Source organism: Parambassis ranga, chromosome 19 (genome assembly GCF_900634625.1).
Source record: "Parambassis ranga chromosome 19, fParRan2.1, whole genome shotgun sequence".
In the NCBI taxonomy this organism is placed as follows: Eukaryota; Metazoa; Chordata; class Actinopteri; family Ambassidae; genus Parambassis; species Parambassis ranga.
This window is the reverse complement of record NC_041039.1, coordinates 2933507-3066909: the sequence shown is the minus strand read 5'-3', so window position 1 is coordinate 3066909 and position 133403 is coordinate 2933507. Positions and strand designations below refer to the sequence as shown.

At 42.5% G+C, this 133403-nt stretch overlaps 2 protein-coding genes across 2 annotated transcripts; one reads left to right on the top strand and one right to left on the bottom strand.

The window, feature by feature from the left end:
* Positions 1-16272: 16272 nt before the first annotated feature.
* adgra1a (adhesion G protein-coupled receptor A1a) lies at positions 16273-40672 on the bottom strand. Its single transcript, XM_028430315.1, has 6 exons — positions 40646-40672; positions 40431-40558; positions 28932-29055; positions 18112-18263; positions 17820-17915; positions 16273-17740 (listed from the first exon to the last, which is right to left on the bottom strand). The coding sequence occupies exons 1-6, from the start codon at positions 40670-40672 to the stop codon at positions 16273-16275; spliced, it is 1995 nt and encodes a 664-aa protein (XP_028286116.1).
* A 5682-nt stretch (positions 40673-46354) lies between these two features.
* Positions 46355-109301, top strand: LOC114451575 (rho GTPase-activating protein 23-like). Its single transcript, XM_028430314.1, has 22 exons — positions 46355-46363; positions 66791-66967; positions 67425-67455; positions 67525-67620; positions 68693-68771; positions 68858-68918; positions 78239-79598; positions 82230-82338; positions 82477-82516; positions 82603-82740; positions 85981-86289; positions 86371-86432; positions 86662-86768; positions 86896-87008; positions 97046-97198; positions 97308-97386; positions 103002-103075; positions 106710-106799; positions 106904-107029; positions 107135-107179; positions 107297-107418; positions 109290-109301. The coding sequence occupies exons 1-21, from the start codon at positions 46355-46357 to the stop codon at positions 107369-107371; spliced, it is 3333 nt and encodes a 1110-aa protein (XP_028286115.1). The 3' UTR covers positions 107372-107418; positions 109290-109301.
* Positions 109302-133403: the final 24102 nt, after the last annotated feature.

Here is a 133403-nt window from a genome sequence, read left to right as displayed (position 1 = left end):
TCCGCATTTGGCGAAAGATTAAACAGTGAGAGATAAGTGCATGTCAGTGAAGAACATGGCACTTTCTGTCTCCACCACAAGGGAGCGCCATGAGCGGCACAGATCATGATGACATAGAGACGTTCAGGGAGGGGCTCAGATCACGTGCAGAAAGTTTGAAGCTGTTTGGAGCAAGTATGTAGGAGAGAGAGCTGTTCCTGTATGAATGGCGAAGTGACGCCACAGCGGCCACGCCCTTTAACTTAGAGAAAAGCTTTTAATAACTTTTGATCAACATGGTCTCTAGGTGACAGCGACCGAATATGAAGTCAATCAGCATGGTCTCTAGGTGACAGCGACCGAATATGAAGTCAATCGGTCGAAATCCCTAGGAGGAGTTCGTCCGCATACCAAAGGTGGAAATCGCTGAAATTTGACCGCCAAAATCAAAATGGCTGACTTCCTGTGTGGACTAGATCAATGGTGCAAGAGACTTTTATGTGCGTCTGGACGTGTTCTGTGTGTGTGCCGATTTTTGTCTTCCTACTCCAAAAAAACCCGTATGGAGAGGGGTGTTTAAAAAATTCAAGGGGGCGCCATTGAGCCAATTTGCCCCACCCACTTACGCAACCCCCATCAGTTGCTAGGACACGCCCCCGTGAACGTGTGTATGAATTTTCATGATCATAGAAGGTCGTTAAGGTCATTAAAAACTCAAACGTAATCTCACAGCGAAGGATCGACAGTCGGCGCGCCGCCACACGGACACCATTGCACGCAGCTTCACGGCCTTCATAGTGTAGCGTCACCAACTAGTTGGGAAGGTTCTAGAGGTGAAATGAAGTTGATGCTGTCAACTATGTAGGAGCAGTACACGTCGGAGTAAAAAGAGGTCATTTCCTGTTACCAGCAGGGGGCGCCATGAGTAAGTCAGGGTTTCAACATATGGAGGCATTCAGGGCGGAGCCCTCATCATGCTCATAAAGTTTAAAGACGTTTGGGTAAAGTATGCAGGCGTGAGAGCCGTTCAAAGTTACATGGCGAAATCATGAATTGTCGCCAGACTTTGGCGAGCCACAGAGGCCACGCCCTGTAAGTTAGAGAAAAGCTTTTGATAACTTTTGATCAGCAGGTCCTTTAGGTGACCTCCAGCAAATTTCAGGTCAATCGGGCGACAGCTCTAGGAGGAGTTCGCTCACATACCAATGGTGTAAATCGCCAAAATCGCCATTTTCCATCCAAGATGGCGGACTTCCTGTTGGGTTAAGGTCATGGTGTCAAGAGACTTTTTGGTGCGTCTTGGTATGATAAACATGTGTACCGATTTTCGTGCACCTACTCCAAACTAAGCCAAATGCGAGGGGTGTTTTGAAAATTTCAAGGGGGCACTGTAGAGCCATTTTGCCCCGCCCCTTTGCAGCGACCACAAAATATCAAATTTTTCGCCACCCCTGATGGGTGTGCAAAGTTTCGTGAGTTTTCGTGCATGGCAAAGGGGTGAAAAATGCAGTTAAACAGGCAGGCAAATAATAAGATCACTAATAGAAGAAAACAAGAACAACCCACACTTTCTCTTTAACAATGTAGCCAGGCTGACAAAGAGCCACAGCTCTGTTGAGCCTCGTATTTTTGCAGCTCTTAGTAGTGAAGAATTCATGAGCTTCTTCACCAATAAAATCACTAATATTAAAAAAAAACCTCAACCTGTCTCTGGCAACAGGATATGTACCACAGGCTTTTAAAACTGCTGTGATCATTTCTATACTTAAAATACCTTCACTGGACCCGGGCATCTTAGGAAACTACAGACCGATCTCCAACCTCACCTTTATTTCAAAGATACTTGAAAGAGTGGTTGTAAGTCAGCTAAATGACCACCTGCATAGGAACAGTCTGCTTGATGCATTCCAGTCTGGATTCAGAGCCCACTACAGCACAGAAACGGCACTGCTTAAAGTCACTAATGAGCTCCTCATGGCATCAGACTGAAGACTTGTCTCTGTACTGTTCTACTGGATCTCAGTGCTGCCTTTGATACCATAGATCACAGCATCTTACTACACAGATCAGAACATGAGATTAGGATAACTGGGACAGCACTGTGCTGGTTTAAATCATATTTATCTGACAGATTCCACTTCATTCATGTTAATGATGTTTCCCCCTTGTGTACACAACTTAATCACGGTGTTCCACAGGATATAGTGCTCGGACATTCTCTCTCTGGATGGCCTCAGTAAGACTGTGAAGAATCTAGGAGTTATCTTTGATCAAGGCATGTCGTTTATCTCTCATACTAAACAGGTCTCTAAGACCGCTTTCTTTCACCTCCGTCCGTAATATTGCTAAGATCAGGAGCATCCTGAAAAGCTCATCCATGCCTTTGTTACTTCTAGACTGGAGTACTGCAACTCACTATTATCAGGATGTCCACATTACACTATCAACAGCCTGCAGCTGATCCAGAACACAGCAGCAAGCTAAAGGGATCATATCTCTACTGTTTTAGCTTCTCTTTACTGGCTCCTGGTAAAATTGAGAATAGAGTTTAAAATTCTCCTTACATATAAGGCTCTACATGGACTTGCTCCACTATATCTAACAGTTTAATATAATCCTAATAGAACACTCAGATCGCAGAGTGCAGGTTTACCATCTTTAAGACTAGACTTAAAACATTTCTGTTGAATAAAGCGTATAGTAGGCTAAGCCTTAACCCTCGGGCGTCACTCTAAATTACTACCCTTTTGTGTCATTCGTGGACAAAAATGTCCACTTCCAAAAAACTGCTATAAAAAAATAACAGATTAATATTTTTTCTGCATAAATATGTTAAACAACTTCAGCCCTGCTACCAAACATTAAATCATTTTGAGGAATTTAACCCTTTAAATGCCAGTTTGATTACTTGATGTCACAGTAAAAAAAAAATTTACTACCCTTTTGTATCATTCGTGGACAAAAACGTCCACTTCCAAAAAATTGCTATAAAAAATTAACAGATTGATATTTTTTTCTGCTTTTTTCTACATAAGTACGTTAAACAACTTCAGCCCTGCTGAAAACTACCAAACATTAAATCATTTTGAGGAATTTAAAATGCCAGTTTGATTACTTGATGTCACAGTAATTTTTTTATGAAGAAAACACAAAAAATGAGTTATTTTCCACAAAACAAAAGTTAGGTGGCTGAGACCAGGCTGTCATGGATATGACAAAGATTAGCCAAAATATTGAGTTTGATGCATTATTAGTTTTTGTGTAGCAGCAGTTTAAAATGGTATTTTCCACTTCGGTCCCATTAACTCCTATTATAATACTACATTTTTTAATATCATAGCTATCACAACATATAACCATGCATTTCTTGATGTAAGGGTTTCATTTTTGAAAAAAATAGTTAAATTTGACATTTTCTACTGTTCACCACTAAAATCAGCCATTAACCCATTATATTCCTATGCATAAAATCCTTGTGTTTTGTGGATGTGTTTTGGATTGTGTTCAGTAGGCTGTTTTAAGTGTGTGTGCATGTGTTTGTACACGTGTGTATGTGTCCATGTGTGTGCATATGTGTGTGTGTGTGCATGCATCTGTGTGCTGTTTCATGTGTCTTTGCAGTAGTCATTGTTGGTGTTAAAACTTATGTATGTAATGTCTGATGAAGTTACTTCAGTATATACCATCCACAGACATACAAACACTCTTTTCAAGTAAACAAAAACATGTCATCCCTTCAATGTGTCAAGGTGAAGAAAACATAATTTTATTTCTGTGACAACCAAGGAGCAAGATGAAGATGGTGTTTCTATGTGGAAGAGGCTCAGGATAAAATGGTGCTGCCTGTAACTGCTAGTTGGCAGTAAGAAGGTAAGTTTTAGTGTACTGTCGGTGAAAGGAACAATCAGTTTGAGCTGGCTCAATCATCCACGAAGTGAGTTTCACTCACAAGACAATCCAGCGCTGAACTGAAGTCCTGCACAGGCTTAAAAAGACTGAAGAGTCCTGATGAGTTGAGGGTAAGCCACTCTCCAGCCAGCAGAAAGCCACACCCAACCACTCTGTAACAGGAAGCCTCTCCTAGGAGGCGGGAAGCATGTTGTGGGCTTTGCCACCATTGAACCTCCACCAAACTCCCCCGACTTCCTGGCTGCTTGGGGCTGCTGGGGGAGCAGCGGCTCCCAACCTTTTTTCCTTGAAACCCCCCTTGCCTGTGTCCAAGACAAGGCCCCCCCAACCCCAACTCCTACCTAGGTCTAGCCTAACCTAGCCCACAAATTCAATTCTATTCAATTCAATTGTATTTTATTTATTTGTTTTTTAGCTGATATGTTGTTAAAGTTATTTATGCTAGTACTACATGGAAAAATGACATAGCGGGTGTTGACAGTAGACACTGGATTTGAGGGCCGGATGCCATACCGCATGTTGATCTGAAAGGAGAGAGACCTGTAGAAAGACACAGAGAGAGAGAGAGAGAGAGAGAGAGAGAGAGAGAGAGAGAGAGAGAGACAAAACTACGAGGAAGACTGGACACACAGTTAGTGACATAAAATAATAAATCATAGGTCAGCCTGATGAGAGTGATGAGGGGAGAGGAGAAAAAGAGGAGCTGGGGGAATAGAGATGGTGGTGGTGTTGAGGAGGTGGGGGAACCGCTTAATGGAACATGTTTGTGTCCCTCAGCAGCATAGGCCTATAGCAGCTTAGCTATGATAAAGATAAAAGACAGAGTTAGTCAGCCATATTTTACCTGTGGCTGTATGTCAAGAAGTGACTGTAACTATACCTATCAGCCCTACACACATCGTTCTATTATCTTCTAGCTATTCTATTTCTGAGATATCTGGGACCAAAAACAATGACCTCAGTTTTTGTTTGTTTACCACTAAAAATTGAAGGTCATCCAGTCCTTTATGTCCTTAAGACATGCCTGTAGTCTGAACGGGTCTGTTTCTTAAGGCTTCATGGATAAATACAGCTGGGTATCATCAGCATAAAAATGAAAGTTTATGGCATGCTTCTGAATGATATTTCCTATAGGGAGCATGTAGAGGGTTAACAGGGTTGGGCACTGAACCCTGCGGAACACCATGATTAACCCTTGTACATGAGGAGGAGACATCATTAACATGGACGAAGTGAAATCTGTCTTTTTGATTATCCATTGGTGTGTTATTAGGATTTTATAAATTGAATGTGCACAAATATAATTTTGGCAACCTCACAGTCACAAGGCTATGAATAAGCTACACTTTCTACACATTAATCACAGTTACAGGTCTTGCCGGGGTGGTGCTGCTCAAATGGCAAATTTGACCCTTCGCTATTAAAGCAGAAGTTCTTTCTTACATTATTCATCCAATGTGTCTTAAATTTAACACTACCGATAAGCAGAATGATATGCCACTATTTTATTTATAGTCATACCACCTCCTAAGCAGGGAATTACATATTATACTTGTGTACTTCTCTGACAGTATTGACTATGTCAACGGTAAAATTGGTCAGGTTTAAGATGTTGAAGATGTTTTATGAGTTTCAGTTTTTGGTCCTGTATTCCAAGAGATTATTATAATATTATTCCATTGATCCATCCATCTTCTGAACCCACTTTTGTCCTGTAGTACAGGGTCACTTATTAATATTATTACTGTATATATAAATATATTCTTATTATAATTATGTATATTTTGTCATAACTACAACATGGCCTTTGTTCTGCTGTCAGTCCTCAGGCCCTCTGGTGCGTGCAGCGACTTTGACATGGTTTACTTGAGATTATTGGACGATGTTTTTAGAACCCTGTCTTAACAAATTATTATGTTTGTTTTGATGTGAAACTGGTGTGTAAAGAGAAGTTTAGATAATAAAACATTTTAGAAAAAATCTACTCCTCCACATCATCAGTCATCATCATGCGTGATGTCATGTGTGGCTAGTATGCTCGGTGTATCTTTTAATCAGGAATGTTTAAAATGCCTACATTGCTGATAAATGCTGCATGTATGCTCTTCTAGGTATGAGTAAAGTCGCAGCCAAAGCAATTGTCTTAGCTGTGCCACAGCAGCAGTCTTGGGATACAAAGATTCCAGAGGACAGCCTGTAAGACAGAGCATGCCCTTGTTAACTTGTTAACTTTATTAACTGGTTTTGTCTTTTCTTGTGTGTGATCTACAATGCTGTGACACCCTGGTCTGTTGATCCATTGAGCCTATCCTTTCCTCTTAGTCTCTTTCTCTCCTCTCCTCTCTTCTCCTCTCCTCTCCTCTCCTCTCTTTCTTGAAATTATTTTATATTGTCCCTGTTAAAGTCATTTTTATGTACAGTACATGCTCAGAAGTAAAATTATCCCATGAAGTCAATTGTCAGGTCATCATTCGCTGTAGTCAGACTACCTCAAAAATAACTAAAGATGGAAAGATTAAAAAATGTACTCAGTGATCAGTCCTATGTGTGTGTTACAACAATTGGTCTCATAAATATTAATGTATTAAATTAAAATGAGCTTGAATATGTAATTACATGTATACAGTATATGATGTAGGCAGCAGGTGCAGGCGATGGATAAGTGGAGCATGAAAAGACTTAGGTCTACAAGCCTCTGTAGTGCTTCAAAATAGGTCATGTTCACATCAGGGACGTCTGCATAATTTTTCTGACTTCTTCACTGCTGAAGTGGTTCAGGCCAGTGGCCCGTGGATGTAGAACTGAACAGTGTGTGGGGGGATGGGATGGATGGAGGAGACCTCCACATGAAACAGCCTATACAACTGGCCTTCTGCTGCTGTAAAGGTGAAGAGAGGTAAGTAGACTGCACAAAAAGGGGAGCAGAAACACTTCCATCTTAAAAGTATAAAGGTGACAGGAATGGTGTGGAAGGTGGACACAGAGGTAGGAGCCAGTGTAGGCAAACAATCAAATGTCTTTAATCAAAAGGGTTTGGTTTACACAGTGTTCGAATAACGGGGGAGCTAAGGGCAGCCGAGCTCACCTAAAAAGGACACAAGCTCCCCTGAAAGCCTACTTTGAGACATTTAGGGGGGCGCTGAAATATTGCCAGTTTTTGGGTCACAGGTTACAGACTTTGGATGTCCTCTACAGTCAGGTTCCTGAAATAAATAGGTAAAAACACCAGTGCGTGTTTATTCGCTGTCTCTATTAATTACCACAGTGCGGTGTCTATTGTTGCTGACCATGGGCTACCTAAATCATAACGTTTTCATTACACCTCTTGCATTTCTCATCACTTAAGTAGTGCGGCTGCAGGGCTCTCAAACTAGTCTCACGTATTGAGAGTGAGACATTCATTTTAACAATGCGTAGAACCAATCAGAAAATAGAATTCCTTGTTACCACGTGAGGTCTGTGTCAGGGTTTCAGGTTTGAGCCAGGGCTTTTGTGTTGAATTTGGTTTGTGTTTATTTTTGTGCTTGTGTTACTGTTTTATTTTGGTATTTCCTGTTAAGTTCCGCATCAATGACTCTCCTCTCGTTTCAGGTGTCTTGACTTCCCCCTCCTTGTGTTCTCCCTCCTCCTCCCGGTGATTACCTGATCCTCCCTCATGTGTCTTTGTATTTAGTCTGCGTCCTCCCTGCACTCGGTGCCAGTTTGTTTTGTCACCTTGGGTAATGTGGGTGCGCATTACCAGCCTTGACCTCGCAATCCTCTAGTTACCTTGCCTTGCCTTACTTTGTTTTTTGGACTCCTCGCCTAGAGATCTTCGCTTCTCGGGCGACTCCGGTGACTGCGGGCCGTCCTCACTTAGTGCAACCTCCTGTTTGGGCGTCATCCCTCCGCCTTCGCCACGGACGAGGTCAAGATCTCCTTTCTCATCTCCTGCCTCTCTGGACGAGCCGAGGACTGGGCCACCACGGAGTGGAATCGCCGCACTCCCGCCTGTGCCACCTACGCAGATTTCACCGGGGCCCTCTCTCAGGCCTTCCAACGGGCCCGCCCGTGCAGGGAAGCAACCTGGGCCCTATTTAGGATTCATCAAGGAGGAAGGAGCGCCCTCGATTACGCAATCGAGTTTCGATTCTTGACAGTGGCTGGAACCAGTCCGCTCTGATCGGAGCCTTTCTGAACGGTTTGAGTGAGAAACTAAATGACAGAATAATTTCATTAGAACTACCTGAGACTCTTGATGAACTGATTAATCTTGTAACCCGTATTGACAACAGACTACGTGACCGTACGAGATCGGAACCATCTCCCTGCTCCCGCTGCTGTAAAGGCACGGGGAAACACTCCCCCTCTCTAACCCGTCCCTCTCCTACATCCACAGGTGACCTGCCAGCTGCTTCATGGGGGGAGGAGCCCATGCAGCTGGGTCGCAGCCGGCTATCCCCGGCCGAGCGGGAGCGACGGAGACAGTTAGGTGAGTGTTTCTACTGTGGTCAGGGGGGTCACGTGGTCGCAGACTGCTCAAAACGCCCCTGCTCATCGGTAACGGTGGGCAGTCTGAAGAGCGGGAGTAAGCAGCCCAAGAATTCTAAATCATGCCTCCTAGACTCCACACTTAGGTTTAAGGAGGGGTCCATCTCCGTCCAAGCCCTTGTTGACTCCGGTTCCAACCAGAACTTAATAGACCTAGAGCTGGCCAGACAGGTGGGAGTTCACCTGGAGCCCTTAGTTTCCCCCCATCTCTGTCACCTCCCTTAATGGCCGTTTAGTTTCCACTGTTAAGTTTATCTCTGACCCCGTGCACCTTATTGTTTCTGGAAATCACCACGAGCACATTCGGTTTTATGTTTTTTAATCCCCCCAAAACCCTGTAGTTCTTGGTTACCCCTGGTTAGTTTTGCACAACCCTGTTATTGATTGGCCCTCCAGCCGCCTCACCGGCTGGAGTGACCACTGTCACGCCACCTGTCTGCGCTCAGCTCAGCACCCGACCACGAACCCCTCTGGCCCGGCGGAAACGCCGCCCTCTCCTGATCTGTCTCTTGTCCCTCCCGAGTATCATGACCTGGCTGCAGTTTTCAGTAAGGATCGGGCCCTCTCTCTCCCACCTCATCGGCCCTATGACTGCTCTATCGACTTCCTGCCTGGGGCCACATTGCCCAAAGCTCGGCTGTATAGCCTGGCCAGGCCAGAGCGGGAGTCGATGGAGCAGTATATTTCTGACTCGGAAATATACTGGACGGAACCCTCAGGCCCTGCATTGATTATAGGGAACTTAACCGCATCACTACCCATAACTCTTACTCTCTACCACTCATGAACTCAGCCTTTGAGTCCCTCCAGCAGGCCTGCTTCTTTATGAAGTTGGACCTGCGCAACGCTTACCACCTGGTGCGCATCAAGGAGGGAGATGAGTGGAAGACTGCTTTTAACACTCACCTGGGGCATTTTGAGTACCTGGTGATGCCCTTTGGCCTCACTAATGCCCCCGCAGTCTTCCAAAATCTGATTAATGATGTACTCCGTGACCTTTTGTATCGCTTTGTTTTTGTATATCTGGATGATACTTTGGTGTTTTCACGGAGCCTGGCTGAACACAGGTGGCACGTTCGGCTAGTGCTCCAGCGGTTGCTAGAAAACCGCTTGTTTGTCAAGGCTGGTAAATGTGAGTTTCACTCTCCTTCTGTTTCTTTTTTAGGTTTTGTTGTGGCGGAAGGAGAGGTGAGACCCGACCAGGGGAAGGTCAAAACCGTGCTCAAGTGGCCGACCCCGTCCAGCCGGAAGCAACTGCAGAAATTCCTTGGCTTTGCCAACTTCCTCCGGAGGTTCATCAGGGGCTACAGCACGGTGGCGACACCCCTCACGCGTCTCACGTCTCCTTCCGTCCCCTTCGTTTGGTCAGCCGACGTAGACGCCGCTTTCTGTCGGCTGAAGGTTTTGTTTACCTCCGCGTCTGTCCTGATCCAGCCGGACCCCTCCAACCAGTTCATGAAGTTGATGCCTCAGATTTTGGGGTGGGGGCGGTCCTGTCACAACGAGCACCACAGGACAACAAGGTGCATCCGTGCGCCTTCTTTTCTCGCCGGGTTACTCCGGCAGAATAGAACTACGACGTGGGTAATAAGGAGCTCCTTGCCATTAAGCTGGCACTTGAGGAGTGGCGTCACTGGTTGGAGGGGGCCGAGCAGCCCTTCGTGGTCTGGACGGACCATAAGAATCTGCCCTACATCCGGACCGCGAAGCGGCTGAATTCCAGGCAGGCGCAGTGGGCTTTGTTTTTTGATAGATTTCAGTTCGTTATTTCCTACCGCCCTGGCTCTAAGAACATCAAACCTGACGCCCTCTCTCGCATGTATGAGCCACCTGAGGCCCCCCAGGAACCAGAGACCATCGTGCCCCCCTCCTGCGTTCTGGGTGCACTTTCCTGGAACGTCACCAGGGAGATCCGAGGGGCCCAAGCAAGGGAACCTGATCCAGGTGGGGGCCCACCTAACAGACTTTTTGTCCCCAGCAGCACCCGCTCTAAGGTTGTGCAATGGGCTCACGCCTCCCGCCTGACCTGCCACCCCGGGGCCCGCCGGACCGAGTCCTTCCTCCGCTGCCGCTTCTGGTGGCCCGGCCTGGCCATGGATGTCCAAGAGTTTGTGGCAGCCTGCTCAACCTGTGCTCAGGCTAAGGTGAGCAACCAACCCCCAGCTGGAGAACTACACCCCCTTCCGGTGCCAGGCCGGCCATGGTCCCACATAGCATTAGACTTTGTCACTGGACTTCCTCCCTTTAAGGGCAAAACCACCATCCTCACCATTGTAGAGCTGTTCTCCAAGTCTGCACATTTCATCGCCCTATCTAAGTTACCCACTGCCTCAGGGACTGCCCAGCTACTAATCAAGCATGTGTTCCGCCTCCACAGCATCCCAAATGACATTGTTTCTGACCGCGGGCCCCAGTTTATCTCTCAGGTCTGGCGGGCCTTCTGTGCTGCTTTTGGTCCTTCTGCTAGCCTCTCCTCAGGGTTCCACCCCCAGTCCAACGGCCAGACAGAGAGGACGAACCAAGACCTGGAAGCCGCCCTCCGCTGCATCTGCGCCCGCCATCAAGCTACCTGGAGCTCGGACCTCCCTTGGGTAGAATACGCACACAACTCACTCACCTCCTCTGCTTCTGGTCTCTCCCCCTTTGAAAGCTCCCTGGGATACCAGCCCCCCCCCCCCCCCCCCCCCCTTCCCAGAGGAGGAAACAGACATCTCCGTCCCATCCGTTCAACACCACTACCGGTGCTGCAGGCGCATCTGGAGGGAGGCCCGAGCTGCCCTGCTCCGTTCGTCTGCCCAGAACAAGAGGCTGGCTGACCATCACCGCTCCAAGACCCCCGCCTACACCGTAGGACAGTCAGTCTATCTCTCCACTGCTAACATCAAGCTCCGCACTGAGTCCCGGAAACTCTCCCCCAAGTTCATTGGCGCCTTTGAAATAATAAAGATAATCAACCCCGTATCCGTCAAACTTCAGTTACCACGCACCATGAGAATCCACCCTGTGTTCCACGTGTCCCAGCTCAAGCCCCACATCTCCAGCCCTCTTCAGCCTCCTGCCACACCTCCTCCACCTCCAAGACTGGTCGACGGTCAGCCAGCCTACACCGTCCAACGCCTACTGGATGTGAGACAACGGGGCAGAGGCCTCCAGTACCTGGTAGACTGGCAGGGCTATGCCTTGCCTTGCGTTGTTTTTTGGACTCCTCGTCTAGAGATCTTGTTTTGCCATTTTTGTGCGATTTTGTGTTTGAACATTGGACTTGTTGTCCTCCTGGCTTTTTAATAAAGACTCTGCTTAGAGTACTGCACCGCATACTGCATCTGTGTCCTCTTTCACACTGAGCCCTGACAGTCTGAGTTTCTGATTTTTTATTTTTTATTTTGATTGCACATCACATTCGGACGCTGAACGTTTGATGTTCTTATTTTAAATGCAGTAAGACCACGCATTCATTGGATAAATGCAGAAAATCATCATCTCCTGATGCTGAGCATCAGATCCATTTTTAATGCAGTAACACCAAGTGTTCATTGGATCAATACAGAAAATTGTCATTTCCAGACACTGAGCATCTCAAGGTGAATGGAAAGTGGGCTTACCAGTCAGGACGCTAGTAGTGTTGATAAGTTCGACTTTTTACTAACTCAGATATTTTACTCTCGAACACTAAATTAAATGAATCTTTTTGTGAGTCATTTCATTTATTTTTACAGCTGGTGGCGCTGTATCCCTCTTGTTGGTGTTGTAAAAAGGCAGCGGTTCTCAAACACTAAATACTGAAGACAACATGGTTTGCTTCAGCTGACAAGATTAATACACAACTACCACAAGCAACTCAAACCATGTGAAAACCTAGGAGAGCAAATACACACCACAATAAAGCGACTTCTGTCCTGCATCCTCCCTGCCATTGTTGTTTAACTGCGCGACAGTGACTAGGTAGCTGTCACGTGACAAATGATCGAGAGACTGTACTGCTCCTCAGACAGCCTGAGCTGAGAAAGAGAACGATTAACGAATCTGTGCAGCCCGTGCAGCCTGTCACGTGACAACGATGACCCGAGGATGAACTAATCATTTCAGTTTCCTGTCCTGCCGACTGAACGTATGGCTGCCTGCTGTGTGGTGAGAGAATGAATCACTCACTGACATGACTCATTGATCCAGAATCATATAAAAGATTAGTTCATATAGAACAAAACGTTCACGACCGACACATCACTAGACGCTAGGCTTCTGCATGATGATTGGTGGAACTGTGTAAAAGTCTGAACCCCTTTTAATTGCCAGCATCTAAGCAAAGTAGAATTCAGTCCCTCTGAAGTCGCGAGACAATGTGCTGTCTGTCCGGGCTGTTCGTTTTCTACACATTGCACACCAGACGCCAGAAGGCGGAGCAGGCAACATCCGCGATGCTTGCTCATACTGAGGCTTTGGGCATGTCTGTAAATTGGGTGAAGAGCTCCCTGCATCCAACAAAGCTGGCCACTTTTGTATACTTTTTGTCACTGGACTCGGTGGCAATGCTGGCATGCCCAACTTTGGAACAGGTGAAGAGAATTCAGGGCCTGCTGTGGTCCTTTCGTCTTGGTGCTGCATTGACTTTTGCTGTGGTTGGTGGGGACGCTGATGGCGTCTGGGGCTGCTGCATCTCCGTCAACTCAAGAAGTGGCATTTTGGGGGGTAGCAGCGAAACGTCTTCAAAAAACAATCCTTGTGTCCAGTTGCCTCGATTTAAACTCTTGGAAATGACTATGACCTGGATGAATGAGAGCATCCACAGATATTTTGCTGCATGTTTGTTCCTCTCTCTCTCGTTCATCTTCTCTGTCCTGTCTACCTCTCCTTCTCCTCCTCTACCAGGCCGGGTATCAGCATCTTCAAACAAATCCATGAGTCCAGTTGCCTCAATTTAAACTCTTGGACAGAACATTACCTGGATGATTGAGAGCATCCATAGACATATACAGTGTCATGTTCTACAAACTGTAGGTTACAAAGTGAACAATCCAAAGAAACACAATATGTCCATCTTTTAGTTTGTAGTTATTCTGGTTGTAGTATTAATTACTAAGGTTATTAAGGTGTACAAATTCCTTAAAAGAGAGATGAGTGCAGTGTATATTACAGTAAATCTTTATTTCAAGTGAAGATAACACACAGTGCTTTAGTGGATACATCATTTGTCTTTAAAGATATTCTGTCTTTACACTATTGAGAAAACCTCTAAAAGTACTGAGAAAAACAAAAAATGGCACATTTAAAGGATTATGATTTGGACAATATCAATCAGAGGCATTTCTAAACAAACAAGTCATTCCTACCTCTGTCCTGGGAACAATACTGTTGCATCACTGTGTGACAAACTGGGAGACAACAAAAATAAAATCACATGTACACAGACATAAATGTCAAGCTCAAGGTAAGTGTTATTTGTTGACCAAACCTACACCTACTTTTAACAGGTACATGATGACATACTGACATTTACTGTAAGAGAGGTGTGTCTCCCTTGTGTCTCTAAGCAGGGACATAGGGGAATATGGTTAGTTTAGTAACTTTAGTAACACTGCTTACTCAGAAACGTGTTTTTTGTAACAGCCAGTTGTTTTCCATAGTTCGAACAGCTGTGTGTGAGATTGAACAGCACTGAAATCCCTTGCTCTATCACAAGGGGTCTAGTCAATGTAGTGCCTAATCTGCCCTTGGGCCAAGGAGTACTATAAGAGTGATTGGTTGATCATTGATTGATTTATAAAGTATTTCGAATTTTGATTTATGTTCATGTGTGGGAGAAATTGTCCAACTTGCATGACCTATTGGATAAGACACACTACACATTCATGAAGATTCATGTCTTCTTGCTGTGTGTGATAAATTGAAGCCCAGTAAGAAACCAGGGGTGTATACTCAATTCAAACTTGTCAGCTAGACCATCCACAATATTCTTAACTGTAGTAGTTATTCCGTGGGAGTAAATTGAGTTCTTGCCAGCATAATTCAGTTATATTGACCGACCTCACTTTGTACTGACAGAAATACAGCAACAGTAAGGATTGTGTAATTGTTCATCACTTTTCTTCCACACTGTACTAGTCAGTGATGTATGAATTATAGCACAGCATATTATGATGAAAGCAGTACATGTTGGCTTTGCAGAACTGACTTGAAACATATGCCCAATTTAGACTTTCTTTATCAAACTGAAAATGAGGCTGATTTCTTTATATGTCTTTGCTATAACTATTGCAGGTTAAAAAACATTTAGAGACAATTTTTAATTGACCTTCTAATACCTGAGTTAGAGTTTGTATGGTGCTACAAACTATGTAGTTTTTCATCACAGTGAAATCTGGTTAAAAAAAAACAAAAAACTAAAAAAACTAGAAAATTCTTGTTCAATTAGCACTGCGCTGGAATATCCATGTCACCAGAGCAGTGCAATATTTGTCAAACATGTTGGCAGTATAAATAAAGAAATTAATAAATACAAAATAGATTAAATAAATTAATCTCTGTCAAGATAATATAGTTGTACAATGGTGATTCCATAATGACAACACATATAGCACAAATGCACAATATTTATATATACTTATTCATGCACTGTTGCACACTCATAGAACACAAACATGCTCACAGAGATTTAAATATGATTTCAAATGTGTTATCTCTTTAAAATTATACCATGTATACATATAAAGATATTTAAAAATTTAATCAATTAAAGACCCAGTTTAATTTACCAACAGCTTTGAAAATATGTGTATCGTAAAGCAACAGGAACATTTGTTGGTTAATGAAGTAAAAATATTTGGTGGCATACCAGCAGAAGTTCACGATGTCAGCACATCACCCCAGTTTCTGCACTGGCTCCCAGTTTCTTTTGGAGTTTTAAAATGTTATTGTTTGTTATGAACAGCCTTGCTCCACCATACCTTTCAGAAATGCTTGCTATCTGCAACCCTAACAGAGCATTGAAATTATAAAATCAACTACTGCTCAAGTCCCGAGGACCAGGTACAAGCACTGGAGGAAGTTATTTGGCCTTCTCTGTGGCTGATCCCAGACTGTGGAACACATTAACCCCCGACATGTTCACCATCATAGATCTGGATCTTTTTTTAAATGGTCAGACTGGCTTTTAACACCTAGCAGTGACACTTCTTGTATTTTATTGTATCTTGTCAAATTCTATTGTCTGGTAACTGCCTTATTGTTCTGTATTGTCACTTGGGTCACTTTTGAGTTGTAAATGGCTCTACAAATAAATGTTGTGAAGAATATATGATAGGTGCCATTTATGCTAAATGTATTAAATAGTGTCCAACACTGAGCAGGCAAAACAAAATAAAAAAAATACAAAATGCAATTTAAACTTTCACTTTAAATAATTCAATTGAAAGAAATTTGCATCAGGCTACATTGTTTATGAGCTATTGCATTTCAATTTAAATTGTAATCCTAAATTATAAGTTTATTACCCATTTGCCACTTTCAGAAAAACAAAGCTGATTGGGTTTAGATGTTTTTTTTCCACTTTTTTCCAGATCTGCTTGTCATAAAACACAATTCATTGAATTTTTACTGCTTACTTAGACTACGCAAATTAAGAATATTATTAAGAATATTAATTCATCAGTGAACCTTTTCTGCACATTAATATTTTTACTAATAAAAAATGTACTCAGTCTTAACACACCATGTCATAAAGGGACCTGAAATATTTTAAAAAACTCACTAAAAACTCATTTGTGCAAAAAGGGCAAAGGTGGAGACGAGATCCACACACTTGAAAGTAATTTGAGTACAGTGTTCGTGTTAGGTATGGCTACTCCAAGAGTGAAAAGACTATACAGGGGTTTCATTCTTCCAACGCCCAGTCCACATGTTCCCTGTAGCATCTGAGCCAAAGAGGGCATCTTCTTGTAAGCTCCTGTTACGGCCAATGGGTCCTCGCCGACTGACAGTAGCATGCTGCCGAGGCAGGGTATTTCTTGGAAAACCTTTCTGCTCTACCTCTAGATAGTGATTTTCCTTGTCTTTCTCTGCTGTTTTTGATTTGCAGATGTAAGTGGCACGATCTTGCTGATGTTGCATGGTGAAGGGATCAGGTTTCTCACAAGAAGAGTGATTGGCTGAGTTGCATACATGCCACTGGCAAGTATGGACTACATGAGAGGGCAGGAGGAGGCTGTGACAGGAAGTGATGCTGTCATGCATGTTGTGGGCATGACTTTGGCAGGAAGTTATAGACTCTTGTATACTTTGGCAGGAGGTCTGTCGTTGTAAGCTGTGGCAGGAAGCCAACTGATTATCCAAGGGAGGGGTGAGGCAGGAAACCTGGAGATCCAGGTGTGTGCTATTGGGAACCAGTGGTAAGTCTTCACATTGATGCATAGTATGACTGCCGTCCATGTGAGAGCTATGCATACTCCCATCCATGCTGGTGGAATTCATGTGAGAATGATAGTTCTGGAGGCATAGGCGGGGGAGACTAAATGAGCTGGATTTTGTTCTTTCAGTGAGGCAGCTCTGTAAAGGAGGAGTTGGAAATGGAAGCCCATCAGGAAGTGACTGTGGACATGGTGAGTTAATGTGTGAAGGGATGGGGGATGTACTGCTGGGACTCATCACAGCCATACAGCATGAATCTGTGTGAGTTGGTGCTGGGCTCTGGGGAGGTGGTGTTATTTTGGGGCTCTGCATAAGGTAAGGAGAAACCAACTGCTGCTTGCCTGAGCAATGGGAGTTCTGGTGGCAGTGTGGCTGAAAGCCCTGCCTCTGATTTTGTCCATCCCCATTTTTGACCCCTGTCTTGGACTTGAACAGGCAACAAGCCCACCACTGGTGCCACACATCATCACGTTTAGCACAGTGCTGAATGAGAAGGTAGAGTCCTAGAGTGACACAAAAAGCTCCATAGAGGCAACTGAATATCATATCCAAGAAATGTCCCAGTGATACAGCCATTGCGCCTAAAGCCCATGTAGCAAGGAATAGAAAGAGGGTAAAGGCTGTGGCCCGGAGCTGAGATTTAAATGAGTGCTCATTGGCCAATACTGACACAGCTGAGTGACATGGTTGACAATTTCCTGGAGGCACTGAGACCCCCCTGGTGTCAATGTGGCAGTGATGGTTTAACTCACTGGATGACAACTGCTGCTCTTCCTCACTCAGAACCCGCAGCTCGTATCTCCTTTCAGGATGTTGCTTTAGGTAGATGTAGGTGCGCAAGAAGTACATAGACATGACTATGACAAGAACACTCATGGGGACATAAAAACCTCCCAGGCTTGGTTTCCATGCCATCCAACAACTGCAAAAGACACATAACCTTTTGTGTAATATTAAAAAATGAATGAAAACGTTGTTACTCAAAAACAATAAATACTTACTATAAGGCGTCATCCCTGCTACCATAGTTATCCATACCAAAAGCAGCAGTAACTCCGACAATTAGAAATGGTATTCCATCACTAAGAAGGTAAAATCTGAACAGACAGAGAGAATATTATTGTAGAATAAGAATGCATCTCAAATGATTGCTACAATTTGCAGTTTTCAATTTGTTGCCATTTTTTTTGCAGGAATTGTAGGTGAGCCTCCAGAGTTCACACATATCTCAATAGTTATTTAATAATAACATTAGCACTAGTAGGGTTGTCACTGCACCTGGTCATAGCTCACCTGAGAACAGTTGCTTTAGTGCGAGTCTTTGCCAGCCCATTCCTCTCCTGGGGCTGAGGTTGGTCTTTGGACACATCTTTACAGATGTTTCTAGCAGTAAATGTCAGCCATAGCATGGTAGACAAAGAAGCATAGTGGAGCACAATCCCAACCTATCACAGATAGACAGGTAGAGATCATTGTGTAAATGTATTCCATAACATTGTTCAGGGCACAGCAGAACAGTGCAGATAGGGTCCTCAAAAAAACAAAAAACACATTGTGAACATGTTTTTTTTTTTTTGCCTAAATGAGTGCATTGCATTACAGTTCCAACTTTTTATACTACCATAGGCATAGCTGCCCCCCCCCACACACACACACACGCATTTTAAAATGACCCGTTTGGACCCCCCCACATTTACTGAGTAGGAAACTCCACCTAAGACTGTTCGACTGCTTGTGAAAAAACTCCATTCCACTTGGTTCATAAGAGAATAACCTTACCGCTGAAACCACTCCATGTTTTCCTGGTTACCACAGCGCTGCAATACCATTACTATAGTAACAGAGCAACAAAGCCAGTGGCTTTCTTCGAGCGAGCATAAAACACCACAGAGTCAGTGCTGGTCAAAGCTGGAGGGGGTAACGTCAGTGTCATCCCACAAAGTCCAACTCATGCTAAAGCCTTACTGTTTTGTCACATGGCCCCAGGTGACATTAGGTTGATGTTAAATCAACTTAAAAAAGTTGGGAGGAAGCTTCTGTTTACTTTCAGTTACAGTAGAGGTATTATGTGTCTGACGACATGTTGTTTGCCTTTTCTGCTCCCTCCCCAACCACAATGGACACGAGGAGATTCCTAACAAAGACACGGAGAGTTAGAGTTGTTTTCAGCATTAACCCATATTGTAATGAGGCCAGGTTAGCTCCTGTTAGCCTGCTAGCGTTAGCCTCACCTAGCCAGTGCACATAGCCGCCTGCTCCTATTCTTATCAGCAAGATAAGATAAGATATCAGCCCCGTCTGGGCACAGTGGTGCATTATATGAACAGGAAAACACTGATGTAGCGGATAAGGCAGTGCATCATTATAAACACATCCACAAGGTTTGTTGTGAATTAAGCGGTTTTATAAGCAAATAAAAATAAAGACATGCGTGTTTTTGTAAGTTAGTATCTTTAGTGTTTCTGTATTATCTGCATTAAGCAGAGTTTCGTTCACGGCCCAACAAGTTTTTGAAACTCAAATGTGAAGACCACTGTGTTAAATCAACATATGCTGATGTTATTTCATTGATGATATATATATATATATATATATATATATATATATATATATATATATATATATATATATATATATATATATATTAAAGCTCACTTATATTGGTTGTTAATGAAAAGTAAAGCACAATCCATCCCCATCTCTCTCTACTCCATATTTGAGGTCGGTACTGAGAGTGAGTCAGAGGCAGGGCCATCATGTAGGGCCAGTGGAGGATGTGCTATTGCTGAGGTGAGTGATTATGGGAAAACTCTATCAGGTGGACATGAGGGAAATTTGCCAGGTTTTTGTCTCTGTAAATGAGAGAAGGCGGCAGATATAGAGGCTTTGTATAATCTGTTAGTGTAGTGCCACCAGTATGGTTTACAAAACTGTTCACATTCAAGTATTTGTTGAATCTGTCTCTGAAATAGTCATTAAGTTTAATATTTTACTTCTGTAGGTAAAATAGTTTAACAACCTGTTAAAATCTGCAGGAAATCGCAACTCTTCATATTATTATATTATATTTCATAATATACTAATGTATTTTTTTTCACCACCCACCCACAGAAGGCCCCCCCCACATTATTAATGCTTCCTATGCACACACCTACAAACCTCCTCTATTGCCCGCTCTTGACAGAAACTAATCCGCCGCATACAGTATGTGCTGAGGGAGAAACATATTCCGTTCACTTAAAGCGACAAACTTTTCACCTTTACCAAGACTCTATCTCTATCCAGCATGTCCAGATTCTCCACATTTCACCATCTACTGCACCAAAGACAGTACACTGCACTACAGTGCTCAATTCATCTAGTTGACACTGTCTCCACAGGGTATTCAAGAGGCACTGGAAAATGAGAGAATACTACACAATTGATGCTTGAGATGCACGTCGTTATTTTATGCTGTTTGTGATTCTTCTGCAAAACATATAACATTTTTGGCAACGAGAACCAATGTGTTTTTCTATGTACTAGCTATCGCTGCATATGTGCCCCCACCACCAATGTTTTTACCGTGCCCTGGAGAACCAGGGATGCGGATATTCAACAACTACTTGCTGGTGATTAATGCAACAGGGAATGCATGGCCTGAAGCACGGACAAAGCTTCTGTGATGTCACTCTTAAGAGTTCTTTTGAGGCTTGGTGGGAGGCTCTAGAATGCTCCGACTGCTGAAAAACTCCAAATACGGATAAAGAGGGGGAGCATAAGCAGAGTTGAGGGGGTCAGATGATCGTGGAAGCAGAAAACTTGTGCTGTGATACGGCAACTGCCTGTTTGTACCAGGCTGTAAACATGTTTATTTCTGCTGTGAAGTTGGCCATTTTAATATGGGAGTCTATGGGAAACGACTTGCATCTGGAGCCAGCCCCTAGTGGTTGCGTCGTGAAATACAGTTTTTGACAATTTTGCATGGACTTCAAGTCTGAGCCCCGGAGGTTCCCACTTGCTTGGGAATGGAAGGACAGCGGATCTTCTACTCATTGCCAATATCGGTATTAATTTCATGATCATAGAATTGTTTTTTTTTTTCCTTAAATTAGTTGCTCATGTTTAGCAGAATAATAATACACAAGAAACATTTGTTAAGTAAATCAAGCTGCAAAAAAAGTGCAGAACTGTATAACTGGAATTATAACTTAACAATCATGTCAGTGATGCTCCTTGTGACAGCCATGGCTCTTGATGTGAATCATGTAGGTGATAATTTTTATAAAAGTCTAACACCTATCTGCATGTAGCCTAAATATAAAGAATAAAGATCCTTCAACAGTTATCACAAAAGCATAATTATATATATTGGAATTTGAGTAAAACGAGATTTATTTCAGCTGGTGATTTATGATGACAGTTCAGTTATTCTGCTAAAATTACATGTCTTATCACCACACTTAGAAAGACACCATTATTAATGCTGCAGATTACTCAGTCTGAACTTTCACTTCTTTAAATCATCTACCTGGATATTCATGAGTGTTTTTGCAGTAAAACGAGTAGCGAGGAGATCTGCCTCTTCCTCCTCCCTCTGCAGCTCGAGGTCTTTGGGATCTGCTGCTTTATGTCTGTGTAAATTAGTTGTGTTACCAAAGTGGCATGTTGCTTTCCTGCACACCTCACAAGTAGCAGTTGCTTCTTCTATGTCTGTCACTGTGAAATAAATCCAAACAGCACTCCTCTTTCTCTCTGCCATCTCCAGGGCGCTAGCTGAACTTTACAGCCAATAAGGAGCTCCGTCTGCTCTGGCAGAGTAGAGAAGGAGGGTGAGGGGCGGAGTGTGCCTGCGCACTGAGCAGAGTGAGAGAGGAGCGCTGTCTGCACTGCGAGTAAATGCAAGTAATATTGCTGAACGTAAGAGAAACGTCCACAGAAATATCGATCTCATCACGTTAGTATCGAGTAATTACTGATCCTAACTTTGGTATCGGTATCGATACTATCGATATTTATCGGCCACCCCTACTTTTAAAACAAAATATAAACAGAGCACTCCTAGCAAGCCTTGTGCTCCCACAACTGTGTGTGAAGTGCAGATGCCTAAAATGACCGTGCTTTACTTGAGAGACCCATGTTCATCCGTTGAACCCATTGCCTAATGTAATGTAATGATAAACTGTTTACAAACTTGCAAGGTGCAAAGATTTGATTTGGCTAACACATACTACCAACTTCCCCTACATGAAGATAGCAGAGATTTAACTGCATTTATTACACATGATGGCATTTTCAGGTTCTGCAGAGTCCCTTATGGCCTTGCATCTGCTCTGACAGCTTTTCAAATTATGGGCATCCATAATTTTAAAGGCATCCCAGGTGTCCAAATCTACCTAGAGGACCCTATTGTTTACAGCAGAACAGCTGCCGAACATGATTATGGTAAGTCCTGGACGCTGTCTTAAACTTAAGGATTCTGAACTGGTACTCTTAGTGCAGTTTTTGCTCTTTTTCCTTTTGTGTGGGCTGCAGAGAAATGGAGAACAAACCTGTGGGGACAACGTTTCACCCTCCGCACACATCAACAGCACACCTGCTGTGTTTTGACTATGATGTTTATCATTCAGGTGCCTTAAACTACACAAAAATATAAACGCAACACTTTTGTTTTTGCTCCCATGTTTCATGAGATGGACTTGAAGATCTAAACTTCATTCCAGATACACAATATTACCATTCCTCTCAAACATTGTTCACAAATCTGTCTAAATGTGTGATAGTGAGCACTTCTGCTTTGCTGAGATAATCCATCCCACCTCACAGGTGTGCCACATCAAGATGCTGATCTGACATCATGATTAGTGCACAGGTGTACCTCAAACTGCCCACAATAAAAGGCCACCCTGAAATGTGCAGTTTTGTCTCACAGCAAAATGCCACAGATGCCACAAGCATTGAGGGAGCGTGCAATTGGCATGCTGACAGCAGGAATGTCAACCAGATCTGTTGCTCGTGCATTGAATGTTCATTTCTCCACCATAAGCCGTCTCCAAAGGCGTTTCAGAGAATATGGCAGTACATCCAACCGGCCTCACAACCGCAGACCACGAGTAACCACACCAGCCCAGGACCTCCACATCCAGCAGGTTCACCTCCGAGATCGTCTGAGACCAGCCACTCAGACAGCTGCTGAAACAATTGGTTTGCATAACCAAACAATTTCTGCACAAACTGTCAGAAACCATCTCAGGGAAGCTCAACTGCATGCTCGTCGTCCTCATCGGGGTCTTAACCTGACTCCAGATCGTCGCCGTAACAGACTTGAGTGGGCAAATGCTCACATTCGATGGCGTCTAGCACGTTGGAGAGGTGTTCTCTTCACGGATGAATCTCGGTTTACATTGTTCAGGGCAGATGGCAGACAGCGTGTGTGGCGTCGTGTGGGTGAGCGCTTTGCTGATGTCAATGTTGTGGATCGAGTGGCCCATGGTGGTGGTGGGGTCATGGTATGGGCAGGCATCTGTTATGGACGAAGAACACAGGTGCATTTTATTGATGGCATTTTGAATGCACAGAGATACCGTGATAAGATCCTGAGGCCCATTGTTGTGCCATACATCCATGAACATCACCTCATGTTTCAGCAAGATAATGCACGGCCCCATGTTGCAAGGATCTGTACACAATTCTTGGAAGCTGAAAATGTCCCAGTTCTTGCATGGCCAGCATACTCACCGGACATGTCACCCATTGAACATGTTTGGGATGTGCTTGACCGGCGTATACGACAGCGTGCACCAGTTCCCACTAATATCCAGCAACTTCGCACAGCCATTGAAGAGGAGTGGACCAACATTCCACAGGCCACAATAGACAATCTGATAAACTCTATGCGAAGAAGATGTGTTGCACTGCATGAGGCAAATGGTGGTCACACCAGATACTGACTGGTTCTGAGTCCCCAGACCGCCAATAAAGCAGAAACAAAATGCACATTTCAGGGTGGCCTTTTATTGTGGGCAGTTTAAGGTACACCTGTGCACTAATCATGATGTCAGATCAGCATCTTGATGTGGCACACCTGTGAGGTGGGATGGATTATCTCAGCAAAGCAGAAGTGCTCACTATTACACATTTAGACAGATTTGTGAACAATGTTTGAGAGGAATGGTAATATTGTGTATCTGGAATGAAGTTTAGATCTTCAAGTCCATCTCATGAAACATGGGAGCAAAAACAAAAGTGTTGCGTTTATATTTTTGTTGAGTGTACATGGCTGATTGTGTTTCACGGCTCCCCTTACGCATGTCTACTGACTCTAACCAAGATGCAGAACCCAAAACATTATGTTTTAGTACCAGGAATTGACATAAATCACCAAAAAGGATCATATATCTCCATTGGCTCTTCATTGGCTTACAGTATAATCAAGAATGAACTTCAAAATTATTCTCCTTACCTACAAGGCTCTTAATGGACTAGCTCCACTATACCTGCAGGATTTAATAGTCCCATATATAGCTAATAGATCACTCTGATCACAAAGTGCAGGTTTACGTGTAGCTCTCAGAATTCATAAATGTAGAATGTGAGGATAAGCCTTTAGATGTCAGGCACCTCTACTATGGAACCAGCTATCAATTTTGGTTCGGGAACACCTCCACCTTTAAGATCAGTATAGCCAGTCTAAAGTATAGTTTGTAAGGCAAAGATACAGTCACTTGTTGATATGGCTACAGCCATAGGTAGAATAAGGCTATTAATCTCTTAGCCTTAAGCAGCTGCTGTAGGCCTATGCTGTCGAGGGACGCAAACATGATCCACTGAGCAGTTCTCCCACCTCCAATATCACACCAAATAGGTTGACGTGAAGACAAGATGAACATAAATGAGGTTGAGGTGAAATTTCTGAAATTTCTGCATCCTGCTGGCAAGATGGCGCTAGGGTGTTCTGCTGCTGGCCGTCTGTCGCTGTGCTCTGTGTTTTTGATGTGGATGCTGCTTTACCTGTGCTGTCAAGTGTTCTCGCTTCTCACATACGATCGGCAAACTCTGCTTGAGATCGGATGCTTCTACAATCAGCTTAAAACTGACCCGGTGACTAGCTCTCCTCCGTTCCTTGAGGAAATACCGGCCTTCCTGAGGCGCCCTCCTGTGTATCTCACTCGCAAGAAACGCCGAAGGAGACGGGGGAAACGCGGTGGCGTCCGGGTGAGGATCAAGGCTCTCCTGAGATCTGCTCGCGTGCCTGGTCGTGATCTGCTTTTGCTGGATGATCCTGCTCTACACTTGCTGGCGATCAGGGCCCGATGGATCCGATGTGGCGTGGATCATCAGAATCTCCACTCACTGAAGCTTGCTTCGCCCTCAACTGGCACTCTTAATTTAAATCTGGTGCTGCTGAATGTGAGGTCCGTCACCAACAAAACTTTTCTCCTGAACGTCTTCTTTACCTCGCGTAAACTGGATTTTATGTTCCTGACGGAAACTTGGCTACGTGAAGGAGAACTGGTACTTTTCTCGGAGCTGCTCCCCGCTGTATGTAATTATTTTAACTCCCCACATACCACTGGCAAAGGAGGAGGACTGGCTTCGATATTTAAATCCTCATTCCACTGCCAACAATCTCCGGCTGTCAGTTACTCCAGCTGAGAGCTGCAACTCTTCAAGGTAAAGCTCCCCGTGACTGTTCTCTGTGCGGTGGTCTATAGCCCACCAAAAATTAACAAAGACTTTGTTCGGGACTTTGCGGACTTTGTGTCGGGTGTCACTCTTAAATATGATCACTTTCTGATCGTTGGTGATTTTAATGTGCATGTCTGCTGTGAGAGCAGACCTCTGGTCAGAAACTTTCTGAGTGCCATTGACTCTTTTAATCTCACGCAGTCCATTTTGGAGCCGACACATGAGAAAGGCCACACTCTGGATCTTGTGTTGTCATATGGACTGGATGTACAGATAACTGAAATTGGACACTCCCTCTTATCTGACCATCTACCTGTGTTATTCTCCCTCTCTGTGCCTGCACCCGCCACCATGAACACCGCTCCCGTTCGCCGTCTCCGTGTTTTTAACCCCTCAACTCCCCAGCTGTTTACTGCTGCTTTTAAAAACTCCTTTTTATATTCCCTTGATCTTAGCAGCCACAGTGTGGACGATTGTGTAATGATGTTTGATTCACTTTGCTCTGAGATTTTGGATTCAATCGCGCCCATGACTCTCAAGCCTGTAAGGCCGCAGAAACAGCCTTGGCTCAATGAGTCAACTTGTGCACTCAGACGCGCATGTAGGAGGGCAGAGAGGAGATGGAAAAAGGACAAACTTAAAATTTCGTGGGATCTCCTCCTAAACGATCTCACATCATACCAGCAGGCTGTTAAAGCTGCAAAGACAGAATATTTCTCCGCACTTGTGTCTGCAAATGCTCATAAGCCTAAGGTTCTTTTTAATGTGTTTGATTCTCTGGTGAATCCATGTGATGCTGTCAGTATTGAGCCGTCTCCTACTCTGTGCGAGGCTTTTAAGGAATTTTTTATTGCTAAAATTTTAGCAATTAGACACCCGCTCTCGCAGTCTGCCCAGGACCCCTCAGCTCTTTCTCCCAGCTCCGCTGTCTTTGACAAATTCAAGCCTGTCTCTATCTCACCTCACTGAGATTGTTAAAAATTTACGGCCTGCCACTTGCCAATCTGACAGCATTCCATCCCGTCTTTTTAAAGAGGTCTTCTGCACAGTTGTAAATCTGTGTCTGAGCTCTGGTTCTGTTCCATCCTCTTTTAAACATGCCACGGTGCAGCCTAGACCCCTCGGTTTTAACCAATTTTAGACCAATTTCCAAGCTCCCTTTTATGTCAAAGGTTTTAGAGAAAGCTGTTCTTACTCAAATCCAAGAATTTTTAAAAACAGCCAATGTCTGTAAACTGTTTCAATCTGGTTTTAGGCCTCTCCACAGCACTGAAACTGCTCTTTTAAAAGTTTTTAATGATCTCTTACTAACCCTTGACTCTGGCAACTGTTTCTCAATTCTCCTCGACCTGACAGCGGCCTTTGACACGGTAGACCATAGGATTCTCTTGGCTCACTTAGAGCACTATGTTGGCATAAAAGGCACTGCCCTAAAGTGGTTTGAATCCTATCTGACAGACAGATCCTTCTCAGTTCAGATAGGGCAGTTTTCTTCCTCAGTGGCCCCTCTGACCTGCGGGGTGCCCCAGGGGTCGGTTCTGGGCCCGCTGTTGTTCTCTCTGTACATGCTACCCCTGGGGTCCATATTCAGGAAGCACAGCATCCCCATTGTTTTGCTGACAACGTGCAGGTGTATTTGCCCCTTAGCGTTTCTGCCAAAGATTCCCTCCAATCACTACTAAACTGCATGAATGATATTAAGAAATGGATGGACCTAAACTTTCTGAAATTAAACGAAAACAAAACTGAGGTTGTCTTGTTTGGTCGCCCCGACCTAGTCCAGGTCCTTGCCAGCTCCCTTGGCCCACTGGCGCCAAACATACAAACTCATGCAAGGAATCTCAGGGTGATTGTAGATGGTGCTTTTAAATTGGCCAAGCAGGTGAGCTCAGTGGTCAAGTCCAGCTTCTTTCAGCTAAGGCTTATTGCTAAGGTAAAGACCTTAGTCAGAGTGACTTAGAGAAAGTCATCCACGCTTTTATAACCTCTCGCTTAGACTACTGTAACTTCCTATATATTGGAATTGGACAGTCAGAGCTTCACCGTCTGCAGCTGGTCCAAAACGCAGCGGCTCGCCTTCTCACCGGGACAAAAAAGCGCGAGCACATCACGCCAGTGCTCTCCTCACTTCACTGGCTACCGGTGAAGTACAGAATTGATTTTAAGATTCTTTTATTTGTTTTTAAGTGCTTGCATGGGCTGGCCCCGGACTATTTATCAGCCCTCCTGGTATTACATCGGCCCTCCAGAGCTCTTAGGTCTGCTAACCAAATGGCTCTGGAGGTCCCCCGATCTCTTTTAAAAACTAGAGGTGAACGGGCCTTCGCTCTGCCTCTAGCTATGCGGTCGGCAAATGGCCTCACCACTTTTAAATCTCTACTTAAGACTTACTTATTCACCTTGGCCTTTGCCTGATTGGCAGCTCTTGGGGATTTTATGTTTTATGATTTTATCTTTGTTTTATTGTATTTTACTGCAGTTTATTTCTTTTATGTATTTCATCAGTTTGAGTTTATTTTATGTATTTTAATGTTAAGCACTTTGGTGGGCGACGCCCTTATAAATGTGCTATATAAATAAAGCTGACATTGACATTGACATTGACAGTTGACTTGTTGCTTTTTTGATGCACACGTGCACACACACACACACACTCTCTTTCAGAAATACACATACTCTACACGCTGTCGCGTCGGTGGATACTGGTATTTTTACCACAACTTTGTCCATTTTGTTGGCTTTGGTTGCAGGTACTGTGTTCTTTGCAGAATCCTGCCTTGTCTGGACTTAACATACTGTACTCTCAGATGATGGAGAAGCACTGCAGGAGCAGCCATTCCAGCAGTTTGTAGCAAATGCTTAGCAAGGATATTGGGTGATTGTTTTTCAGCGAGTGTTAAATCCTTGTCAGGTTTCTCTGGCTATTACTTTAGCCTTCCTCCAGATATTTGACAGTGTTGGTTGAGACAGTCTGAGTCTTTACATATATAAGACCCTGATGAATGATTTTTTTTTAATCACAATTGTACATGATGTTGGTGTTTTACAGTTAAAATACTTGGACAAGCCCAGGGCCCATCCTAATCAGAGTTCAGGAAATACCCCTGGGGCCAGCCCTGGGTTAGAGGTCACACACCTAGTGGCCAGGTTTCCCACACATCCAGGTCAGTACATGGAGTAACATGAAAAGTTACGTGGAAATCTACAAAGGTTCATTTGACCCTGTACAACACTGAAATCACTATTATTGGCACTATACAGCAATAGCTTAATTTGTTTTTTTTTTATCCATTTTTTTATCTTTAGTTGCTGCCACCTGCATTTTGTCCCCATTGGAATTCGCATAAATAAACTAAACTAATTCTAGCTTTTTCATCCAAACAGGCATATTTTAAACAGACAGCATGAAAGCTAGAAAAAACACAAACAAACAAAAAAACACTTACAATCTGACACACAATAGGTAGGTTGATTTGATTGATGCCGCTGGCAAAAACTCCAAATGTCAGTCCTGTGTGAAAGAAGAAGTTGAGCAGCATGTGCCAGCCATTCCTGCTGATGCGGATCACGCTGCAAACAATGGACAGAGTTAATGTTACAAAGATAGAAGTCTTACTTAACTGCTGGTTAAACACACTAAAAGGGTTGTAACAAAGAATATGTTGTGCCATTTGGTTAAATTAAAGGGGAAAACCATTCACATACAGAACATCATTTACTTTATGACGATATTTATTTATTTATAAAAAATCAGGAAGATCAACATTTGAAATCAACCACATCCCCAATATCCAATATACAAAGAAAAGCATCCATCCATCCATCTATCCATTTTCCACCGCTAAAGCTGGATCCATACTCCACGAGAACAGAGAACTCCCTTCCCCCTGCCGAAGTTACGCCCACAAAATTACGTCATTTTTCTCTCGGACCACCCGTTGTGCAGTTCTCTCGGACACATGGCGTCAACCATGCTGTGATTGGTCGAAATTTATTGTGAGCGTGATGAATGTGGAGAAGCGCAAGAGCTTCTTCAGGCGCAGAACACACAGACAGAAGGAGGAAGTGGACAGCGGCGATGGACAGTTTAGATGAGCAGCTGGCAAACAGCTCCTGGAAGGAGAAACATGGCGCAAAGAGGAGAGTGTCTGTTCAGACAGCTCGCGCACATTAAACACCAGGAGACGGGATGTATTATTGCAGACAGTCATCCACACGTTCACAGAATTAAACTCACACAGACCAGAGGTCTGCTACAGTCAGCTACACTGATCTTCTATCTATTGTCATGCTATGTGCCCTCTTCCCTGAACATTATCAGCTCGTTAGGCCAGGTAACCACGACTGTGCGCACAATTTGCAATACAATTGCATTGTCAACCTTTTGTGTGTGACATGCACTCCTACATCCCATGTTCTCGTGGAGTATGGAACAGCCTTTATCCAGGGCCAGGTTGGGGGGCAGCAGTCTAAGCAGAGACGCCCAGACTTCGCTCTTACTGGACACTGCTTCCAGCTCTTCCGCGGGAATCCTGAGGTGTTCGCATGCCAGCTGAGACATAGTCTCTCCACTGCGCCCTGGGTCTCCTCCAGGGTCTCCTCCTAGTGGGACATGCCCAAAAGGCATCCGAACCAGATGCCCAAGCCACCTCAGCTGCATTCTCTTGATATGGAGGAGCAGCGGCTCTACTCCAAGCTCAGGTAACCGAGCTTCTCACCCTGTCTCTAAAGGTGTGCCCAGCCACCCTTCGAAAGAAACTCATTTTAGCTGCTTGTATTCGCAATCTCTATGATCTCTATGGTCATGAGCTACCCAAAGCTCATGATCTGCGAAAAGCAGAGACAAAATCCTGTGTTTCCCGAACTAGACCCCCTTCCGGGGGTGACAAGTAGATAAGATAAGATAAGATAAAACCTTATTAATCCCGAAGGAAATTCTTGTGCCAGAGGTATCAAGTTACATTAAATGCAGTTAAGTACAGAGTATAAGAGTATAAGTGTCACTATAATCCAAATCAGAGTACAGTACGCAGTATGAGACCACTGAGTGGTTAAACATCTGCAGCATGGTCTGGCAGACGTTAAAGGACCTGAGTTTCCTTAGGAGATACAGGCGACTCTGTCCCTTCTTGTATATTGCCTCCTCGTTTGTGGACCAGTCCAGTTTGCGGTCAATGTGTACACCAAGGTATTTGTAGCTGTCCACAATGTCCACGTTGGTCCTATTGATGCTGACCGGGTCTGGGAGTGTCTGGTGCTTCCTGAAGTCCACCACCAGGTCTTTTGTCTTTGTGACATTCAGCTGCAGGTGGTTTTGTCCGCACCACTCCACGAAGCTGTCCACCACACTCATGCACTCCGCTCCTGACCTCTGCTGGTACAGCCCACAATGGCAGAGTCGTCCGAGAACTTCTGCAGGTGGCAGGACTGTGAGCAGTGTCTGAAGTCCGATGTATAGAGTGTGAACAGGAATGGAGACAGTACTGTGCCCTGGGGTGCCCCTGTGCTGCTCACTATCGTGTCCGAGACGGTGTTCCTCAGCCTCACAAATTGTGGTCGACCTGAGAGATAGTTGGTAATCCAGGTGACCAGTGGGGTGGTGTTAGAACCGGTGATAAAGGGCAGTCCTGCATGAGTGCAACATGCACCGGGAAAAGGTCTGACTTACTGCTGGCAATGCGAACCAAACTGCTTCCGGTCATACAGAGACCGGACAGCCCTTAGCAGAGGGCCTCAGACCGGCATTCATAAAGTATTGCCCAGACCCCAGTCTGTCCAACAGGCTCAGCTTGAAAAAATCTCTCAAGCTAACAATCTTCTCTCCTACTCCTACACACATATGCTCTCCTGTATCCTGCACACTCACAAACACACACCACCACAGGTACGCACACACACATACTCACTGCCGTCCTCTTAAGAAGGCATATACCACTCTCATGACATGTGATGAAAACTAAAGCCCTGTTTAAACAGTTGCATTTTATCCAGTTTACATATACACATAAACCGTATGCATGCAATGAAGATGACGTCTTGGAAACGCAAAATTAATTCTTGACTAGGAAAAACAGATGCAAATTTCTGAGTTTTTTTCTTGCAAATTTGCTACTTTAATCTCAGAATATTAGCCACCCCCCCTTCCTCTTCCGGGTCAGTATTTTATTTTCTTACAGTGGCCCTAAGATGACGTCGTAGTGTATTGTCCCTGTTTTAGTGGTGCCAGGGCAACATGATGAACTCATCATTGGTTCCAATGTCCTCCAGCACATAATGCATGTTATGAAAAAGAATGATGAGTAAAGGTCACTCATATCCTCTGGTAGCAAGCATTCATTTGACATTTCTTGGATGTTATGTCATGTACAGCGAGATGGAGGGGGGACAAAGTACCTAACAAGACTGGCACTGTGAAGCCCCCCCACGCAGTTACCTAGCTTGCTGTATGTGAACACCTGATCTAGGGCAGATTGCCAAATAATGTGCCAGTGTCTCCAGGTAGCACTATTGGAGTATTACCAGAGTTTTCCACAGAGTATTGTGTAGTATTGTGAGTATAGGATTGACTATAAAAGAAGAAGTTCATATATACTCAAGGAACAACAACAGACACATAAACGCAGTGATATTATGGGATACTGTAAATGCTGTTCTCAGAGTCCCACAGTCCATCAAGAATTGTTAATATAAAATAACCTTATAAAAAAACACACCGGTAAAAAAACAAGGTAATAGAACACTCAGGTGTGGATTGTTAAATATAAGATCCCTCCACTCTAAGTCGCTCGTAGTTAATGACTTAATCATAGATCATCAGTCTGATATATTTTGTCTCACTAAGACTTGGTTACAAGATGAAGAATATGTTGCTTTAAATCAATAAACTCCATCTAGTTATATTAACTATCATGTTCCTGGAGACACGGGCCGAGGAGGAGGAGTGGCATTAATCTACCACTCCAGTCTTCAGATTAATCCTAAATCTAAATCTACTCATAGTTCTTTTGAGAGTGTCACTCTCAGCCTGTCTCACGGAAACTGGAAGTCAGAACTCATTTTACTCGTCGTAGTGTATCGTTCACCTGCTGCTGCTTATTCAGACATCGACCCTGACAGTCTTAAGACTCACTCACTCTTAGATTCAGTTGGGTTCTCTTAGTTAGTAAATGAACCCACACACTGTCACAGTCACACCCTCGATCTGGTTCTAACCTACGGCCTTAATACTAAGAACATGCTAGTGCTCTTTCAGACCACTCATTTATGACATTTGATTTCACTCTTCCAGACCTATCAGCATCTAAGGAAAAGGTCTACTACAGCAGATGTCTCTCTGAAGACGCCGTATCACAGTTTAGAATCAGAATCAGAATCAGAATCAGAATCATGTTTATTGCCATGTAAGTGAAGGGGGTTCACATTACTAGGAATTTGCCTTAGTGATTGGTGCATACAAAGAACATATAATAATTAACATGCAATAAGATAAAAACTAAAATAAAATTAAGTAAATAAACTAAAGTAAGGCTAAATTTACATGACAGACATGGCGTAACAGACATACAATGAACAGAACATAAAATACTGTGCAGATGAAATGGTAAACATAGACCCTTATATGATCGAATGGAACAGTGTAATAATGTAATAATGTAACAGGTACCACATGGATCGGTGAGGTGGTACTCGTGTGCAAGTAGTGCAAGATGGAGTAAACAGTGCAAATAGTCGTCATTGTGCAGTGACTATACTAAAGTGACCTTCTGAAGACAGTGCAGAGCAGTGCATTAATTACAGTTTAACAGTCCAACAGCAGAGGGGAAGAAGCTGTTCTTGTGGCGTGAGGTTCTGGTCCGAATGGACCGTAACCTCCTGCCTGAGGGGAGTGGCTCAAAGAGTCCGTGTCCAGGGTGAGAAGGGTCAGCTGTGATCCGACCTGCACGCCTCAGAGTCCTGGAGACGTACAGGTCCTCGATAGATGGCAGGCTGCATCCGATCACCTTCTCAGCAGAGCGCACAACACGCTGCAGTCTGTGCTTGTCCCTGGCAGTGGCCCCAGCGTACCACACTGTGATGGAGGAGGTGAGGATGGACTCAATGATGGCCGTGTAGAACTGAACCATCATCCTGGCTGGCACCTTGAGTTTCCTCAGCTGCCGCAGGAAGTACATCCTCTGCTGGGCCTTTTTGATGAGGGAGCTGATGGTGAGCTCCCACTTGAGGTCCTGGGTGATGGTGGTACCCAGGAAGCGGAAAGAGTCCACTGTGGAGATGGAGGTGTCTGTCAGGGTGAGGGGGGGTGATGGAGCTGGCACTTTCCGAAAGTCTACTGTCATCTCCACTGTCTTCTGGGCATTCAGCTCCAGGTTGTTGTCAGCACACCAGGACACCAGACGGTCCACCTCCATCCTGTAGGCAGACTCATCCCCGTCTGAGATGAGTCCAATGAGGGTGGTGTCGTCAGCAAACTTAATCAGCTTGACAGACTGGTGGCTGGAGGTGCAGCAGTTGGTGTACAGGGAGAAGAGCAGAGGGGAAAGTACACAGCCTTGGGGGGTACCGGTGCTGATGGTCCTTGTTTCCGAGACATTCGTCCCCAGCCTCACATGCTGTCTCCTGTCTGTCAGGAAGTCAGTGATCCACCGGCAGATGGAGTCTGGAACATGCAGCAGGGACAGCTTGTCTTGGAGGAGAGCTGGGCGGATTGTGTTGAAAGCAGAGCTGAAGTCCACAAACAGGATCCTAGCATAGGTTCCCGGGGAGTCCAGATGCTGCAGGATGTAGTGAAGAGCCAGGTTGACAGCATCGTCCACAGATCTGTTAGCTCTGTAGGCGAACTGCAGGGGGTCCAGGAGGGGGGCTGTGATGGTCTTGAGGTGGGACAGTACCAGGCGCTCAAAGGACTTCATGACTACAGACGTCAGTGCCACAGGTCTGTAGTCATTAAGACCAGTGATCCTTGGTTTCTTGGGAACTGGAACAATGGTGGAGGATTTGAAGCAGGCTGGCACATGGCATGACTCCAGAGAGGTGTTAAAGATGTCTGTGAGCACTGGAGTCAGCTCATCTGCACAGTGTCTTAGGGAGGAGGGGGACACACCATCAGGTCCAGGAGCCTTGCAGGGGTTCAGTCTCCTGAACAGCCTGTTAACATCCTCCAGGATTGAGAGGGCAGCTGAGGGGGAGGAGGAGGGGGGCAAGGAGGACTCTGATGGGGTATCTTTGATGTGGATGTCCGTGTTGATGGGGTGTGGAGAGGTGTGTGGAGAGGTGTCAGGGCTGGCTGATAGTCCATCAAAGCGGCAGTAGAACTCATTCAGACTGTTGGCTAATTGCAGGTCGTCAGCTGAGTGGGGGGCTTTGGGCTTGTAGTTGGTGATCTGCCTCAGTCCTTTCCACACAGAGGCAGAGTCGTTAGCAGAGAACTGCTGCTGGATTTTCTCAGAGTACAGTGATTTAGCACTTCTCACCTCCTTGCTAAACCTGTACTTGGCCTGTTTGTAGCAGTCTCTGTCCCCACTTCTGTAAGCAGCCTCCTTCTCTAGCCTCAGCTGTCTGAGTTTAGCTGTGAACCAGGGTTTGTCATTGTTATAACTCACCCTGGTGCGTGTTGGCACAATACTGTCCTCACAGTACTGTATATATGACGTCACAGTGTCTGTATACTCATCAAGACTATCAGTGGCAGCCCTGAACACCTCCCAGTCCGTTGTCTCAAAACAGGAGCGAAGCTCCTCCACAGCCTGGCTGGTCCACTTTTTAGATGTCCTCACCACAGGTTTGGAGAGCTTCAGCCTCTGTCTGTACGCAGGAATCAGATGGACCATCACGTGGTCAGATAGTCCAAGAGCAGCACGGGGCACTGCGCGATATGCCTCGCTTATTGTGGTGTAACAGTGATCCAGTGTGTTCTCCTCTCTGGTCGGGCATTTGATCAGCTGTTTGTACTTTGGGAGTTCTTTGCTCAGGTTTCCTTTATTAAAGTCACCAAGGACAATAATTAAGGAGTCCGGGTATGTTTGCTCCAAACACAGGATCTGATCCGCGAGTGCACGCTGAGCCTCGTGCACGTCCGCACCGGGCGAGATGTAAACAGCGGCCAGAATGAATGAAGCAAACTCACGTGGAGAGTAAAATGGCTTACAGTGAATGAATAAGTATTCCAGAGCAGGAGAGCAGTGCTGGGAGATCACAGTCACATCAGTACACCAACCACTGTTGATATAGAAACAGACACCTCCACCTTTGGTTTTACCGGAGAGTTCCCTGTGGCGATCCGCTCGGAGGAGTTGGAATCCCTCCAGCTGCAGCGCGCAGTCCGGTATCTGTTCACAAAGCCAGGTCTCCGTGAAGCACAACACACAAGATGAAAAAAAGTCCCTGTTCCTTCCCATCAACAGTGTCAGCTCGTCCATTTTGTTGCTAAGTGAGCGGACGTTAGAGAGAAAAATCCCAGGTAACGGTGTGCGCGTCCCGCGTCTCCGGAGGCGCACCAGCGCACCAGCTCTCTTCCCTCTGCGCCGGCGTCTCACCTTTTTAACTAAAACGTGTAGTAAATCGGCAGCAGATGCTAAAAAAACTGGTGATAAGTCCACAGGTATGGTAAATCTGATGTTCATGAGCTCTTCTCTGGTGTAAGAGCATGCAGACACACAGTTTGTGCACAAAAACAAACAAAACAGAGCGCACCAAAACACCAGGGCGTCCGTACCCGGCGCCATCTTGATTAGGACAGCAATCCCACCAGTACTCCCCACAGTCCCATGTATAAGTACTAAAGGGGGTACCAACTTAAATATTACTAAATTGACTGTTTTGTCAACAACACTGCAGACACATTACACTCAGTTTTAACAACATTGCTCCACTGAAGAAGAAAACTACAAATCCGAAGATGCTAGCTCCGTGGTACAACTCAAATATCCGATCATTGAAACAGACTACACAAAGAATGGAGAGGAAGTGGCAGTCCTCTAAATCAGATGAATCCCAGAGGGCTTGGAGAGACAGAAGTATAGGAAGGCCCTTTGTAAAGCTAGGACAGCTTACTACTCATTATTAATAGAACAAAACAAGAACACTTCCTCACTGTAGCCAGGCTGACAAAGAGCCACAGCTCTGTGGAACCTTGTATTCTTGCAGCTCTTAGTAGTGAAGACTTCATGAGCTTTTTCACCAATAAAATCACTACTATTAAGAGGACAAATCAACCACAATCTCTCCACATGCACCACCAAGGTTACACCGCTACTTATAAAAACAGATCCTAATCTAACTCTGGAATGCTTCGTGTCCATTGACCTCCAAGAGCTGACCACCAGCATCAGTAAATCTGTAGATCACAGCATTTTACTACACAGATTAGGACATAAGATTAGGATTACAGGGACAGCATAAATCATATTTATCTGACAGATTCCACTGAGTTCATGTTAATGAGGTTTCCTCTTCACATACAATGGTCAATCACAGTGTTCCACAGGGTTCAGTGCACGGACAGAGCCGTTAGTCAAACTACAGGCATGTCTAAAGGACATAAAAGAGACTGGATGACCTCCAATTTTTTTACTGTTAAACTCTGAGGTCATTGTTTTCTTTTTTAGCACTTTTAGCAGGGTGATTCTCCAACTACAGAGAAATTTGAGTCCCTGGCAAAAAAAGGAAAACTAAAATATATTTGTGTTTTTTAATTTTTGCCACACTTACTTGACACCAAAAGGATCTTACAAAAAATAATGATAGATGAATTATTATGTTTTCAATATAAAATATGACTTTGTATGACTGGTTTTTGCTGTATTACCTTTGTCCCTGAGCCAGATTCTGGCCATGCATTTCCTCATAATATTGCAATCAGTTTAATCAAATAATATCTATATGGCCAAATGACACATAAATACCTTATTTTAAAGAAATGTATCATGTGTTTGTAAGATATATTAGTATTTAATGTATTTTTCATAAAAAGAATACCTGTCCCTTGGGGTACACGTTATTTCCACCACACACCACAAAATGTAACTTTAGGGATTATTTTTTAAACATTTACACCTGCAACCAAAGCAGTTGTCATGTGACACAAGAGCTCATGCCAGGAGAGCAGAGTTAACTCAATGGAAACAAGGTAATCCAGAAAAAAAATCAAAGTAATCTTTGCAAAACCAAGAGTAGGTATATTGGTCGTCATTTCCAAACAGCTCATATTTCCTTAGCATGTACAAATAATGAGGAAAATAGCATTTTATATTGTGTATTTTGAGTACAGGTAATGCTAACTCTAACTCAGTGATTAACATGCTAACATGTCGTGAGATATTTTAAAAAAAAGTTGTCATTTCCACAACAGTTATTTCCATCACATTTTTTTATTGTGATGGGAAAGACATGCTGTGATGGAATTGACAATGCCACTGTTGTGGCACATTTATTTAGCTTGTATCACTGTAAATGTTGTATATTAAGCTTATTATGTCATCAACCAATTCATTGTTTTGGTCCCCAGACAGTAGACTTGTAACAGGTGCTACCGAGACTCTCAAATCCACAAGCACACCTGTCCCCACAGCTTAGCCCATTGCAGACCTTTAGGCACTGATTGGGAAATGGTGCGTGGTCACATAGGATGGGGACTCTTATCCAGGCATCATACCGGATGTTGCCATGCAATATGAGTCATATTGGCAATAACAGGTTTTTCTGGCCAATGAGAGAGGACATAATCTGGTACCGACTGGAAAATTGGGGCAACAGTGGCGCAGTGGGATAGCAGGGTTGTCCAATAACCGGAAGGTTGGTGTATGACACTGCTTGTGCAGCAGCCGTAACGAATTTCCCTCTGGGATTAATACAGTATCTAAAATAAAAAAATAAAAAAAAATGTTCTTAGACTTGTCCCAGAGCCTTAACCAGTTACAAAGAGGCATATTATGTTGGATCCCACAGTTTGGGCAGAAATATGCTCTGTTCTTGAACATGAAGAATAAAGGAAAGCATCCGTATGGAAGTCTGAAGTTTTACACCATGTCAGAAAGAGTCATTAATGTTAATGTTTTATTGATCAACTAATTTAATTTTATAAAGAAAAAATCTATGATTTGAGTTTGATCCCTGTAAACTGCCTTTGGTTTTTATCTAAGAGTGGGTCCAACTTTTGCATTTTGCATTGTAGGTTTCAGTACAGAGAGCAGGGAAGCTACTGTGATTGAATGGGCATTATTTTATTTATTTAAATTTAAATAATTTAGGTTAATTTATGTTAAAGATAACTAGAAAAGAGCATTTCCTGAAGAAAATGCAAGTTTGATTGCTGCAGCATTGCTTTGAATGCTGATGTGAAGGATTGCTCTGAATTGCTGGAGAATCAGAGCAATCCAGAGCTTTGTATGCCTCTGTGTGTCAGCCTGTCACCATGGTAACAGCAGAGGAGACCTCAAAAACCACTCCAACTTTGAGAGCCTGGCGTGCGGAAGTGATTCGGAATTAGAAAATTCTGAATACAAGTTTGATAGAGCAGCATCTAATGAGCGTTTCAAGACTAAAATGGAGTCTGTAGCTTAAAATTTGTGGGAGGAGATACATTTGGCAGATGACCCTCGTTGAAGGGCTCTCTCATAGACTCCCATGTTAAAAATGACACCAAAATTGCTTAATATTTCAAAAATTATAACTTTTTGAAAAAAAGTGCCTAGCAAAGACAATCAAACTAATAAAAGTGAACATTGTTCAGCAATGTTCTGTATCACATGTCATTTCCAACACATGCTGTCTTTTCCACCACACAATATCATCTCCATCACAGCACATATTTTTACATAAAATTCATAATAAAAACACAGTCATACTAATAATATTTAGGAATTTGAAAAAATTGTATAATATAATATAATTCATGTTCTTTTTTTAAAAACTTATGATTGTGCCATGAAAGAACTTGATTGAAAGACTTCAGTAAAGGAGTTAAAAAGTATTTGACATCTAAACAATTATTTATAAAAATACTTAAAATCAATACAATTGATACATTTTGGTACATCTACATGTGATGAAGATGAAGATTTCTTCCTCTTAAAAGGGAGTTTTTTTCTTGCCATTGTTTCTCTTAAGGGGGTTCAGGCTCTGGGTCTCTGTGATGTGCTTTGAGACAATTCTGATTATAAAATGTGCTATATAAATAAAATGGAATTGAATTACCTTTTAATTTAATGATGAACTTAAATTCACCAGTATCCCCCATTTTTGTCACTTTCCTCGCAGCCAGAGAATCTCACTTTCATTACTGTTGGTTGATCTACTTCTCTTCTGAGTTTATCAGTGTTTTTGCTGCCACTCATGGTCCTTTGACTACCTCCGTGAGAAATGATAACCTAGTCTAACCTCCAGAGGAAGCCTGCCAGGTACTCCAGCAACTTGTATCTTTCACCAAAAAAAAGAGAAAAAAAAAACACTGATACCAGCCACAGAACCTCCACGACTTGCCTATCTCTCCTTCTAGTAAGATTCCAAAAGACAGCTTTCTCCAAATTGGAGCGGTGACGGCTGGTGGCTGGCTCAAAAAGTGAGAGGGTTGTTTATTTCTATTTAGCCATGTGTATTGTTTCCAGGCATGTAATATGTGTTTTAATTTTTGCAAATCTTTCCTTTATGGGTTTCTTCAGTGTTTTTCAACTCAGTTATTGTTTCCTTAATAATAGACTTTCACTCAGGTCTAAGTTTCGAGTCCCCCAGACACAACCTAACAATTATACAACTAGGATGAGCAACAATTTTGACATATCTTGGAGTGAAGAGTTGCTAACCAGCTTAGTGGTTCCCACCCCACAGTTTTTAGTCTGATCAGAAGTACGTACATATTTCCTTCTCCCCAATGGCCCAGCTATTGTTACATTTGCAAAAATGGGGAGACAAAAGTTTCACATGACAGCTTTAAATGAAAGCTATTCTCTCACCTGTGGTGGGCAATATATGTGACAATGGAGACAAGCAGACAGAGTAGCATGACTGCAGTGCAGGCATACACTACAGGATGCAGGTAATCCCCAGGATATGGAGGGAATGACAGTACTCTCTTCAGATCCTGGAGAGGGACACAAGTAATAATAAGTATTTTGTTAAAAAGAAACTATAATAAGAAATAACTAAAACGTAAACGTTTTTCGCACACCAAATTTGCGATACCATTGCTTTGCATTTTTTCAAAATGGAGTGAAAACCAAAACCATGAAAACCATGGGCAAACAAACTGATTACTGTAAATGCTAACTGGCACACAAAGGATCTCCTGATGCTTGCAGTTCTTCTTTACTCTGACAACTCACGTGTTGACTGCCCTTTCTTTGCAAAGAAAATTCATTCTTCACCAGAATATGAGAATTCCCACAACAGTGTGTGTAAGAGCTGTTAAGGCTGTTGCATACTCCATGAGAAAAGAAAAACTTGTTTTTGCTCTCAAAGCTTTGTTCTCAGAACCCTGGTTTGGGAGCTCCTGCAGCTTTTTTTCGACTCATCCTCTGGGCATAATTTCTCGTTTGTGGTGTCCCACAACTATTTTGTGATTGTGTGTGACTGACTTAATACCTTAATTACCTTATGACTTAATTACCTATTCATTTATCTGATTAATAAAAAAAAAATGTCATTGCTGCGTGAGAAACGTTTGATAAATCTACACTCATTTCCCTGTGTGTGTGTGCACACACCACACACCTAGGTGAGAGCAGAGAGAGCTTTAGTTTTTATAGCTCTAGTCTGCTTGCATAATTTTACAGTAAGTTGGATTTAAGTAATACGTTTTTTGTGGTTTCCATGGGGCCTTGATCAGTAAGGCTTGGGCAGTCTATTTGGTTGTCTGATTGCACCCTTTGCTTATTCATGTTACTTTTTTCTATGGGTTATTTAGTGCAGCTGCAAAGTAACGTGTCTTTTTGATGTGTTTTGTCTGGACATTTAGATTCTATAGAGGTTGTGATTTGGACAAGAAAAACCATAAAAACCCCAAATAATAGCAACAGGCAATGAAGCTGGTACTTCCGAGACTACTCGGACCAGTAGTCCATGACAAATAAAACAACCTGGGTAAGGTCGTTAATGTTAGGCCTGTAAAACAATACTGGTTAAGATTCAAGTAAAATGACCTGGTTATGTTAAGGCAAATAAAAAAACTTGGTTATATTTGAGAAAATAAAACAACTAAAAGAACCAAATAAAACCACTTGGATATATAAATAGAAGAACATAAAACATCATTGGTATGTTTCAGGAGGTGAACAACTTTGGCTATATTTGTATATATCTATGTAAGAAAAAAGTCAAGTGGAGTTCTCTGCAAGATTTGCGCAATACGTAATAGTTATTGTATCTATTTTTTATTGCAAACTTGCCATGCCTGTTTTGCTTGCCTCCCTCCTTTCCTCTTGCTCACTGTCCTGTCTCTAGCAGACTCACAAACAGTCTTTTTTCAGTCTTTTTTATGCCTAAAATTGATATTTGCCAATTAGCCATTAATATGAACTGAATGACATCTGGTTATATTAGGCAGCAAGTCTGCATTTTGTCCCCATAGTTGAGTAGTAAGCCAGAAAGATGGGCAAGCAGACAAATTAGAATAACCTTGACAAGGGCCAAATTTTTAAGTGACACAACTGGGTGGCACAAGGTTCCAGGATTAATTCTGACTGGGTGGAGTTTGAACGTTACTATAATGTTTCCCTGTGCCTGCGTGGAGAAGGTAGAGAGAAGGAAGTAGGAGAGCCTTTCAAAGTAGAAAATGTACCTTCTGCAAATTTTCAGATGCATACGTTGTACTCTGGAGTGAACCCTACACTGTTTTTTAATATGAAGCTAGTTCTCACAAATTCACACCAGGTTGTAGTAGGAGTGGCTGGCAGTTGTTTGTGTGGGATGTTTGTTTTCTGGATGACTATACAGTATATTTTATCTTTTACATTGTGGATGACTTACATAACTGCAATTTCTGAACAAAACTAAAAAGTTTGCTTAAAAAAACCTTGGTCTTTTCACCTTTCATTTTCAGATTACATATCTTGCATGCAGGAGTTTAAAGATCTTTTCACTGTTTTAGCCGTCTGAATTTGACATTGTTGCCTAAGGCTCAGAATGTTCAGGCTTACAGTGGGTAATGAAACAATTGTCTTTAACCTGCTGCCACACTTGCACCTTTTATCTGAGGAGGAAAAGATGCAGGTGTGCACCTCCAGAGGCATCTGTTTCAAAAAGATGCAATGTAAATTGAAGACAACCAGATAGAACTTTTGCCAGCTCCAAAACTCCAATGAAGAACATGAAATTGCACAAATTTGTAGACCTATATTGGACATATATTCTGCCTATTTATCACACACTCATTATTCAGCTGTTTACTATTTTCCACATTAAAATAATTCAGCCTGTCCTTCTTATAAGCTTAAGGTATTATTCCAGCTTTGGATTTCATATGGTGTATTATCAGGCTGTTCTTATAATTATTAACTTCATATTATTCTTGACTGAAGCAGTTTGTCATTCATGCCTTCCAAAACATTATTTTTTTGTATACTTTTAAAAAAATGACATTCATATTTTAAGACTGTTCAACGTTTTTCAGTAAATTCAAATCAGATTACAGATGCCTTGTATTTAGTTTCCACACCCTCATTTATCACTGCCTCCTCACTGGGTACTAATGAATCTGTATTCTCTCAAATTGTACTTCTCAAAGTGTTTGTAATACTGTTTATAAATATTAGAACATGTCTAGAAGTGATATTTGATTTCTGACAAGAACATACTACGATCTGAATTCACTGATTCCATTTTGATTCAAATCAACGTATAAATAATTACTTACCATGAGCCTTTGTACAGAGTTCTTCAGTTGGTTAATGTGGTTTCTCCGCTGTTCTCCCTCACCCCAACCGCCCCTCCTGGATCACGCTAATGACAGTGTCTCTGCAGATATTTGTAAAGAAGTTGTTGTTTTGTTTCCAGCAGCAGTCTGTAGCATATTATAATGTCATCACAAACCGTTCCGTTACCGACTCCATCAGAACGGCAGTTGTTTAATTCACAGACATAATATTTGTCTGGCTTTTACCCATAGCTGTCTCTCTCAGGCTTATAGACACAACATTGTGGGCGAAGGGATAATAATCAAGTTTAAAAAAAACGTCGGGAGTTTTATAAATCTTGAGAAAAGACTGAAGATGCTTAAATAGTCAAAAAAAACAGCAACATGGTAGTTTAAACCGAGAATTCTTGGCAATTGTCGTTTTATATTCATCCCAGATTGCCATCTGGTAGATTCATCAATGCATCGTAAAATTAAAAAAAAACACCAAAACACCTAAACCTATGTACCTTAAGGGTTGTGCTTGCCTCTCAGATTAAGAGCGATCCCGATCCTCGTCAATCCAGGTCAGTGGAGATAGTGAGTCTGCTTCATTTGCTCATCACCATGTACCGCATCTGACGTAGAGAGACGAGGCGGGGGAGAGCCATTAAGCGCAGGCAGCGACGCTGTAACGTTTCATACATCAGCTGTGGATTGTGTGTGGTGGTCAACAATCGAGGTGAGGGTGATTTAGAACAAAAATAAACGAAATAAAAAACAAGATAAAAAGAAAGGAGTCTGTCGTAAAGTCTGTCGTAAGACTGCCTGGAAGGCTCCAGTCTCAGAACACGTGTTCACATGTATGTAAATCCTACAAAATATGATCTGGTAGACAACAGGAAATGCACGAATCACATAGAAAACTTTACAAAATAAAACTGCATAATATTGGAGGTTACAATCGATGTACTGGTGTTAAGCAGCAGATGGAGCTATTCACCTTCCACGGTGTCTTGATCATTTTTGCGCCTGATCTCAAACATCTGCTGTTACTCTTTGTCCCACATAAAGTTAACAAATAAACCAACATGTTTTCAGCACGTGTACAGCACATGTTCTAAATTATAGGATTCAGAATTCAATTAAGAAGAAACAGTACAAATACTGCAAATGAATTATGTAATATATTTCCAAGGCTACATTTGTGACCATTAAACTTACACTATAGTGCCAAAAGTATTCACTCATTTGGCTTTACACACATATCAACTTAAGTCACATCCCATTCGTAATACATAGTGTTGAATATGATGTTGGCCCACCCTTTGCAGCTATAATTCTTTTGGGAAGGCTTTGTTTATGGGGATTTTAACCATTTTTCCAGAAGTGCATTTCAACCAGGAGAGACTCAGGTGACTGAATGAGAGCGAATATATTGCAATACACGTTTTAGAGCCTGACGTGATGACCACATCGAAAAGTGCAGGAGGAGAGGGCAATAGAATCAGCTGTTCCCACAAAAGAAAGTGAGAGAAGAGAAAAAATGGACAGAAAAATTACAACAATGTACACATTTTAGACAGAGAGGACAGGTGGTTCGAAAGAGCAGTCAAGACAGCCATCTATGTGAAGCTGGATGAGCCTCCCTTAACTGAGATGGTGGACTCAGGCATCATTTTTCTGCCACATACAATGAGACATTTATGAGCTATAGTCATGTGAGACCCTCACAGATCCATTCACTCTTTATAGTATAACATATCGTATATTGCATATAACCAAATAAACAAGTTTGGCAGTGCAAGAGTGATCTGTAGTATTAGCAGTAAAGTAATCTAAGCTAGTTAGATTAGTTAGTTAAAATAGTCTCTAAGCATTTAACAGAAACCCAGAGCTTAGTCTCAAGCAGCAGTTAAAGCAACATTGGCAAATAATTACCCCCATTAACAGAAAGAAACCTTCATATTGCTGCTGATGGCCTGTCAGGTAAAGAAGGGGCAAATGAGAAATAGGACACAAGGGAAAGGGGGGATGAAGGAGAAAAACACATATGACATGGATTAGAGTAGGCAGAGACATAGCAGGTTAAAGGCTATTGTTAATGCTAAGCAACAAACAAGCAGGCAAATGTAGATAATAAACAGGTCAAGAGAGAACAGACCATTTACAATGATTTTGAGTTAAATTTAGTAACATTCAAGGGTAAAATTTAAAACATGTCCTCTCTGCTGTTAACATCTTTTCACATCAACCTCTAGCCTTTCTCCACCCCAGGCACCACCAGTCAGAAGGTCAGGCCAGGTCAGCTTCTGGTCCTCCCCTTCATCCAGCTCCTCTCTATCACCACCAGGTCTAGACCCCAGTGGAAATCTCTTTCATCGGCTTCACCTCCTTTTTTTCCCCCTTCATGGATGATGTCGTTTCGGGGTCTAAAAACGGAAAAATACATTCTATTTGTACTTAATCGAATACATTTGTTAGTTTTTGTAACATCTCTCCTGATTGAATTACCCTTCCCTGGTCCTGACAGTTTAATCATCAGTGGAAGTGTATGAATCTCATATTGAGCTACTATGTAATGAGTGTGACAGCTGGTGGGGGAAATCTTACTACTCGTTCAGGTCACATGGTACACACATACTCATTATCCCCTCTGATCTCTCCACCCCTCCCCTTCACTTTGTCTCTAATGCTGAGTAGTAAGTACGGGTTTGGGGGGTTGGGATGAAGCAGCTGACAGAGAGAGCCAGAGTGAGCGAGAGGAGAAAGAAAAAGAGAGACAACAACTACTTGAGCCAAGATTACAACTAAGACGAGAACACAGGAAAAAGAAATAAAGGAATACCATCTGAACTATTCTGTCCTTGTGTTCATTGAAACAAAGGATTACATGCAGACTGTGGGGAGGAAGAAGGAATAAGAGAAGAGGAGCGTGTTTGTTTTGAACCTACTCAACAATATACAAACATCATCCACCCAGACTGGGTCAAATATTTCACAAGTCATGTCAAGGACCAACAATCAGGCAAAGTTCTGCTGAAACCCATGGCCCAGGTAAGTAGAGGCCCACACACACAATCACTGTAGCTGGTACATCCTGAGACACTGCTACAGAGAAAAGTTTGTGAGACCCCAGATGAGGAAAGGCCATTAGACTTTTTCAGAATAAATGATGTGTGTTTTCTATGCATTTAGGATTACATGCAGATTGTGGTAGTAACAAGTCAAACTTGTGATGACACATATAGGGCAGTGCACCACACTTGTGGACTTTTTTTGTTGTGACAGCTGCTATAGTTGAGTCAGACAGTGGCAACAAAGGGACCATGAGAGTATTTTGTTGTGAAACATCTCATTCTGCACTGATAGTGAGACATTGCATTGTGTTTTGGGTTTGGCCGTTTGTGCTGTAGGTCAGGACATCCTGCTTTTGCTCTCAATGATTTGAACAACATTTATTGGAACAAATAGGAGGCTGATAAATATTGTAAAATTTATTTTACAATACTTGATGGGGTTAGATTAATATACAAATCAAACAAGCAAAATTTTGGATAGTTAAATTATCAGATCACTTAAGGTAAATGGTTTGAGTATTGACAGATTAACAATTCATTACTGGTTATCCATAGACAGACTTAAAACTGAATCTGGGTAAATTGCTAGACTAGCTTTGTCCAAGGTTCAGCAATAGAGCCACTACCTTCAAAAGTCACAAATTGAAATTGTCATATTTCTTTAATCCACATGTAAAAACAAAAAAGCTGTGTTCATAGGAAGATTATACTCAACAGATAAATCTGGTGTCATTCTGTATGTTCTGATTCTTAAAAGCTTTAGGCACACATTTTTATTTGTTGAGTATTAAAATTGTTTCCTGTTTTAAGGCTAATCTCCATCCTAAAATGTGTATAATCCCATCTGCTGTGTAATCTCAACAGTATGAAGTATGACACTGAATACTGGAATTTGTTTGTTAGCTAGTTACAGCTGCCAGACAGCAGACACACCAAGCAGGCGTTTAATGAAAACATGATGCATGCTGTTACTGTTACATAGAATATTTTTTTTGTATTCTATCTTTTAGAAGAGTAATTTTTCCACAGATATTAACCTGAGACTGTGATCAGTTAAGGGGCCTGTGGTTGTTAAATATTCATCAAGTTAGATGAGGGGAGGAGATGATGCTTTGCTGGACCCAATTGCCTTAAACATTTTTGTGCAATAGCAAAAGCATAGCTTAGACAAAAATATAGCCTCTTGATTTAACCTAAATTAATAAGAAGGAGACTTTAAACTGGATAAATACTGAATTGCTCTATATGTTTTGGGTTACAACAGGTTATTTAACTTAAATAATAAATTGTGCAAATTCATTTTTTAAAAACAATGTTGGAGACATGTACAGTGGTTGTGAGATATTACACTGTTTCAAAGGTGACAATTATAAGCCTGCATCAAGCAAAGAAACCAATATATGGAGATTGCAGAAACTACTTTGGGCAATAGCTGTCTAAAGCTATATTATAACCTGGAAGGACTGTGGTGAAGCATTATTTTTAAAAAAGAAATATGGTTGGAATAGAACTCGAGTAATCCTAATCAGACATCACGTAAGGCTTTATTGAAAAAAAGAAAAAAACAGGAGCAGAATTTTGCAAGGTGTTGCAATCAAGGTGCAAGAAAGAATGGCAAGGCAACATACTCTCCTTGTGTTTATTTCTTCCTCCTTCACAAATTACAAAAAAGAAACAGAAGCTTTTTCTTTGTCACTGCTTCATCTGCTGCCATTGCCGACATATACAGAGAAAAAGGGCACACCTAAATGGGTTCTCCTTCCTCCTCAGGTAGCCACATCTCCCAGACAACCAGAACACAAAACCTCCACCATTACAAGAACATTGCAAAATGAATAAATACATAAACAATCAGGGAGGGAGTAGATGCTTCTTCACAGCATTGCAGCCAGTGACACTAACAGACTTTATAAATTGCTTGAGAAAGGCTGGCTCTGTCAATAACTGTAGACTGGAAACCTTTGAAGTAGTGGTGGAGGGGAGGACACTAAAGGAACAGTTATCAGTCATGGATAATTCTGACCATGAACTGGACAGACAGCTGAGGCTCCAACAGCTTTGTTGTCTCAAGGATTGATATTTCCTGCCCCAAGCCATGGACTATTATACAACTCCTCTCCTACTGTATGTGTGACATATGACACTCTGGACTGTATATTGGAACTCACTGGCATATTTTGTACAAAGTATTTCTTGCACTTTTTACTGTATATATATGTCAGGCTGGAAATTATTTTTGTTTTATTCTATATCTTTAGGGCTGTAAAAAATGTTTAACTTTAGCAACCAATTTGAAAACTCGTGGCTGAAATGCTGTTTACATATCTAAATATTTTCAAAACTTATTTTTAGACTTCTCAAACCTCTTTACATTTTCCAGTTATGGCAGGATTTTAATTTTATAGTTTTATAGTTTGGCTGATATAAGTCTATACCACACTGCATGTGTATGTCATATTATGTTATTCATTACACTGGGCAACGCTGGGAAACAAGTAAATCATTGTCAAATAAAATGTTACATCTCCAGAAGTTACAAGATGCAGCTCACATGTCTTCCCAACATGAGGCTGATGATGCCGTTCACATGCAATGGATGTCACAAAATCTGACAGTGCTTGGATATTTGCAGGCAATGGCAATAGAGGTCATGCTGTAATTCCTTGATGAAACATTTCCTGTGGGTACTGCAAACATGTTAGTACATAAGATAACATGTTATCTTTCATTGTGCCTATCATAGGTGTGAGGGAGCAGCTCCATCAGTAACTGCAGACACACACACATGCACAGACAAACATGTCTCATTCTGACTAAATCATTGTTTTGTCTCTGACTATCCGTTGCGACCAAAGGATGCTTACAGAAGCACACATTCACTTGATTTAAAAAAAAAAAAAATCTGTTTAGGAGAAAAATAAATGCTGTTTTCAAGAAAATTTCTGTTTTTATAAGAATAATACATTCAATTTTTATGTGGAAAAAATACTTTGAAAAAAAATTACATGTTATTTTTCTTTTGATAAAAAAAAAATCAAAAACGAAGGTTACATGGAAGACTTGTTCATCCCGTCTGTTCGGTTTAATCCGCTTTTATTTTGCGGTGAGGATATGTATGTTTTTGTCACATTTATCAGTCACGCGGTGTAGAAGTAGTCTCGGACTGAGACGAATCTGCGAACGCCAACATCGAGCACGTCTGTTTACCTGAAACATAAACAAATATCACCAGACTACATGATCACTAACTAAATCGGAACACCGGCAAGGAGAGAGGAGAAGAGAGAATTCACGGAGTCTGTGGTGAGATGCAGATCTGGTGCTGAGTCTGCTCCTGGGACTGTTGGAGGAAAGACGGGACTGGAACGTTATCTCAGGTAGCCTATTTATTGTAGTTTGCTCGCCGACGGAGACATTTGCCATTTGGTATGTCACTCCCTGTCCACATACCGAAGTGGTATGTGTCGATCTTAAAGTGCCATGTCTGGGCAGTCTGCTCTAGCACAATGTATCACTCAGTCATATAACCTAGTGGTATATGCATGGATCTTCGAGTGGGACGTACCGATCTTGAAGTGTCATCTCTCACTGTTTTAGTGCCGCTTTGTTGCAACATGCCACTGTTTTTAATTGGCATGCCGCTGGTTCACTGTGGTGGTGGCACCTACCACACACACAACTTAACATGGGTAGATGACACTTATTCAAAAACAATCCATGAAAATAAAAATGTTAAATGTAAAAATGTTAAAAATGTTTTTTCACAGCGAAACACTGGTATAGTGAATACACAAGTACAGAGAGAAGGAGAAGAAATCATCTTCTTCTCTAAGGAGGTTCCTTCTCTAAGGAGGTTCCTTCTCTAATGAGGTTCTAAATCATCTAAATAGATGATTCTGTTGACTTAGGTGGATTAGGTGGATCCACGTTTATTTTTCTCATGAAACAGGATTTTTTTTTTACTCAAGTGAAAACAATACACTTCCGTAGATGCACACTTGGTTGTTCTACATGTATTTTTACACACACATTAACCCAGTGACCAGAAAAAAAACTACATTTCTTAAAAACACATATAATATCATTATTTCCCCAGACAGCAAAAAAACATATACTAACACATCAACACTGTAAGCTGTCGGTTTGTGCTTTGAGGAGCTTTTTCAGTGCAAATACCACAGATGCAGACAGAAATAACCATTTAACCAGCTGAAGATCCATCCCTTTACAAGTGTTTTACGCAGTTTAATGACAATATTTCCTCAACTGCAGGATTGTTCTTCCTTATGACTGATCTTCCTTGTCACTGTCTGCTTGCTTGTTGTTCAGTCTCTTTCTGTAAAGCACATAGAGACAATTCTGATCATCTCATTTTAGCCAGCTTCCATTCGAATAACTGCGCACTGCTTGTCATGGCGACACAGCTTTGGTATAATGGCTGCTGTAAACAAGTTTTTTGTGGCAGGTACAATTTTAATGGTATTTACAGGACTGTGATTGCCTTTTGTAGCCCAACTGCTTTGGACAGACGTACTGATACATGAATGATACACAAGTCCAGATGTATATAGTGTGGGAGTTCAGGCTCATGAACAATGCTTACAAAACTACAGTGGAGACTGGACACACAGTTAGTGATGTAAAATAATGATATGTACTTCGGCCTGATGAGAGGAGAGGAGGGAAGACAAAGAAGTGTGGGTATAGATTAGGGGTGGAACGGTTCACCAAATCCATGGTTCGGTTCGTATCACGGTTCTGAGGTCGCAGTTTTCGGTTCGGCTCGATTCGGTTTATGTTGTTGAGGTTTTTTCTACTTTTAACACCCTGGAAATACCAGATGAGCATAAAATACAAAGCCTATTTATCCAACATTCAACATATTTACGAATCAGTTCAGTGTTTTCCCATCATTATATCAGGTCAAGTCAATTTCATTTCTTTTTAATTTCTATATAGCACCAGATCATAACAGAAGCCATTCAAGATAACCTTTCCTATAGAACAAGTGTACACCTTGTTCTTTTATTAAACAAACATAACAGCTCATGTTATTTATGTTATTTGCACCGCAGCATGTCATTTCTGTCTCTGCATGGTTGTGCGTTTACAATTCACCACTGCTGTCTGCACACAGAGGCACAATGTGTGTACACACAGACACACCGTCGGAGAGAGAACGTGTTGCTTTGTCCACTGTTGCTGATGACATGCTAGTCGGATAGCCTGAACTTTATGACTATGCTAGGACTATGAAATTGCTGCGTGAAGCTACTGTCAGAGTGACCGGCTGTGAGTGCATTGAGGCGGGGGAGGAGCTCACGGTCGCTGCTTGTCAAGAAGAGTAGCCTGACTGCAGAATGATACGTGATTTCACGTTAGTCTCCAAATGTCACCAGAGAGAGTCACTAGTTGCTTAGTTGCTTTTGACAAAAAGGTTTGGAAAGCCACCAAATGTAGCGAGAGAGACGCCAAGTTGGCAACACTCGTCTCCATGCTGTGGTAAAAATGCCTCTTTGCATTACTTGATGCGCATGTCCAGAACCGAACAGAACACTCGCCCTGAACCGAAACACATGTACCGAACGGTTCAGATTTTTTTCCTGTACCGTCCAACCCCTAGTATAGATATTGTTGTAGTTCTCAGGAGGTGGAGGAACTGCTCAGTGGAGTTAATCAGTTCTATTTTACCTGTGGCTGTTTGTCAACAAGTGTCCTATCAACCCTACACACTATGTTTAATAACTATGCTTTACTAAACAGAAACGTTTTAAGTCTAGTCTTAAAGGTGGAGGTGGTGTCTGCCTCTTGGACCCAGATTGGTAACTGTTTCCATGGTAGCGGTGCCTCTAGATAGTCTTTAAGCTGGATACATTCAGACGTATTTTCTAATCTGGCTATCACACAAGCATGTGTGAACTTAGACCCTTAGGCCTTAGACCCCGTTCACACTGGGGAAAAAAATGTGGCTTAAGCAGGATTTGGCCGCATCCAGATCAATCCAGATGTGTTTTTTTCCGAGTGTGAACACCTCCAATCCAGCTGAATCCAGTTAGATTTCAAGCCGGCTAGATCCACCCTCGAGAGGTGGATCTAGCAGGATTGGCTCAAATGTGGCTCAGGTGTGAACGCAAATGTGGCTAGTGAATCCGGCTTGCCACATTAATAGCCATATTACGAGGCGCCACCTAGTGGTTTGGAGAACAGCAAACACGCTGGATGAAGCCGGATTGAGTGCGGACACAACTGTGTGCTAGCCAGATTAGAAAATAGGTCTGAACGCATCCAGCTTAAAGGCTGTCTGGGCTCAATCCTACTCTAGCTGGAATGACTTTCTCCAGTGTGAACGGGGCCTAAGACTTAATGAGAAAATAAGGGCAACCAAAATACCAGATCATGACATCAGCTTTGATGTGAATGTCATGAAATCTAGCAATCCTAAACAGAGAAGCTGAAATGAGTCTAGCATTTAATAAACAGAATTTATATTTACTGCTCAAAAGATGGCTGAGATAGTTTGGATTTCTTTTTTTGATGTGATGGCTAGAGATGGGAGATGTCTATATTGATTTCAATGCGTTGAGGGAAAGTTTAACTTTAGAAACTTAAATAGAAGTTGAGAGTGGAGTGTATCAAGTCCAGAGATTCAAGTATGCAGCCCTGCCATGCCCACAGACCAGTGACACTGATGTGAGGTGATTGTGCTGTAAAGCACAGAACTGCTCTAAAGCCAGAGGCCTCTAATTTAATCAATTATTTCGATGTGTAGGCCCAGAAATGCCATGCAGAAACATTTCAACATGCCTGGACTAATGTTGCAGATACAGGTTATTTAAAATACCTTTCCTGCTCATAAATGAGTTGCCCTTACTTATCTCCCCATATTTTCCATTTATAGCTAACAGTTAGCTCACCCTCTGTTTATTTTGGTGCACATTTTAGTTATATAACTAAAAGTGAAGTGAATCTATCCTCAGTAAAGCTATATAGCTTCACAGAGGATTAGACAGATTAGTTATTGCACTAAATCTCTCTGTGCTGCTGTAAATAGACAGATGGGTGTGCGCCACGACCCTCCCCAACACACATTTTTAAAAGCCTCCTTGTTGTCATCTAACAAAGTGTGAACGAGAATGAGAATAAAACTGTGCAGCCCAAGCAGCCTGTCACGTGAAAAATGAATGCTGAACGAGAAGGACAACTGCTTCTTACACAGCCGGAACTGCCTGTCACATGACAGCTAGTAGAGGACAAGTGAATGCAAAACTCATTTTGACAATAAGTAAGACAATTCAAACAAAAAGTAACAATAAGTTCTTTAAAATGTTTACAGGGTGCATTATTGTGTCCAAAACGTGACATTATTATTATTTTGTTCTTGTATAAATTAAAAAACACACACTTTACATAATATACACAATAACACTATACACATCTACAAGAACCAGACCACTAATTAATTATGATTTCATAATTTCAAATAAAAGATTGGTTCATATTAAACGAATTGTGCACGAACAACACATCACTACCTCATGTGTACCTTCTATGCCCAACAGTTTTTCAGTGTAAGCACTACCAAACCTCACAGCACCCTATTCCTAACAGATCTGGTCAATTTGATTTGATAATTTGTGTGGGTTGCTAGCCCTAGTTAGCTCTGTAATGATTTTGAGGCTGAGGTGTGTGTGGGTGGGTTGAAAGCAAGGCCATATCTCATAACATGTTTAAGGCTTTAATTTTGAAAATTGGTGTGTGTCTGTGTGTGTGTGGGTTGAAAACAATCCTTGCCACATCTCAAAACATGTTTAACCCTCCTGCATTGTTCGCAAACACTACCCTAATGTGTTGTTCGGGACAAAAACGTCCCCTAACTTTTAACGGTTTTAAAAATATATTAGATAAATATTTTTTTGAAATTTTTTTGATTAGACCTTTTAATTAACTTCAGTTCTAATCAACAGTAGTTAAAAATCATTTTCCCCCCAGGATTTTAACCCTTTAATCACCAATTTTATAAGGGGTGGTGCTGAAGATTGAAAAAAAAAACACAAAATGGCTCATTTTTAAAAGAAAAGGTGAATGTGGACTGGATTCTTTTTAACCTTTATTACAGTCTTGGTCATGTCAAACATCAGTAAAAAATTGACTTTATTGCATTATTAGTTTTTGCACAGCACTGGATTTTTTTTTTTTCTTCCTAATGTGTTGTTCGGGGACAAAAACGTCCCCTAACTTTAACGGTTTTAAAAATATATTAGATAAATATTTTTTTGAATTTTTTTTGCATAGACCTTTTAATTAACTTCAGTTCTAATCAACAGTAGTGAAAAAATCATTTTCCCCCAAGATTTTAACCCTTTAATCACCAATTTTATAAGGGGTGGTGCTGAAAATTGAAAAAAAAAAACACAAAATGGCTCATTTTTAATAGAAAAGGTGAATGTGGACTGGATTCTTTTGAACCTTTATTACAGTCTTGGCCATGTCAAACATCAGTAAAAAAATTGACTTTATTGCATTATTAGTTTTTGCACAGCACTGGATTTTCTTTTTTTCTCCCATTTTGCATTCTCCCATGCATAATCATGCATTCTTGATTGTTGGTGGTTTACCCTGTTGGTAGGAGGTAAAATTTGTAACATGCAGCATGAAGAGAGGATTCACTTGTGCACAATCTCTGGAAATGATTGTGCAGCCTGGCTCTATGAAGGGCCAGGCTGTGAAGCTGTGAAGGCTGCACAAGTAGATCCGTCACTTGTTCACAAGCGAATCCTTCATTCGTTCACAAGTGAATCCTTCATTCGTTCACAAGTGAATCCTTCACTCATGCACAGGTGAATCCTCTCTTCATGCTGCTTGCTGCTCTTGTCACCATTAAATGACCAGGAGGATGCATACAAGTCCACTAGTGTTTTTGTTTTGTTTAGTCTGAACCTCTCAGCATCAAAGGGCCCGGCACTTACTTTTAGGGCTGCAACAAATTTACTTTACTTTACTTTACTAAACTACTTTTAATACTAATTTTAGTAGGGGACTAAACTGTAGATTTGGTTAGACAATGATTATTTATTATGTTATCAAGTTATCTATCTATGGTGTCTATTTAGTAACATGCACATGTACGTATGGTCGTGTGGAGCGCAACACACCATGGAAAAGGGGCACTTAGACTTCACTTAGACTAATTCAGTGATCTCAACTGAGACACTAACCTAAAAGTAAAGTCACTCTACTGGAGGACGTGTTTTCCGAAAGCTAAAAAAAAAAAAAACAGCTATTTTACCCATCCACAACTTTAGATGCCAGAACTCCTGGATGTTTTCATTTTACATGCTTATGCATCGCCGTTGTACGTCTGAATTAGGTAGACTTCACTTACTTAGTAACTTTATTTTCCTGACTTTCCTTCCCTGACAGTGTGCAAATGGCTCTCTTCCTCTCTAACATACACATACAGTGTGTAGACACACAATTATGTGCTAAAATACTCCCTACAACTCCATATACAAGCTAGAAACTACACTACATGAGCACAGGCCTGCAGGTAAAGGGTTAATATGGTAATTAAGTTGTTAACTGTAAAAATCACAAATGTTACCTCCTACCAACAGGGTAAACCACCAACAATCAAGAATGCATGATTATTTAGTGCCATGGCTGTGCAGTCAAAAAAAGTGTGTTTATAATGTAAGTCTATGGGACAAAATGGGAGAAAAAAAGAAAATCCAGTGCTGTGCAAAAACTAATAATGCAATAAAGTCAATTTTTTTACTGATGTTTGACATGACCAAGACTGTAATAAAGGTTAAAAAGAATCCAGTCCACATTCACCTTTTCTATTAAAAATGAGCCATTTTGTGTTTTTTTTTTTTTTCAATTTTCAGCACCACCCCTTATAAAATTGGTGATTAAAGGGTTAAAATCTTGGGGGGAAATGATTTTTTCACTACTGTTGATTAGAACTGAAGTTAATTAAAAGGTCTATGCAAAAAAATTTCAAAAAAATATTTATCTAATATATTTTTAAAACCGTTAAAGTTAGGGGACGTTTTTGTCCCCGAACAACACATTAGGGGGTAAAATTTGCCCACAGTGTACCGTTGACCTATGAAAAATTTTAAAATCATATTAACAAAATTTATGTAAAATTAAGCTTATTGAGGAAAAATGATTCAATTTGTCCACATATTGACAAAGTTATGGCCAAAATAAACAGAAAAATTTCTCTCAGAGGACAAAAATGTCCCGAACAACACATGAGGGTTAAGGCTTTTATTTTGAGAATCTCTGTCTTCCACTTCCTGATATTGTTTAGGGGATTTATTTTAAAAATCTGTGTGTGTGTCTGTCAGTGGGCAGGTGTGTATATTACTGTGTATATTTCCATGTGACTACCTCTGCCTTTGTGTGTATGTGGGTCATTCTACTAAATGGGTGCCATTTGAGTCCTCATCAGTTAATGCAATGTATGTAACAAAAATATGTCAATGCGCATGTTCCACAGTTTAAATTTATTAATTAATCTTCTTAATCACACAATACATGAGATATTGCTATTTCAAAACAATATTTGAAAAAATAATTTTTAATCATGTTGCCAACATAGTATTTGCATCTAACATTTCAACAAACAAATCAGAAAGAGCAACCTTGTTGTGCTGGTGAAGAATGAAATAGAGACTTCTGCCGGCCGTCAAGGTTTTATTTCCTTGCAAAGAAATGTCAGTCAACACATGAGCGGTCAGAGTGAAGAAAGACCCCAAGCATGGGGAGATGAGGAACATTTATACCTGAAAGAAACACCCACGGACATACACTCTAACTGTATTCTTTTCACACAATGCACAACTTCTTTATACTATTCTTCAAGGTGATTTTCCCACTACAACACCATCGCTTCTCCCTGACTAGAGGCTTGAACTTCTCAATAGCATGCCAATTCCTTATTATATATTAATTAATTTGGCTAAACTGGCTAAGATTACATGATCCCCGCCTACAGTGAACCACATAAAAATAGCGCCTATTGTATAATACTTATTGCAAGTTGCGGAGAGACACTGCACACTTTTGATTTTAATTCAGCTGCTGTAGCCTACTGCAGGGAAAATGCATTTAAAAAGCCTGAAACAGAGAGCAGACATGCCCACAGTCCATATTTGCACTGGCCGAAGCCTCTGTCATAAAATCAGTAATATGTGCCCGGCCAGTACTTTTGTCCACAGTATGAACAGTATAAAAAAGCAAATTAATATTTCACCAGATGGCAGAGTGACCAAACTCTCGCTACCCTGTTTTTGCTAGTGATCTGTTTTTTTTTGCCCATTTCTAAAATGGCAAGTGTAAGTAAGAAAAGGAAGGTTGACAGCGAGGGCCGCCGTTTCCAGGACAAGTGGTATTGAAAGCATATCCACTCCACACTGCCCATATGTAGTCATTTTATAAAAAATCTAGAATGAAGAATTCACAAGATTCCCAGAGGAGGGAGTGCTAGTCAGATGTTTGTATCCGTAGGAGTAAGCACACTTAAAGCACGTTTAAGAAATTTAATGTTTAAGTTTATGCAACGTCTGGATGAATTCACCTACAGTATCATAGATGCACTCTCACTGAGGGTGCATTGGTTTGTATGTGATTTAATTCATTTTATTTGTGTTTTTATATTTATTAAATTTGCCCTGTCTTGTGTGGTTATGGACATGAGTCTTTTAAATAAAATAAAAATTAATTATCCTTTCCTGTTGTAGACACCGCCTTATGCTACCTCTAGGGGTGAAAGGACAAGAACAGAGAAATGGTCTGTGGTCACCTGCAGAACCTCTCCTTTATAGGGGTTGTCTTGATAATTGCCTCTCATTTCCACCTGCTGTCTGTTCCATTTGCAACAGCAGCTGAAATTGATTCTCAATCAGTGTTGATCCTAACCGGACAGCCTGATTTCACAGAAGTGTGATTGACATGGAGTTACATTGTGTTTCCACATAGCCAGGTATTTTGAAAAATGAAGACTTTTCCCTTAGTTTGTGCCTTTCATTTACACATAAACTGAGTTTTTGCCTCTAAAAAAATGAATCTTTCTAAAAACCCCAGCAAAATTGGAGATTTGTGAAAACGCCGTATTTGCGTTTGAATGTGAACTGACAGAAATGGAGGAAAACAGAGTTTGCGGCAATCTGCGTGTCAGTTCGTGCAACCTTTTTTTGTGTAGTACGGCTGCCAGAGTTTGCATTTCTGTTGGTGTAAGCACTTTTTACGTGTTTGCATTTGATACAGCTTCTTTTACTCTGTAGAGGAGCAAAGACATTTTAGGTCTCCAGGTTCAGCAACTTTGGAACAACTTCTGAAACAAAGAGCCAGACTGTGTTGATGAGGCTTCTGATTGGCTTGCACGGCTTTCTCCTTCTTCCAACACTGCCATTCACAGGCCTGGAGTAGTCATGATGGCTCTTGGGAGTGTATTTATGCGGGTTAATGTAAACGGAAACTTTTTTGAATATGATGATGTGTGCATGATGTTATTTTGGAAAACGGAGGGAAGGAAATATTCTTTTTTCAAAATACCCAACTATGTGTAAACGGGGTCTAAGTGTTCCCTTTATCCTTACAGGGATAACATAATTGGTCACTCTTCTATTGAAAGCATAATGCATATTAATAATTAATAATGGCAATGTATGTAATAAAAAGAATGAAAAATACAATCCCAAAAAACATCATAAAGAAAAGAGACCAAGGGAAGAAAAATAGAGAGCAGAGGAAGGCAGGAGATGTGGATAGGGAAGTGTTTTTTGCATGGCTGTCAGCTTCTATCAGTGTTTCTCCAACCCATTTCTCTCTATTTGTTTTCATTTGTCTTTTTGGAGTCAGGTGTCAGTAAAAAAGAGGACAGAGGAGCTGTCAGTATTGTTTGAGCCAGCATGACTGGTTTGGTGGTGGGTCACTAATGCTGTGGTGGGTCAGTAATGGTGTGGGGAGGCATTTCTTGGGAGGGCCACACAGCCCCTCCATGTGCTAGTCAGAGGTACCCTGACTGCCATTAGGTACCGGGATGAGATCCTCAGACCCATTGTGAGACCATATGCTGGTGCAGTGGGACCTGGGTGCCTTCTGGTGCATGACAATGCTAGGTCTCATGTGGCTGAAGTGTGTCAGCAGTTCCTGCATGATAAAGGCATTGATGCTATGGACTAGGGGTGGGCAAATCGATCTAAATATCGATAGTATCGATACCAAAGTTAGGATCAGTAATTACTCGATACTAGCGTGATGAGATCGATATTTCTGTGGAAGTTTCTCTTCTATACCTTCAGCAGCTTTACTCGTATTTACTCGTGGTGCAAACAGCGCTCCTCTCTCACTCTGCTCAGTGCGCAGGCACACTCCGCCCCTCCCCCTCCTTCTCCACTCTGCCGGAGCAGACGGAGCTCCTGATTGGCTGTAAAGTGCAGCTAGCGTCATGGAGATGGCAGAGAGGAAGAGGAGCGCTGTTTGGAGTTATTTCACAGCGCAGGAAAGCGACCTGCCACTGTGGAAACACAACTCATTTACACAAACATAAAGCAGCAGAGCCCAAAGACCTCGAGCTGCAGAGTAAACAGAGGGAGGAGGAAGAGGCAGATCCCCAAACATGAAACAGAGACAGTGGTCACTGACAAAGGCTTTACTGCAAAACACAGGTAGATGATTTAAAAAAGTGAAGGTTTACACTGAGTAATCTGCAGCATGAATTAATGGTGTCTTTCTGAGTGCTGTGATAAGACATGCAATTTTAGCAGAATGACTGAACAGTCATCATATCAACAGCTGAAATAAATCTTGTTTTTCTCAAATTCCAAATTTTTTATATATATATAGTTTATATAATGATATGTATTTCAGTATGATTAATATAATTATGCTTTGGTGATAACTGTTGAAGGATCTTTATTCTTCATATTTAGGCTACATGCAGATAGGTGTTAAACTTATAAACTTATAAAAGTATCTTAGTATCTTAGTCATGCTGTTTCACCTACATGATTCACAAAGAGCCATGGCTGTCACAAGGAGCATTGCTGACATGATTGTGAAGTTAAAATTTCAAACTTATACAGTTCTGCACTTTTGTTTTATTTACTTAACAAATGTTTCTTGTGTATTATTATTCTGCTAATCACGACAATCTATTTAAAGGCAAAAAGAAGGCAAAAAATAATTATTTATGATCATGAAATTTCAAAGTAAAAGTATCGGTATCGGTATTGGTATCGGCGATACTGGCCCTGGATTTACTTGGTATCGGATCGATACTGAAATCCTCAGTATCGCCCACCCCTACTATGGACTGGCCTGCCCGCTCCCCAGACCTGAATCCAATCCAGCACATCTGGGACATCATGTCTCGTTCCATCCACCACGTTGCACCACAGACTGTCCAGGAGTTGACTGATGCTTTAATCCAGGTCTGGGAGGAAATCCCTTCAGGAGAGCATCTTCCGCCTCATTAGGAACATTCCCAGGCATTGTAGGGAGGTCATACAGGCATGTGGAGGCCACACACACTACTGAGCCTCATTTTGACTTGTCTTGAGGAGTTTCCACTCAAATCAGCCTGTAATGTGATTTTCCACTTTCATTTTGAGTATGTTTCCAAATCCAGACCTCCATGGAGTAATAATTTTGATTTACATTGATCATTTTTATGTTATGGAATATTTCATTCTATGAGATCTAGGAGGTGTTATTTTAGTGTTTCCTTCATTTTTTGAGCAGTGTATAACAACTCGTCATGTTTGTCCTTTGTAATTTATGATGCTTATTGCATGTATGTCTCTCTCTTTCATCCTCTGTCCTGTCTGCCTGTCAGCAGGAAGGTTCTCCCTTATGAGCTGGGTCCTGCTCAAGGTTTCTTCCTGTTAAAAGGGAGTTTTTCCTTGATTTTTGTGGTTTGGTCTTTGTACCTTGTCTTCTTGTTTTTATTAATCCTAATTCTCTGTATTACTATTATTCTCCTTCCTGCCCTGACCTCCTTTGATTGTTGTTGTCTCCTGTCCTCCCTTGTGTCTTAGTATTGTCCGGTATTTCCTGTTTTACTTTAGGGTCCTGTCCTCCTTTTGTCTTCTCTTGTGTTTTACTTCCTTGCTTTTCCCTCCTTCTGTGATTACCTGCCCTGCCCTGATTGTGTTCACCTGTGTCTTGTCTCCATCCTCTACTTAAGTCCTGTTCTTCCCTTTGTTCTTTGTCTGATCATTGTTTATCTTACCTGTGTTTTGTGGTTTACCTGTCGTCGTGTCTTCCATGTCCTCCTGGTTCCTGAGTCCTCCTTGTCTTGCCATCCTCCTGTCCCTCTTCTTGGAATTATTTTTGTTTGGTTAGTAAATTATTCCTTGGTTTTTAGTTGGTGCTTTGTTTGAACCCTGTTGGGAATTAGATTTTGCTTGTGCTCCTTGCCTTTTTGTATTTTGGTAGAACTTTTGGACTTTGTGTTCAGTTTTGAACTTTGGCTTTGGCGAATAAAAGCTGTTGTTGGATTTTGTTTACCTGGTCTGCATTTGGGTCCTACTTTACCATGCCACATAACATTGATGCTGGGGGTATTAGGGGTTCAGGCTCTGAGTTTTTGTAAAGCACCTAGAGACAATCTTGATTGTAAAGGGTGCTGTATAAAAAAAAAAGTATTTTGAACAAAGTTTACATGAAGCATAACAACATATTACATTAAAGCCTAATACATTATTTTCAGGAGGTGCGCCTAAACAGCTGTCCCAAGTGGCAGAGACCATATTTGTCCTTGAGCCATCCGCATTAAGCATATAGGTGAATGGTAGGCTACATGTTTTCTATGTAAGCATATCACTGATGTATAAAATGAATAAACAAATAACTACAAAAAGTCACGATGTATCTGTAACGTTTTAATACCTCACTCATTCATAGTTTGGAGGTTTCTTGTCTCTGTTTCTCTGTTTAGGGAACTCTTAAGCCTCTTAAAAGTCCTCCTCTCTACTCCTAACAGTTTTTCACTTTAAGACCTCTTTTGTGAATCACTTTTATCTAGGATTTATGCTTAAATATAAGAATGACAAAAAGTGTATTGTTTTTGGAACCCATAGTATGCTGCTGGACGAACCTAAATTAAAATTGCAAGTGCAAGATGTGTTGGTTGAACAGGTAAAAGAGGCCAAAATTCTTGGCATAATCGTTGATAAGAAACTGTCATGGTCAACACATATTGTTAGAGTTGTCAGCAAGATGGGCAGAGGTCTCTCAGCTGTTAGAAGATGTTCTCACATGCTGCCTTGCAGTGTGGTTGAAAATGTTGTTAAAACACTTCAAAGTTAGATTATTGTTCAGAGGTCTGGTCATGTGCTGGGCAGTCATCTATAAAGGCGCTGCAAATGGTTCAAAATAAAGCAGCATGATGTGTACCTTCGATGCTCATACAGAACAAGTGTCAACTGGATGCATAGCTGTTTATCCTGGTTGAAAGTAAAAGAAAAATTCACTGCATCATTGCTCAATTTAACCAGAAATATTACCACTACTAAACTAACCAGAGTACTGTATCAAACACTAGGTTTTAGTTCTGATGAGCATAACTACGAAACAAGACATGCTACAGAGGGAAGGTTCATATTACCCAAAGTAAAAACAAATAATGCAAAGAAAACTGTAATGTACAGATCCATGTTCACATGGAATACACTATCTGGGTACATTATTAATGAAAACAGAAAATATCAATTTAAAGCTGTTTTAAAAAATCGATCACAGAACAGCTCTCTGAACATTAATCAACCTATGATTTTGTATGTATTTTACTTTTTGATATTTAATTGTCAACATAATCTATAGAGTTTGCAGATTTATTATTGAAATCATGTGAAAATAAACTAGGTCCGTGTTTTGTTTTTGTCTTTGTTTGTTTTTGTTTAGTTGCTGGGAGGACTCCAGGAAGACTAGCTGTTTTTAACAGCTAATGGAGATCTAAATAAATGAAATGAAATGTTCTTAGAATTTTACTCCTAATGGAAACAAATAATCTTTGTGCATACAGCCCCTGTCACTGTCCAATCAATGCTGCTTATATATTAGGAACGTATTCTCATGTTGTTCTGTCAACCGATCACATCCTCTAAAACAATGTGTCACACTTAGCAACGGGTCAAACACGCCTCCTCACTAAGATCAAACTTTTAGTCTGCTCCTTTCTCAGTCAATGTGAGAATGTTCTTAAATCACTTTTAAGCTAGGAGTCCTTACTAAGATTTTTTAGGCTAAGATAAGAGGGAATTCTAAGAATCTTTGTGAATACGGCCCCAGGTTCCAGTAAAAATTAGAGCGCAACATTCTCTTTTTTTTCCTTCTTAATTTTCGCTGTCACAATCCTTGTTCTTAGCTCATCCAGTTTGTTTTACAGAGGCTGCACATTAGATAGCAGGAGGCGGAGTAGCGGTGGTCGGCTAACACTGGCTTTTAGCCTAGCAGGGAGCCCTCCCTTCTTGCTTCTCTTGCAGTGCTGTCTCCGAAGCACTTTCCTCGGATCAGCTGGCTCGCTTGAGGTTGGTGTGCCAGGGCCTTCCTGATAAGTTATTGCAGTGGTCACAGGATTGCACAATGAGTTGCAGATCTGGTGGTATAAATCCAGTAAACTCGAAAACTGTGCAAGTTTGCAATGTTCAGCAATGCCTGTCTGTTGTATGTATGGGTGTTTAAGTGAGGAAGGAGGGCCAGAGGGTGACAACAAAGAAAGACACAGGGAATCAAACTTTGTGCATGTACAAGGCAAAATAAGACACAACAGTGAACCAGTTTTTTTGTTCCTTCCTCTTCTTTTGATTATATTTATTTCCCTTTGGTTATTGACTCTGGATCACTACCTTGTTGAGAGGGCCACATATTTTTTTTATTTCTGCTAGAGCATTATTGTTTTTTTTTTGGACTGACATCAAAGGAGTATGAAGTTTCCAAAACAGAAATTCTAACTATGTACTATGTATTGTGGAGTGACAAAATAAGATGCAGAAGCTGTTGCAGTTACAGCTACTGAGTGGCAAAAAGCTTGTTTAGTAGCAGCATTATGTTGAAAACCACGGCCCACGAAAAATCAGAAACACATCAACACCGGGGAAGAATTTTTTTTACTGTCAAAATCTAACATGAGAAGAAGCTAATGGATCGCTGCTGAATTGAGCCAATGTTGCTCTTAAGAGGCTACAGTGGCTACATACTACAATTTGGTGCACTTGCTAGTCTGTCTAAAAGAGAAATTTTCAATTGCATATTAATTAACTGGTTGTTTTAAAACTTTACACACAACGTAAAGTATCAGCCTGTACTCTGGCTACAAACAGCAAACTGTTCTTTGTGTTATGAGCTGGACATGACAAGGAGCCTCACTGCACATAGAAGGGGGCTTTGCGATGTGTTCCACCAATGACTGGGCAGAGCAGATAAATGATGCAAGAAATTGTCTGAGAGAAAAAGAGAGTGCACAGTTGAGAGGAGAGAGCATTGTGCATAGCCCAAAACACAGCCAACCACTGCAGCCAATGCTGTGCTGCATTGCCAGCAACAACACAGGATACACTGGACCTTTTATCAGCAGCATGGAATTGTCTAAGGTCTGATCAGACAAATTGCCTACTAAACTAACTTTCTGCGAATGGAATGGACTTAGGCTGGACTTGTTTGGATTATTTCCCTAACACAGAGGTGACTTCAAAATTTAAACCTGCGCATCAGCTCACTTCTTCATTGAAATATTTTTGTTTCTTCTGACATGAAGAAGACTGCAAAGAAGACCATCTGAAATTATAATTGACAGAGTTTGTAATGTATTTTTTTAGACTCACTATGCAGGGAGACTCTCAATGCTGAAGAAACAATTTCCTGTTTCAATTACAACTGGCTTTTTTGGCTTTGGTTATGGTTATCATGATTTCATACATTGTAGATTTGGTCTTAAGAATACATAATTCTGATATCAGCAGAAGAGCTGACTTAACTTGGAAGTGTGTTTGTCTTTATCTGACTTGTTGCTTCTGTTCTCAGTACATCAAGCAGATTGTGCAAAGGTGACCAGATTTATTAATTATGGCTATATCACCTGTTGTGTGTGTGTGTTTGTTAACCAGGCAGTACATGTTTTTACCAATATTTAGGTGCCATGTCAATGTTAACAGGAGTTGCACCAGCTCCATCAGGCCATGAATGGCAGTTTCTGTGTTCAGTCGGGGTGGACTGTTGTGATGCTGAACCTCGGTGTATTTTGCTGGCAGTTTTAAGAGGTGTTTCAGTTTCTGCCAATCCCTGTGCAATGGCCATTACATCCCCAGCAAGACAATGCTCAGCAAAGGTCCTACAAGGGCAAAGGTTGTCTTGGGTAATTATGACTTGTTATATAATTATATTTGCTAGTAAAATGCTAATAAACACAGAATGGGCAATGATCCAATATTTTGTCCAGAAAGAGTGAGTAGGTTAGGTTAGCTAAAACCTTGTTTTTTGACATATAATGTTATCTATATGTGGCATGATCTATGATCTGCTATTTCAGTCAATGTCAAACAAAAACCCCTACAAAATCAGTAAATCGAATATATTAAAATCATAAGATAAAATAATTAATGTCACAATATTTATTTCTATATCAGTCAGATTCAAATGAAGAGGTCATGGTTTCCCACAGATTTCTGTTTTTAAAGTTACAGCTTCATGTGCCACCAGTAGGTGTCATCTTAATTGCATCATTGCAAGCTTATTGTTTTTATGTTGTTTTTCTATTCAAACAAACTGTACAATTGCTCTGAAAAGCAGAACATATGCCAATTAGGATTGCGTAGGATATACAGTAAGACTGAAGTTTACCTTGTAGCTGTTACATAATGCAAAAAAGTGTGGTGGGTGTTGACTAGGAAGGAGAGGGGGAAGGGAGATCAGGCTGCAGACTGCAAGTCTTTTAAAAAAAATCATGCATATGTTTATTTACTTGTGTATTTGTGAGTGCAGTCATCTGTCTAACACACTCTGCTTATATGTTATGCTGAAATGAATAACCTACCTTGTAGTATATTACCCACTTTGTTACCTATACTGTACAGCACCATACAGAGGTTGGAGCCTATCCCAGCTGTCAATGGGGAAGATGCAGGCTACACAGGTCACTAGTCTATTGCAGTGTTAATTCAGAAAGATGTGCTTGTATGTACAAACAATTTAGAGTCAATTAATTTTTGGAATGTGGGAGGAAGCTAGAACAGCAAACAGTCTATTTACAGTTTATTTATAGCACTTTTTTACAAACAGAATAGTTTCACACAACTTGAGACTACTGCACCACCTGTTAGAGGTCAAATGGTAAATATCAAGAGAAAACAAGCAAGCTAATCTAAATGGGTGTTCTTCTTCTGTTTCTCAACAGAGAGATCACCCAGAGTGGTCTAATGAGAAAAGGCGTCGACACTCATCAGGTGAAGTGGGCGGCATGTTGTGGCAGGGGCTTCGAACTGTTTTCCTCAAGAAGAACTCACAGGGATTTGGGTTTACTCTGCACCACTTCATTGTCTATCCACCAGAGACCTCATGCCAACGATATACGGTACTGTTCTTGGGTAATTGGGGTTGTTATGTGCAATCAGAAATGCATTCAATGAGACCAGGGTGGAGTAAGGTTGTTTTGTCTGTGATTTCTTGGTATTTTTTAGTGACATGTCTTAAGAGAACCATGTAATTTTAAGAAAATATATGTGTTTTAGTGTTTTTTTTAGTGTTTAGTGTGTTTTTTTTAATTATTTATTTGTTCTTCTGTCCAGTTTTGTTCATTTCTAGTGTTACTTGCATGTACCTGTAGCTGACCTGCTGGCCTATAACCAAAAACTGGAATTAAGTTAGGAATAATGGCCTGTTGTCAAGGTCTCTTCCCTCAGTCCTGCAAAACACCACTGGATGTGTGTAATAGACACAACTAATAAAGCAGTCAGACAACCCCTCTGTCATTTCGAGTGTAAGTCTGACCTGACCCCTCATTTCTCATACCTAATCTGTTTCTCCTACAGGATGATGAGAATACGAATGCAAAAAGAAAAGGTAAGCATTACATATTTTTCATAAGGGGTCAAATTCCAAATGTTACATAAACTGCATGTGTGTACTAAGTTGGTTGCCAGCGTTCTTGCTTGGAGCCAATGGATACCATCTTTGTGAAAAGTATCAAAGACCATGGGCCTGCCAAACGAGCTGGACTCTGTACAGGTAGGAAAAACATACACTATGAATGAGTGTTGTATTCGGGCATCCTGTGCTATATTTTAGCTGTTCCTGGGATTACAATCTTCTAAGCAGCAGGGGTCTTGGATGTTGTACCCAGAATCTGTTGTACCAAATCTTCCAATAACAGCCCAAATGGCCCCAGTATTGCCTTTAGTTTTTTACATTCATATTCAGTATAAATGCACAGAGTATTATAGAGTCCTGTTTTGTTGTTAAGTTTTGTTACTGATTGGAAATTTAGTTTTGGTGCTCCCAGAATACATAAAAGGTGTCACTGACTGAACTCCCTGATCAGTGGCCACTTGAATAACTTACTTTTACCATATTAGTTCAAATAATCCAATATGATAGACAGCAAAATGTGGACAGTTGAGACTAGAATAGAATTATTTGGTATAAATGAGAAGATGTCAGGACAAGGAAGAATACACCCCAGGGCCAAGGTAATCAATGTTTTAACATTTTTTCAATTTTTTTGTACATTCTGGACAATGCTATGTCCGTTATGAGTTAGTATTACATAACATGTTTGTATCATGTTTTTTCATTAGTCTTAAACCTAGGTGTTAATCTGTGTTTAAAGACAAAAGTGATGCTAAAATGATTTGACATTATTGACACTTTACTCATTCACCTAGATTGCTTCTGGTCTGAAAAGACAAAAGACACACACTGTACAAGAAGTGTCCCCCCATCTACTGCAACATGTAGGGAAGCTACACCATCTACTTAATGAGTTATAAACAATGTTAAGGTTAGGTTAGGTATTGTGTGGATTACTTTACAAAATACTATGTACACTTTGTGAGGGTATTAGTGCAAAGTAAAATATTTAATAAATCATCTATAGCTCCATTCCACCTGCTGGTTTTACATTGCAAAAAAAATACATTTTTAAAGTAACATTGAGGCCACTATAGATTTCCGGTATTTTTGTTTATTATGGTAATAATTCATGGCTGACACAATTCTGTCCCCTACCTCACTTTTTAAAGCCAAACACAAGCTTTTGCTCTAGAATGTCACTTTTCCACTAAATGTGTATGCATTCCAGGGGACAGACTGGTGAAGATAAATGGGGAGAGTGTTCTGGGGAAAACCTACTCACAGGTGGTCACACTAATCCAAAACAGGTAGGTGTTGACCAAAATCTCTCTTGCGTTGCCCAATAAGTTTTCTTTCAGCAATTATGTTCATATTTTTATCTTTTATCTTGTAGTAAAAACATTCTTGAGCTTTCTATAATGACAAAAGATCAGGATATGTTGCAGTTGGTAAGTGTGAGTATCATTTTTCTTCCTTTTTTCTAATGTGTTGAAGCAGTGTACACTGTGTGCACAGTTATTTGGCGAGTGTATTTTTTCAGATTAATTGTATTATTGAACAACTACAGTGCTCTTGGTCAATCCAAAACTTGAATCAACCTTAAACTATAATATTTAAGAAAGTAAAAATGAGGTTTTGCCTTTTTGGGAGAATATATAATATCTCACTTGATTATTGTCTGTTACACTGAGTATAATAAACACACAACTCAAAATTTACAAATAAAAGATTTCTAACTTAAGTAAAAGTCTAAAAGTAATAATAGTGATAATAATAAGATAAGATCAAACTTTATTAATCCCGAAGGAAATTCTTGTGCCAGAGGTATCAAGTTACATGAAATGCATTTAAGTACAGAGTAAAAGGGTACAAGTGTCACTATAATCCAAATAAGAGTACAGTACACAGTATGAGCACAATATATGATACAAATATAGACCAGTGGAGGAATTGACAGTGGTGCATGACATGATCATCTAGCTCTTCTCCCTACAGAAAGGGGAGGAGTTATACAGTCTGATGGCCACTGGCAGGAAGGACCTCCTGTGGCGTTCTGTGCTGCTCCTCGGTAGTCTCAGTCTACCGCTGAATGTGCTCCTGTAGGACAGCAGTGTGTCATGCAGGGGGTGAGACGCGTTGTTATGAATACTAAGGAGTTTCCTCAGTATCCTCCTCTCCGTCACCTCCACCACAGACGCCAGCTCCACTCCCAGTACCGAGCCAGGCTTCCTAATGAGCTTGTTGAGTCTGTTCTGAGTCTTCATCCTGCTGCCCCAGCACACTACAGCGTAGAAGATGACGCTGGAGACCACCGAGTGGTAAAACATGTGCAGCATGGTCTGGCAGATGTTAAAGGACCTCAGTCTCCTTAGGAGATACAGGCGACTCTGTCCCTTCTTGTATGTTGCCTCTGCGTTTGTGGACCAGTCCACTTTGCGGTCAATGTGGACACCAAGGTACCGTATTTTCGCAACCATAAGGTGCACCGCATTATAAGGCGCAGTTTCAGTTACAGGGTCTATTTCTGTCCTCAGCACATACACAAGGCGCACCGTATTATAAGACGCACGCTACGCTAAAACATACCAGTACGTAAATAAAAAGGTAACAGGAGCAAAACAGTGAGTTAAGTCAAACTTTATTGTTGTGAAGGAACGACTTTGTATATAGTTTGATTACTCGCTGCATATAGCGCTGTAGCTCGCAATAATTACATAATACAGATGCAGTGGTTTGTTACATACACTGTATAACAATTTGAAATGTATATGTACAATTTTCTGTTTCACATGCCGCACCTGTGTTGTGCTGCTGTCCGGATAAACCACTGGCCCAAGACTTTTTAAATATCATTGACTCTTTTAATCTTGTTTCAGCAGCGATTCAGTAAAAACCGGCTGGATATCAGTGAGGAGAGCCAGTGCAGCCTCTCTCTCGGTGGTGGCAGCGACAGAGAAACAGCGTGTGTGTTTCTATGGGCAGAATAGTGGCTGCTGCTGAATGCCTGTTGTAATTCCAACTTTATCTTTACACTTTATTAATAAATAGATAAATATAAATAAATAAAAAGACCATCTTCGGATATACGTTGTCCCGCATTTTAATCAGATGCACCACAGTGACTCCTAATTCATCCTTACCAGTGGCTGACTCGACAGAATATTTATTAGAACAATGTACAATAAACAGAACACAACTGAGTGAGTTCAAACCTGCCAGCTTCCCTCTCATCGCTGTTAGAGTCACAGCCACACACGTTGCCAGCTGGCTGTTCAGCAGTGTTAATTTTGGCAGCAATTTCGGATTTAGTTTTTATTTTAGTCTTGTGACTAAAATGTCATTTGATTTTAGTCACATTTTAGTCATCAACATTTTTAAAGTTTTAGTCTAGTTTTAGTCGACTAAATATCAAATAATTTTAGTCGACTAAATCTGCCGTGGATTTAGTCGACTAAAATTCTATGATATATATTTTTCATGAAATATTTAAGGTTTGATTGTGCAATAAAAACAGGCACAGCTTTAACTTGTGTTATTTGAAACAAACATCTCTTTATTTAATTGCTATTACCTTTTCACAAAAGCAGCAGTGAACAGTGAGCTGCTCTCCCTGAACACACTGTTCAGTCATGACCTTCTTCATGAATACTCCATAACTACAGCAAAACACTTCAGTGACAACTTAGAAACAGGTCGCATGCTGTAAAACCATCAGCAGCGGTGTCTTCATTTATAGATTTTGTCACGTGTATCTTTGAACGGAAGTTAAGATGACTCGTCTGCAAATGTCGCTTCAGGTTTATTGTTTTTACCGCTGATAGTCGCTCCGCACGGTTTGTAAACCGTCTTGATTGTCTTGAAATTAAACGTGTCTGTGTGTCTGTTCTCCTGTTTTGTGTGACCATGCATGAGTGACGCCTTCTTCCAGCATCGCGGCGCAACGTCCTTACACAGAGAGAGCACTTCTGATTGGCTCTCTGCCACCGTCTCCTGATTCGTCCCTCCCTTTCCACAAACAAAATTTGCTCTGATTGGATCTCGTCTCCATCAATAATTTCGTCTCGTTTTTATTTCGTCTTCGTTTTTGGCACCATGCGTTTTTATCAGCAAAAAAAGGTCGTTAACGAAAACTATGACGAAAATGATTCGTCAACAAAATTAACACTGCTGTTCAGAAATTATGCCAGCTTTCACAAAAGCTCGGGCAACAGTCGCTGCAAAAACATGAGTCCACGCATCCACAATCCATTTACATATGCTGGCGTAACTCGCCCGATGCTGCCTCCCAGTAAAGCTGTGCTCGCTGTCTGCCATCCATCGCTGCTACGCCGCTTGCAACTTAACTTTGAACGCCCTGTTTACGCCGATGTCCAGCGGTTAACCCTCCCGGGATTACGGCAAGCACTGAATTAATCTGCTTTGCCTGGTTTTTTACACCAGCGGTGAGATGGGCGCACGCGGAGTCGCAGATCAGCAGCAAGGGTGATGCGTGAAAAAAACATAAAATATACATAAACTTCCCTGAGCCACTGTCCCATTTTTTCCTCATCTCCTCGTTTCTCCTTAACGACGACTCCTGCTGGAAACTTTTCTTTAGGCAGCGTCTTCCTCTTCCATAGGCGGAAGTTTCTGTCCATTACCATGGCAACAGCAACAGCGAATGCTGACTTCTCGTGCCCCGTGGTCCGTATTGATACCGTGCTGGTCCCCGTTCTCTCCACAGTTTGGTTCATGGGGATGTTGAAAGTAAGGGGGACTTCATCCATGTTGGTGATGTGGCTGGGCTGGAAGTTTTTGCTGGCAATTTTGTCATTGCAGTAGACGTGGAAGCTGGCCAGCTTTTCTTTGTAATCCGCTGGAAGTTGCTGCACCAGTACCGTAGCGTTCAGGTGATTGGTGAATTGCTGCCAGCATATGTAGTGTAAGTGTTACGTGGTATCCATCTGATTGGTTCATTGCTGCTAGCGTACGTAGTGTACGTATCACGTCCCCGTGTCTGGTACTCAACCCATACACAAGACGCACTGCATTATTAGGCGCACGGCCGACTTTTGAGAAAATTGTAGACTTTTAGGTACGCCTTATGGTCACAAAAATACGGTATTTGTAGCTGTCCACAATGTCCACGTTGGTACCTTTTATGCTAACCGGGTTTGGGAATGTCTGGTGCTTCCTGAAGTCCACCACCAGCTCTTTTGTCTTAGTGACACTTCCGATCTTCTCCTTCACCTCTGCCTGGGCCCGCTTCATCTCCTCTTTGTCTCCACTCCTGAAGGCTGTCTTCTTCCTGTTTAGTGATGTCCTTTGTTACCCATGGTTTATTGTTTATTGGTTGGAAAGCAGCGTATTGACCTGGTGGGTCAACACATATTCTGTGATACAGTCTGTGAGTGTGTCTTCATCCTCACTGTGAGCGTCACAGAACACATCCCAGTCAGTCACCTCAAAACATCCCTGCAGGGTCTCCAGAGCTTCCGGTGTCCACCTCCGTACAGTTTTGGTGGTTACCAGCTGCCACTGAGGGAGCAATGTAAACAGCGAGTACAATGGCATGAGAGAACTCTCTGGGCAAATAATACGGATGTAGACTTACCGCTAGCAGTTCAATGTCCGGGCTGCACACACTCTCCTTTACCGTAATGTGTCCAGGGCTGCACCACCGGTTGTTCCAATCCAATCCAATCCATCTTTATTTATAGAGCACTTTTAAAAACAACAAGGTCAGCCAAAGTGCTGTACACAGCCTATCAAGTGTAGAATAAATGACTAATAAAATAAAATGAAATGAAATAAAATAAATATAAATTTGATAAGCACAGGAATATAAAACAATACAATAAAAACACCAGTCAGGAGTAAGAACAACAAAACAAATAAAAGTCAACAACTCAGAGTTAAAAGCCAGAGTAAAAAGATGTGTTTTAAGTGATGACTGAAAAACCCTAAAAGAATCCATCTGTCTAAGGTGCAAAAGCAGTTCGTGCCACAGTGTAGGACCCGCGACAGAGAAGGAACGGTCCCCCCTGAGTTTTCTCTGCGTTTTTGGGATGACCAAGAGAGACTGGTCAGCTGACCTTAGAGAGCGAGCAGGGCAGTAGAGCTGGAGCATGTCAGACATGTACTGAGGGGCGAGACCATGAAGGGATTTAAAAACAAATAAGAGAGTTTTAAAATCAATGCAAAAACAAATCAGGAGCCAGTGCAATGACTTTAAAATCGGAGTAATGTGCTCTCATTTCTTAGTACCAGTTAAAAGCCGTGCAGCAGCATTCTGTACAAGCTGCAGTTGTGCAAGTGAAGCCTGGCTGAGCCCAAAATAAAGTGCATTGCAATAATCTAACCGATTCATAATAAAAGCGTGACTTAAAATCTGAAAGTGATGCAGAGAAAGGAATGGTTTGGCTTTGGCCAGTTGTCTCAATTGAAAAAAAGCTTGCTTTGACAACTGCACTGATCTGAGCATCAAGTTTCAGATTGGAGTCCAATTTTACACCAAGATTTGTTACAGTGGACTTTTGATATTGTGTCAGGACACCCAGATCTACATCAGCAGCAGAGGCATCACTGGGCCCAAACAGTATGACCTCTGTCTTAGTGTCATTAAAATGTAGCAGATTTGCTGACAGCCAGCAGGATTTAATTTCCTCAACACAGTCTAAGAGTTGTTAAACAAAATGAGTTTTCTTTCATTTTAAGGGCATGTAAATTTGTGAATCATCCGCATAAAAATGGAAAGAGACACCATGTTTACGGAGAATGGACCCGAGAGGAAGGAGGTATAGGGAGAAGAAGACTGGGGCCAGAATAGAGCCTTGGGCTACTCCACAGATGAGAGGGGCAGCAGAGGACTCAGCAGACCCCACATGCACATTAAAACTTCTCCCTGTCAACTATGACCTAAACCACTGTAACGCACTGCCCTGGATTCCCACACAGTCTTTCAGTCGAGACAGGAGGTCATGGTCCACTGTGTCAAAGGCCGAGGTCGAGCAGGACCAGGATGACACAGTGGCCAGAGTCTGTGGCTAAAAGAATATCATTAAAAACCTTCAGTAGTGCAGTTTCTGTGCTGTGCTGAGTTTTAAAACCTGACTGGAACACCTCAAAGTTTTTATGTTCATCTAAAAACACATTCAACTGACTAAAAACAACTTTTTCTAAAATCTTTGAGATAAAAGGAAGTTTTGAAATTGGCCTAAAATTTGAGAGGACAGAAATGTCAATACCAGGCAACCATCAGGGATCAGACTGACTGACAGACAGACTGCTGTTTATAATATTGAGCACATCTGGAGCTACTGTTGGAAAAACCTCTTTAAAGAGACAGGGTGGAAGGAGATCCTTAGGGGAACCAGAGGGCTTCATATGACCAACAATTTTTTTTAGCAGATGCAGACCAACAGGCTCAAACTGGTCTAATACAGCAGGGGTGGATCGGGTTTGATGGGTTAGATAAAGGGGGGTGTATGAGGGCTCTGATGCTCTCAACCTTGTTAGTAAAAAAGTGCAAAAATTTCTCACATAGTTCATCTGAAGCTTCCAAGCAGGCTGTTTTTGGGGCATTGATAACATTGTTGATGGTTGTAAACAGAACACGGGGATTGTTACAGTTGGAAGCAATAATGTCAGAGAAATATTTAGTTCTTTCAGTTTTTACAGTTTTCTGATAGTTGCGCCAGCTGTCTTAAAATTTGAAAAGACACCTGTAGTATGCCCTTTTTCCACTTTCTCTCCGCTTTTCTACATTCACACCTGGCTGCGCTTGTGACGTCATTCAGCCACGGCTCAGGACTAGGTTTTGAATACCTAGTTTTCATCGGAGCCATAGAGTCTAAGATAGACAGGCATTTAGAATTAAAACAGGAAAAAAGTGCCTCTACGTCTGCGGTACAAGAATCAGCAGCGGAGATTTGACTGAATTAAGCGGAGAATTGAGAAGCAGTGGAGGACGTAACAACACGGTGGCGCTGCGCAGGAGCGCATGGCTTTTTGACCACAGGACATGGAAGCAGAAAGTCAAAAATCACAGGCATATGATCTGAAAATGATGCATCGTACACTTCTAAGTTTGCAACAGAAAAACCATGAGTCAAAACTAAGTCCAGAGTGTGTCCATGCTCTTGAGTGGGACCAACTACATGCTGTACAAGATTAAAAGAGTCAATGATATTTAAAAAGTCTTTGGCCAGTGGTTTATCCGGACAGCAGACATGAATATTAAAATCACCAAGAATTAAAACATGGTCGTAATTTGGCATAATTCCAGCCAAGAAATCAGAGAAGTCTCCCAAGAAGTCTTTGTGATATTTTGGTGGTCTGTAAATAATAGCGCATAGCACTGGGAGAGACGGGCCAAGCTCAAACACATCGACTTCAAAACTGGAGTAAGACGATGTCGGAGTGAGTTGTTTACAGATGTATTTATCTTTGTAAACAGTTGTATGCCGCCCCCACAGCCAGTTGTCCGAGGGGAGTTGAAGAATGTGCAGTCGGACTGTAAAAGTTCGCAGAGAGCGCTCGACTCACCGACAGACATCCAGGTCTCTGTGATGCAGAGGAAGTCCAACTCATTTGTAGTAAAGAAATCCTTTAGAATAAAAGTCTTGTTGGCTAGCGATCTAGCATTCACGAGGGCCACCCTGACAGTGGCAGGCTCCGGTGCTGCTGCCGCCGGTGGAGCATGAGGAAGAGGCTGCAGGTTGTGGAGTTTCACCCCGCGCCGGACCAGGCGACAGGGAAGACGGCGATTCACTGGCCCTCCATCCAAGCCGACCACTGGGAAGAGGCTAGATTTGATCAGGTCTCTGGAGCGCCAGGGCACAAAACGGCGATCTGACGGTGGAATCATCACGATATTCTTTGCACGAGAGAGTGACAAGCTTCACCAGCCTTCCGCTGCGTTTTCCACGGTGTCCACGTCTCCTATATACAGGTGGAGCCGGTGTGCGGCACAGATAAGCTGGTATGCCAGAGAGTAATGGAGGGCAGGTTTTCTGTCCATAATGATGAACTCAGCAAAGTTTACAGACACCTCACGAAACACACACTCGCTCTTTGTGAGAGATGTTAACTCTTCCATCTTATTACCCAGTAGTTCTTGGCGAGGTCTTGATGTTTCAACTTGTATGTCTTGCTCAGTGTGGTCATATTTCAGGCAGCTTGGGCACATGTCTTAGCACTGAACAACTTGTACTTCTGGGCCATCTAGATAGATTCAAAAATTCGAAGGGGATTATTTGTAATATGCGCAGTATTGACAACAGGGTCATGTGAGCAATGACATGCTTGAAACAAAGCAGGAAACTCTAAGTTAACATAAATCCTAAAACAGTGGGAACTACTGGTTTAGTAGTCAAATGGCTGAGGAGAAGAAACTGTTTTTGAGAGTAAAGGTACAGAGTAAACAGTGTAAAGAGTCTGTGGCTGGGGTGTGTGGGATCATGGGGCAACGTGTGTTGGAGGTAGGTTGCAGTGGTAGAATATGACAGCACTGGAGCATAATAGGTTCCTGGTAGCTTCATGTTTATTTCTTCTTAAGTCTTTGGCAGTTAATTTGCATTTATTTTTTACCCAGTTGACTATTTGCAGTAAAATGTTTAATGGTTCTGTGATAACGCCACAATATCTTTGCAATTAAGAGTGCTGCATCCCTCTAAAAGACTTTTTACCGATTTTGATTTTGAGTCGTATACATTGATTTTTTTTGCCTGAGGGCAAGAAGTTGCCAAATAATTATGCACACCATGATACAGGGTTTGGATCTGTTTAGGCTACACCCGTCTTATTCCACAAACTTGATATGCTTAAATCCAGCATTTAAATTCATGCAGGTTTAAACATGCATAAAAACAATGATATGGTCAAAATACTTACTTGTCTAATAATTGTGCACACAGTATATTATCAATCAAGGAGAATAATGGAAGGCATAAAAGGAGGCATTGCTCATAACAGCTAATTACGGAGCCCCTCTGATGACATGGTCAAAATATAAATAAATCGTGGCCACGAAATATGTATAACGTGCACACGAAATACTAATTTGTGGCCACGAAGTAGTATTGTTATTGATGGGGCGCACAGGTACAATGAGCGCCCCTCTCTGGGGAATGTGCTGGAGCATGGTCGAGCTCCAAGAGCACAGGGGAGCAGGGTGCCCACCCAGGATGCACCGACCCTGGACAGTAGGGAGCAAAGATCGAGAGCCATTAGAGGAGTTAAAGTGACACAATGGACAGGGAGAGGGATGATCATTGCTCCCTGCTGCCCGGGGAGGGTGTGTGTCCTGGCTGCGGACCCCGCTCCCCTGCACTCTTGGATCTCTCTAGTGTTCCAGCACATTTGCCCAGAGAGGGATGCTCATTGCTGCCTGGCCCAGCCCGGGCAGGAGTTAAAGCGACATGGACAGGAAGAGGGACACTCATTGCTCCCTGGTGCCAAGGGAAGGGCACTCGCTCCTGGAGCTCCACAGTGCTCCAGCACATTTCCCCAAAGAGGGATGCTCATTGTACCTGCTGCCCGGGAAGGGTGTGCAAGTCATACATAATTCATGGCCACGATTTATTTATTTTTTGACCATGTCATCAGAGGGGCTCCGTATAGAAGCATTAAAAAAATATTTTCAATCTGACATATGCCAGTGCATAAAAGTGATATGCAAATGCATATATCAGTTTCACATTTTAAAATGGTCAGGATTCATTCCCAGGCCAATAAAATTGTGTCCATTTTCCCATTTTGCGCATTTCATCCTCCTTCTTCTTTCTGTCCCCAGGCATACTACCAGGATCCCTACTTGAAAAGCAATGAGCCACAGACATGCAAGGCCCAAAATTCCTTCCCCAAGCCCCTACCTACCAATTACCCTTCTGCCAAGCCCAGCTGCACACCCCAACAAAACAGCCACAAACTCTATAACCCCCTGGGCATCTGGCAGTGCCAGCCTAGCCCAGTCACCTCACAAGTAGAAACCCCCCCCCCTGCTGCTTCTTTCCCGACTTTTAGGGATACGCTCTCAACAGGTATCAGTGCACTGGACTTTCACTTTGCTAACCACCATGCTGCTATTACCTCCGCCTCTCTGCCCCAACCAAGAAAAAGCAGCATACCAGTTTTTGCCTATGGCACCCACTGCCAACACACTCTATCAGACTGGTACTATAGTCAGCCTGAGGCTGCAGATCGTATGTTCACCCACCACTGCAATATATCTCAGAATTGTTTAGCACAACTGGGGCTGGGGTTTGAAAGTGATGATGGATCTACAGCTGCCATGACCTTTGCAGAGAAATGCAGAAAAAACACCCTTTTGTACCACCACTACCAAGCAGATGCTGCTTCCCATGACTCCTATTGGCTTGGGGGCCGAGCTGGTATATCAGAGCCAAAAAGCACATCATGTTCAGAGAGGCTTCTTGCAGCTTATGCAGACTATGAGCAGAACTATGAGCGCTCTGTAGAGACGCTGGCACAAGCCTCTGCTCTGGTCTCACCATGCTATGCACACACATTGCAATACTCCCAGACAAATAAATACTGTGAGCAGAGAGACCAAAAAGCCTCAGCAGGACATCAGGACAAAACTGCAATGACAGCCCCATCTATGGTGTCTCCTGGTAGCAGGCAGTTATGCCAGCAAGTAGGTGAGCCCCAAATGAGTCATTTAAAAGAAAAAGAGCATATGAACTGCAAAAGTCCATTTTCCCAAAAAGCTAGTCCTCTCTTCCAGCAGGCTCACTTCTCTAGAGAGAGTTGTCCTCATGTCACTTGGAGACAGGGCAATAGGAGGAGCCCAATGGACAGTCATATGGACAGGCTAGGTATAGGACCCCAGCCCAAGTCCTCATTCACCCCGTCTGCATCAAAGGAGAAGATGATTTGGCTAGGAAAACAGAGAGAGAGGATTTCCCCAATATCCTTGAAACGGGAGTTAATCCCCATGCAAAAATTGCCTCCGGGCCATCAAGAACCAGTTCTGACTCTGTGTCATCAATACACCACATCTGTGAAGTCACCGGAGCTGCCTGGTTTAACACCTTTACCTAGGAGCCCTGGAGGAACAGGTTCCAATCGCAAGGCCAGTGGTAGCCTGGCACAGCATGCATTTGACTCACTGTGCTCTATTCCATTCATAGGTTAGTGTCCTTTTCTCTGTAGCAACGTACCTCAGGTCAATAAATGTTTTCCATGTCTTTTTATGTGTTTTATCGCCAACTTGTATTTGTCCATGAGAAGTTGCATGCAGCCCATAATCTGTGGTCACTTTGACTGTACACTGCAAACACACCACCTAAGAACCTTTAACAATTTCTATGTCGATTACCATTAAAGGAATACAGACAAAGAAATCATCTGCTTTGTCCATCCACTGTACCCTTCATCCTTCTTCTGCTTGTGTGGGATAGAGTGACTACAGAGTGACACGGAGGCTCAAGTTTACTTACCATCATTATAAGACTCCAATAAAAAGAATCTAAACGTTGTGTCACCATGGCTGACACATGAACAGGAAAAGTATGCTGATGTTGTGTCCAGTTTTGGTGTGCTGCAGTGTGCTGCTGCTATTATATGCTTCCACAAACACATGTTGTTAAGATAAGACTCTGATAGAACACTGTTGTTTAGTAAAACAGGGCAGTCACTGACATCTTGTATTGAATGTAAACACCCCTGAACACATGGATTCTAATGTGGCTTTCAAACAAACTGTTATTCCTTGAAGTTCACATAGTTTTGCTTACACATATGCAATATCAATAATGATATCAGTAATATTAAGTAGTGACACTCCTGCAACATGTTATGCAATACCATCAGCTGTTAGTGAATGCTTGACTTATGGAAGGCACGTCAACATATCTGCTGCAGACTCTGTGCTTATACACACCATTACTCCAGAAAAGTTTTTTTAAACTCTCTCTCTCTGTTTGTTTGTGGGTGTTTGCCTTTTTTTAATCAACCAACAATTTTGCAAGTCAGTGCAAATTTTAAAATCCTTGTGGCCAAAGTAAATCATGGGAAGACCAGCATAAAAACCTAATCACCCAGCTGAGCAAGCAGCTAAAACTAAACCTTGCCAGGGTACTGCAGTAACCACAAGCAAGCAGCTTTGGTATAAGTACTAAATACATGGCTCAGGGTGATCAGTTAAACCAAGGAGCTTTAGAAATCTTTACCTTATTTTGTTGTTTCAGCAAAATAAGGAACCTACAGTTTAGTGCAGTTTTTGGAAAGTTTTTTTTTGTAGTTAAGCTGGTGATACACTACACAACATTCCCAGTCTTTACAAACTTTGAAGACTGGGAATACACACTAACAGCACAGCTATTTGCTCTGAAGAAAAAAAACACATTTGGAGTGGGGGAATTGATCGTTGTTTTAATGTTCCTGCTACTTCTTGTCGTTCTCTGGAACTATTACCCATGTTCCACTCTCTCTTTTCATTGGCTGTTGGAAACATGTGTTTGCAGTTGAGTTGGTTCTCAATACCTGACTGTGCCCATGTTTGAATGACTGCGACTAAGGTCAGGTCGGGTCTGTTCCCCTCACACTTGCAGATTGTATGTATCCACTTTTTACTATTGTAACAGCCTTGCATATGCCTGGCAATCAGATCGACCACTATATAAGAGCCTGCTGGTGTCCGGTTTCCTGGCCATTCTTACTTGCAATTCAGCCTCTACAATCCTGTCCTCAATCTCTCTGCTGCCATTGCTCTGCAAATGAAGCTATGCAGTAATGCAACTCTTATCTGGAAGAACTTTTTTATTGACTTGAAGGCTTTTGTATGCAGTATGCACTTTGTATGCAATAAAAACAAAGCTTATTTACAGCTGCAAGCTTATTCCTATGGGGTTTAGAATATACGTCTTGTATTATTATAACAGCATTTCAAAAATTCCAGGTAGTGCTTTTTCCCCATTGAGCCAACAGCAATATACAGTTTATCAATGTGTTGAACATAGGGTGTTTCAATCTGCTAGTTCCTCAGGACGTTTGTTAAAATGTGATGTTTACAAAATACAACATCGTGCTTTTGTTTTTTAAATGGTGGACTTCTTGTTGGTTTTAAACATTGACTTACATCTAATTCTAGGGCACAGACAAGATAAAACTCTGGGATAAACGTCAGCCAACCCAAGAGCAAGAAAGGCATTGGCTGAGAGAGAGGCTGAGTCTTTGGGTAGCTTAGATGAAGTGATAGACTCTTAAGGGTGGTGTTGCTTAGATATATATTTGCTGTGTTATCTACAGATGACCAGATTAAAGATGACTTCTAACTCTTGGGGGGACAAAACTAAGCTGGGGTTTTCAGGTTTAATACCAGTTGATTGGTTAGATTGTATTAGAGAAATTCTAGCTGTAGTAGTATTCAGAGTGTGTTATGTGTTTCTATTGTATGTGATAAAGCTGGGGATAGAATTCCCAATCTTGCTGTGCCAATGGAACAATGGTATAGCAAGCCTTAATGTTCCTCAGAGGTGAAGCAGGACTAAACTAAACACTCTGGGTGCTGACAGTTGACGCAAGCTGACTCATGGAACAAACTACCTTTGGAAATTAAGTCATGCACACTAACAAATTGTGACAATTGGGGTTCAAAAAACAGTGACACATTAGGCAGCTTAAAAAACACTGCTATTTACTTACATTTTACTGATATATTAACTGACTGCTAAAAAATTAGTAAAAATATTAGGAAAAAATTATAAATGTAACTAAATAACAACTGTGACACTATACTTCTGACAACTTTTGTCTTACAGGCAATATTAAAGGTCGACGCTCCTCCTATATGCTGGCCATCACCACTAAAAGATCCAAGTCTTGTGATGAGGGGCTCAACACCTTCAGGGAAGAGGGTCGTGTCTTTTTGTAAGTCTTGAACTCAGGCAACCTGGTCTTCAAACCAATTAGGTCCCTATTCTTTAACACATTATATTGTACATCCTATATGGCATGTTGCAAAATACTGTCTGTTTGTGTAACTTGTGCACTATGTCTGCTCCATAGTAAACTGCCAAAAAGGGTCAAGAGTTTTTTCGTTGATGGGGTGAGTCACTATGATAAGCTAGACTCCATTTGAGTCTCTGTGTGATTCTGTGTATATATTATTACTATTGTTACATTGTATTTTAGTCTTTGGAGAGCCTGCAAGCCCATAAAGAGGGCCAGTGTGAGCACCAGTCCACCTCTGAGCTGGGAACCATCACCTTCAATGATGTTGACAAGGAGGGATGGCTACAGTACAAACAGATCTTGGCTGAGAGGGGGAAGGTACAACGTAATACTTCTACACTCATTCATATCTCTGTCTTGTTATGCTGCATACAGTGCAGTGGGTTTATTCAGATCATTTAACTTTTTGACCAAATTCTACAACCAACAGATACAGATCCAACTAGCTTCTGATTTCTAGTTAATTATCGTAGAAGTTCAAAACACATGCTAAATGTAGCTTATGTTATAGCAGCTACTATTGCTTACATAGTCTATTTTGGTTGTGGAATGTTGAAAAAGACCCTTTTAAAGTCTGGTTTATACTCCTGCGTCAAATCAGCAACGTCGTTTTCCTTGCCATGGTGCAGTTCACCACTAGAGCGGTAGACGTGGGTTTCGTTCTTAAAAGGCTCTCGTTGATCGTTTAGCTTTCGCCACTTCCTACCTGAAGGCAGTGGTCCGGGATTGTGGTCGTCGTATCCTCTCGGTCTTCCCTATGTCCTGGAGTTAGCGTGAAATGAAAAGAAGAAGATGAATACAAACATCGTACTGGGGGTGGTCTGACTGCCGCCACACTCACTAGTGCCATCTTGGCATACCATACACCTAGGGCTCTGCTTCCGCAGATGGCTACTCGGGTACAGTGGTGGAGGAATTACTGAAGCTTGGTACTTAAGTACAAATAACCAGCAAAATATATACTTAAGTAAAAGTAGAAGTGCTACATCAGCAATCCTAGTAAAAAAAAGTAAAAGTACTCATGCACTGAATACATATATTTGATTTCCATTGCAAATGATATATGAACAGGTTAAAATAATCAAAGGAATCATCTAAAAATAAAATTGACAATGTGTAGTTAATTTACATTTTCAGTACAGAAATCTTTGAAATGTACCCAGAACCTGTCATGAGCCAGGGTCTTGGCTCCTTGTCTTTTATTATATTGTTTATTTTGTTATTTAGTTTTCAGTGTTTGTCCTCTTTCTCTGCTCCTCCTCAGTCCTTCCCTCTCTCCTTCTCTTCCTCCCTCCTCTTTCTCTGCTCCTCCTCAGTCCTTCCCTCTCTCCTTCTGTTCCTCCTCCCTCCTGTTCTCTGCTCCTCAGTCCTTCCCTCTCTCCTCCTCTAGCCTCCTCCCTGATTATCAGCTCCTCCCTAATTGTGTTAATTTTGTCTGCGCCTGGGTCCTATTAAAAACTACACCTCACATAACAGAACCAGCTATGGACAGGTCTGTGTGTCACAAGGCAGGCTGTGGGCATCAAGTGAACAGAGAGGCTGGTAATAAAAAAAAGTGTAAGTATTCCTGCTTTAGCTTAATGTTATGATCAATGTTAATTAGACATTAATGGATGGATTTGTGTTAGCAGACAGTAGCTAACTAGTTAGCTAACTGAGCCAGCGCACCGGCATCATGATTGAGTCTCATTATAGAAACACAGCTGCATGACACCACCTCCATGCAGAGTCTGAGTCAGAGTCCTCACATCAGTCCAGAAGAGTTGTATGAACACAGCTGTATTCAGAAATACAAATTTGCAGTGGAGTAGAAAATACAGATAATAGCTGCAACATGTAATGGAGTAAAAAAAGTGTGCACTATTATTTTTACTTAAGTAAAGTATAAATACAAAAAATGTACTTAAGTACAGTAATGAAGTACAAATACTTACCGTATTTTCGCAACCATAAGGCGCACCGGTCTATTTCTGTCCTCAGCACATACACAAGGCACACCGTATTATAAGACGCATGCTAAAACATACCAGTAAGTAAATAAAAAGGTAACAGGAGCAAAACAGTGAGTTAAGTCGAACTTTATTTTTGTGAAGGAACGACTTTGTATATAGTTTGATTACTCGCTGCATATAGTATGTTACATGTTATTCTGCATAACAATTTGAAATGTGTATGTACAATTTTCTGTTTCACATGCCGCGCCTGTGTGGTGTTTTTCTTGTTGTGCTCTGAGCTGCTGTGCAATTGGACCCTCGTGTCTGAGCTTTAAGACAGAGAGTTACGATGCGCTGCAGAAGTGAAAACCCAGGAAACCGCTCCGCATCCTGCGCAAGCCGCTCACATCTCTATCAGCAGCGATTCAGTAAAAACCGGCTGGATATCGGTGAGGAGAGCCGGTGCAGCCTCTCTCTTGATGGTGGCAGCGACAGAGAAACAGCATGTGTGTTTCTATGGGCAGCATAATGGCTGCTGCTGAATGCCTGTTGTAATTCCAACTTTATCTTTACACTTTATTAATAAATAAAGACCATCTTCGGATATACGTTGTCCCGCTGCCTCCCAGTAAAGCTGTGCTCGCTGTCTGCCATCCATCGCTCCTACGCCGCTCGCAACTTAACTTTGAACGCCCTGTTTACGCCGATGTCCAGCGGTTGGAGTTCTTTGTTAACCCTCCTGGGATTACGGCAAGCACTGAATTCATCTGCTTCCCCTGGTTTTTTACACCGGCGGTGAGACGGGCGCACGCGGAGTCGCAGATCAGCAGCGATGCGTGAAAAAAAACATCCGGTCTCTTCACATAAACTTCCCTGAGCCACTCGCCCATTTTCTCCTCATCTCCTCGTTTCTCCTTAACGACTACTCCTGCTGGAATCTTTTCTTTAGGCAGCGTCTTCCTCTTCCATAGGCGGAAGTTTCTGTCCATTACCATGGCAACCGAGAACAGCGAACGCTGACTTCTCGTGCCCCGTTGCCCGTATTGATACCGTGCTGGTCCCCGTTCTCTCCACAGTTTGGTTCACGGGGATGTCGAAAGTAAGGGGGACTTCATCCATGTGATGATGTGATGTGGCTGGGCTGGATGTTTTTGCTGGCAATGTTGTCACTGCAGTAGACGCGGAAGCTGGCCAGCTTTTCTTTGTAATCCGCTGGAAGTTGCTGTGCCAGTACCGTAGCGTTAGGCTGATTGGTGAATTGCTGCCAGCATATGTAGTGCACGTGTTACGTAGTATCCATCTGATTGGTTCATCGCTGCTAGTGTACGTATGATGTAGCATTCAGATGATTGGTGAATTGCTACCAGCGTACGTAGTTTACGTATCATGTCCCCGTGTCTGGTACTCATACCCATACACAAGGCGCACCGCATTATAAGGCACACGGCCGACTTTTGAGAAAATTTTAGACTTTTAGGTGCGCCTTATGGTCGTGAAAATTTGGTAGTTACATTCCACCACTGCACCACTGCACGTCGTCAATTTGACACAGAAGTATAAATCAGCCTTAAGTGTTTCAGATACAGACTGTCCTCATCCCTGTCTCTGTATTGCTTTTTGGTAGAAAGTCGGTGGTAGCATGCGACCATGGAAAGGTGCCTTCGCTATGCTCTGCTCCCATATGCTCTTTTTCTACAAAGACAAGCAAGAAGCTGAATTTCACCGGGCAGGAGCAGAAGCCAGCCAAGATAAGCATCACTCGATCAGCATCCATGGCTGCCTCATTGATATTGCCTATAGTGAAACCAAGCGTAAGCACACCCTGAGGCTGACCACACAGAATTTCTGCGAGTATCTGCTGCAGGCTGAAACCAGCGATGACATGCTGACCTGGATCCAAGTCATCAGACAGAACAGCATGATGGGCAATGGGGTTAGATCAGTACCTTTGGTCTTGTACAGGTTACTCAGCACACTCATACTAAACTAATCTGTGCCTTTTGTTTTATTCTAGAAAATTGTTTTCTCACGACAAGCTCTCATCAACAAAAAGCTGAAGAAATACAGAAAACACAGGTGTGCATAGTAGATTAGCAATATGTCCCTTATTCTTTCCATGATCAGCTGTCACTGTTACTCTTGGTCAGAAATTTTTTTATATAATACTTTAACTGCAGTTTCGTATCGCCTTTTCAGGTTCACATTCAGGTCATAATTAGAGGATTTGAAAAAATTAAACTTAAAAATCACCAGTGCAGTTAAATCTTTCAAAGATATTTGTTTCGTCTTGTTTCTCTTTGTACAGTCTGACAGGTAACAAATTAGACACCTCTCCTAAAGCCGCTAATGTGATGGCTCCATTACTGATGGCAAAGACAGACAGTACCTCAGCGAACCAAGCTTCCAAACCTGGTATGTTGTCCATAGTATCTGTTTTCAGCAATATACTACAAGCTTATATAAAAAAATATTAACTGCCCATTACTTTTTTTTTTATTCAAAATAAAAAAAATCCATGTTTACATTTTTGTATTCTCAGAGGACAGCAAAGCATCATGGCACATCAACATCATGAAGAAAACTAAGAAAACAAGCAGTCCAAAGGCTTTTGGGGTCCGACTGGAGGATTGTCAGCCTGCTGTCAACCATAAAGTAAGATATTAGCTTCTGGGGGGGTGCTAGTGAGCGGCAACATGTGAAGACGTTTTTTTCTCTGCTCTCCCTACTAGGGTGAATTGTTTGTACATATGTTAATGTTTTTGTCTTGCGTCAACACTTGGTAGAACCGGCCTCAGGTTCACTTTAGTAAATGACACCCTTCCTGCAATTTGATGTCGGTGATGTTGGAAACTGATTCCATGTTGTAGTTAACAGTATAAAAAGTGGGTTTGAGCAAATCCTGAGTTTATGTATCTTCGATTACGGATCTGTTAGTTGTTCTTAAAAGCAGTTTTATATATTTACCAGATGTTATTGTGGCAAAACTTAGGATAATATTACTCATTGACAAGGTACTCATAGTCTTCTTGCTGACATAGAGACATGAAGATGTTTAGATGATTTGTGTGTCTGTAGATTTGGAGTGGGACACGCATATATGTACCTCAAAATTACCTGGTGTTTAAAAGGGGCTTAAATACTGAAGGTCAGACATAGGATGATTGTATCACTCCTGAGCACAGCTTACCAATCTTTATTGAGGCTTTTTTTTTTTTTTTTTAAATTTTGAGACCACACTAGCAGGTTCTCAGCTTCCAGGCCGTAGGTGAGAACCAGATCGAGGGTGTGCTCAGTATAATAGTATTGTAATTTCTGATCATAGTTCTCTACAGCTAGATATAGTATTTCCAGGATGCCAGAAGGCTCAACGCACCTGGCTCCTTTAAAAAATTTATTTTACAACAGATTGAGATTTTTAGGGAATGCAATCACACCCCTAGTGTAAAATTGACTACATTCTGGGAGGCTCTTAAAGCCTATCTTAGAGGCCAGATAATTTCATACACCGCACACGAGTCCCTTTCCAGAGGGAAGAGGTACAAAGAGTTCATGTCCTGGGTGGGTGGGGTCTGCAGCTATAGGACCAGCCCTCCTTTGAATACGGCTGTAGTATATGGAGTCCAGGTGTGGGAGAGGACTCCCCACAATCCCCTGTGTTCCCTTCACCTACCCGGGCCAAGTCCTTCCTGTCCTGTGCAGTGCAGCTCCCGTACCACATCGTTGCACTCAGACAGAGGATGCTTTCTATTGTGGCCCTGTAGAAGTTTGTTAGGAGCTGAGGGGAGAGTCCAGTCCTCTTGAGCTTCCTGAGGAAGAAGAGCCTTTGTTGGGCCTTCTTCACCAGGTGGGATGTGTGCAGGGACCAAGACAGGTCAGATGTGATGTGGATGCCCAGGAACTTGATAAGGTCCACCCGCTCCACCTCCTCCCCATGAACGAGGAGAGGGATGTGTTCCATCCTCCTGGATCTCCTAAAGTCTGCAATGACCTAATTGGTCTTGTTAGTGTTCAGGACAAGGTTATTGTCTGAACACCATCCTGTCAGGTGCTGGATCTCCTCTCTGTTGTGAGTCTCATCATTGTCTCATATGAGACCCACTACGGTGGTGTCATCTGCAAACTTTACAACCATGTTTGTGGAATGAATGGCAGAACAGTCATGTGTGAAGAGGGTGAAAAGAGCTGGGCTAAGCACACACCCCTGCGCTGTGCCTGTGCTCAGGATCAGTGTGGATGAGGTGGAGTCCCCAATTCTCACCACTTGAGGCCTGCTGGTGAGAAAGTCCTTGATCCAGAAGCACAGAGAGCCAGGCAGTCCCAGGTTGTGGATTTTCAGTGTCAGCTTGTCCGGGATCACAGTGTTAAATGCTCAACTGAAGTCCACAAATAACATCCTAACGTAGGTGTTAGGATGCTCCAGGTGAGTCAGGGTGGTGTGCAGTGCTAGAGAGACTGCGTCCTTTGTCGACTGGTTCTCCCTGTAGGCGAACTAATGTCTGTCCAGAGTAGCAGGAATGAAGTCCTTGATGTGACTTAAGACGATCCTCTCAAAGCACTTCATGATTACCGGTGTCAGAGCAACAGGGCGGTAATCATTGAGGCTGGTGACAGCTGATTTTTTCTGCACAGGCACAATGATGGAGGACTTGAGGCATACAGGAACTGAAGCGAGCTGCAGGGACAGATTGAAAATGTCCAGAAAAACACTAGCCAGCTGATGTGCACACAGTTCCAGTACCCGACCTGACACCTTATCCAGTCCTGCAGCTTTGTTGGTGTTGATCCTCTTCAGGGTGGAGCTCACCTGGTGATGCTGAAGAACCAGAGGCTGGGGCTGCTCCTCCAGCAGTGAAAGATGAACAGTCTCACTGCTGTCAGGTGTGTCAAAGCGTCCAAAGAAGGTGTTTAAGGTGTCAGGCAGAGTGGGGTCACGGTTGATCTGCTGGTTGCCGTTCCTGTAGTCCGTTATAGTTCTGATGCCTCTCCACATTTCCCGTGGGTTGTTGTCAGAGAAGTGCTACTCAATGCGCCATCTGTACCGGTGTTTGGCCTGCTGGATGCCCTTTTTCAGTTCTGTCCGGGCCCTGCTGTAGGCCAGGTCACCTGACCTGTAGGCTGCATCCCGAGCTTTGAGCAGAGACCGCACTATGCTGTCCCACCATAGTTTCTGGTTTGGAAACACCTTGATGGACTTTCTGGGCAGAACAGCATCAGTGCAGAACTGCACATCCAATCCAATCCAATCCATCTTTATTTATAGAGCACCTTTTAAAAGACAACAGGGTCAGCCAAAGTGCTGTACACAGCCTACCAGGCATAGAATAATTGACTAATAAAATAGAATAAAATGAAATAAAATAAATATAAGTTTGATAAAACATAGGAATATACAACCATACAATAAAAGCACCAGTCAGGGGTAAGAACAATAAAACAAGTAAAAGTCAACCACTCAAACAGAGTTAAAAGCCAGAGTAAAAAGATATGTTTTAAGTGATGACTTAAAAACCATAAAAGAATCCGTCTGTCTAAGGTGCAAAGGCAGTTTGTTCCACAGTTTCGGACCTGCGACAGAGAAGGAACGGTCCCCCCTGCGTTTTCTCTGTGTTTTTGGGACGACCAGGAGAGACTGGTCAGCTGACCTTAGAGAGCGAGCAGGGCAGTGGGGCTGGAGCATGTCTGACATGTACTGAGGGGCGAGACCATGAAGGGATTTAAAAACAAATAAGAGAATTTTAAAATCAATGCGAAAAGGAATCGGGAGCCAGTGCAATGACTTTAAAAGCGGAGTAATGTGCTCACGTTTCTTAGCCCCAGTTAAAAGCCGTGCAGCAGCATTCTGTACAAGCTGCAGTCGTGCAAGTGAAGCCTGGCTGAGCCCATAATAAAGTGCGTTGCAGTAATCTAACCGATTCGTAATAAAAGCATGAATTAAAATCTCAAAGTGATGCCGAGAAAGGAACGGTTTGGCTTTGGCCAGTTGCCTCAATTGAAAAAAGCTCGCTTTGACAGCTGCACTGACCTGAGCATCAAGTTTCAGGTTGGAATCCAATTTTACACCCAGATTTGTCACTGTGGACTTTTGATATTGTGTCAGGACACCCAAATCTATATCAGCAGCAGAGGCATCACTGGGCCCAAACAGTATGACCTCTGTCTTAGTGTCGTTAAAATGAAGCAGATTTGCTGACAGCCAGGATTTAATTTCCTCAACACAGTCTAAGAGTTTTTGAACAGAATGAGTTTGGTTTTGTTTTAAGGGCATGTAGATTTGAGAATCGTCTGCATAAAAATGGAAAGAGACACCATGTTTACAGAGAATGGACCCGAGAGGAAGGAGGTATAGGGAGAAGAGGAGTGGGGCCAGAATAGAGCCTTGGGCCACTCCACAGGTGAGAGGGGCAGCAGAGGACTCAGCAGACCCCACACGGACATTAAAACTTCTCCCTGTCAGGTATGACCTAAACCACTGTAACGCACTGCCCTGGATTCCCACACAGTCTTTCAATCGAGACAGGAGGATGTCATGGTCCACTGTGTCGAAGGCCGCAGTGAGGTCGAGCAGGACCAGGATGACACAGTGGCCAGAGTCTGTGGCTAAAAGAACATCATTAAAAACCTTCAGTAGTGCAGTTTCTGTGCTGTGCTGAGTTTTAAAACCTGACTGGAACACCTCAAAGATTTTTTGTTCATCTAAAAACCCATTCAACTGACTAAAAACAACTTTTTCTAAAATCTTTGAGATAAAAGGGAGTTTTGAAATCGGCCTAAAATTTGAGAGGACAGAAATGTCCAGACCAGGCTTCTTGATTAAAGGCTGCACCACGGCATGCTTAAAACCATCAGGGACCGTACCATTTATCAGACTGCTGTTTATAATATTGAGCACATCTGGAGCTACTGTTGGAAAAACCTCTTTAAAGAGACGGGGTGGAAGGAGATCCTTAGGGGAACCAGAGGGCTTCATATGACCAACAATGTTCTTTAACAGAGGCAGACCAACAGGCTCAAATTGGTCTAATACAGCAGGGTGCGTGATCGGGTTTGATGGGTTAGATAAAGGGGGGTGTATGAGGGCTCTGGTGCTCTCAACCTTGCTAATAAAAAAGTGCAAAAATGCCTCACATAATTCATCAGAAGCTTCCAAGCAGGCTGTTTTGGGAGCATTAATAACATTGTTGATGGTTTTAAACAGAACACGGGGATTATTACAGTTGGAAGCAATAATGTCAGAGAAATATTTAGTTCTTTCAGTTTTTACAGTTTTCTGATAGTTGCGCCAGCTGTCTTTTAAAATTTGAAAAGACACCTGTAGCCTGTCCTTTTTCCACTTTCTCTCCGCTTTTCTACATTCACGCCTGGCTGCGCGTGTGACGTCATTCAGCCAGGGCTCAGGACTAGGTTTTGCATGCCTAGTTTTCACCGGAGCCACAGAGTCTAAAATAGACAGGCATTTAGAATTAAAACAAGAAAAGAGCGCCTCTACATCTGCGGTACAAGGATCGGCAGCGGAGGTTTGACTGAAAGAAGCGGAGAATTGAGAAGCAGTGGAGGATGTAACGACCCGGTGGCGCTGCGCAGGAGCGCACGGCTTTTTGACCACAGGACATGGGAGCAGAAAGTCAAAGACCACAGGCATATGATCTGAAAACGATGCATCGTACACCTCTAAGTTTGCAACAGAAAAACCATGAGTCAGCACTAAGTCCAGAGTGTGTCCATGCTCTTGAGTGGGACCAACGACACACTGTACAAGATTAAAAGAGTCAATGATATTTAAAAGGTCTTTGGCCAGTGGTTTGTCCGGACAGCAGACATGAATATTAAAGTCACCAAGAATTAAAACACGGTCGTAATTTGGCATAATTTCAGCCAAGAAATCAGAGAAATCTCCCAAGACGTCTTTGCTGTATTTTGGTGGTCTGTAAATAACAGCGCATAGCACTGGGAGAGACGGGCCCAGCTCAAACACATCGACTTCAAAGCTGGAGTAAGATGATGTCGGAATGAGTTGTTTACAGACATATTTATCTTTGTAAACAGTCGCTATGCCGCCCCCGCGGCCAGTTGTCCGAGGGGAGTTGAAGAATGTGCAGTCGGACGGTAAAAGTTCGCAGAGTGCGCTCGACTCACCGACAGACATCCAGGTCTCCGTGATGCAGAGGAAGTCCAGCTCATTTGTAGTAAAGAAATCCTTTAAAATGAAAGTCTTGTTGGCTAGCGATCTAGCATTCACGAGGGCCACCCTGACAGCGGCAGGCTCCAGTGCCGCTGCCGCCGGTGGAGCACGAGGAAGAGGCCGCAGGTAGTGGAGGTTCACCCCGCGCCGGACCAGGCGACAGGGAAGATGGCGATTCACTGGCCCTCCATCCAAGCCGACCACTGGGAAGAGGCTAGATTTGATCGGGTCTCGGGAGCGCCAGGGCACAAAACGGCGATCTGACGGTGGAATCATCACGATATTCTCCGCACGAGAGAGTGACAAGCTGGCCTTCAGCTTCACCATCCTTCCGCTGCGTTTTCCACGGCGTCCACGTCTCCTACGTACAGGTGGAGCCGGCGTGCGGCACAGGTAAGCTGGTATGACAGAGAGTAATGGAGGGCAGGTTTTCTGTCCATCCTGACGAAATTCAGCAAAGTTTTCAACAAATGATCGCAGATTTAGAAGCGTTTGTCGATCATAGACGTACAGTGAGTCAACATTTAGAGTGACAAAAGATAAAAACAGCATAAAAACAATCAAAGCTCGGAGAGACAGACAGCCGGCTACACACACTGGCGCCATCTTTTTGGCATTTAATCGTATCAGATCACATAGTCCAGGATGGATGATGTGTAGGTCTCCAGGTCTGAGCCATCTTTAAACACTCCCCAGTCAGTGAGTTCAAAACAGTCCTGTAGTGCTGAGGAAGCCTCCTCAGTACAAACCTGAACTGTTTTGGTGGTTGGTCTTGTCCTGCAGATCAGAGGTATACTGGAATCAGTTCCACAGAAATGTGATCTGACATGTCCAGGTGAGGAGCTGCTGCAGGCTTGAATGCCCCTGGAATGTTGCAGTAAACTTGATCCAGTATGTTGCTGTCTCTGGTGGGGAAGTGTATGAACCTGTGGAATTTTGGAAGCACTGCTTTGAGTTCCACATAATTGAAGTCTCCAGCCACGATCACAGCTGCCTCTGGGTTGGAGTTCATCTGCCTGCTGATCAAATAGTAGAGCTCCTCTAGAGCTAGCATAGCGTTAGCCCGCGGTGAAATGTACACAGCTATGATAATGATAGAGCAGAACTCTCTCAGCATCTTGAATGGTCTGCATTTCACGGCCAGGTATTCCAGATCGGGTATGCAGTGCGTTCTAATGATGTGTGTGGCTGTACACCAGGAGTTGTGGATGTACAGCGCGAGACCTCCGCCTCTGTTTTTAGCAGAAGTTGCAGTCCTGACTGCTCAGAACAAAGAGCGTCCTGCTGGCTCCACAGCGGCGTCCAGTGTGTTGTAATCCAGCCAGGTTTCGGTGATGATAGCCACACAGCTGTCCATCCTCCGCGAGACGATCCTCAGCCGAATCTCATACATTTTGTTAGCCAGTGATCTTACATTGGCGAGGAAGAGACTGGGAAGAGCCGGTCGGTGTGGGTTAGCATGTAGCCTAGCATGCACGCCGCTCCTCATACCTCTCTTTTGCTTATGGTACCTCCTCCTCCGTCTCTTAGGCCACAGAGGGCGGGTGGCGAGAGCTGTGGTGGTCCCTTGCATCTCTGGTGGTATAAAATGTGGCTCAGGAGTTGTATTAGTTCAGTCCTGCTGTACTGAACTAATGCTTCAAGTGGTTGTAACAACAACATAAGCACAAACAAAACAAAGAAAAGCTGTGAGCCCTGAGCCACTGCATGCACACGCGCCGCCATCTTGGAAGAACCATGGCTTATCAGATTAGACAGCAGTCTGCAGCCGCAATCACCATAACTGAAATTTGCAGCAGGGGAAAGGACCACCAACCCAAACAATATTAACAATCACTTTAGAGAATTATATACTACTTTATACATCTCAGAACCGCCTGAAGATGAATTGTGCATATCTAACTTTCTAGATGGCTTGAATATTCCAAAACTCTCCCCTGAAGACCGGGCACAGATAGAACGGACATAACAACGGGGAAAGTGTTGCAAGCAATTAAATGCAGAATAATAAAGCCCCAGGCCTGGACGGCTTTTCAATTAAATTTTATAAAGAATTTGCAGCTAAACTGGCTCCGACATTAAAACTGGTTTATATTTTCAACCAAAAAGGAATTACCTCAGACTATGACATGGGCAATTATATCAGTGCTCCTTAAGAAGGACAAAGAGTCTCTACAGTGTAGCTCGTACCTCCCGGTAAGCCTTTTAAACTGCGATTATAGGATTCTTACCAGAATTCTAGCTACCCAGATTGAAACTGCAATAGCAACAATTGTTAACCCAGACCAAAATGGCTTCATACCAGGCCATTTTATAATATGCGTCATCTTCTTAACATAATATATGCACCATTCTCAGCAGAAAAGTCAGAAGTAATAATTTCTTTAGATACTGAGAAGGCTTTTGATCATGTCAAATGGCATTATCTATTTGCGGTTTTGTAAAGGTTCGGCTTTGGTTAATCATTTCGATCATGGCTCAAGATATTATACCATTCACCGACAGCTGCAATGCGCACAAATGTGACTACAATTTTAAAATATTATTAGATTGAACAAAGCAAGATTTTAATAAATGGACAGGACTGCCAATTGCATTGACAGGCCATATTAATATAGATAAGATGACAGTCCTTCCCAGATTTCTTTATTTATATAAAATGATTCCATTATTTATAACAAAGACCACCTTTTGCCAATTAGACAGGTTAATATCATCATTTATCTGGGGAGGTTTGCATCCGAGGATGAAGAAAGGTACTTGGAGGTCCCTAGAGAGGCTGGGGGCCTGGGCCTACCCAATTTTATGTTTTACTATTGGGCTGCAAACATTGTAAAACTCCTGCATTGGATATCCACATATAAGAGCGGAGAAGGTGCGGATTGGCTGCGGATTCTTACCTTAAACGATGCCTTCAAACTCTGGCACAGACATGGATTGTTATTTTTTACTGATATACTTGCAAGGGACGCTTTCTGTCCTTTTGTTCTGGCATGTATGCTTGTATGTTTGTGTGTTTTAGTATTTGCACAAATTCAAAAATAAAGTTCTAAAAAAAAAGATATTAGCTTCTCAGAAACTCCTGACACATGGAATGACAATGTATTTTCAGGGTGACTGGTCCTCTTGACTTGGCTGGACTGTCCCTTGTTCTTTTCTTTTTGCCTCCTTTAACCTGGGCCCAGTTTGAGTTTTTCTTCTTGTCTTTGTGGGTATTGTTTGAACCTGGTGTTGGTCCTGATGATACCCAACTTATGCTCCAGTGGTGTGAATCACATGGTAAGTGCTGGTCTGTATGTGTTGGTTTTCTGTACACCTCCACCTTTAAAACCAGGCTTAAAATTTTTCTGTTGGTGTGTAGAGAAGTTAGGCATAGATACAGTCACTAGTCGATATGGCTACAGCCACAGGTAGCAACCCATGATAACGCTAACACAGAAACTGGTTCACGAGAAGGACAAAACTCTCAGGGAAAACAGTAATGTCATATATGCAGTCCGGTACAGTGAGTAATGCTCTGATCTGTACATTGGAAAAACTACACAACCACTCCACAGAAGAATGGCTCAGCACAGGAGAGCCACCTCCACAGGACAAGACTCAGCTGTTCATCTTCACTTCAAAGAGGTGTTCTTTTGAGGACAACAATGTTCACATCTTAGACAGAGAGGACAGATGGTTTAAAGGGGAGTCAAGGAAGCCATCTATGTTAAGATGCCCCCTGAATAATTCAGTGCTCATTGACTACACCACTCTGCTGCTCATCTTTGTTTTAATTACTATCAAATTACTATTACTATTTATGGACTGACGATATATATAGATATCCATTATAATATAGTCACTGTTTCATCTAGCTTGTCAAAATCAACATCCTGTCATGTTTGTAATTATTATTAAGAAACCTTTATTAGTCCCACAATGGGGAAATTGCATATATATAATGTATGATGTTTGCTGCCTGTTTGTTCCCCTCTCTCTCCTTCATCCTCTCTGTCCTGTCTACCTCTTCTTCTCCTCCTCTACCTGGCCGACTGTTAGCAGGAAGGTTCTTTCTTATGAGCCGGGTCCTGCTCAAGGTTTCTTCCTATTAAAAGGGAGTTTTTCCTTCCTACTGTTGCTCTTAAGGTGGTCAGTCTCTCTGAAGTGCTGACACACTGGGTCTCTGTGCTTTGAGACAATTTCTGATTGTAAAATACACTATATAAATATAGTATAGTCTCATAGTCATTAGCCAGTCATTAGACACACCAGACACAGTCAGTCAAACCAACACAGGTAAGTATGGAGACATTTAGAGCTATTGTTTTTGAGTTTCACACAGAACCTACCCACTGAGGTCCTCCACCACATATAAACCATGTTTCCCCACCAAACAGTTAGAACTGATGAAGCTGCTTGGAGGAGCAGCGAAATGTCTGCCAGAAAATTCTACAAGTCCAAATGCATGGCTTCAACCATCTAAACTTGCATAATGCCTTAGCCTCTATGACCTTCTTTCTCTTTACAGTTTGTCCCTTTGATAGTGGAGGTGTGCTGTGGTATTGTGGAGGCAAAAGGTCTGGAGTCCACTGGTATTTACCGTGTACCAGGGAACAATGCCATGGTGTTCAACCTTCAGGAGCATCTCAACAAGGGCATGGACATTGACACTGCAGATGAGGTGTTCAGGATCACATTTTAACTGATCTTGTTGGAGCAGTTTTATGTCTGTGTGCATTACTGTTTCCCCAGGTTTATTTTTACAAAGTACATCCTTTCTGTCTCCACAGAGATGGCAAGAACTGAATGTAATCAGCAGCCTGCTTAAATCATTCTTTCGAAAACTTCCTGAGGCTCTGTTTATGGACGGTGAGTGCTAATAGACTGTTTATGTTGGTGTTAGCATGAATCATAATGACCTTGGACATTATACATTATAACATGAAGATTATATTGGTATATAATATATATATATATATATATATATATATATATATATATATATATATATATATATATATATATTATAGCATATATAATATATACACTCAACAAAAATATAAACGCAACACTTTTGTTTTTGCTCCCATGTTTCATGAGATGGACTTGAAGATCTAAACTTCATTCCAGATACACAATATTACCATTCCTCTCAAACATTGTTCACAAATCTGTCTAAATGTGTGATAGTGAGCACTTCTGCTTTGCTGAGATAATCCATCCCACCTCACAGGTGTGCCACATCAAGATGCTGATCTTGTCATGAGCCAGGGTCTTGGCTCCTTGTCTTTTATTATATTGTTTATTTTGTTATTTAGTTTTCAGTGTTTGTCCTCTTTCTCTGCTCCTCCTCAGTCCTTCCCTCTCTCCTTCTCTTCCTCCCTCCTCATTCTCTGCTCCTCCTCAGTCCTTCCCTCTCTCCTTCTGTTCCTCCTCCCTCCTGTTCTCTGCTCCTCAGTCCTTCCCTCTCTCCTCTAGCCTCCTCCCTGATTATCAGCTCCTCCCTAATTGTGTTCACCTGTGTCGTCTCTCCTCTTTTTAAGCCCTGTGCCTTCCCTTTGTCTTTGTCAGTTCTTCCCTTGTGATTCCCTGTGTGCACCCCCGTGTGTACTCCCTTGTGATCCACCTCTTCGTCCTTCTTCTTCCTCCGTGTTTCCTCATGTTTCCCCGATCATCCTCAGGTTTGGTTTGGTTAATTCTTTTGTGTTTATTTTGTACTTTTTACCTTTTGTCTGGCACTGTTTCCAGTAGCCCTCCTTTCGTTTACCTGCTCCTCTGGACTGCTTTTGTTATTTAGCTTTGAATAAAGCTCCTATTGTTGAACATTATTTTTGTCTGCACCTGGGTCCTATTGAAACCCCACACGACACATAACAGAAGAACTGACCATAATGGACCCAGCAGACTATTTGTTCGACTACGTTTCTGCCTTAAAGGGGGTGGAGGAGCGTAGGAACTTCTTTTTGGCAAACTGGGAGTTTGTATGGGATTATGCCCTCCTTCCTAAGTTTGAGCCTTTGTTCGAAGGGACTCGGCTGGCCATGAGGTTTCCCGCCCCCACTTCCGGTTCCGCCCGGAGGCGGGCCCCCGGTGATGACGCCACTTCCGGTTCCGCCCGGAGGCGGGCCCCCGGCGACGTCGCTACTTCCGGTTCCGCCCGGAGGCGGACTCCAGACGACGTCGCTCCTCCCCGCTCCGTTGGAGCCAGCAGGGCTCCAGACGACGTCGCTCCTCCCCGCTCCGTCGGAGCTAGCAGGGCTCCAGACGACGTCGCTCCTCCCCGCTCCGTCAGAGGGCGGACTCCAGATGACGTCGCTCCTCCCCGCTCCGTCAGAGGGCGGACTCCAGACGACGTCGCTCCTCCCCGCTCCGTCTGAGGGCGGGCTTCTGGCGAGGTCACTTCCTCCCGAGCAACCCGAGGGTGGTCTTCCCTGTGCTGCCCCTTGTGAACTGTCTAACGAGACGTTGGATTTTTTATTCTGTGGAACAGCTGTGGCTCTGACTTTGACACTGGGGATAGTCTATTCAGATTACGTTGGACTTTCAGCCTTAGCCTCCTGTTCGGTCCTGGGTCACAGTCCTGACCCAGGAGAGCCTTCAGCCTTTGTGACCGGTCTAGTCACCGAGGTTTCCTCGCCCCTGGTCTCCAGTCCCACGGTTCTGGTTTCCTGCCCAGACCCCGGAGGGTCCTCGGCTCTGGTCTCCTGCCCGGACCCCGGAGGGCCAGCCTCTTCTCTGCCGGCCTTCTGCCCTGACCCCGGAGGGCCAGCCTACTCGTCTCTGCCGGCCTTCTGCCCTGACCCCGGAGGGCCAGCCTACTCGTCTCTGCCGGCCTTCTGCCCGGACCCCGGAGGGCCCGCATCCTCGTCCTCGCTGGTCTTCTGCCCGGACCCCGGAGGGCCCGCATCCTCGTCCTCGCTGGTTTCCTGTCCGGACCCCGGAGGGTCCTCGTCTCTGGTTTCCTGTCCGGACCCCGGAGGGTCCTCTGCCTTGGCTTCCTGTCCAGACCCCGGAGGGTCCGCAGCCTCGTTTTCGTCTCTGGCTTCCTGTCCGGACCCCGGAGGGTCCGCAGCCTCGTCCTCGTCTCTGGCTCCCTGTCCGGACCCCGGAGGGTCCGCAGCCTCGTCTTCGGCTCTGGTCTCCTGTCTGGACCCTGGAGGGTCTTCTGCTTCGTCTTCGGCTCTGGTCTCCTGTCTGGACCCTGGAGGGTCTTCTGCCTCGTCTTCGTCTCTGGCTTCCTGTCTGGACCCTGGAGGGTCTTCTGCTTCGTCTTCGGCTCTGGCTTCCTGTCTGGACCCTGGAGGGTCCGCAGCCTCGTCTCCGCCGACCTTCTGCCCTGACCCTGGTGGGTCAGCCTCATCGTCTCCGCTGACCTTCTGCCCGGACCCTGGAGGGTCCGCAGCCTCGTCTCCGCCAACCTTCTGCCCTGACCCTGGAGGGTCAGCCTCCTCGTCCGGTGGGTCAGCTTCCTCATCTCCGCTGACCGTCTGCCCTGAACCTGGTGGGTTAGCCCCATCGTCTTCGCCGGTCTTCTGCCCGGACCCAGGAGGGTCCGTCTCACCTTCCTCGCTGGTCTTCAGCCCGGACCCAGGAGGGTCCGTCATCTCATCCTCGCCGGTCTTCAGCCCGGACCCAGGAGGGTTTGTCGTCTCGTCCTCGCTGGTCTTCTGCCCGGACCCAGGAGGGTCCGTCTCGCCTTCCTCGCTGGTCTTCAGCCCGGACCCAGGAGGGTCCGTCATCTCATCCTCGCTGGTCTTCATCCCGGACCCAGGAGGGTTTGTCGTCTCGTCCTCGCTGGTCTTCAGCCTGGACCCAGGTGGGTCCGTCTCGCCTTCATCGCTGGTGGTCTTCCGCCCGGACCCTGGAGGGTCCGCGTCTCCATCACTGGTGGTCTTCCGCCCGAACCCTGGAGGGTCCGCGTCTCCATCGCTGGTGGTCTTCCGCCCGGACCCCGGAGAGCCCTCAGCCATGTCCCTGCTGTGCTGCCACTCGGACCCCGGAGGGTCCTCACCCCTGTCCATGCTGGGCTTCCGACCGGACCCTGGAGGGCCGCGACTCTGCCCCACTGGCCCTTTTGCCCTTTTCCTTGCCTCTGTTGGGCAACTGCCAGGACCCAGAAGGTCCCAAACCCCTGACTGTTTGGGCCCTCTGGCCAGTTTGACTCTGTTTTGGCCCCCTGGCCATTTATGAACTTTGTCTTCTTCCCGAACTTTTGCCCATTGGGTCACCTTGTGTTGAACTCCGGCCTTGTAATTTTGTTTTGGTCCCTCCTCCGGACCTCCCCCCACCCTCCCGGCTCAGTTTTGGACTCTTGTTGTATTTTTCCTTCAGGGACGTCTGGGAGCCGTCCCTTGAGGGGGGGGTACTGTCATGAGCCAGGGTCTTGGCTCCTTGTCTTTTATTATATTGTTTATTTTGTTATTTAGTTTTCAGTGTTTGTCCTCTTTCTCTGCTCCTCCTCAGTCCTTCCCTCTCTCCTTCTCTTCCTCCCTCCTCTTTCTCTGCTCCTCCTCAGTCCTTCCCTCTCTCCTTCTGTTCCTCCTCCCTCCTTTTCTCTGCTCCTCAGTCCTTCCCTCTCTCCTCTAGCCTCCTCCCTGATTATCAGCTCCTCCCTAATTGTGTTCACCTGTGTCGTCTCTCCTCTTTTTAAGCCCTGTGCCTTCCCTTTGTCTTTGTCAGTTCTTCCCTTGTGATTCCCTGTGTGCACCCCCGTGTGTACTCCCTTGTGATCCACCTCTTCGTCCTTCTTCTTCCTCCGTGTTTCCTCATGTTTCCCCGATCATCCTCAGGTTTGGTTAATTCTTTTGTGTTTATTTTGTACTTTTTACCTTTTGTCTGGCACTGTTTCCAGTAGCCCTCCTTTCGTTTACCTGCTCCTCTGGACTGCTTTTGTTATTTAGCTTTGAATAAAGCTCCTATTGTTGAACATTATTTTTGTCTGCACCTGGGTCCTATTGAAACCCCACACGACACATAACAGATCTGACATCATGATTAGTGCACAGGTGTACCTCAAACTGCCCACAATAAAAGGCCACCCTGAAATGTGCCTTTCAATGGCTGTGCGAAGTTGCTGGATATTAGTGGGAACTGGTGCACGCTGTCGTATACGCCGGTCAAGCAAATCCCAAACATGTTCAATGGGTGACATGTCCGGTGAGTATGCTGGCCATGCAAGAACTGGGACATTTTCAGCTTCCAAGAATTGTGTACAGATCCTTGCAACATGGGGCCGTGCATTATCTTGCTGAAACATGAGGTGATGTTCATGGATGTATGGCACAACAATGGGCCTCAGGATCTCATCACGGTATCTCTGTGCATTCAAAATGCCATCAATAAAATGCACCTGTGTTCTTCGTCCATAACAGATGCCTGCCCATACCATGACCCCACCACCACCATGGGCCACTCGATCCACAACATTGACATCAGCAAAGCGCTCACCCACACGGCGCCACACACGCTGTCTGCCATCTGCCCTGAACAATGTAAACCGAGATTCATCCGTGAAGAGAACACCTCTCCAACGTGCTAGACGCCATCGAATGTGAGCATTTGCCCACTCAAGTCTGTTACGGCGACGATCTGGAGTCAGGTTAAGACCCCGATGAGGACGACGAGCATGCAGTTGAGCTTCCCTGAGATGGTTTCTGACAGTTTGTGCAGAAATTGTTTGGTTATGCAAACCAATTGTTTCAGCAGCTGTCTGAGTGGCTGGTCTCAGACGATCTCGGAGGTGAACCTGCTGGATGTGGAGGTCCTGGGCTGGTGTGGTTACTCGTGGTCTGCGGTTGTGAGGCCGGTTGGATGTACTGCCATATTCTCTGAAACGCCTTTGGAGATGGCTTATGGTGGAGAAATGAACATTCAATGCACGAGCAACAGATCTGGTTGACATTCCTGCTGTCAGCATGCCAATTGCACGCTCCCTCAATGCTTGTGGCATCTGTGGCATTTTGCTGTGAGACAAAACTGCACATTTCAGGGTGGCCTTTTATTGTGGGCAGTTTGAGGTACACCTGTGCACTAATCATGATGTCAGATCAGCATCTTGATGTGGCACACCTGTGAGGTGGGATGGATTATCTCAGCAAAGCAGAAGTGCTCACTATCACACATTTAGACAGATTTGTGAACAATGTTTGAGAGGAATGGTAATATTGTGTATCTGGAATGAAGTTTAGATCTTCAAGTCCATCTCATGAAACATGGGAGCAAAAACAAAAGTGTTGCGTTTATATTTTTGTTGAGTGTATATGTTGTTGGTATATATATATATATATATATATATATATATATATATATATATATATATATATATATATATATATATATATATATACCAATATAATCTTCATGTTATAATGTGTAATATATGGATTTAATTAATTAATTATTTTCTCATAATTAATTATTTTCTCATTAACAATTCAAACTTTATAGCAAGTGTATTTTCTTAGTAAAGCACTTTATGTCTTTAGAAAAATACAGTGACTTTATTGATGCCAACCGGATCGAGGATGTGGAGGATAGACTGAAGACCATGAAGAAACTGGTATGTGTTCAAAAGAATAACAGAGAACAGTGCTGAATTTATGTCTGAGAAGATATTAAGAAATCAATATACTATGACTACCTTCTGACATAGGTACATAAAACCATGCATGCTCTTTTTAAACTATAGAAACCACCTGTGCTTAAGAGGTGTAGGCAACATGTAGAATTTTAACAGCTTCCACTTGAAGGGTTACAAAGCTGAAAGAAGACACAGTATATTTCTGTGCCATGCTGGCCTGTCTTGTCACACAACCACTTTTTGTTTAAGGTCTCTTTATTTACGTTTTTCAATTTACAGAAACAACTAACATATACAGCCATATGACAAGCTGGTTTATAAAAGAAAAAAAAACACACATATACATTAAACAAGCAGCTGCGTATGTAACCTAATGCAAATAAGCAGGGGGGGGGGGGGGGGGATTTCTTTCACTTGGACCAAAAAAAGACGCCTGGTCAGGGCTCTAGAGTGTGACCATTTTGTGACCTGATTTCTCAATGGTGCAACCAAAAAATATCTGAGGTTGCACCGGTGTGATAAACCAATCAGAGACAGTGAAGGGTGGGACCCCCGTGTGTGTATCTTTGAAAATGTGTCTGCTGCGGTCAGCCAAGACTGTCAAAAATCACACCGACATGCTTGTTCCATACACCACAAGAACAGAGAGATCTGTTACCCGAGGTGACAAGAACAAGAACAAAGTTTGTTTCAGCCGAGACTGTGTAGAACTCCTCATACAGCCCTCTTACTGCAGCACGCGAACGCACAGACACACATTTCGCTGCTAAACAGCAGAAACCGCAGTTTAGGTGAACATGTAGCAGAGGAGGAGGATTTGTTGCTATTATGCAGGTTTTGCTAATTTGCTGTTGACCTGAACGATGGATGATAACGAGCTGGTAATGTTCAGGGAGGGGGCGTGACATGCTCATAGCATTAGACTGAACAGCAGGTCTGACAGACAGTATTATTTGACCTGCGTGGTTCTATCCATGAAGGCTGATTAACTCTGACCAGGGACATGCAGAGACCTTTGGACGGGCAGGTGCTCAAAGTGAAAAAGGGGCACATGGAGCATGAATTTGAAACACCATAGAAACACCCCGTACAATGTAACTGGTTAAATTGAACCAACCCATCATAGAGGGGATAAAGGAGGGGTGGAGGTACAGCCTATATCCACAAAGCCATAATTCAAGATGTACATTCAGGACGTATGAAGATAATGTGTTAAGTTGAATTTAGAAGCTGTAAAAATATTGGGAGGGGGCACCTCTGGGGAAGGGGGGTTTGGGGGTCCTCCCTCAGAAAATGTTTAATGAAGTAGAAGCCATTTCCTGCAACACCTATTTTAGCGACAGAAGTAAAGGCTAAACTCAACAACTATTTATTTTAAGCAATGATGACAAATACAAAACAAACTGAAAATAAAACAGTTTTGTCAACCTCATGGTGGTGATACACTAACAGATTATTAGAACAAAATATGTTTACATCTGTTACTTTTTAAACTCTGTGCCACCATCATTTAACCACAAAAACCACATTTGTGTTTCACTGTATTCCCAATCCAGTCCATCAGCTGGACTGTAAGATTTTAGAGACTTCACAGAACAGATCAGATTAAACAGATTACTCAAAGCCTCCAAAAAAGTTGCACAAAAAGTAACTTAGTTCACCATAAATCTGTGCTGATTTGTCTGCTTGTGTTGATCAGCACACACAAGCAGTTCAAATGAAGTGACTGAAACACAGAGGGAGGGATCAATTTAGAAGAAATGTCACTCCTTGTCTGTCACTTCTGGCCTGCCCTAGGTATAAGCCATAACGTTCGCTGCGCAGTGTGCTTGCAGCTGAATCTCAGACCTCACCTGGCAACAAGAAATTCTATTTTCTGATTGGCTGATAGGTCTCTAATTGCTACAGCTGTGAGTGCGCAGTGCTGTCGGTTGTCTGGTTAACTAGCGGCTATAACTCGTTAGAGGTGTGTGCAGTCAGATGTCACACTGGACGCTCATGGCTCACTTCACTTCGTCAGTCATCCTATAAAACTACACCGTGCACAAACATACCGGTGCTGCAGAACCTGCTCACCGGACCAGCAGTTTACTCCCTCGGTGTCGCCACCAGCAGTGGCCGACCGTCTCCCAGCTTAGCAGCGCTCAGTTACAGGGCACGTCAAGGCAGAGAGGGCACGTCGTGGATCATGTGACCGACCAAAGTAGATGTTATAGTTATTATTATATCGGTCCATTTACTATTATTTTGGACCACACAGACTGTCACACGCAATAACGATATAAAATAAAATAAAATAAAAAAACTAATTCACTTTGACAAAAGGGCAGTTTGGGCATCAAAGGTAAAGGGGTGGGTGCTCTAGGGAAATGAAGAATGCTGTATTAACTTTTAATCTTCATTATGGATTTCTGACAGGCAGACTTGTTGGCTAGTTTGTCCATAATTTGAATGAGTACTATTAAATTACTTTTTATTTAACCGTGTTCATTATACAAGGTCCAAGTTCATTTTAGGATGATATATGATTATTAAGCCCGTTCATATGTACAAAATGTACTGATGCGTACAAAAATATATGGATTAAGTGTGATGCGTTGCACCTAAATTTTGTGACTACAGACATGACTACAGACTTCATGACTACAGACATTAGTGCACCGTGTCTCAGGGTGGAGAGGGACAAGCCTTGTGAGCGTTCAGTCTCCTGAACAGCCTGTTTACATCCTTCTACAGGATTGAGAGGGCTGTAGCTGAGGGAGAGGAAGAGGGGTGCAAGGTGGACTTTGGCGAGGTGTCTTCTGGGCCGTGGATGTCTGTGTTGTTGGGGTGTGTAGAGGTGTCAGGGCTGACTAATAGTTTACCAAAGCGACTATGGAACTCATTCAGATGGTTGGCTAATTGCATGTTGTCAGTTGAGTGGGGGGCTGTATAGTTGGTAATTTGCCTAAGTCACATGTGTCAAACTCAAGGCCCGCGGGCCAAATCCGGCCCGCTGTAAGGTTCTATCTGGCCCATGCCACAATGTCAGGAACACATTGGCGTTTGGCGTTTATTCAAAGAGAGAGAGGGAGAGAGAGTCGTGCGCATTTATGCACATGACACGCGTGTGTGTCTGTGCGTATTGGGGCAAACTCCACTGTGCGTGATACAGAGACCAGAAAAGTATAAACCCATGACAAGTTGTTATATCGGCAATGGACATTAGGAGTTTAACAACCTATTTTCTGGGGAGCCCCACCCCTCCCATAATAATAAAAATAATTAGATGCCCCCCCCACACACACACATTTTTTATGATGCCCCCCCCCCGAGACTCTACCTTATCTATTTTACTTACCCTACTTAAACTTTGCTCAACAACTAGCTGTTTCCAATATAAAGAGGAATTTCTGATTTCTCACCACCTACTGAAACGCAAGTGATTATCAGAATCCCTCACCAATAAAGTCCAAAAATGCCCATAATGGCAAAGAAAAAAGAGAAATCACACACAAATATGAATGGAATAGATGAGAAGGGAATGAAACATCTTCAAGTAGTGAATGTATAAGTGGCTCATGGAAATGCTTTGTGGTCCCTTTTACACCACTTTAATTTTTGCTTTTTTCAGGTCCATGACCTTCCAAATCATTATTATTACACACTTAAATTTCTTATTGGCCACCTTAAAAGAGTTGCAGACCACTCTGAGAAGAATAAGGTAACCTTATTATATCTTACCTATTTTTTTGTTTGTGAAAAATTCTGCCCAATGGGACAAAAAGCAAGGTATATATCATAATAGAAGTTTTGAATTATTTTCAGATGCAGCCAAGAAACCTTGCTTTGGTGTTTGGTCCCACTCTAGTAAGGACTTCTGTGGATAATATGACTGACATGGTCACCCACATGCCTGACCGTTCCAGAATAGTTGAGACATTAATTTTGCATGTAAGAGGCACCTCCTGCTCCACTACAAGAAATATTGCACCCTTATTTTTTACTAGCTGATGGTCTTAAGACATGCACTTGTGCTTTGTTTCCTTATCTCAACAGTATGACTGGTTCTTCAATGGTGGAAATCTTAATATGGAAGAAAAGGTTTGTCATCCATAGTTGTGCTTATCCTCCTGCAATAAACTGAAAACACTATGAAAACTGTCACTGTGCTTAGATGTCTGTGTTTTATGGATCTGTATGGTATGTATGCGTGTTTAGACCCCAGAGGAGAAGCAGCCTGTGCCCAATATTGACCATCTGCTGTCAAACATTGGGAGGAGAGGGATCAGGTGAAGAGGAAAAGAAGGAGACTAATGTGGGATAGCAAAGGATTGTCTGAGGTGAGGCCCCCACCACTGGGTATTATAATGTTTTCTCCTTTTATCAACTTTTCTCTACCTGTAACAGTTAATAGACATCAGGGTCTTCCTCCATATGTTTTTTTTATTCAGTTTTTATCTATTCATGTTTTTTCCACCAATACTGTTTTTAGGGTGCTGTTTTATCTTGATGAATGCAATAGCCTTTTTGTTACTTTTAAAAGCAGAGAAAACTGTTTGAATGATTGTTTGAAGCTTGTAACACTATAGATTAGTGTGCAGTGTATAGTGTAGAATAATGCTATCACACTTATGCACCTACAGAATACAGTTACATTGTTGAAATCAGTGGATTACACGACGGTACTTTCACGTGTTTTTTCACTCTGCTGGATGAAACATGTCACGTAAAAAAACCATCATCTTCTTACAACAAAGATCCTGTTTACGGCAAATGTCTGACTCTCCTTACAGCTTGTCTCATTGTGTGGTCATATACGCGTGTATGATGGTGAATAGTCATTGGAGTGAGAGCTCTTACCGTCAATACAACATCTTTGAGCAAAGCTAAAGTTTTTGGTTCATGTCAGCAAACTGGACAGACAGCTGCAGCTGCGGGCGACAAAGAGGACAGTGCAGCCAGGTCGATTGGGTTCAGAGTCTGAGGATGAGGATAAAGCGCTGCGTGGTTAATGCTCCTCAGTCATGATGCCGGTGCACTGTTAGCGTCACTTGAAGAAGTGAACTTTAGCTGTTGGCTGCTAGCTAAGTCCGTCTTAAATGGAGGCTGATTTACACCTAAGTAGGAACGTGTCGCTTGCAGTCAGCTAGTTTTATACATGGGTCTGTTTGATGTACATATTCAAACATTGTTCCTGTGTGTAAAATGACATTTGGTTGCATTGTTTAAAAAATATACTAGTCTGTCATCATAACGTTTTTTTCTGTTTATCTAAATAGAATAACATTGATGTAAATGCAGTCAGCTGTAACAGTCTGAACACTTTATTGAATGGTTTATAGCGTTCTTTGTAGTAAGCAGGGGCTGATCGCTGCATTCAATCACTTAAAATGCAATTCAATGTGTGAGTATCCAAGTATTCAGTATACCTTACTCTGACTGAGTATTGTAACCGAATACATTACAAATTACGTTTTAGGGAATGTAATCTGTATTCTGTAACTGAATACTTTTTTAAAGTATTCTTCCCAACACTGAACTTGTCAAAGCCAGCAACTACAGTGGATGAAGAGGGGCAACGGGAAAAGAAGAAGTTTGAGTCAAGGAAAAACAAATGTCACAAATTGCCAAAAATGGCAGCAAAAGTCAAAATGGCGGACTTCCTGTTGGTTTTGGAGGGGGGGTCCAAGAGACTTTTTTGTGCATCTGGAGGTGATACATACGTGTGCCAATTTTCATGATCCTGTGTCAAACTGGCCAGCGGGGCTATGCATTAGGGCAAAAAATACAGGGAGTTCCTTTGTAATGGCGAATGGTCAACTTTGAGGCCACGCCCCCACCACACCGTAACACTTTGTAAGAGTTTCAGAATGCGTCTATTCCCTATTGTGTCCTAAGTGGACACAGTGAGTTTCAGCTCAATTGAATGAAGTATGTGAGGCATGAAAAGCCAAAAATGAACTTCAATTTCAAAATGGCAGACTTCCTGTTGGGTTTGGAGGGGGGGTCTAAGAGACTTTTTTGTGCGTCTTGGGGTGTTGCATATGTGTGCTCGGTGCTCGGGCCCTAATAATCCCTAGGGTTTTAATAGGGCTCTCGCTCGAGCCCTAATTCTATTATATATCAGCTTGTCTGTGTTTTATATGAACATTTATGAAAGAAGACATTTCCAATCAGCATCTAAAACATGTTGTTTTTATTTTTTCCCCAGCTAATTTCCAACCTACTGTATCCATGAGAGCTGAATGCTTGTAATGTATTTTATTTCAAATCTACAATCTGTAGCTACTGCATGACTTTTTTGTATAAATAAATAAGTTATAAAATATATAAATGTATTTTTTTTTCACTGCATTAATTGCATTTGTGGTTACAAGATTAATTCTCCTGTGTAAAAGAAGGTGAATGAAGGAAATGTTTCCTACCAGAAGTTTAAGGAGAGATAAATGTAAAAGCAACAATCTAATTTTAGGATATTAATATAGTTTTTCTATATTTAGTCTTAATACATTGCGTAAATATTTTTTAAACGTATCAACTGCCAGTCGGCATCAGGTTGTATTCTTGTATTGTTACCTGTGCAGTTGTATTGTGAATGTAATGTATGTATGTTGCAATGTAAAGAAGAACATATTAGGTTTTCATTAAAACATTCTAGTTCTATAACAGTTTTCAGACTTCTTATCGCATGATTGCATTCAGTGTGAGCAGCAAAGGAAGAATTTCATTGTACAGGGAAACCAGTTTCCTTACTGTGCATATGACAATAAACACTTTGAATCTTGACTCTTATCTGGTTGAGTGCTAAGCACAAAGTCATTACAGTGGGCAACATTATATGTTGGCACTGACAGTGTCATGAGCACCTGGAAATGGAACTCAATGTGCAGGATGAAGACACAGTTCACAGGCCAAAAGAATAATCACAAACACTTGGTCGGTACACAGTTAATCAGTCCAGAGAAGGCGAAAGTACAGGTAAGGCTTGACCAGAGCAGAGACATAGCCAGTGCACAGTTGGTTAACAGGCAACTAGTCCTCCAATCAAAGGTACAATGGGGTAAGGTTTACTCACAGTGCTAGTAAGTGGCAAAGGGCCGGGTAACATGAGGCCACAGCAATCAGAGTCGACAGGGAGTAAGCAGAATCAGTATTCTGGATCCGAGGCAAAATTCAATTCAAGAGGGTAATCCACACAAGCAACAGTACTGACAGGGAAGCAAAAACCAAAGGCAGGAACAATCATACACGAAGAGCTTAGATACATCGCTGGAACGCTTAATAGACAACAAGACGATCTGGCAAGGAACAGATCGAAAACATTCTTCCTAAATACTTACGGTCACCCTAGAAGTGGTTGGCCACCATTTCATGAGTCACCAATGGAGTCTGCTGGCTGGGACCCCAATGGTACAACCCAGATGCTGACGAGGTAAGGGAGTTGTGGGCATATTCCACCAGTGTTAATTTTAACAAGAATTTTTCATTTAATTGTAGTTTTAGTCACTCACCAAAGACTGGATTTAGTTAAAGTAACATTTTAGTCTTCATCTAGTTTAGAACAGACAAGGATGCAAAAGGACATCAAACTCCAAGATGGCCGCGCATTCATCTCACCGTTAACAACTCGCCGACTATGTTTATGTGTGTTTTTACAGTGTTTAACAGCTTGCCACTCACGTCTTTGTTACTCGACACCAATTGCAAGCGATACTTTACCAATATTGAGCAATTGAAACTCTCATTACAACTTCTATTGACCACAACTGCTATCCGTGTACCGGCTTCCTACCTTTCAGACCGGCCAAGGAGAGTCGTGCTGGTGTAGAGACTTTAGCGGGCTACTGGTCCTATTGTGACCCTTACTATGTTTTTGTCCGGAATCTTGGAGGATTTGTTTTTGGGATCTGTGGGTGTCCGCTGCCCTGCCTCCGGGACGCCTGGCTCTTCCCCCGCGGCTCTGTGGATCTCCGCTCCGCTGTCGGCTGCATCTTCCCCGAGAACCTTGTCTCATCGCTGCGGCTCTGTGTAACTTTGCTGTGGGCTGCACTCTCTAGCCATCTCTAGCCAGGCCGCTGGTTGATTATGCCTGGTGGCTACTAATGTGGCTACTAGCATTAGCTGCTAACTAGCCATTGCTAGATTATGCCTGGTGGCTATTACTGTGGCTATTAGTGTTAGCTGCTAACTAGCAGTCTCATCACTGGTAATGAAAGTTAAGCACTTTACTGCTGTTCTCCACCTTTAAATATATCCACTAACACATCTCTGGATCTTCATCCTCCTCGGTTGCAACAAAAATTACTTTTCTACTTTCACTGTTTGTTGCGTTCTCATTTTTGACCAATGCAAATATCGATGGCTGCAATCAAAATGTGCACAATAGTGTGCCACGCCCCTCTCAGGGTCTTCCAGGGACATGCACCTGGTCATTCTGTGATTTTCTAAAATTGTTGCTGTCCAATTGTGTACCAGCCAAAAATCGTTATAATCTGTTACCCTTAATGTCTCTTTATATTTTTGAAAAATGTTTTACTCATGCTGGCACCTTTCCCAATAAACTCTCTAAATCAAATAAGGACAAAATTGTGTCTAAATCAATAATCGGGAAAAAATGCATTATTTTATTACTACTCTTGCTCTAAGGCAATGTTGAATCAAATCCAGGATCCCAGCTAAATCATATTGATGATTGATGATGTTGAAATGCATAAAACTTTAGCTTGGTCCAGAGCTAAGAAAAGTTAATCCGAGGTTGACCGGTTCAGGTTTCATCAGCTGGGAAATAAATGTACCTCTTTCATTAAAAGAGCAAACTCCCTTGCACTCCTTGCGGTCCACGGGACTCGCAGCCTATCACCCCTCGTCCTCTCTCCCCTGTAAATGCAGTCAGCAGGAACAGTCTGGGCATTATCTATTGAATGTTATATAGCATCCTTTGTAGTAAGCAGGGGCTGATTGTTGCACTCTATCACTTAAAATGCAATTCAGTAAGTAATCCAAGTATTCAGAATACGTTACTCAGACTCAGTAATGTAACGGAATTACAAATCACGTTTTAGGACATGTAATCTGTATTCTGTAACTGAATACTTTTTAAAATTATTCTTCCCAACACTGACTATCAATGACGTAAGTCGCTTCAAACATCAACGACAGCATCCTCTAGTAAAAATAGCAAAGGATTCCAGCTTATGTTACCAGCTACATCAACAAGATCGAAGGTAAGACCTGAGATTGTGTTGTCATTAGCGTTAGCATACAACAGAAATAACATGTTTGTGTTGAAATGATTTCAATTACAAGCATATAGCTTATGGATAATTAATGTAATTTTTAACATGATGATCAAACATTATTTCCAATGTCAGTGTCAAATAAAGATCCCGGTACAGGAGAAATAACAGTCAGGGCTGAATGATCAATAAAGAAAAGCCAGAAGCCACACACTTTGAGTGTAAGGAAAGGTTATCCTGCAAGTTCCGTGCAGGCTGGTTGTTCGTGCATGTGACCAGTTCTTGTCTGTGAATTCAAGTTTTGTAAATAAAAGATGCATGTTCCATGCAGGCTTGTTAGCATATGTATTGACTCATGTGAAATATATTAAATATATTATATACATAATATACATTGTAAACAAACGAATTAGTGTCAGTAAAGGAACTCTTTGAAGAAGTTTAAAAACTACTTAAACATCTGAAAAAATAAAATGGTAAATATGAAAATAAATATTGAAATGAAACCTGAAAATAAACAATTTATTCAAAATATCAACATCAACACATACATTTTCAGTTTCAAGTTTTAGTGTTTGAATGAATTTTATTTTTTCAGGTGAACAAAACTTATGACCCTGATTTGGCTTCATATGTTTGGCACACCGAAAAATCAAATGCAACAGCTCAGCCATGGATTACTAATAATACAGCCATGTTATGAAAGAGGATGGAAAGCTATAGGGATGTATTGGAGCACCTGATAAAGTTGTAGTTGTTGTCATAGTAGTGGTGGGTGTTATTTAAAAATCAACTAAAAACACAAATGCAATGCCAGGATGAGTTTTTAAATGTAAACATGTATACATGTCTCCATGGTGATGTGAAGTGCTTTGATAACAAGGGTTCCATTCACAGTGTGTCTTTGCACTTCTGTTATATACTGAGAGGAGACAGGCAACAAACACAGAGAAAATATAAATTCTGCGAATTTCAACATGACTCAAAAAGATGGGGAATTAGTTTACAAGGATCTCCTTGACCAGGAGCTGCTCTGCGATGCTGTCATCAGAGTGGAGGATGATGACTTTCCCATCCAGAGTCATCTTGGCGAAGTACACTTACTTTAGGTGAACTGATTATCTCAATTTTGAATTAATGTGTTAGTAACCTTTACATAGGGAGACACAAACAAGGATTTGTTGTAATTTATGATGTGAGTGTTTGGGGATTATTCACTGCAATCTTGTTTTTATAGCTTACAGTCTTTCAGTGTGTTTGCTGATATTGTTGTGATGACTAGTCAACTGCTGGGGAAAATGTTGTCAGCCTGAAAGCAGCAGCAGTCCTTAATGTTTTAACATGACAAAAACAACCGGTGAACAAGTGTGTGTTAATCTGCTGGCCCCAGGTGGGACTTGGATGATATGACATGTTTGACATCTTGACATTAAAGCATCAAATAGTGATTTCTCCCTCTATAGGCTCAAACTTATTTTATCTTAAACTTAAACTTGATGTGTAGTTTAGAAGTCATAAGTGAATTAGATAATGTTACAGCAATCAGATTTAGACTTTTAACTAGATTGTTGAATAAAGTTACCCATAAATCCCTCAGTGACTTAGTGACTAATTTTAGTAACTGTTTTAAAAACTGAAATGCATAAAAGTGGTGTATAATGTTGTGGAACTTTTTCTGTCTTTCGGAGCTCTCATCACACGCTCGTCTGAAGCTGACAAGAAGGTCTACAGTATTCCTGACATATCCTCAGACATGATGAAGCTCATCATTGAGTTTGCATACACCGGCTCTGTTATTGTGACAGAGTCCAATGCACGGAGGCTTTTCATGGCAGCTGATTACCTCAATATAGTGAAGCTGGAGCAAATATGCTGCAACTTTTTTGAAAAGACGCTCTGCCCAGACAACGTTGGCGAAAAGTTCCTGCAGCTCTCGGACCAGGGTGTCAGTGACATCATCAGCCGTGACAACCTCAATGTGAGACAGGAGGCAGCTGTGTTTGAGGCCATCATTCGGTGGATCACACATGAACCTCAAGAACGAGAAGGATACGTAGATCTTCTCTTGTCAGGGGTAATTTATATTATACATTATATTTTTCACTTTATAGGTTAATCTATTTGAAGACAGTGACTGACGCCAACCTCAGCCCAATAGAGGGTTATCATTTATTAGATGTGCTCCATGTCATGATGATGGCCAGTACAGCCATCCTTTACCCTTTTATAGGCCAGAAGGTGCAGCATCATCTATTCTGATGAGTGATAAATAGAAACACAGACTACCAGAGTGACGCATTGTGCTCATGTGCATGCTGGTCTTCTGGGCAACTCTGAAAATGAAGGAATTTGAAATGAAGAATTTATGCAAATCATCATCTTTTCCAAACCTTACCAAGCATTTGTGGTGTGACAACCTACCTATGAAAGAGCAAAAAAATGAAAATATAAGAAAATGAAACAAAAGCTACTAAACCTCCTGTTAAAGCTGGCCACTGGCACAAGCATTTATAATAATTTATTATTATTAGTACAAGTACATAAACTAATAAGGAACATATACATGTAATGCTGGCTATTTGCATAAGCTTTGTGTGCAGGTTAATGCAACTCAGACAATCAATAAGCTGATAATGATACTATGACAGATGAAGGGAGGATAGTAATGAGAGGAATGAAAAAAATATATTAAAGATAAGACTTCAAAGAGGGCTCAGTCCATCCTGACCAGTGGTGGAGGAAGTACTGATACTGGTACTTAAGTAAAAGTACAAATGCCCAGCAAAATATATACTCAAGTAAAGGTAGAAGTGCTACATCAACAATCCTACTTAAGTAAAAGTCTTAAGTACTTACTTTTAAATGTACTCAAAGTAGTAAAAGTAAAAGTACTCACACACCGAATAAATATTATTGATTTCCATTGTAAAGGATATCTGAACAGGTTAAAATAATCAAATAAATAATCTTAAAATTAAAATGGACAATGTGTAGTTAATTTACAATTTCAGTACCCAGAAGCAGGTACGGACAGGTCTGTGTGTCATGAGGCAGGCTGTGGGCATTAAGTGAACAGAGGCTGCTAATAAAAAACAGGCATTCACCATTTTTACTGTGTAAGTATTCCTGCTGAGATTAATGTTAGGATTCATGTTAATCAGACTAGTTAGCTAACTGAGCCAGAGCTGGCATCATGACTGAGGCTCATAAAAGAAACACAGCTGGCAGCGTGACACCACCTCCATGCAGAGTCTGGCCTCACATCAGTCCAGCACTGTGTTCATCAAATGTAACAAGTAACTACAAACATTGTAGCAATGTAGTGGAGTAGAAAGTACAGATAACAGCTGCAACATGTAATGGAGTAAAAGTATAATGTATGCACTATTATTTTTACTTAAGTAAAGTAGAAATACATAAAAAAGTAACACTTTATTTGAATGGGTGTGCATAAGGCTGACATGACGCTGCCATAATCATAACATGACACCGGTCATGAACATCAATGAATGCTTATGACATTTGTCATAAGGTGTCAATCGGTAAATTATGTCACTTTTGATGCAAAGTTGACATTGTTTCAGATGTCTTTGTTATGACAACTTGACATTAACCAAGACAACATAACCTGTCATAAATATGACATAGCAGACCTAATTGTCAAACTGTAAGAAAGTATTGTTTTATATCTTTAACATGACATTAAGCTATCATATATGGTTGGTTTTGATATTGGCTGTCATGACACCATTATAATTGTGTCATGAATCTTGTCCTTTTCATTAAGATGTCATTAAGTGTAATTATGTCAAATCATAACAGTGTCATGACTGTTTTCTGTGAATTCAAGTAAAGTGGAAACATTTTTGCATTTTCATTGAGATGTCATAAAGTGTAATTACAAGGTCAAATCAGTTTATAACTGTGTCATGACTGTTTTCTGTGAATTCAAGTAAAGTGCTGTCAAGCCTGACAAGTACATTAACATCATCCACTGTATCCTCAATAAACTAGAATTTTCACTTTTTTGACAATGTCACCAAAAATCCATTTAATTTATGTAAGAGCTGTTGTATTGGACTGCATTAGTGTGCCTAATGTAGTGGCTGGTGAGTGTAGGTGTTTTATAGTTTTATATTTTATAGTTAGTTATAGTTATTTTATAGGACATAAATATCTCCAGTGCTAAGAATTAGACACACTGAGTTACAAGTAAGGAATCCTACATCAAATATACATCTATAAATCACACTGCTAAATATATTACTAACATTTTATTTCTTTAATATTTGAATATTGTACCTGTGCATGAACTCCAGCCATTTTATCAAAGTAATGTGAAACTTGTTGAATATTGAGCCAATGCGTACAGACTGTGGGGAACTTTTATGATGCTTACAGACCCTAAGAAAAAGAAGGCAAAATGCTGAGAAGTAGGCTACCCCGTATAAAATATCAAACAGCATGTTATACATGTTATAACTAGACTATACTATAAAGGTTTCCAAAATTTTTATAATGTTACAGTAAGATAATGCTAATTTCAGAATTCCAGACAGGCTCTTTAAATGACATGATCCAATTATAACGTTACACCCAAACGTTTTCTACTTCCTGCTATGTTGTCCACCTTGATGGCTTATAACTTCTCTTACCAAACTATAATAGCTAAATTTGCAAGTAAGAGTTAGCTTGTGCTTACCACCACAGCCCATCCTTGATGTGACATGTCACGAGGTGCATGCAACGATTGCATTTAGCGCACTTCATCGTTCTCCTCAGGATACCATGTTTCTGCATCCATCTAACTATTCTTCTTCTGTTCTTCTTTGTATCTGAAAGCCTAATATTTTTAGAAGTCCTTCCATTAGTGCCATTGCATTGACAACTGGTCCATGTCGCGGTGTTGCAGTCGCGCCTCTTTGCAGTGTAAGCAATGTCAGGGAGTACATCACTTCTTCCTCATCGCTGGAATGCACGCGTAAGGTAGCGTCACGATCACCTGACCGTCCAGAGACAGGTATCGATCAACACAGACAGGAGTGCAACTGTGCAACGTAAATAAGGAAACAACACCAAGGAAACAAAGTACCCTCAAAGTTTGCCATCTGAGGTAAGCTAAGCTAAAGGGAAACATGTAATTTGGATTTTATTTGGCGGAGACTTAATAACATTTATGTCAGTCTTTGCTGTTTTAGGTAAAGTCAAGGCAGCCGGTTATAACATGAGTAGTATTCCCTCCAATTTTCATCTTGCTTAGTCTAAACAACTGCAATATTGCATTTGCCAAAGTTGCCTTATAATGTAATGTTAGCTGTCTTTACATGGTGCTTGTGTTCTTTGCTTCACACAACTGTTGCTAGATGGATACTCGTTTCAGCAAAAGGGCACATGGGGTGATGAAGGCTGAGGAAGCTAAGGAAGTAGTGGAGGAGATGAACAAGGAACAGACAGAAGATGAGACAGAGGTCCCTATTCGAAGATATAAGAAAAAGAAGCCAGTCAAATATTCCACGAAAAAAACCAAGTGAGTCTTGTTATTCTTTTAATTCAATTCAATTCAATTCAGTTTTATTTATATAGCGCATATTACAATCAGACATTGTCTCAAAGCGCTTCACAGGAACCCCCCCTAAGAGCACTGTGGCAAGGAAAAACTCCCTTTAAGAGGAAGAAACCTTGAGCAGGACCCGTCAGCTTAAGGGGGAACCAGTCTTGCTGCTAGTCAGAGAGGATGAAGGAGAGAGAGAGAGAGAGAGAGAGGATGAAGGAGAGAGAGAGAGAGAGGATGAAGGAGAGAGAGAGAGAGAGAGGAGCAAACATGATACAAACATGATACAGTACAGAGCAAACATGACAGCAAGATGAAATGGTGATTATATTGTAATAGATATCTATATATATCGTTAGTCCATAAGTAGGAATAGTAATTTGATAGTAAAGATGAGCAGCAGGGGCTAGTGAAGTCGATGAGCACAGGAGCGATCAGGGGCCAGACTGCAGGATAGTATGCAGGTCTTGAGACCTGCAAAGAGAGAGCGAGAGCGAGGCACAGAACTACGAGGAAGACAGTAAACACAGATTATGAGACGATATTACCCAGTATGATCCAGACTAAGGAGAGTAGAGGAGAGGCCAGAGGGTGAGGGGGAAACTGCTCAGAGGATCGTGTTTGTGCCACCCGACAACGTAGAGCAAGAGAGACTTCACGGGCCGGACTGCAGGTCAGCATGCAGGTCTTGAGACCAGTGTGAGCCAGACTAAGGAGAGAAAAGGAGAGGTTAGAGGGTGAGAGGGAAACTGCTCAGTGGATCATGTTTGTGCCCCCCAACAACGTAGGCCTAGAGCAGCATAGCTGTGCTACACACTAGGTCTAAGGCTAACTGTACGCCTTACTAAACAGAAAAGTCTAGTCTTAAAGGTGGAGGCAGTGTCTGCCTCTCGGACCCAGATTGGTAACTGGTTCCATGACTTACAACAGCTCTTTCGAGTAGTTTGGAGATAAAGGTGAGGTTGGAGATCGGTCTGTAGTTTCCTAAGACGTCCGGGTCCAGTGAAGGTTTTTTAAGTATCGGAATGATCACAGCAGTTTTAAAAGCCTGCGGTACATATCCTGTTTCCAGAGACAAGTTGATCTGTCCTAATATAGACTCTCCGATCAGAGGAATAGCATCTTTGAGGAGCCGTGAAGGGATCGGTGTCACGTCCACGGCTCGGCTATTTATTTATAATACATTTATTTATTTTAATTATTTTAATTATTTTTTTTTTTCAAATTTTCTATTATATGGGATCAACTTTTCAAAAGGATCCCGGATGAGCCCCCACTTAATGTCACGTCCACGGCTCGGCTAGGGCGTTTAGAGAGGATGTGCACTAAGGCAGTGGATTAATTTGAATAATTAAGAAGAAAATAAAACCACTGGCAGGCGGAACTCAATGATATTCATGTTTTTACTCAAAGGTTGTGGTGCAATACAAATAAACAGGTTTTCAAACAAAACCTCACAACCAAGAAAATAAAACTACAAAAGTTGTGAAAAGAAAATCAAGCAGGAACCCTGCTGGGGGAATTAACCTTAGGGAACAGGACAATCTAAGGAGAACACAAAACTACCCAACTCGAGGGGTTATCACAACTGTACAACAAACAGAAAACTACTCTAACAGAGCGACACAATACACAAGGCACAAACAAACTGAAAACTACTCCGCGGAGCGACACACTCACACAATGGAGGACAGCACAGCAAGGCTAAGTTTAACACAGGTTCTGCAGATCGAATCTTACTCTTTTCTTACACCATACACACATTGCACGGGGGAGAACAACCAACACACTCTACACAAACCAAGTCACTACAAATTCTCCCCAGGACGCGAAGTCTCACGGGTCCTTTTATACGAGGCCTCGTCGACACTCTCGTTCCAGTTGGTCCACGCTCTCCCAGACGAACCAATCAGGGCGGGGGGCTGACGGTGCAGCAATTTGCATATTAAAAATCACACTCAACAAGACTCTGAGGAGAACGTCACTCACTCCCCTCCTAAGGACCTCAGGGCCGTGACAATCGGATCCAGAAGACAGGTAGTAGGTTTAGACTTGCAGATGCTGGTGGTCAGCTCAGGGAGGCCGATGGGCACGAAGCAGTCCAGCGGTCACAGAGAGATTGTGGTTGATTTGTCCTCTAATAGTGGTGATTTTATCATGAAGACTTCACTACTAAGAGCTGCAGGAATTGCGAGGCTCCACAGAGCTGTGGCTCTTTGTCAGCCTGGCTACAGCGTTAAAGAGAAAGCGCGGGTTGTTCTTGTTTTCTTCTATTAGTGATGAATATTAGGCTGTCCTAGCTTTACGAAGGGCCTTCTTATACGTCAGCAAACTGTCACTCCAGGCCCTCTGGGAGTCATCTGATTAAGAGGACTGCCACATTCTCTCCATCCTTCGTGTAGTCCGTTTCAGTGATCGGATATTTGAGTTGTACCACGGAGCTAGCCTCTTCTGATTTGTAGTTTTCTTCTTCAGTGGAGCAATCCTGTTCAAGACTGAGTGTAATGTGTCTGCAGTGTTGTTGACAAAGCAGTCCATTTCTGCAGGAGTAATATTTAAGTTGGTACCCCCAGGTGGCAGAGGTGGAGGCCCAGGTAGCAGAGACTGAGGCCCAGCTAGCATAGGTGGAAGCCTAGCTAGCAGTGGTGGAGGCCCAGGTAGCAGAGATAAAGGCCTAGCTAGCAGAGGTGAGAGCCCAGCTGGCAAAGGTGTTGGCCCAGCTATCAAAGATAGGGGCCTAGCTGGCACTGGCCCGGGGTTTAGTTCAACATCTCCAGCCAAAAGAAGTATCAGCAAGAGATTAGGAACACCCAGGAGTGATTTGCCTCTAACAGCCTTTCCCTGCTCACCTGGGGGTGGCCTGGCATGGCCATAGTCCAGTACCCTTGTGAATAACATGTGCTGACTCCATCTGGCTGGATACAAAGTGTGAGTGTCCCTTCTTTCCTCTGACACCCGAGGCTCCGACACATGCGTGGTAGCTCATGAAGCAATTGTTTCTATAATTGTTTTTATAATTTATATCTAAGAATTCCATAGCATTAAACGCAGTTAATCGCAATTTGTCATTGTCTACATTTTAGTAAAATAAATTATATTGATCACATTTCTCTTGCGTAGGCAAAACTCTCTGTTTGTGTGTGTGTGTGTGTGTGTGGAGGACCCCTTGCTGATTCGCGTCTCATAAGTTTCAAACCCGCACCCTCTCGCACCTAAACCGACAATGATACTCCTACACCACTATCGAGCTTCGTTCTCTGCCACAAATGTTTTAATTGTGTTAAAAAATTGAATTGGATTAATCATGATGTTGGATAAGCCCTAATTATTATGTATCCACTTCAAATGTAACTTTGTATAACAATTTTGTGCAGTGAAACTGAAAGTTTAATGTATTTTATTGTGTCAGCCTGAAACCATTTAACCATGTAGTCTAGTCAAATGAGATATGCATGGCGATTCAAATCCCAAACAATCCATGAACCAATAAAACTTCGCAATTCATTTTATTCATCACTACATGTCCTACTTGAGCACTGTGTCATTGAAGCCTCGAGTAATGAACCTTTTTCTTGAAAAAAGATTTTTTACTCCAACCTCTCCAACCTCTTGCCTTGTCAACTTCCACTCCTAGAATGGCTGCACCTAGCTCCTATTGCTGCTGCAACATTGTGACTTTGTGCCCACACTCTCCTGCTCTCCCACGCATCCCCCCACTTACCCTACCACAACCTTGTGTAGCGGCATGCTCTGCTGCGGCCTCAGGTGAGTCTGTTTTGCTGCTCTGGGCGCTTACCCAATTAGAGGGTGGGGAGTGGGGATAAAAGGAGGATAGTTTCCTCTCTGGGTCTCTCACTTCCTGGTGTGACGGCTCGCCCACTTACTGGTTGTAGCGTCCGGTTTCCCATCTGAGTGCAGGTGGGGGCATGGTGGCTCTGTGGTGTCAATTCTCCCTTAGGCTGTAAACTTACTCTGTTATCCGCTAGTTCAGCTTCGATGGTTGCGGCTGGCTTCCTCACTGAGGGATTGATAGCGGTGCTCATCGCACTGAGTGTCAGACACCGGCCCTGAGGGGATACAGACGGGTGACGAGACGTGATACGTGTGGGAACACTGCTGCTTCGCCGACTGCGAACCTCCTGCTTCGCCGACTGCGAACCTCCTGCTTCGCCGACTGCAAAGATCCTGCTTCGCTTACTGCGAAGACTGCCTTCTCCGTGGATGTCCTAATTCGGGGACACTGTGTGTATGGGGACTGATCGTTTGAGTTAGCCGCGCAGCAGGACTCGCTTGTGTGAACAGACTGCTGTTGCTCGCTGCTTTGCCCGACGGGTGTCCATTCACTCGGCTCCCGGTCCTCTCGGTTGCGGGCATTGTGTGCACATTTCCTGTGTGTGTGTGTTGAAGTGCAGACGCGTGTCGGTGTGTGAGTAAGCCTGTGTGTGTGTATGTGGGGTAACGGGGACTAAAGGACAGGGGGTCGTTTAGGGTATTGTCTGTGGGTTTAGTGATTCTGTTGCTTAGGTTTAATTTTCTTTTCTTTATTTCCACTATTTTTGTCTCTGTTATTTGATTATATCTGCTTGGACGCAGCTATTGGTTTTGTTCGTTTATATTTGTTATTTTCCTTATTTTGTTATTTCAGAATTTCTATTGGTTCTAAGTAATAATTTTCTTTTTCATTCTTGTGTTCTTTTCATGACCCTCCTGACGGTTGGCTCTCTTTCTCCCTTTTGTTTTAGTGGCGTTGGCGGCCGACGGTGGTGGCAGTGGTGCCCCGGACAGTTTGAAGTATCGCAGGCACATTGGAACACAGTAGATGTGCAAATGTGGTCATAAAGGCTAGCACAAACACTGAATCTTTGCTATTGTTACTTTTAATGTCGCATTTTCACAACTCATCGCCGGACATCTCACGCTGTTGCAGGCACCCTCTCTGTGTAATGCCCTCTTGCCATGGCACAAGTCCTTGTGGTGTGTTAAAAACTCAGTAAAGTCTTTCCTTATAGTTTAGTGGGCGGGCCGTATGAGGAGTTCTGCACACACGCGTCTCGCGGAGTATGGTACCTCAGTGCGGAAAAGACCCTTTTTTTGTATCTCTTACCACCCGTGGAGCACGTTCTCCGCTCTTTGTCTCGCGGAGTATGGATCCAGCTTTAGCCCTCGGGTCCTCAAAGACTGTGCTGACCAGCTCTGTGGTGTGCTTCACCGGGTCTTCATCATGAGCCTGACTGTCCCCAGTAAGCCCAGATTTTGCACAGTGGCCATGATCCTCAGGCTCTGTGAGAGTGCAGTGAAAAAAATCAGCCCATGTGGATTTTTTTTTTGCTCAGACCCACCTCAGCCAGCCAAAAGGCTGTTAGGGTCTTAGAAACGTAGACCATCCTGGACAGAGAGGCCGGTTTGGACCGCAAACCTTTCCGGACAGTTTCATGTCTATAGGCCACTCAGTTAGCTACTTAGCTTTAGCAAGATGCTAATGAGCTAAAACAAATTTCACCTTACTCAAAGGTGGAATTTGTGCAGCATAGTCAAAAAAAATCATCCTTAAAACCCAACAGGAAATAGTGTTTAACTGAATTTACGGGAGATACTCAAATGAGGACCTGACCTTTGACCTTTGATTAAAAAAAGGCAGCAGCAACTTCAAACTTGTAACTACCTGTACCTGTGATGAACATACTAAAATTTGGAACTTGACATCCAATTCATTGCTGAGAAATTGCTGGAAATGTGGCAGGTAAAACTTCATAAAATTCGGGTCTCTTCAGGCCTAGAAAAAGCCCATTTTTTGGACCCAGACACTTCAAACTTGCCACACCTGTAAGAGGCCTTCTTGTGATCAGACGTTTTCAATTTGGTGCCTGTGTCTCAAAGCAGTGCTGAGAAATGGCTGGAAATATGGTTCATAAAATGTGGGACACCTCAAACTTGATACACAGGTAGAAAAGCAGCACTTGAAACACATATGTGAATTTCAGCCTCCTGGGACAATGCATTCCCGAGTTATGAACTGTTTTTCGGTCACTGCAAGCCCCTGTTTGACCCCAGTGAGCCCAGATTTTGCACAGTGGCCATGATCCTCATGTCATGTGTGCTTTTTTTTGCTCAGACCCGCCTCAGCCAGGCAAAAGGCTGTTAGAAACATAGGCTATCCGGTTAGACAGGCCGGTTTGGGCCTCAAACCTTTGCAGATGTCGCATGTGGCTGAAATTTTAATACCTTGGCCAATCAAACGTTGTCGCTTTTCCACATTCAAGCCTGTGCCATTCAGACACAGAAAGGCCAAACACCTCCAAAATAAGTTAAGAACATTAACTCTGGGCCCTGGACATGGGTGGAAAGTTTCATGTCTCTAGGCCACTCAGTTAGCTACTTAGCTATTAGCAAGGTGCTAATTAAATGCAACAAGATTTTTAACACCTCGGTGTCCCAAGTTTCACCATTCACTTACCTGGTAGGTGCCCACATTCAGTGTCCCATGTATCACGCAGAAAGCATTTACGTTTAAAATTTACCTTGTCCAATGTATCACCCAGCAGAAAGTCCAATGTATCACCCAGCAGAAAGTCCCATTCACTTAGCTGGGAGGTGCCCACAATTTACCTTGGTGTCCCATGTTTCACCATTCACTTAAATTGTTTTCCGCTTTCCGGGCCCTCGCCGGTAAGTCTCCATCTAATAACAACTAAACAAGTCCTCCAATCAAAATCTGCTCTCTCACTGCTGCGGGGTCCTTCTGGAGCCCTGGCGTCGTTACTGATGGCCCCACATAGTACATTTGCCGACCTGAAATCGGAACTTCAGTCCCTGGAACGGCTTATCGAGGACCTTCTTCAGCGGAAGGCGTTACTGGGGTCCCAGCTGGCAAATCTAGAACCTCCGGAAAACCGACAGCCCCGGCCAGCGGCTCCGGAAGAATCAGTCGCTGATGCCCCCGGCTTAAACTCAGCTCCCTCCTGGTCGTCCGTTGTGAAGGGGACAAAGAAAAAGAAACTCTCTCTACCGCTCTTCGACACATCCAGCGCTAGCAATGAGGATACCCCCCTCTCAAACTTCTTCTCTCCCCTAGCGAGGATTCCCCCAGAGCTAGAACCACCACCTTCCCCTCACACAAGCAGTGCAGCACGGGTCCGAAAGCGCTCGTCTCAAAACCGGGACAGTCTAATTTCAGACTCACTTTCCTCTCTATCTTTCTCACCAGCACCTCCTAAACGCAAACGGCCCCGGTTATCGCCGCCACAGACCGAGAGGCAGCCCCGCTCTTCACCTAGTCCGGTGTCTTCACCGCGCTCCTCACAGCAAACCGCTGCGGCCAGAGCTGCTTCCTCCTCTTCGCACCCTCCTGCTCTCGCTGATACACCTGAGCCGGCTAATCACCCAGCGCACCTGCACTCTCCCACCTCGCTAATGACCACGTTTAATTCCAACGCAAAGCTTGCAGTGTACAAAGACAGTCTGGACTCAAACTCCCCTGAGATATTGGTAGTTGGAGACTCAATAATCCGTCATCTAAGCATTCCTGGTGGCATTACCTACTGCCTCTCGGGAGGCAAAACTTCGGATTTTATTGAACTCATCCCAGCTCTCCTTGACATGCATCCATCTGTGCATACGGTGATCTCGCACTCAGGGTGTAATGACGTCATGGCCAGGCAATCCACGAAACTACAATATGAATTAGAATCTCTCGTCTCCACAGTTGAAAGTCTCGGGAGGAGGTGTGTCCTCTCGGGTCCCATCCCTGTTATATCCCATAACCCTGAGCGTTTCAGTCGTCTCTTCAGCTTGCATAACTGGACAAAAAATTTCTGCACTGCCACTGGTATTGGGTTCATTAGTAATTTTGATTCTTTCTGGACTAGACCAGACCTTTTCAAACAGGATGGCATACATCTCAACATAAGTGGTTCCAAAATACTTAATCATAATGTTATTGTTTTTATTGCCTTTAGCCTGGACTGATGGTCAGCACAGCATGATCCGCTGCAGTTTTATGACTCGAGTAGTCTCAGCACCCTATATGATCAGGCGGGTCCTGCTGCGGCTGATGCTGTTTCATTCATCCCATCTATAATATCTGAGAGGCAGTCGGCACCGTTGGCCCCTTTTAAAAACTCATGTGAAAAAAACCTCATTAATATAAAAATCACCCCTTCCACCTCCCATGCTGTAAACTCAGCAAATTTCTGTTTACTGAACATAAGATCTATCAGTAATAAATCATTCATCTGTCAGGATTTTATCATGACAAATAAAATTGACTTCCTTGCCATCACAGAATCTTGGCTTGCCCCTGGAGAGCATGCTCCCCTCATTGAGTCAACCCCACCTAACTATTCTTTCTTTCACCAGCCAAGGCTAACAGGTCGGGGTGGAGGGGTTGCTCTTATCCACAGAAACGTTTTTACCTGCTCACCAGTTTCATTTGGCCACTTTGCCACATTTGAATATCTCTCCTTTGTTGTAAGAAACAACCTGCCTTTTTTATGTGTCCTAATCTACAGACCTCCTAAACTAATCTCGGGTTTTATTCAGGATTTTGCACATTTTTTATCAATCATTATGGTCAAATATGACAGGGTAATCATTTTAGGGGATTTTAACATTCACGTTTGTTGTCCTACTTCTTCTCCACTTGCCTCCGACTTCATTAAACTGCTACAATCTTTTCATCTGAACCAGCATGTAAAATCCCCCAGCCACAGCAAAGGTCACATTTTAGATCTGGTGATCTCAAACTGTGTTGACGTAACACAAGTATCCCTAACACCATTTCCTGTCACGGATCACAGCGCAGTGCAGTTCCAAATTTCACTCCTTCCTGACCATAAACCTATCAAAAAATCCACTCTCGCCCTCTGAGCTCACTCTCTGCCCCGATTTTCTGCCAAGCTTTTATTGAAAATTGGGAATCTGAAAAGGAAAACGGCAGCACAGTTGAGGAGCTGGTTAGTAATTTTAATAGCACCTGCTCCTACATTCTAGATTCCATAGCTCCGGCTAGATGTAAAGTTTTAAAGCCCACAGTCCTGCCTTGGTTAAATGAAGACACAAGGAACATAAGAAGAGATTGCAGGAGAGCTGAGAGGAAATGGAAAAAAGACAGACAAAGCACATCGCTGGTCGCCCTAAAACAATTAATGATTAAATATCAACACACTGTAAAAGAAGCTAGAAATACCTATTTCTCTAAAATCATTACAACTAACAGAAACAACCCCAGAATCCTCTTTAGGACAATAAATTCTGTTCTGAGTCCCCCTGCGACTGAGCCTGCTGAACCCTCTCCTGAGAAATGCGGTGAATTTCTTAACTATTTTTTAACTAAAGTCCGTGACATCCGCAAACAATTCCGTTCTGTCTTTGTCGAACCAAAAGATATCTGTTCCACCCCTTTCGCTCTAAAACAGTTTCATGAAATTTCACTCCCCTCACTGGAACGCATTGTTACGCAGTTAAGGCCTACCACCTGCCTCTCAGATTGCATCCCTTCTTGGCTTTTAAAAGATGTACTTCACACGGTTGGTCCCAGTATCCTAGCCATTGTAAATGGTTCTCTCTCCTCTGGCATTGTCCCATCTTCTCTCAAACATGCCATCGTTTGCCCTCTCTTAAAGAAGCCTGTACTCGATCCCGCTGTTCTAAGTAATTACAGACCGATATCTAAACTACCATTTCTATCAAAAATTCTAGAAAAAGTTGTGGCTTCCCAGTTAACTTCTTTCATGAATAATAATTACATTTTTGAGAAGTTCCAGTCAGGTTTCCGGAGCATGCATAGCACGGAGACGGCACTTGTAAAAGTCTCAAATGACCTTCTGTTGGCGGCTGACTCTGGTCTACACTCAATTTTAATCCTCCTAGACCTCAGCGCCGCATTTGACACTGTGGATCACAATGTTTTAATCAGCCGTTTGAAGTACACTGTTGGAGTCAGTGAAGTGGCACTAGAATGGTTCACCTCATACCTGTCAAACAGGTCCTTTTCTGTCATACTGGGTAACACATCCTCAGTGTCCGCCCCCCTGTCATGTGGTGTGCCCCAGGGATCCATACTGGGTCCTCTTCTCTTCACTATCTACATGCTACCCCTCAGTGATATCCTGCACAGACACAATATTAACTTCCACTGTTATGCTGACGACATCCAACTCTATATACCACTCACACCCGGTAGCTCTGATGGCTCACATATCCTGTCCTGTTTAACAGAAATTAAGAACTGGATGTCCAGCAATTTCCTACAGTTAAACGATGCTAAATCAGAAATTATTATCATTACACCTTCCACCCCCAACCCCAGCTATGTTGCCCACCTTTCCACCTGTCTTGGCACCTGGTCTAAAAATATATGCACTGAGGCCCGCAACCTGGGTATCATCTTTGACTCCAGACTTTCTTATGACACTCAAGTTACCAAGGTTGTTCAATCCTGTTTCGCACAGCTAAGGCAATTAAGAAAAATTCGACCATTCCTCTCCCCACCTCTGTTTGAAACAGTTATACATGCACTAATCTCCTCCAGGCTAGACTACTGCAACGCCCTCTACTCTGGTATCAGTAAACATAACATTCACAGACTACAATTAATACAGAATGCCGCTGCAAGGCTTCTCACTCATACAAGGAGAAGTGACCATATTACACCAGTTCTAGCTGCCCTTCACTGGCTCCCTGTGAGTTTTAGAATTGATTTTAAGATTTACTGATGGTTTTTAAAGCAATAAATGGCCTCGCCCCCTCCTATATGCAGGACCTTTTAACCCCTCACGAGCCTGAACTCCGCCTGAGATCCTCTGGAAAACTCCTCCTATCAGTCCCCACAACCCGGCTAATTACAAAAGGTGACCGCGCATTTGCTGCATATGCGCCCAAAATCTGGAACTCCCTGCCAGAGGAAATCAGGCAGGCTAACTCAGTGACCTCTTTTAAATCTCTTCTTAAAACTCACTTTTATTGTTTAGCGTTTTCATAAACTGGTTCATTTATCCATTCATTTATTGTTTTACTTTATTACTTTTTAATTGTTTTTATGCTTTATTCTTATTTTTATCATTATTTTGTATTTTATTCTATTTTTAATATTTTAAATTGTTTTACGTCTTATTGACTCACCTTGTGTTTATGAATGTTACTGGATGGTATTTTAACCAAGTTCTGCTGTTCCTGCTTGGATTTTATTGTACAGCACTTTGAAGCTGAGTGTTTAAAAAAGTGCTTTATAAATAAAGTTATTATTATTATTATTATTATTATTCTACCCCAAGGAAGATTCTCATCATCATTCTTGTTTCATCATCAGAGTTTTTACTTTTGTAACCCGGTTTAAAAATCCCCACGTTTTAATGAGTGTTGATAATTTTAGTTCAAGTTTAAATGTGCAAGCCTTTGAAATGTTTAGTTTTAAAAGGGTAAAAACAGTCTAAAAAAGTATTATATGTTGATTGTTTTATGTTAAAGAATGTTGCTGAAAGATGTTCCCACCAGCATAGATACGGTTAATACTATATAATACCAAGTGACAGGAATGTGAGTTCAGAGGGGTTTCAGCACTGAGGAGGGGTGTGACACAGACTAGGAGAGGTGTGTCGGAGAAACATGTGTGTGTAACACAGAGATTTTCTGTGTTAATTTTTAAGTTTGCAGTGTGCAAAACGGTGTGTAACTTGTATCTTGAGGTTGTTGACACGACAATCTGTGAGAGCATCTGCAGCATACTGTGCGACAGGAAGAATTTCAGCACGAAGTTCAGACTGTTTATGTTTTGTGCTAACGCTAAAGCAACCTGTTAGCCACCTCAAAGAATAGTTTCAGTGTCAGTTGACGACAAGTTAACTGACTTTTTCTACCTCAAGTTGGACTCACTCAGTCGAACTGTTTGAGGAGCTCATCTGCTGTTTTTGACCTGAGGACAGAGAAGAGACACAGACGGAGGTTGGAGCCACTAGGACTTGTAAGTTTCTTCCGGCAAGAAGAGAGGATAAGAGACAGTAGACGGAGTCTGTGGTGAGATGCCGCGCTGATGCTGAGCCTGCTCTTGTGTCTGTTGGAGGACGGGACTGGAACAATTACCTCAGGTACTTATTTTATTTTGCTCACAGAGAGTAAAGCGCCCATTAAGTTTTGGGCCTCAACGAACACAGGCACCGCATCAGGCCTGCTACGGTATATGTTAGTCTGTAATAATTTAAGTTGCCAGCTTTATAAAGTGTATTAAGGTGTGTGTGGGCCCACAATTTATGTTTAAGTGACCTTGAGGTTGGTAAACTGAGTTTCTGAATTCATTAGAGGTTTATAAAAAAGGGTTATATTGTGTTTTTGCCTCCAAACAGTGACATTTTGTGTTTAAGGCTCAAAGATAATATTGCTAATTTTATTTTCATTTTCTTAGTTCTCTTTTCTTAAGTAAATAATTGAGAATTATTTTTCTAAAACCTTGTGTTGTGTTACTTATTACTTACCTAAGCGAGACATATGCAGACATATTAAACTCTTTATTAAAAATATATTTTACAGTCATTTGATTGGTGGGTTAAAAACACTACGCTCGTGTGTATTAAAGGGAAATCCAAATAAGATAAATATATATAAAGATATAAAGATAAATACTTTAAAAGAACCCAAAAGCCTGCCCTCATCAATATGACTACAGAGGGGAGTGCTACACTTTATCAGTTCTTAAGTTTACTTAAGTTTAATTATATTTAATTAATTTTTATTATTATAGCAGTTGACTCTTTTACTATCATACGACGGCGTATTAGGGCCAATGTAAGAAAAAAAAATACTGACCCGGAAGAGGAGGGGGGGGCAATATTCTGAGATTTAAAGTCGTAGATTTACGAGAAAAAAGTCGTAAATTTACGAGAAAAAAAGTCGTAGATTTACGAGAAAAAAAACTTGCAAATTTACGGGAAGACCTCAGATATTCTCTGACATTAGGCTATAAAGTCGCAAATCTGGAGACACGCTGCTTGCTGTCACGGTCGCCGTGGAAAAGCTCATCAAGTTGTGACAATGCTGTGAAGAAGATAGCACCGTTGATAACCTTTCCTGCTACAACCTCCCGACCATAGTCAGGGAGCACAGAGGACGAGCTACGTTGCTCGTGGTTAACCCCCACCGTCACAAACAGCTGGAGTAACAGAGCACTTTCCTGTCCTTGCAGGGCGGCAGCTTTGTTCTCATATTCTTTATGCTGTACATATACTTGTTAATAAATCGCTCCTCTCTCAAGCTAACAAGTCATCTTCTCTTCCACTCCTACACAAACACGCTGTATCCTGCACACTCACACACAGGTAAGCACACACGTACTCACTGCCTTCCTATTATAAGGCATATAGGCCTACAACTCTCATAACACCGTGATAAAAACTAAAAACTTGAAACAGTTGCTTTTTATCCAGTTTACACATATGTAAACTGTACACATAAACCGTGTGCATGTATGCATGTATGGAAACGCGACATAATTCCATGACCAGGAAAAACGGATGCAAATTTCTGAGTTTTTTTCTCGTAAATTTACGACTTTTTTTCTCGTAAATCTACGACTTTTTTTCTCGTAAATTTACGACTTTTTTCTCGTAAATCTACGACTTTAAATCTCAGAATATTGCCCCCCCCTCCTCTTCCGGGTCAGTATTTTTTTTTCTTACATTGGCCCTAATACGCCGTCGTAATACACCAATTCCAACCAGGATATTCAATATTCTGCTGGCTGTCATTATCAGTGAAGTTATAGCTCAGTGTTTCTGAATCACACTGCATTATCTACTATTTCCAATGTGCCCGGCCCTGGTCAGCACTGATAAGCCATTTATGCCACTCACTCATATATTTAATGTTTTAATTTCAGTGCACCCCTGATTCTTAAGTTTAAGAAATAAATACTATGTATTATGTTATTCTGAAGAAAAAGAATGCCAGCTACAAATTGGAATTTCTAATCCTAAATATTTTATAAATATTTTTATTTAAACAATAAACTGATGAAGTTTAATGCTTGCAGTTGTGTCTGCATTCTTTTCCTTTTCTGCATCTTAATACTGCATGATGCAGCCTTCTTCACATTTACTGCCTCACCTTCGGCCTGCTACTTACCAAATAATGTTTTTTTCTTTACACCGTCATCCTCACATTCTACTTTTATAGATTATATGAATGCATTGCTCTGTTAGCATTAGCTGCCTTACAGCACACTGATGTAGGAGCTGTCTGACATTGTCTCATTTGCTCATTCATCCTGTAGACTTCATAGCACATATCAGAATAATTCATTATCAGAAATTTTGTTGTAACTCAGATAGAGCTTCAGATCATTATAGTTGCACAAGCCCTGTCTAAGGTTAAGGTACAGTGGATTGTCATTGCAATTTCATTTACATGCATTTGAGGCTGCAGCCTGTAAAAATGTTATGTGATACTGCTTAATAATGATTGTGTTCTTCTTCACAGCAGAATGCAGTAGTACCCCCTGCTTTCATATGCTAACTTGGATCCTACTCTTTGCAGTATGTCATCTTGCTCAGCTAGTTTGTCCTCCTGCTCAGCCAGTCTGTTCTCCAGCTTTGACAGTTCGTTCTTCTGTTCAGCCAGCCTTCTGTCCTGGTCAACATGCAGAGCTCCAGACAGAATCACAAAGGCATCAGTGAGACTTTTGTTCAGGTTTTCGAACTCCAATTTATAGTCGCTAGATTTCACCATGTGATTCAACTTGTGCGCCTCTGTGAATTTGGTGACCAGGATCACAGCCAAGTACAGAAACTCGTTTCGTACTCGTTTGTCCAAAGCTTCCTTCACTTCATCAGAGAACTGCTCTGGCTTCTCCAGCTTGATATAAAGTGCCAGTTTTTCCAGGGCTCTGAGCCTCTGCAGGATGTGAGGACACTGCTGGTCATTGTTCTTCATCCGGTCAATCAGGTTATAGATGGTCCAGATGGGTTTTATGATTTCCATGTTCAGCTGGACCACTACCACTATTGTAGTGTGGTGAGGAACTCTCATGCCCCCTTGTGGATTTTCTTGGTTCCTTCTTTTTCCTGCGGTGTTTTGTTTGCCTCTTCCAGGTGCGTTGGATCTGCTGGGTGGAGCCGTGGCGGTGATTACTCTCACCTGTCTTCAATCGATACTCCTTCTGGATGAATACTTAAGTGCTGATCCTCCGTAGGTGCAGTGCCAGTTCTTCACGTTTCCACACGTAGTAAGTAGGGGTCGGACGGTTTAGGAAAAAAATCCGAACCGTTCGGGGCGAGTGTTCTGTTTGGTTCTGGACATGCGCATCAAGTAATACAGGGAGGCATTTTACCACAGCATAGAGACGAGTGTTGGCAACTTGGCGTCTCTCTCGCTACATTTGGCGGCTTTCCAAACTTTTTTTTAAACAAAAGCAACTCGTGACTCTCTCTGGTGACGTTTGGAGACTGATGTGAAATCATTCTGCAGTCAGGCTACTGTCCTTGACAAGCTGCGGCGGTGAGCTCCTCCCCCGCATCAACGCACTCACAAGCGGTCAGTCTCTCTGTAGCTTCAT

Coding starts and splice junctions, on each gene's coding strand:
- adgra1a (XM_028430315.1), bottom strand. CDS start 40,672: ATGCAAAGCAATGGTATCGCAAATTTG. Junction 29,056..40,430: donor ACATATATTGCCCACCACAG/GTGAGAGAATAG, acceptor CATTGTTTGCAG/CGTGATCCGCATCAGCAGGA. Junction 17,741..17,819: donor AGCAGGGATGACGCCTTATA/GTAAGTATTTAT, acceptor TGTCTTTTGCAG/TTGTTGGATGGCATGGAAAC.
- LOC114451575 (XM_028430314.1), top strand. Junction 67,456..67,524: donor TACGAATGCAAAAAGAAAAG/GTAAGCATTACA, acceptor GTGTGTACTAAG/TTGGTTGCCAGCGTTCTTGC. Junction 79,599..82,229: donor GTGCTCTATTCCATTCATAG/GTTAGTGTCCTT, acceptor TTTGTCTTACAG/GCAATATTAAAGGTCGACGC.